Source organism: Euphorbia lathyris, chromosome 1 (assembly GCF_963576675.1).
Source record: "Euphorbia lathyris chromosome 1, ddEupLath1.1, whole genome shotgun sequence".
Taxonomy (NCBI): domain Eukaryota; kingdom Viridiplantae; phylum Streptophyta; class Magnoliopsida; order Malpighiales; family Euphorbiaceae; genus Euphorbia; species Euphorbia lathyris.
The window spans coordinates 97,259,292-97,403,470 of NC_088910.1; the positions used below are offsets into that span (position 1 = coordinate 97,259,292).

The 144,179-nt window shown below is 36.0% G+C and overlaps 7 protein-coding genes and 1 non-coding gene across 12 annotated transcripts; 3 read left to right on the forward strand and 5 right to left on the reverse strand.

The window, feature by feature from the left end:
- Positions 1-15,470: 15,470 nt before the first annotated feature.
- LOC136208175 (uncharacterized) lies at positions 15,471-26,329 on the forward strand. Of its 4 annotated transcripts, none has more exons than XM_065998995.1 (8): positions 15,471-15,784; positions 16,088-16,287; positions 16,389-16,513; positions 17,143-17,524; positions 17,731-17,927; positions 24,437-24,581; positions 25,229-25,382; positions 25,831-26,329. In XM_065998995.1, exons 3-8 carry the CDS (start codon positions 16,509-16,511, stop codon positions 25,854-25,856), a joined length of 909 nt encoding a protein of 302 aa, XP_065855067.1. In that variant the 5' UTR covers positions 15,471-15,784; positions 16,088-16,287; positions 16,389-16,508; the 3' UTR covers positions 25,857-26,329. The 4 variants fall into 4 exon arrangements, with proteins under 4 accessions (XP_065855067.1, XP_065855063.1, XP_065855069.1 ...); XM_065998991.1 differs by having other exon boundaries at positions 16,111-16,287; XM_065998997.1 differs by having other exon boundaries at positions 16,111-16,287; positions 16,389-16,510.
- A 1,908-nt stretch (positions 26,330-28,237) lies between these two features.
- Positions 28,238-30,640, reverse strand: LOC136211922 (uncharacterized). The gene is made up of 7 exons (XM_066002743.1): positions 30,485-30,640; positions 30,269-30,390; positions 30,114-30,166; positions 29,955-30,018; positions 29,833-29,875; positions 29,635-29,682; positions 28,238-28,667 (listed from the first exon to the last, which is right to left on the reverse strand). Exons 1-7 carry the CDS (start codon positions 30,563-30,565, stop codon positions 28,437-28,439), a joined length of 642 nt encoding a protein of 213 aa, XP_065858815.1. The 5' UTR covers positions 30,566-30,640; the 3' UTR covers positions 28,238-28,436.
- Positions 30,641-33,713: 3,073 nt separating this feature from the next.
- LOC136208202 (putative receptor-like protein kinase At5g39000) lies at positions 33,714-36,497 on the reverse strand. Its single transcript, XM_065999004.1, has one exon. The coding sequence runs from the start codon at positions 36,468-36,470 to the stop codon at positions 33,876-33,878; it is 2,595 nt and encodes an 864-aa protein (XP_065855076.1). The 5' UTR covers positions 36,471-36,497; the 3' UTR covers positions 33,714-33,875.
- Positions 36,498-55,796: 19,299 nt separating this feature from the next.
- Positions 55,797-55,903, forward strand: LOC136215934 (small nucleolar RNA R71). Its single transcript, XR_010682936.1, has one exon. It is a non-coding gene; the product is annotated as a small nucleolar RNA R71 (small nucleolar RNA).
- A 12,699-nt stretch (positions 55,904-68,602) lies between these two features.
- Positions 68,603-71,454, reverse strand: LOC136208209 (receptor-like protein kinase FERONIA). The gene has a single exon (XM_065999007.1). It carries the CDS (start codon positions 71,312-71,314, stop codon positions 68,675-68,677), a length of 2,640 nt encoding a protein of 879 aa, XP_065855079.1. The 5' UTR covers positions 71,315-71,454; the 3' UTR covers positions 68,603-68,674.
- Positions 71,455-72,593: 1,139 nt separating this feature from the next.
- LOC136208218 (uncharacterized) lies at positions 72,594-76,768 on the forward strand. Of its 2 annotated transcripts, none has more exons than XM_065999011.1 (6): positions 72,594-72,869; positions 73,313-74,535; positions 74,903-75,904; positions 76,021-76,149; positions 76,219-76,278; positions 76,356-76,768. In XM_065999011.1, the coding sequence occupies exons 2-6, from the start codon at positions 74,518-74,520 to the stop codon at positions 76,566-76,568; spliced, it is 1,422 nt and encodes a 473-aa protein (XP_065855083.1). In that variant the 5' UTR covers positions 72,594-72,869; positions 73,313-74,517; the 3' UTR covers positions 76,569-76,768. The 2 variants fall into 2 exon arrangements, with proteins under 2 accessions (XP_065855083.1, XP_065855085.1); XM_065999013.1 differs by having other exon boundaries at positions 75,247-75,904.
- A 12,269-nt stretch (positions 76,769-89,037) lies between these two features.
- LOC136208240 (putative receptor-like protein kinase At5g39000) lies at positions 89,038-91,703 on the reverse strand. Its single transcript, XM_065999037.1, has 2 exons — positions 90,360-91,703; positions 89,038-89,965 (listed from the first exon to the last, which is right to left on the reverse strand). Exons 1-2 carry the CDS (start codon positions 91,498-91,500, stop codon positions 89,133-89,135), a joined length of 1,974 nt encoding a protein of 657 aa, XP_065855109.1. The 5' UTR covers positions 91,501-91,703; the 3' UTR covers positions 89,038-89,132.
- A 3,392-nt stretch (positions 91,704-95,095) lies between these two features.
- LOC136208231 (receptor-like protein kinase FERONIA) lies at positions 95,096-98,085 on the reverse strand. The gene has a single exon (XM_065999027.1). It carries the CDS (start codon positions 97,909-97,911, stop codon positions 95,338-95,340), a length of 2,574 nt encoding a protein of 857 aa, XP_065855099.1. The 5' UTR covers positions 97,912-98,085; the 3' UTR covers positions 95,096-95,337.
- Between the last annotated feature and the right edge of the window lie 46,094 nt (positions 98,086-144,179).

Consider the following 144,179-nt stretch of genomic DNA (forward strand, 5'->3'; position numbering starts at 1 on the left):
CATAATGCTCTGTTGTGTATTCGCCATGCCTTATTGTTCCTCTTTCTTTTTATTTATTTATTTATTTGCAGGTCCAAGAGATCCCCGCGTTAGCATGGACTTTGATCCCAATGAATTCAGTGTTGGTCTGGAGACCGTTGATGAGGCATTCGGAGGAGCTTCGGGCTCATTGGCCTCATTTTCCTCGCTCGAGGATGCAAACCAAGTGGTGCAGAGTATGGGAGGGGTTCTTGATGCGCGAGAAGATGCTGAGGGAATAGTCGATGTCCCGCAAGGAAAACCCGTAAGTGATCCAGCTGCCAAGGAGCTCGAAGGCGATGCGGAGGTGATCACCATTGAAGAGGAAAAAGGCGGGAGTCCGAATCATGGGGTTCTTGCTCGAAAGCGAAAAAGGGTTACGGGGAAATCTGTTGATAAAACTGGGGCCGGGGAAGAGCTTGCCGGGAAAAATACGACTAGGGCCAGCGAGAGTGCCCGGAAATCCTGTACTGATGGCGGGACCGAGTTGTCTGCCGACGTGCCGGATCGGGTAGGAGATCATCCGAAAATGGTTAAGAGGATGGAAACAAAAATTTCCAAGTTCAGGGACTATGTCATGAATTTATCGGTGCACTCCGATATGATGACCTCCGATCTAGCTCGCGCGATGGCTCGTGTTGCCAGGGTTCCCGGGGAGCATCAACGGATGGATGGGGTTTTAAAAATGAACCTGGACCTGGAAACCCTATCGGCCCTTGGTGTGGTGGGTTTTCTTATCCGCACTTTTTTCCTAGATTTGTCTTTCATGATTTTTGTTTTTAACTTGAGTTATCTTATGCAGTCTATCCAGAATGCCACCAGGGTTTTTGACATGTGCGTTAATGATGATCAAATCTTTCGCGATATGGAAAACGCTCTGCGGAGATCTGTTGGCGATCTCGAGGATGCAAATAAGAAACTGGTAGCTGCGAGGGAGCTTTTGGAACGTCGTGGGGCTGAGATTACCGTTTTGTCCGAGAAACTGAAAGTAGAGACGGCCGGTCGAGTGGAGCTCGCCAAGAGGTTGACATAAGATGTCGAGGAGATTTGTGCTTATAGGGTGTTGCTCAAGATGGCTGTTGGGTGGACTCGCCGAGTGGCGTAGACTTTAAAGGAGAAAATGGGACAGGCGGCAGTGGTGTCCGTGAAGAACGACTCCCTTCGGCAACAATTGGAAGTCACGCGGAAGGAAGCTGCTGATCTTCGCGCTCTCACTGGTCAGTGCGAGGAGAAACTCATAAAGCTGGATCGTATGATGCTGATCACTGCTGCTTACTCCGCAGGTTATAAAATTCCTCCGGAGGTGATCTTTGCTCCGAATGTGTATGACAAAGCTGCTCAGGCGAAGGCTGTCGAATTCTGTGGTTGTTTCAAGAAGTAGTAGTAGGCAGTTGTATTTTGCTCATTTCAAAGATGTAATGATGACCCGTACAATCTGAATCTTTTTTGTGATCTTGTGGTATTTTGATTATTATCCTGCATGTTGATTTGATTGGAGTTCATTGTGATGTCTTTCACGTCTTTTCTTCGTCTTGCTATAAATAGGAGCCAGATTTTCGTTGTGGACTTGCAATTTCTCTTTTGTCTTATCTTTTTCTTCCTTAACTAAACTTTGCGGAGAAATGTCGCTTCGGGATGTTGTCGATCCAGCCCGTGTGTTGGAGGTGCAAAAGGAAATATCAGCGATGCCTCATCCCTATGTCTATTGTCCTCCGTATGAGGAGTATGACCTGGAAAGGAAGGTGAGGTATTCGTCCCCTGTTTGGATGAACCAGGACTGGGCCTCTCGAATGAGGAAAGTGGAGAGTGAGAACTTCATTCCCTATATAGGATCTATCACCGATTCCTATGAGGTATATATTAGCGTGCTCTCTTCGACAGAAAAGAAAATATGGTCTCATGAGGGCATCGGGTATCTCCAGCCCGATGAAACCGTCGCTCCGGTGCTCAATCCGCATCCTTCCTAGATAAAAAGGCTTCTAGCTGATGAAATGGAAAGGGTGATAAACTTGCCCCACGAGACGGAGTATCGGCGAGTAGGGTGTCATGCTTCGCCGATGCGTCCGTATGGGCCGACGTTCGTCGATCCCATCAAACCTCGAAGTGTGGTTTTCTTGGAGTTTGCGAGGCAGGGTAGTCTTGGTCCCATTCCTGATAATCCTAATCACCGTGTGACACATGTGGGCAAAGCTTTTTTATACCATAGGCAGAACAGTCATAATACCGATGAGTGTGTGGACTGGAGAGCGATGCATCAAGACTTGATGGACGAGGAAGCTATCCCGAACCCTGATTGTCCTCGATCTATCTGAATGTTGTTGGGTTTATTTATGCATTCGTTTGCAGCCGTAGGTATGTTTGTAATGGCTTTGTAGCAGGAGTGATCTTCTTGTAGTAGTTTGATATTCAGTTGTCCTTGTTTATGTAGTTAAAAAGTTTATGCCGACGGTATTACCTGGAGAAAATTTAGCTAGTGAGAAAAGAGATAATCGTTATTGATAAAAGGAAAGTCGGATGACGTTGCAAACGTTCGAGGTGCTTAAGAAGCCCTATTATAACCCTTGAATATTATGTGGAGATGCTCAAATGACAACATTCGGAAGCTCGAGGAGTCTTATGATATTATTTGTATGTTAAATGGAGCGAAGAACGTGACCGAGTTCTGCTCGCTCAAAATCGTTAACAATATGATATCGTTTAGACGATGTAGGAGGCGTTCGATATGATCGAAAAGCCTGTTGATAATATTTGAATGTTTTTGTTGGTGGAGAACGCGATAGAGTTCTGCTCGCTCAAAATCGTTAACAATATGATATCGTTTAGACGATGTAGGAGGCGTTCGATATGATCGAAAAGCCTGTTGATAATATTTGAATGTTTTTTTGGCGGAGAACGCGATAGAGTTCTGCTCGCCCAAAATCGCTAACAATATGATATTGTTAGACGATGTAGGAGGCGTTCAACATGATCGAAGAGCCTAATGATAACATTTGGATGTTTGCTGGCGGAGAACGCGATAGAGTTCTGCTCGCTCAAAATCGTTAACAATATGATATTGTTAGACGATGTAGGAGGCGTTCGACATGATCGAAGAGCCTGATGATAACATTTGGATGTTTTGTTGGCGGAGAACGCGATAGAGTTCTGCTCGCCCAAAATCGTTAACAATATGATATTGTTAGATGATGTAGGAGGCGTTCGACATGATCGAAGAGCCTCATGATAACATTTGGATGTTTTGTTGGCAGAGAACGCGATAGAGTTCTGCTCGCCCAAAATCGTTAACAATATGATATTGTTAGACGAAAAGACCAAAATATCTTCATTAATCATGATTCTCACGTACAAGCTATTGATAATATTTCTTTAACATTTGGATATTCCAGCTATTACCGTAGACCATCACGTCTAAAGAGGCGATCTTATACGCCCCGTTATGGAGAACAGTGTCGATCTTGTACGGCCCCTCCCATGATTGGCCGAGCTTCCCTTGAGCTAAAGGGGATTGCGCAGCTACGGCGTCTCGGAGTACAAGGTCTCCGACCTAAAAAGTGCGGGGGCGAACTCTTCTATCGTGATAGCGCGCGATGTTTTGCTTATGGGCCGTGATATGTAATAGAGCATTAAGGCGCTCCTCCTCCAGTCGGTCGCTGGCGTCTCTGAGCTCCGCGCTGTTGTCGATCTCTTCGAAACTTGTTTGTCGGGGGGAGCGAAGGATGACTTCAGATGGTGCCATTGCTTCTGCCCCATAAGCGAGGAAAAAGGGAGTGCGTCATGTTCCTGTATGAGGGGTGGTGCGGTATCACCATAGGATTGTCGTAATATGATCAGGCCACGCCCTGTCTTGGTCGGATAAACGCGCTTTTATTCCTCGAAGGAGCGTTCAGTTGCTTACCTCCGTGAGGCCGTTGCTCTGAGGGTGAGCTACCGACGTGTACCGTCCCTTGATGCCCCAGTCCGCGCAAAAATCGTGAAACTGACTGTAGTCGAATTGCTTCCCATTGTCAGTGATAAAGGAGTGAGGGACCCCAAATCGGTATATGATTGCTCGCTTGAGGAAATTGATAACATTGTCAGCGGTTATCTTGGCAAGGGCTTCGGCTTCGATCCATTTGGTAAAGTGATCGACCGCCACGATAACGAAACGCTTTTGTGCCAAAGCCATCGGGAAAGGGCCGAGCAGGTCGATGCCCCATACCGCGAATGGCCAAGGTGTGATGATACTTTTGAATGGAGCCGCGGGGGCGTGATGAGTATTGGCGTGTAGTTGACATGCCTGACAACTACGGACTAGACGCATTGCGTCGGAATCCATTGTCTGCCAGTAGAGCCTGTGGAGCCTGGCTTTCTTCGCAATTGTTCGGGCGCCCTGATGCGAGCTACAGACTCCCTGGTGAATTTCCTTAAGACAGTGATCCCCTTCTTCCTCAGATACACAGTGCAACCAAGGATGTGTGGTGGATTTTCGATAAAGTAAGCCATCATGCAATGCATAACACCAAGAACGCCAGACCACGAGGGATGCCTCTGTCCGATCTGCGGGGAGTGTTCCATTCTGAAGATATCTGATAATTGGGCTTCTCCATCCTCCTGCCGCGGCGTCTGTTGAGTCGATCTGCAGCGAGCTCTCGATGCGAATGGCCGGGGCGCCTGCGATTTCGATTAAGGTGAGCGGGTCATTGGACCGTTTGCCTGCTGCAAGAGTGGCGATAGCGTCCGCCTCCTTGTTCTCCTCTCGCGGTACTAGTACTAGGTCAAGGGTTACTCCTTTTGTCCTGAGGTCGTTGATCAGGGATGTGGCTAGGGCTAGGTACTGGCATATTGTTGGGCACTTTGCCTTGTAGGTGCCGCTGACATGGCTGACGACAAGCTTTGAGTCCGAGCATATCGTTAGTCGTCCGTTCACTATTGTTTTCGACAGCCGGAGAGCGGCGATCAAGGCCTCATATTCGGCCTGATTATTCGTGGTTGGAAAATTGAGTCGGACGGCATACCGCATGTGGAGATTGTCAGGTCCTTGAATGGCTATGCCAGCGCCTGCCCGTCCTAGAGCGCAGGACCCATCTATGCTCATAGTCTAGATGTCGTTAGTGCGAGCTGTTGTTGTCGTAGGTTTGGTGATAGAACAGCTGGTGAATTCGACGATAAAATCGGACAGTGCCTGAGCCTTGATCATCGTGCGGGGCTCAAAGCGTACGTCAAACTGAGAGAGCTGAACGGACCAGTTGGTGATACGTCCGGAAACCTCTGGTCTCTGGACGGCCTTTTTTAGCGGATAATTGGTTCTGACCACAACCGTATGCGCTTGGAAATATGGTCTCAGACGCTCTGAAGCTTGAGTGATGGCGAACATGGCTTTTTCAACCTCGGAGTATCGGACCTCAGCTCCCTTTAGCACTTTGCTAAGAAAGTAGATTGGAAAAAGTTCTGTCCCCTCTTCTTGAGTTAAAATGATTCCTACTGTTTCATCCGTGATGGTGAAGTATAAGTGAATGTCCTGCTCTGGTTTTGGCACTGAGAGCAGTGAGGGTGTTACGAGGAAGATTTTTATGGCGTTGAACGCAGCCTGGCAATCTGTAGACCACTTAAACGGATGCTCCTTCTTGATTGCTTTATAAAAGGGGAGACAACGCTGCGCCGAGCAGGAGATGAAACGTCCCAAAGCGATGATTCTTCCATTGAGTCTTTGAACCCCTTGCAGGTCGCGCGGTGGTTCCATTGCTAGAATGGCCTCGATTTTGGCGGGGTTAGGCTCGATGCCCTTCTCTGATACCACGCAACCCAGGAATTTACCACTGCGAATTCCGAAGAAACATTTTTCTGGGTTTAGCTTTAGGTTATAGGCTCTGAAGATTTTAAATACTTCTGCTAAATCTTGCGGATGGTCGCCCTCTTTGGTGCTCAGGACCACCATGTCATCGATATACACTTGTACCGTTTTGCCAATGAGGTGGGCGAACATCTTATCTACCAAATGCTGGTACGTGGCTCCCGCATTCTTTAACACGAAAGGCATCACATTGTAACAATATGTGCCTTCGTGCATAATGAAAGAGGTTTTCTCAGCGTCGACTGGGTCCAAAGGGATCTACTGGAAACCAGCGATGGCATCAAACTGAGATAAGATCTTGCGACCAGCAGTTTGATCTAGGAGTTGATCTATATTAGGCAGCGGATAAGAATCCTTCGGGCAAGCTTTATTGACATTCGTAAAATCTACACACATGCGGTACTTTCCGCTGGCTTTCTTTATAAGTACAACATTAGAAAGCTAGTCCGGATAGTTGACTTCGCGGATAAACTTTACAGCTATGAGTTTGTCAATCTCTGCCCTTACCGCTGCCTGCTTGTCCTTCACCTGTACTCGCATCCTCTGCTTCACAGGTTTGAAAGAGGGGTCGATGCTCAGCTTGTGTACTGCTTAATCAGATGAGACCCCCGTGATGTCTTCGGTGCACCAGGCGAACACATCCGAATGCTCTGCTAGGACCGCTTTGATCTCTTCGGCCAATGGGGAAGCGAGTCTCGTCCCCATCTTTACTATCTTGTTGTCCCCGAGGACACAGTCATCGACTGCTCGATGGGCACAAGATTGTAACCCCTCATGTCCATCAGACCATCCTCCAGGTAGAGCACTGTTCGAGGCTGAGTCGCCTCCCACTACAATCTTTTGGCCAGCATACGATCCCCTTGGATGGTGACCTTTCCACACGGAAGGGGCAAAGTCAAGCATAGTCCGGAGATATCCACCGTGGCCCTCAGGGCGGCCAGAAGAGGTCTTCCGATGATGGCATTATAGGCCAGGGGAATATCGACCACCACCCACTCTGCGGTATCCTCGATTTCCTCGACCCCTTCGGTGAAGATAGTTGGTAGTGCGATTATTCCTTTTACCGGCACTTCGATTTCTGAGAGGCCAACCAAAGGGAAAGTTCCGGCTCGGAGGGCAGAGTGAGTATTCTTCATCGCGCGGAGTGCCGCCCAGGTGAGCAAGTTCACCGAGCTCCCTGTGTCCACCAGCACTCGATGCGTCTTAAAACCTGCGATGCTGATGGTGACAACAAGGGCCTCCGAATGGCTGGTGCGGAGCGGCGGTTGCACCGTTAGTGTCTGTCCGATCGCCTTCCTTTTACGGGAGCTCTCGGGTGGGGCGGAAAGCGTTGGTGCTCCTTCCCTTATGACGTGTATTTCCCCATGGTACCTTGACCTCTTTGGCTCCTCTGCTCGTCCTACTTCCCGCTTCTTCGGGATTTGCTCCCTTTGCTGGCTCATCTTTGGCGGCGCGCCCTGCTCCATGATCCGCTCAATCTCCTTTTGTAGTTGATAGAAGTTTTCCATGGAATGTCCGGAAGACCTGTGATACTTGCAGTACTCTTTTTCTGCCCGGGTTTTTCCCTTATCGCTGGCCGGAACTTGCTGTGTGAATCGGCGAGGTTGATTCTGCACAGCGTAATGCACCTCCTTACCCCGGGATCGATCCCCCTTACGCTCCGAGTTGGCGCGGTCGGTTCGGGCCGAAAAAGGCATCAGGGCCTCCTTGCGGACTCGGGCCTCCTCACGCGGCTCCGGGATCGGCCTGCCTCTATCCTGCTTGTGCGTGTCGCCCTTTGCCTTGTCCCTTTCTGTCTCCTCATAGTCGATGGGCCGGTCACAGTCATCATACCTGACAAACGTCTGCGCTATGGTCATCAGCTCTTCGAAAGATCTTGGCATCTTTTGGAAACATTTCTGCTTTAGAGGCTCGCAAGTGGTCCCTTTTGCCAAGGCATCATGGGCCACCTCCAGGTTGAGGCCTTTAACTTGTGAGGCCATGTGATGAAACCTTGAGAGGAAATTGCACAGAGGCTCGGTTGTTCGCTGCTTGAGCCCGTTGAGATCCGAACTGATCTTCCTAACCTTCGCTGCTGCGGCAAACTGGGAGAGGAAAAGATCCTTTAGGAGATCAAAAGAATCAATTGATTCCGAGGCAAGTCCTCGATACCATTCCTGCGCGCTTGATGAGAGGGTGGTGGGGAAGACCTTGCACATGATGTCCTCATCCTTCGAGTATAAATTGATGATGCTCATGAACGATGCCACATGGTCGTTGGGATCCTCGGTCCCTAAATATTGGGTCAGTCGATGATCTTTCCAGTTGCGTGGGAACCTCATCTCGATGATCTTTTGCACCAGTGGTGTTTTGCTAGAGGTGATGCTCCCTCCCATCATGCCCCGATGGCCCTTTTGTTGAGAAAACGTTGAATCTTCAGTTCCAACAAGTCTTCGCCATTCGCGACTGCAGTCCCCTCTCGCCGCGCCTAGCCCTCACTGATCACAACGGCCCCGGCTCCTCTTCCCACGATGACCATCGGCCCTGCGGCCTGCTCTGGTAAAGTTCCCTCTTTCTGTATTTCTACCGCCTCTTTACGGTATTGCCAGATTTTGGCGTTCTCCTCCTGCAAATTTCTTTGCTGGTTTATGATCTTCATCTGAGCCGCCGTGTGTACGGCCTGGGTCGTTTGAAAACCTTGGATCTCGCTGAGGAGTTGAGTGGTGTTGAAGGTCTCCTCTTCTTCAGGGCTTACCTCCTCCATCAATGGCCCAAGGATTTTGGGGGAGATTGGAATGCTTAGGATCACGCCTTCGGCGTGCGTCATGGAGCTGGTCGCTCCTGTTTGGGGTACTGCAGTTAGTGCGGAGTCAGTAGGGGTCTGCATTTTGTTTGAAGCTCTGAAGTCACTTGTAATCCACCTTCACCGCACCAAATAATCTGGGAATGCGAATACAGCAATCCGAGCCCTTGCTGTCGAGGTGTGATTCTTTGGTTGTTCGTCCCTGCGCCGGGAAGGGTCCCTGCGGACACTCCGACGATCAAGACAGTTAGTAGCTCAAGAGAGTCTATTAATCTTATATATGAGAGTTAGAGAGAGTTACCCGTCCCCCTATCTTGTTATGAGCTGTGTATTTATAGAGGGTGCTTGGGCCTTTGGACCCTTTTGGGCCTTGGGGCCCTTCATTCATATCCCGAATCATGTATATAATTTCATTAGACGAAAAAAGTCCTAGTAGAAAATAGTAAGGAATAAAACCCCACACAAGTACAAGTTAAGATCTAATATAAAATCCACAAAAGAAATAAAAAGAATACAAAGAGTAAAACAAGCCATAAAATGTACTGTTAAAAAAAAGACGAGAAATATCATATTTCTCATGAATCCAGATCCGCATGAAAGCAGCTGCAAATCAATCGTCATCGTTTACTTTCTTCTGATCAATCAGATTTGAGTCATTTCTACTGGTGCAGCCTCATAGATCCACGAGATAATATGATTCTGCTCCTGCTAAACCCGAAAGAAAAAATAAATGAAAAATGTATAGATGGAAAATGCAAATCAAATGGAAAAAATCCGAGATATATATAGATTTCAACTAAAATGAGAACAATGATAAAGGAAAGAAACACTAGAAGTGTGAGGATAGAAACATAGATGAGAGGAATAAGAAGGAAGACAAGCTTCATTCTCTTACCTCCAAATAGATCTAATTACTTTTGTCAAATAAAAAAGGATAGGTATGCACCTGACGAAAGAAAAAAAAAAAGAGGAAACAAGTGGTATGGATGCTACAAGTTAGCATTGTTAGGCCTTGTCCTTTATTATTTAATTTAAATATCAATTAGTTCAATTCAGTAGCATTTAGTTCAGTTCAGTAATTAGTTTATTTGAATAACTTATCATTACTTATTAAAATTATAATTATTTTTTATAATTATTTATCATTATTATTATTGGAACCATTATTATTTTTATAAACCTTTTATTTTAATTATTACTATTTTTAAAAGATCATATTATTATTTCAATTTTAGTAGAATTCAATTTATTTCAGTAGCATTCAGTTCAGTTCAATTTTTTTTTTAAGTAAAAAAACATAGCCTTATCATGCTTAATTTAATTGAATGATGCTTTCAGTGGAAAATGAGATAGAGAGAAGCTTTTTGCAAGTAAGAGGTTTGATGTGGTTGCGAAAGAACTCTCTTCTTTATGTTTTGTTTAAATCGTTAAACAAAAAGATTTTGAAAACAATTGTGGGAATAAATTTATAGTTTATGTTATTATTGAATATTTCAGATTGATTATCCTTTTTGTGGTTTGACCCAATCTATTTATTATATATTTTTTGACTCTTTCGTGAGAAATGCAGGCGTGCCAAAGAATTATAGTATTTTTGAACTGTGAAAAACTGAGTGCGTCTACTAACTTCTAAAATCGAACGACTATTGGAAATAAAAGAGACTTTAAAATTTCATGAGGTTCTAATGATCAAAATGATACCAGACTAAGAAATACTTGAAGAACAAAATAAAATAAATTCAAAGAAAATGATGTGCTTTGATTGAAATTAAATTGAATGACTACAAACTGAGAAATAAAATTGAAAATGAAAAACTCAACTGCAAATTCTAAAAATGTTGAATTCTAGGGATAATTTGCTAGAGTTTTGCTTGAGTGTGTTGAATTATCTTTTTTTGTTCAGCGTGATTTCTGCCTTTTGTATATGTTGGAAGTAACTTTCTATTGTTTCTACCAATATACGTTCTCCATCATATTGAGTAACTGTTTCACTTTAACTTCCACGATTGATTAATACGGTCACTTTTTAACTTTCCTGCTTCTGGATCATAAAATACACAAAAAATATTAAATTGCCTTATGATCTCATAGGTTTACCTCAAGTATCCCCTGAAATTCACCTTATGAATTTGGTTTCCCCTGAGATACATTATAGGAAGTTGGTTTCCCTCGAGGTACACTTTAAGAAGTTGGTTTTTCCTGAGGTATACTATAGAAAGTTGGTTTCTCTCGAGGTACACTATAGAAAGTTGGTTTCCCTCGAGGTTCACTTTAAGAATGGGTTTTCCTCAAGGTTCACTTTAGGAAGTTGGTTTCCCCCGAAATACACTTTAGGAAGGTTGTTTCCTCCGAGATATATTCTAGGAAATTCTAAATGAACGATGCACCAGAGAAATATAAAAAATCCCTAAAATGAAAAGTTTCCTAAACAGTTCTAAGTAAAAGTTTCTTAAACAATTTTAAATAAAAGTTTTCTAAAAGAAAAAGTTTCTTTTATATAAAGTGCACAACAAAATATGTATTAGAAAACTTTATTTTTTGATGCAACACATATAAAAAAAATTTATTTAAAATTAAATAATTTACTCTTTTCTGACATTAAAAAGAATCGACATTTTTTTCGTGCCAAAAAAAAAGTATAAAGACTCCAAATAAAAAATTTTATTTTCGAGACTAATACAGTTAAAGTTTTGAATGAGAATTTTCTAGAAGGAAGAATAAGAGAGGCAGCCAAATACAATACAAAGGAGAGGAAATGAGAAAAAAATGTATATTCTAGGATTAGTTAAATATGTAGAATGGAAGATGATCTAAGCTATTGATATAAAGGAGACTAATGGATGTGATTGGTTCCAGATTAAGATTAGTAAAATAATTCGAAGAGCAAGAAAAATGTTATAGTTACAATTTTTTTTTTTTTTTTGGGAAGAAGACCTACCTAGCCGTATTAACTCGTTTCTTCTTCATCTATGTTTTTGGATTTTCTTCTCAGAAGATAAGTCAATTCTTTGTTTTGTTCTATCTCTTTTTTTTAATGAATATATTTTGTAGTGATCTACTACCGATACATTTGGTTGTTTCTTTTTTATTTATAGTTTTTTATTATATTTCTCTTTACGAGTGTTATCATGTTCTCCTTATAGAAAAACAGAAGAGTTTTGTTTATCATCACTAGGGATGGCAACGGGTAGGGTACCCGTGGGTAGTGTCAATCCCAAATCCTTACCCATTTATTTTTTAATTACCCGTACCCTTTCCATTACCCTAACGGGTATATGTTTTGCATCCCATACCCGTCCCATTTAATTCACGGGTACCCACGGGTACCCTTATCCATTAAAAATCAATAAATAAAACAAAAAATTTACAAATTTAACCAATATAAATTTAATAAATCATCCATCTAGAAATTGAACAAATTAAACCTTAATCAATAAAAATAAAATAGCTTAGTGGTATCACTTAATGGTCGAAAAATAAAAAGTTGGTGTTCAAATCTCACATCTAAAACGCAATAATATTTTTTAATATATAAAAAATTATGACGGGTAACGGGTACCGGGTACCATAAGGGGTCTTCCCATACCCGTCCCATTACCCTAATGGGTAATGATTTTGGTCCCGTACCCGTCCCATACCCTTTTATACAGGGTACGGGTAGTCCCATTAGGGTCGGGTAGTGCCGGGTACCCGCAGGTAGGGTACCCGTTGCCATCCCTAATCATCACATAGATTTAACTCACTGAAAAACCATGAAATCATTCCTGGATAATAAGATTATAAAGTCGATTCTGGATAAAGTGTGTTTCTCACCGTTGTGTCAAAAATAGTTTCAAGCACCGTTTATTCTTAATGTATTACGATCTATGATATTGAAGCTGCAGATTTAAACTTCTCTGATGTACTTACTGATTCTAATTTTTTAATTATTTATGTCGAGATACACTATTTTTTCCTATGAATGAAGCATTTATATTTCTTATAAAAAAAAATATATTTTTAACCTTAACCCAAATTAAGAACATTGCATATATACACATATTCATCTTAAGAGCATATTAGACATAAGATTTACCTCCTCACACAGAAAATTGCCTTCATTTTTTTGGTTAAAGAAAACAACTTAAACTTATTGCCTATGAGATAATAGAGAACCAATTTAAGTAATCAATTTTTATCTACATGTAGAAGTACATCATTTATTTAAATAGTTACATATTGTGATGATTTATGATTTGTCTTATAGCCGAATTTTGAATTCTTACATAACTTTTTCTGTTTTTTTAGTTATTATCTTGCTTGAATGGATCCTATATTAGACATAACTTAGGTTTTATTATTATATTTACAATTTTTTTATTTAATAAAATATTAACATCTTCTTAAAAAAGAAAAATGTGAATTGATGATTTGATTGAGAATTCTAAATATGTATATACAATGTTAAAACTATCTTCGCTAATTAACTGTTTGGTGTGATAATGTGGTTAGTTCATGTTTTTTTCTTTTGGAAGATGTGATTGCTTCATGTTATAATTAATTATGTATTTAATCATGTTAATTTCATCATTTATTAACCTACATATTTTGTATTATATTTATTATTTTATAAATAAAGTTAGAGCTATAGTAATGCCTCTCACAGATTTACTTTCAACTAAGGGTATACATTATTAATTTGGGTAAATAATTTATTAGTCTTCACATTTTTATCTAACACATTCTTTAGTCCTCCTATTTTAGGGCCTGTTTGGTTCAGCTGTTAGATAATAGATGTTGCGGTTGCTGTTAGCTATTTGCAGTTGCAGATTGTTACTGTTAGTTGTTTAATTACTAGTGTTTGGTAAAATTATATTGATCTGTTGCTGTTCGGATTTAAAATGTCTAAAATGGACATGTTTTAAATTAATCAACGATGAAATTATAAAAGGAAAAATGTGAAAAAATATCCATAACGTTTGCAACTAGGAATAATTTTACTTTAATGTCTAAAATGGTGCGATTTTACCCATAACGCTGGCAGCTAAGAGCAATTTTACCCATAACATTGACAAGTTGGGTCGATTTTAGATATTATTAGAAAACATAGATATTTTATTTCTTATTATACACCAATTGCACATACCAGTAGTTCTAAAAAAGAGATTTCATTTTTTTTGTGATTTAATAATAAAATTGAAAATTAATATTTATAAATTCGATGGAATATTGGAATTTTTTTTGTCCAACTGGAACAAAAGACAATATATTTTTTTAAAAAAAGTTCACGTCTAATCATATGTTTGTGATCTGTTACTAACGATGATAAAATGGTGCACATGTGAAGTATAGATGACAATATTCATGACTAAGAAGACAGTTTGATAAATTATTTCTCAAGTTGACTCAACTTGTCAATGTTACGGGTAAAATTGCCTTTGGCTGCCAAAATTAGGGATATAATTACACCATTTTAGACGTTAATGGTAAAATTGCTCCTAGCTATAAATGTTAAGAGTATTTTTACACCTTATCCTATTATAAAATAAAAAGTGTGTTATACAAATTAATAAAAATACTCTATATAAAAAATAAAAAAATTATTGAACGTAACAAAACCTTATTCTTCCGGTAATTATGTTGTAGAAATATAAATAATGTTATACAATAAACATATTATTTGGAAATAAGAAGAATAATTTTGTCAATAACAACTAACTACAAATAACTGTTTATGAAAAGCTCCGAATAGAAGCTTCTCGTGAAACGCTCCAAACTGCAGTTTCCAGAGAAAATGCTAAACGCTGCGGTTATATAAACCTAATCAAACGCTATATTTCCTACGGTTTGGAGTGAAACGCTAAACGCTCATCCGAAAAGCTGAAACAAACACCCTCTTAAAAAACACATTATGAGATCCCTACGTTTTTTCAATATTAACACCCTTTGATCATTTATCTTTTTTTTTTAGATTTTTAACCAAACATATCTTAGCTTTCAGGACATCCATAGTAAAATACAGAATGATCATGATATTTTTTTATTTTCTATCTATCTGTTTATACCAAATATAATGGTTAAAAATCTAAAAAAATAGACAAAAGGACCAAAGAGTTAATATTAACAAAATATAGAAATCTTATAATGTGTTTTCCAAAATAGAGACTAAACAGTGTTAGGTAAAAAATGGGGACTAATAAATTATTTACCCTTATTAATTTAATAATTCAATACAAATAAATAATTATATATACTTGTAATAAAATTTTAAATTAAATTTTTGATAACTTATCTTATATTTAACACTAGTTAATATAAATTTTCAAATTGAATGTGAATTTGAGAGATGAAATATTTTTGAAAAATGAGTGACTAAATTTTCATATTTTCAAAAAAAAAAAAAAAAACTTTATATACATATTTTTTAATAAAAGTACCGTGTATAGACGGTAAAGGCTATGCTTACTTTGTTTTTAACAAAGTAAGTCTTACTTTGTGTGTTTTCACCATTGGATTAATTTTATACTCCATCATCTAATGGTGAAAACACATCAAGTAATAATACTTTGTCAAAAACAAAGTAATCATAGAAGGCACCGTATATAGACTATAATCAGTATAAGATTTATAAAGAAAAAAAATAAAATAGAAAGAGCAATAAAAAAACTAAAAAAAAAAAAATATATATATATATATATATATTTTCAATAAAAATAAATATTACTAGTAATTGAAATTATTTAAAAATTATGCTTTGGGCGCAAGGAAAGAGCTTGGTCGACTCTCCACACGCATGTAAAATGTGAAGTCAACTAGAGGATAATTCCTTTCAAACAGGACCTTCTTTAAGCCGACTCGGCTTCAAATAATAAAGAAAAGAAGCAAAAACTAGAAATTCTTATTTCTGGATTTCAAAATTACACAAAAGAATCAGAAATCGAAAACTCTCTTTAGAATTTTAATCCCTTCAACGAAATCGTGCCTAAGAAGACGATTTCAACATCTCTTTCTCTTTCCGATTCTATAATTTTCCTGGAAAATGCATTCTTAGGTTTTCATTTCTATTTCCTATTTTTTCAGATTTAGTTTCCTGACTAAATCTGATTCGCCGGGGCAATGGACGCATCTAATGCCCGAGTTCATTCGTTTGGTCAGACTGAGATTAATTGGGACAAGTATGTATTTAGTATCCTATTCTGTTTTCTTTTTTTTTTTAAATATTTTCTTGTATTTTGTCAAATTCCTTTTTCTTTCCTGTATGATTCTACTGTCTTTTGATAAGTATCAATTTTTCTCAAGTTAGGGGGGTATTTTCCGTTAATTACGATTCTTTCTTGTTTGTTAGGGAGAAATGGGCCAAAATCATATATGAGATTAATTATTTACTTGTTTCTTCAGCTTTTCAAGAGTTTGTGGCGACTTTGTAACCGTTGTTTCTGATCGTTTCTTTTTCTATTTTCCCCCTATAAAATAATCAGTTTTCAATTGGTAAAATGTCAAGGTTTTAAGCGAACTGAATTTGCCGATGGATGTGAAGGAGGATGCTAATTGACGCACATTTGAAGTTGTCATGTGTATAACATTGAATAGAATTTAGAGTTCTGAATTTGAGGGCAGTGTGATATTTCTAGTTGGGTTTCTCCAACTGAAAGGCCACTACTCTTCCTCTGCTATCTTGGTATGAAAATGCTGGTAAAATGTAGTTCAACTCTTGTTGAAACTGCACTTATTTATTTATTCATTCTTGTTAGAAATATAATATACTCATAATTTCAACAGCAAGTAATTGAGTTGACAACTTCAGCAAAGAGCTATTAGCACTTGTGACCATATCATGTAAAATATGATGGAGCAGATTGAAATTTGGGAGGGAAAACAATTTATCGTCAGCAATGTTATATGTGGTTGTTCTTGATACCTTAATCTACTTACCAATTTGTTTTTTTGTTTTTTTGAGAGCTTAAATAGAAAAGCACTACATTCGTGATTCTGTCCTTTATGGCTCCCCTTTTATGTTATACTATTCAAACTGCACAGTAGTTTATTGTACTAAAGCTAATTTGGTTAATTAACCTGTCAACATGTTCTGTAATTTATTGTCAATGTCATTGTCATCTGAATTGGTATGTAATCCTCATATACATGCAGGTTTTGTATGTAATATTGCGAAATCAAACATGAATTGATTATTTGTATCATCTAATTTTAACTTCAGATTGTAGAGAAGATGTTTTTGTCATGTCCGCTGCATATGGTTAATTGCATATAACATTTACTTATGAGTAGAATGATATACAACTCAGTTGGTCTTTGCTTTCTAGCAGATGAATACAGATAACAATGTAATATGTATGGATGAACATTCTTAAATTGTTCCTTCTAGGAATATCGACCCAGTTTTCCTTACTTTTGAGGTCCCTGCTTGTCGTTATGCTGGATGCTTGATATTTATCCTTCTGGCCATTGATTGTTTTACTGGATTTCATAAACCTGCATCGCTCATCTACTTATTAGTTCCATCTTTTTCTTGCAGGCTTGATAAGACTAAGTTTTATGTTGTAGGAGCTGGCCTCTTTACAGGGATTACAGTGGCATTGTATCCAGTATCTGTTGTAAAAACCAGGCTTCAGGTTGCCACAAAAGATACTGCTGAGAGAAGTGCATTTTCTGTTGCTAGAGGAATACTAAAAACTGATGGTGTACCTGGTCTCTACAGAGGATTTGGTACAGTTATCACTGGTGCAATTCCTGCCAGGATTATCTTTCTTACTGCTTTGGAGACAACAAAAATAGCAGCTTTCAAGATAGTTGAACCATTTAAGCTATCTGAACCTTCACAAGCAGCTATAGCAAATGGTTTTGCTGGCATGACAGCATCACTTTGTTCTCAGGGTGTCTTTGTTCCAATTGATGTGGTAAGTGTTTCTTGTGCACATTCAGACATTCATCCTCGAGTAAATAAAAGAAATAAATTCATGTTTGTCTTATTGATTATGCTTGCTTTCCTAGCTTACTATCCTTTAGTTTCCTTTCTTTACTTTCCATAAGAAAAGAAATGTGCAGAAATTGCTGAGTTTCTTTGAGCAATTTTGTTGAGTTCCTTTGTATTGGGTTTCTTCAGGTGAGCCAAAAGTTGATGGTGCAAGGATATTCTGGTCATGCAAAGTATAATGGTGGTCTGGATGTTGCTCGTACAATCCTAAAGTCTGATGGTATTCGAGGATTTTACAGGGGCTTTGGCCTATCTGTACTAACATATTCCCCATCTAGTGCCGTATGGTGGGCGAGTTATGGGTCAAGCCAACGTGTCATTTGGAGGTAGATCCTTGCTTGTTTATCGTTAAACATATTAAATAACTCAAATATTTTAGCAACATACCCTTAGTAGGAACGTTTTATTGCTCTTGATATTTCATGCCCATAATTACTGCCTGTGTGCCTGGATAGTATAAAAGTTGGTGTAATGTTGCCTAAATCATGGGTAGTTTGACCTCAAACAACGGCATGATACTTAAATTAAGGATTCCAATTATAGTGGAAGGGTGTGATTGTGGTTGTGATTCATGTTACCTAAATCTACTGTCCTTCAACTTATCACAACCATTTAGTTGTCCTCCAATTTCAAGTGTACTTAAAATCATTAAACTTCCACTTTGGTATTAGTATAATCCTCTTTATCCCTTCTGTAACCTCAATATAGTACTAAGCAGACCGGTGAAGAATCTCTCTGCATGATAATTATTGTTGATGTACTCAGGCTGTCATGCATCATATCAGCTCTGATTTTTATATCAGAGTAAACAGTGAGATAGTGGTGTTATATCTCACAAAAAGATCAAAGTGCGGAGGAGTGTAGTAAGAACGTAAACTAATCTGTTGGGGGATTGTACCTGAGCAACTTGTGTTGGTCATAATGTAAAAACATGTAAGAGGGCCGACTGTTATTAAAATGAGCTTTTGATGATTTATTTTGTTAAGTGATAAGTTGAGAGACGTGATATTTACTTGACAAATATTTGTTGTTGGGTTATATACATACTGACCAACAGTCTAAGCTGCATGCATGTTTCAAGAGTGTGTTTGTTTGGAGGGATAGGAAGGAGGATGGACGAAAAAGTTTGATGTATCTACACCAGTGAAATGTATCAACCTTTTCATTCATCCTCCCTCCAGTCCCTCCAAACAAAGATACCGTTAGAATGATTACCAAGCTATTGACCTTCTGATAGAGATCGGGCTAACAGGGCTAATGTGCTGGACCTTAATCAAGGGAAGCCCAAAGTGTGGAGAGTATACACAAGGAGGAGCAAGGGTAATACAGGGCATATTGGTAATTAACAGTAGGAGTTAGTTATTTTGGAATTGATGAGCTGTAAAGGGAATAGGGAGTATAAGAGCATGTGTCAGGGATCCTTTAGGGTATTGAGAATATTGTTATCGGTAATGGCTGCTTAGTGCAGAGGCTCTACTTTTGGGTAGAGAGGGGAATTGAGAGTTCTCAATTCATTTATCTTTCCAGCTTTTCTTCTTCTATTTGTTTCCTACCTTTTTATATCAAAGAATATCAGCATCAGTTGCTCTATAAGTGTTTGTGTGAACTGTCATTGAGAAATACTTACTTGTTGTGAGGTTGTGTATCTGTATTTTCTATCAAATTGGTCCGACCTGCCGGATCCGGAGAGATGGGGAAGATTGTCGATGGTGCACTTCAGGCAAGGATAGAAAATCACGATGAGATGTTAGACACCATGGAAACACAGCTGGATGATGTGAAACGCTCTGTTTCCTCCATTCAACAAAACATGGAGGCTGAACACCAGCGTAATTTAGGTCGGGATGAGAAGTTCGACTTACTCCAACAGGATATGCGAGAATTGAGGATTCTATTAACAAGTGTTGTGAAGCAGTTGGGAAAACGACCCATGGGAGAAAAAGAAGAGGACCCAAAAATTTCAGAGCACAGGGAACCGACTGTAACTCAGGTGCAAACTAGTGGTTCTCATGGACGCTTCTCTCATCAGGGCTCTCCTCAGGGACAATCTTACCCTCAAACAGCACCAGAAATGAGGTTTGTCATGAGACCTAATCACTTTCCCGATTCTAATTTCTCTCTTCAGAAGGTTAAGTTGCCAGCGTTCTCTGGCCACGATCCCCGAGGTTGGATTACCAAGGCCGAATTATATTTCAGCGTCAATGAGATTCCACCACATCGTCGTCTACCAAATGCGCAGATGTGTATGGATGGTCCAGCCATTCATTGGTTTTCTATTTTGCAGAGTTCTTTTCCGGCAATTCAATGGGAGCAGTTCAAGGTTGAACTCATGAGTAGATTCAGTTGTGTCACCATGTACAACGCACAGGAAGAACTCGCGGCACTGCAACAGACGGGAACGATATCGGAATACATCGATGCCTTTGAATTAATTGCATCTCAGTTGAACACCCAGCCCCATGAGGATTATCTCGGTTTATTCATCAATGGATTACGAAAAGAAATCAAGGGTTGGGTCAGGATCATGCGGCCGGCCACTAGGGTTGATGCTATGCGGATGGCGAGAGATGTAGAATCCTCCAATTTAGTGCCGCCGATGACAAGTGCGCAGAAGGGAACGATGATTCATTATCAAGGGGGTGACGTTCGACGTGTTGCTTCTGGGCATGTAACCACCAGCACGTGGCATCATAACCCACAAACATATGGGACCCGTGACAAATATGGTGTGGATAAAAAATTTGGGTATGACCCAAAAACCCATGGAGCCTCCACTAATCTCGAATACCCAGAACACAAAATTCTTCCTATTTCATCTAAATCTAACGATCGGCCAACCCATGACCGTCAAATAGGAATGCGCGAGATGGAAGAGCGCCGGCGACGCGGGCTATGTTTCAAGTGTGGTTTAAAATATAGTCCCCAACACCGCTGTACAGAAGGTAGTCTGCGTCTCATTGTCATTGATGAAACGGAGTCAGATGAGGAAGGTCACGAGCAGTTTGTAGATGCGCCGGAACCAGGGGTGGAAGAAGGCGAGTGCTGCCGTCTAGAATTGAACGCCCTCACCGGCCAGTTCGTATTGTCAGGGTCAACAATGAAGTTCCAGGGAGAATTACAGGGGATTCCAGTTGTCGTTATGGTAGATTCTGGGGCCTCACATAATTTTATTTCCTCTCGATTGGTGCAAGCCTTAGGGCTGCCATGTGTTACTGTGGCACCAATTGGAATACAGTTAGGAGATGGGCATCGCCTCGTTATCACTCGACAATGTCAATCACTCTCTTTAACTCTCAATATGATGAGTTGTACTGTGGAAGCTCTGGTGTTAGAGTTGGGAAGTCTGGACATGATATTGGGAATGGCTTGGCTACGTACTTTGGGGGTTGTAGTTCATGATTGGGATTTACAATTGATGAAATTCACACATGAGGGAAAATCTGTGGTTTTGCAGGGCCAAAAGGATCATGAGCAATCTTCTGCTTCTTTACATACCTGGTTGCAGGGCACACAAGGGGGCCTGTTCAAAGCAGAAGTCGTGACTCCGGGGGAATTGACTACACAACAGGAACATGCATTGACATCCGTTCTGACGCAATGGCAATCGGTTTTTCAAGACCCTCAAGGCCTTCCCCCACAGCGACAACATGATCATGCCATTAACCTCAAACCAGGAGCAGGACCGATTAGCTTACGGCCTTATCGGTACCCCCACACACAGAAAGAAGAGATTGAACGACAAGTGGCCGAGATGCTGCAACAGGGGGTAATTCGCTCTAGCTCCAGTGCCTATTCTAGCCCGGTGTTATTAGTTAAAAAGAAAGATCAGTCATGGCGGTTGTGCATTGATTATCGGGAATTGAATAAGGTCGCCATCCCAGATAAATACCCCATTCCAGTGGTAGAGGAATTGTTGGATGAGTTGAGTGGTTCTCAATATTTTACTAAAATCGACTTAAAATCCGAATACCACCAGATCCGTATACGGCTTGGAGACGAAGAGAAAACAACATTCAGGACTCATGACGGCCATTATGAGTTTTTGGTCATGCCTTTCGGGCTCACCAACGCTCCCTCTACTTTTCAAAGTGTGATGAATGAACTGTTTCGGCCATGGTTACGGAAGTTTGTATTGGTGTTTTTTGATGATATCTTGGTTTTCAGCTCGTCTTGGGAGCCCCATATCACTCATGTTTCGCGAGTGCTACAGGTTTTGGACTCACATGGGTTTAAAGCTAATAAGAAGAAGTGTTCATTTGGACAGTCAGAGGTTGAGTATTTGGGGCATGTAGTGTCTGCACAGGGTGTTGCTATGGATCCTCAGAAAATTAGTGCTGTTCAACAGTGGCCTTTCTCTCATAACGTGAAGGGTGTTCGTGGTTTTCTGGGATTAACGGGCTATTATAGAAAGTTTATCCGTGATTATGGGAAGTTGGCACGACCACTTGCAGAATTGACAAAGAAGAACAATTTTCAGTGGAATTCTCACACTCAGCTTGCTTTTACCATTCTCAAGGAGAAGTTGAGTACTGCCCCGGTTTTGGCTCTACCCAATTTTTCTCAACCTTTTTCTATCGAATGTGATGCCTCGGGTACTGGTATCGGAGCTGTTCTGCGACAACAGAAACAACCAGTAGCCTATTTCAGTAAAGCCTTATCAGAGAGAACCCTGGCTAAATCCACATATGAAAAAGAATTACTCGGGCAACGCTTTCGTCACTTGCTTACCCAACGCATTACTGCAGCTGATCAACAGAACTGGCTGGCCAAACTGATGGGGTATCAATTCGACATTTTTTACAAACCAGGATCACATAATGGGGCTGCTGATGCGTTATCTCGACAACAGGAAGGAGGAGAATGTATGACTTTAGTGTCTACTCCAATGTGGCCTGATGGGAAGAAATTATTGGCTGAAAGTCAAAATGATGCTCATCTACAATCAATTGTTTCTGCTCTTACCAGTGATCCTCAAAGCAAGCCAGGCTACCATCTCAAAAATGGTATATTATACCACAAGGGCAGGTTAGTGATACCCGCTACTTCCAAGTGGATTCCAACCCTCACCGAATTTCACAGTACACCAATAGGGGGACACTCCGGCTACTACCGAACTTATAGGAGAATGGCAGCCAACATGTATTGGGTGGGGATGGTAAAGACTATAAAGGAATTTGTCCAAACTTGTGATACCGACTTCTACTTTAGCACCTGGGGGCCTTTTACAACCACTCCCTATCCCGGACGTCGTTTGGGATGAGATTTCAATGGATTTTGTGACAGGGCTGCCTAAATCTCGAGGTTTTGAGGCTGTTATGGTTGTGGTCGACCGCCTATCAAAATATAGCCATTTTGTGGCCCTCCGCCACCCGTATACAGCTCGTTCAATTGCCGAGACGTTTATGAAGGAAGTGGTTCGTTTACATGGTATCCCAAGTTCAATTATTAGTGACCGTGACCCGCTGTTTCTTAGCAAATTTTGGCAAGAAATCTTCAAGTTTCAAGGCACCAGTCTACGTTTCAGTTCAGCTTACCACCCAGAGACGGATGGCCAGACTGAGGTAATTAATCGTTGCCTTGAATCTTACTTTCGTTGCTTTGCTGCTGAACAACCTAAATCTTGGAGTCATTGGTTAGCATGGGCTGAATATTGGTATAACACCACTCACCACTGTTCTACGGGTATGACCCCTTTTGAGGTTGTGTATGGCCGTAAACCTCCCACTATCACGCAGTTTATTCCCGGGGAGATTAAAGTAGAAGCAGTGGCACGTGAATTACATGATCGAGATGAAGCACTTCGTCAATTAAAGCGTCACTTGTGGCACTCTCAACAACAAATGAAGCTCAGTGCTGATAAAAAAAGACGTTCCGTCGAGTTTGCGGTAGGCGATTGGGTCTTTCTTAAACTCCGCCCCCATCGACAGCAATCTGTGGCCCGTCGTATCTGTCCTAAGCTCGCTCCTCGATTTTATGGTCCCTATCCCATTCTGGAACGCGTGGGAGCAGTGGCTTACAAGTTACAACTACCGCCTTCTAGCAAAATCCATCCGGTGTTCCATGTCTCACTGCTCAAGCGAGCTTTGGGCAATCAACAGACTGTGGTCCCTTCTCTTCCCTCGGAATTGGAGTTGGACGATTCTGAGATGTCCCTCCCTGCAGCGATCCTGGCCAAACGGATTGTCCAAAAACATGGGGATACCATTTCCCAATGGCTGATTCAGTGGAAGAATAAACCAATTGACAGTGCTACATGGGAAGATGAGTTTACAATTCAGGCTGAATTTCCAACCATTAGTCTTGAGGAGAAGACTGCTTTTGAGGAAGGCGGTATTGATAGAGATCGGGCTAACAGGGCTAATGTGCTGGACCTTAATCAAGGGAAGCCCAAAGTGTGGAGAGTATACACAAGGAGGAGCAAGGGTAATACAGGGCATATTGGTAATTAACAGTAGGAGTTAGTTATTTTGGAATTGATGAGCTGTAAAGGGAATAGGGAGTATAAGAGCATGTGTCAGGGATCCTTTAGGGTATTGAGAATATAGTTATCGGTAATGGCTGCTTAGTGCAGAGGCTCTACTTTTGGGTAGAGAGGGGAATTGAGAGTTCTCAATTCATTTATCTTTCCTGCTTTTCTTCTTCTATTTGTTTCCTACCTTTTTATATCAAAGAATATCAGCATCAGTTGCTCTATAAGTGTTTGTGTGAACTGTCATTGAGAAATACTTACTTGTTGTGAGGTTGTGTATCTGTATTTTCTATCACCTTCTTACAAACCATGTACATTTTCCGATTTTCGTTTTGTTTCTGATTGTGTGATCCAAATAATGGGTAGATTCTTAGGCAATGGTAGTGACATTGAGGGCGCTCCTCCTAGCTCATCGAAGATAGTTTTAGTTCAGGCGATTGGAGGAATTATTGCCGGAGCATCAGCTTCTTGCATTACGACTCCATTGGATACAATCAAAACACGCTTACAGGTACTGTTAGAATATTTGACATTCAGCTCTTTTGTTCATCCGATTATCTATTATATCTGTAATGTTTCTGTTATCTTTTAGATGTCTTTTCCTCTTTATTTGAAGTCAGTCAAGATATCCATTTGGATGAAAATGAGCCCCGATATTTGCAAGTCTTGTGTAAGCACACTAGTAAACTAGTGTTCACATATAACTATTTTCTGACTACATATTGACCAATGAAATAGTACTTCTGTTTCACTTTTTCCTTACCTGAGGAACTGTGGTTGTCTTTAATCAAATTGTAAGTGAACATGACCAGTATGAACACTTGAATGTGCACATTATGGTTCTGTGTGTTTCAATTCTGTTATGTTCACACACCAAAAAAAGAAAAGAGAAAAAGAGATGCAAGGAATGCTCTTTACTGGTGATATTGGCTGGATGGATTAATAAATAACCAACAGTAGTAGGATTACTTCATTCAAGCCGGAAAGGATAGCTATGAACTGCTAAAACCATCTCCTTTAAAATTCAAATGGAAGGTTGCGCTCTTCTATTCTGTTCTGTCCACTTTAGAGCTTTCAAATTCTCTTGGCTTATGCATGGACTACCTGGTGCTGTTATTATATTTCTGTATCTACTAATTAGTTTTTTGAACTATATAGGTGATGGGACAAGGAAAGAAAAGCACTGCAAGACAAGTTGTTAAAAACTTGATTAAGGATGATGGTTGGACAGGTTTCTACAAGGGGATCGGTCCAAGATTTTTCAGTATGTCTGCATGGGGAACCTCAATGATATTAGCCTACGAGTATTTGAGTAAGGATATTTTCTCTCTTTTAAAGTTAGTCTGATGTACAGACTTTTTACTTGGGTAAGTTCTGCATGTGCACTTAGGTGCACAAGTCTCACACCCGTATCTGCTGGTTATGAAACTGAAGTGTTGGAAGGCTTAAATTCCTAAACTATCAATTTATCATAATGGGGGAAGGCTTGCCCCCAATACACCCTTGTGGTAGGACCCCTCCCCGGACCCACGCTTAGCGGGGACACGTAGTGCACCGGGCCGCCCTTTTTAGGGTAGAGTAAATACATTTTAATGGATATGGGATTCAATGTCTGTCTGCAGATGGGATCCATTAAAATTTAACCTTCTTGAATTTTGTTATATGTTTTTCATATGATTGTTTTTCTGTGTATATGTACATATATATATGTATACATTCTCAGACTGAACCTTTTTCTATTCTTTTTTGCCTGGATGCAGAGCGAACGTGTGCAAAAGATGTCTAGACATGATAACAACGGGTTCTTGCTCCAGTCCCAAAACCATTACTCATTAAATTCTCAAGTCTAAAGATGGCTGTATTAAAATAGTCTCACACACAAGCATTTTCTTAAATAGAAACTCAAAGTTCGACATTATATCAACTGAGGATCCAACATTAGTGATTATAAATCCGGACAGGTCAATATTTTTTGGTGGCCTTTTGGACGTGGTCAACATTCTCAAGTACAGATATTTTTTCCCGGTTCTGTTAAATGGCACTCTCTAGGAGTAAATTTGAATGAATTAGATCCTGTTATTTGATGTAGACATTTTCCATTGGCGTAGCAGTTGTATACCTCATAAAAAAAAAATATTAGCTTGTTGACTATTTCCCATCCTTGGAATTCTACTTGTATCTTTCTAAATGTTACTATTACTGATAACATGCCTGAATAAAAGGTGTTCATATACGTATCAGTTCAACTTTGTTTGGTTAGTGAAAGTTGCAGATAAAATTATGTTCAATCGTGGGTTATAAATATTAGATATGTTTCTGCATCAAAATACTCATTCTGAAGTGCAGCAAATATTGTTTAATAATTGATGCCTTCAATACAATGTTAACTTGCGTCATTGCTAACGCTTTTGCATGGAGAATTGCATATATTTTAGTCAAGTAGATAAATTAACACATTTCTTTACATAAAATGACACCATACCTATAATTAATTTCATCTCCTGATTGGCTTTTCAAGCACAGCAGAGAAGAAGAGCTCATCTTCAAGTTTATCCGTCTTTGGGACCAATCTCCATAGTAGCTTCTTGTAGCCTAGCCTTGCAAACTCATCTAAATACACTTTCATATCTTCTGTCTTACAGAAGAATCTATCCACCCAAAGGATGCCCTTAGGTCGAAGAACTCGATCCCAATCAAACAAAACAAACTGAAGAAATTCTATGCTAATCCACCCATCTAAGAAGAGAGTAGAATGAACAATATCAAGTGTGTTATCAAAGAAAGGCAATCTTGTCCCAATTGATAAGTACAGAGGCAAGAGGCCTCTAAGAGCAATAACCTCATTAAAAGGGGCACCCAAGTTCAAAGTTGCAGAAGCAATGGTAACATTTCTTTCCCTCATAAGTGCAGCAAATGTGCCTGTTGTGGGACTGAAATCAAGTCCCATACGAATCTCACCAGGTTTCAGTCCTATAACTTCATCAATGGTGAACTCAGCTGAAACAGACTCATTCGTCGGAACTTGCCATCCTTTCTTTGAAAGATTGAAACAATCTGCACACTTAAAGAACCCTCTATTGTTTCCTGTTTCAATAGAAGCAAGGCAAGAGTACCCTTTACATTTATAATGGCTCCACAAGATGTTTTCATCACTAGGTTTGGTCCAAAGTGAGCTGTTTATAGGAAGTGGTTTGCTGTATTTTGGAGGTGTTCTTGATAGGCATCTCCTTCTTGGCAATGGATCACACCCATTAGATATAAGCTTTTGAGCTAAATCCCAGTCATCTGGGCACATTCCATACATTTTGTAACCCATGAAACGGTCTATATTAGTCGACATGTGAGCACAAGCTGATCCTATCGAAGGACTAATTGCATTGACTCCAAAAAACATTCTCTTTCCATTTTGCCTATTTGTTTTTGGTGAGGTATAGTTTTGAAGCTCACCTGAATTGAAGACATTCCTTCCCAGTGTGTTGTCTTGATCTTCATCTTGTTCTGGTTCAGTGAAATCTTCGTCGACTTTGCTCATTTCGCTGTCGTTTGCTGGCGCATTGGCGGATATGCTCGACAGACTATGAGCAAGTTTATCCAAACGTAGAGCTATGCGAAGGACTTGATCCGAGAATTGTGCTACTTCTTGTGAATCTGAACTGTTGCTATGTAGCTGCTCTAGCAAAACTCCAACTTGGCTCTGCAAGTCAGAGACTTGGCTCTGAATTGAATATGGGAAATCAACAGTCTTAGTGTTGAAGATGAAGTGATAATAAGAGATGTTGGAACTCAAAAGGTTAACTGTGAGGAGGCTAATGAGTAAGAAAGCACATAGTATTGCAAAAAGACTCTTGCAAAGGAATTTTGAAGATCTTGAAGTGTTGTGCCTCTGCATATTCTGTGACATTTTTCCTTTCTGAAACACTTTTTACCCAGTTTGACTTTGATAACTGATGGATCAGATCTTGCTTGCATTCTTTTATTCATGAATCATGTTTCATCCATATCTCTAGGCTCTAATTTAATATTTTTTTAATTATTTTGCCTAGGAGATGCAAACAGTTTTTTAGGGAGCAAGTTACCTTATCTAGTAATCTTTATAAATTTAAATTAATTTTCTAAGCTTTGGTGTTTACTTTTTTAATGGTTGCATCCTTTCCTGATAACTGTCGCTGAAATAAATAATCCAATATGTTAAGATTATAAAGAAAACGTCTACAAAAGAAACACTCTAAAACTCAACGACATTACACATTATAGAACAAAATCATAAGCACATAATTCATCTCTAGTTCTCTGTGCTCATTGGCAGGTCATCCCAAAAATTAAGAGCAGATGGAAAACTGTAATTTTATCTGAATCACAAAACTATCTACTCATCTTCGTGATCAGGGTTCTGCTCATTTTTAGCTTCATTATTCTCATCATCATCATCATCTTCAACAACATCGCCGTCATCGTGGTCATGATCATTGCGACCATGATTGCCTGATCTGCTTTTTGAAGCATAATCTTCTAGTGATGCAGAGGGAAAAAGATCTCCAACTTTATTTCCTTCGGTGCTAGCAATTTTTGCTGAACTCTTTGCGGTATTTTTGTTCATCTGATGCAATAAACAGGATTGCAAAATGTTACACATTGCAAAGAATAGTGAAGTAGAAAGATTGACAATTGCTGCCAGAAGTATTTTCTTTTAGTTAAAGAGAGCACAAAACATATAGGGGACCTGAAATATCCTGGTCATTACTCTTCTTCCTACATTCAATATTTTATATGATAAAACCCATTCAGACATTGAGATAAATTGATCCCAAGAACCGAAAATATTACAAAAGAAGGAACCTTAACCATGATAGAACAAAAGAAATGACTAAGGACAAATAAGAAAAAAAAAATTCAAGGATGATGCACAGACCGTGCCTAAACTTAGGGAGTTGGTTTACAAAAAAGGTCACAGAATTTCAATTTGTGACCTAACAGTCTCAAAACCTGTAGTGAACATAAGCATTCAATATGGACACCACATCATATGTTTGGAAAATCAATTGCCGGAAAAATGAACATAAGGATTTTACTTTACGCTTAATAAAACTTTTGGAATTTTTATGATACAAATTGTAGTTGTGTGACTTCTGAAATCAACCACTAAGTTTACGAATGATATGTGCACATCATATACATTTTGAATCATAAAAATCTATTGACTTGTGATACATTAACAGTACTATTGTCCACAGAATTATCTGAATTCTCCATAGGCCAAGGTGAAACCTAGGAAAGTGGCTGCAGTTACAAAGAGCTCTAGAAGATAACGAAATTCACTTCAACATGGCTTCAGGAAGGTATAAACTGATAGAAAATTTGACAGTGAACTAATGCTAAACATAAATTCAACCTAGGTAGGAAAAATTACACTAAGATGCTAACAACCTAGAGGTATGGATTGTTTTACACTACCCAAAAACTGACTTCATGAAATACAGAAGAACCAGAAATTATTTTGAACTTTAAAAGCAGAAAGTAAACCATATATATTCAATTGCATTTGAGCATTAATCAAAAGAGCTTACTGTGCGTATAAGAGATCTCCGATCCCGCTCTCTGGCATTCTTTATGGCCTGTAATAAATCCACTATAAACTATTCAAACCAAAATCCAAAAAACAACTGCACATACAAATTGATCCATAACTGCAATCAAAAAATTGTGACACTATATTTATGAATAACTGCTCTATGAAGTCATTATTCACAATGCCAACACTATACCTCCTCAAGCATCTTTTGTTCAGCCTCTACTTCAGCAGAGTCTCTGCAAAGGAAAAGCACAATAATTTAAACTCACAGCTTTAAATCAGCAGAGAAATTCACAACAAGTATTAATAATAAACCTTCCAACTATACTGCGGACGCAGCAACGACACTTTGCACACACATTTTGCTCCTTTGCACAAGCTAAATATAAAACCCAGTAGCCAACATTAATTGCAAAACATAAGCACCTGAAAAAGTTAAAAGTCACTATAACCTATTTAACCAAGGGAACTAACCTGTACATAAATTATGGTATGCCTGACGAACTGCACGTTTGGAGCATCCTTGACTGAAATTATAGAACACCCAAAATCAAATTTTCAATTTCAAAATTTACATACCCAATTTCTAGCAGAAAGAAAGAAATAATGCATCTCTTTCTGATTATTACCACTTGGCTGGCTCGGAGAGAGCTTTGTATTTGCCATATCGTCGTTTCCAATCGATCTGCTCTTTACAGCGATGGCAAACTCCAGTAATCTCGGACAAAGGTCTCCACTTTCCTCCAACTTCCTACTTATGGATGGACACAGTTAGAGTAGGTGTTTTTTAATTCAATTTTATTTCGATTCAGGAAAATAAGGAAATGAAGAGTATTGAATGTTACCGTTTCATTGATTTTGCAGCCTGCGTGGGGCTTCCATGCGAAATGGTTTTGATGCTTCGGCGGACCTTGCTTCTTGCTCATCTTCCAGAGGTTGGCAAATAGGGCATAAATTGGTAATTTGACAGCCAATACATTAATTTTATTATTTATAGGTTTAGGGGTTTATGACTCGCATGCTCGGGACTGATGGGCACTACTACAAATTTAGGGTGCAGGAAAAAAAAAAAAAAAAACCGTAACACCAGAAAAAATACTAAAAAACTAAATCGAAATTGAACCGAAAATAAGGTTAATTAAAATTAATGGACTAATATATGGTTTTTAATTTTAAAATAGTGGTTAATGGTTACGATTATGGTTTTTATATTTTAAAACCCGCGGTTAACCAAAACCGACTAAATATCAAGTAAATATTTTTTTTTTGAAACTAAAATATCAAGTAAATATTAAAACATATAAAAAATACATTTATATATATATATATATATATATAGTTGTATATTATCCCACTTATAATAAATACAGGATCAATAACAAAATTTTTTTTAATAAAAAACACTAATAAGACTCAACTCATATTATCAATTTATCACAAATTAGATGATTAGTGAAAATAATATATCTCAATAGCTAGTTGGTGTGAATAATAATTCTAGTCCAAAAAGTGAACATAGTAATTTGATGCTGTAAAGGAAAATTCAAGGTCTATTTGGTTCTGCTTTTAGAAAAAGCTACTTTTCGAGTATAAATATAGGTTTATTAAATCTAAGCTTCAGGATGCTTTGAATCTCCACCTTAGGATTCTAATAAGTCTAGATCTAACGGTGAATGGGGAAATTCTACATGCTCATTAAGGTGCATGTGATCAAAATTGTAAATTAGGAATTTGCACATGCACCTTAATGAGCAAGTGACTGTAAACGACAAATAGTAGTTCTCTGACCAAACGCCTAAAACTATCATTTTTAATATGATAAGGCAAACATGAGGTGAAAATAGAGTAAACAAAAGAACCCCACCGTGTCCAATCCATAGTCTATAGTCCACGCGGACACAATGGATGCACATCTCCCTCTCTACTGTTAATATTTTCGACTCGTCATTGTCCCACCATTCCACTCATAATAAAAATTAGAATTCTCTAATTATTTTTATTTACTAGTGGTTAGAAACCGAAATAAAAGGTTAACCGATCGAAATATTTGATTAAGCGATTAATGGTTAACCGAATTTAGTGGACTAATGTATGATTAGTATTTTAAAAAACCAATTAAATGGTTAACTGACCGAATTAACCTTAATGGACTGGTTAACCGGTCAAATGTATCTCTATTTACAACTAGTTTTGAGATATGCTACCACGTGTCTATTTAATTGGGATGTTTAGTTCCATCTTTTAGCTAACTTTCTACATTATAAAAAAAGAAAAATAGAAACTCTAAATAACACAGTAGTGTGGTGCCAATGCTACATTCCTCTCCCTTCAATTTTCTTTCATTGGGTGAAGAGAATAGTTTTGGACTAAACCAAAGTCTCGTGTGGCGTCGAAAGTTTCCCAACATTCGACCGATTAATCTATCCTAAGGGATTTACTTCTTATATATGCATCCCGTCAATACATATTTAAATATAGCGTTCCAAAATCTTCCCTTATATATAAAACTCCGGCTGTTACTCATCTAAAAAATGGCTGCAACTTCAACCATCCATGATTTGATTCAGATGTCATCCACTTGGAACATTTCTAAGCTGCCTCGTCAATATTCAAGATTTCCATCCAACTTAATGTCACACACCCGCTTTCTTATATAGCAAAAGAAAATTTCTAAGGTTGAAAATTTTGTACTCACGAAAAATTCTTTTTTATTACGAAGGATCGCCATACGAGTATTTTTCATCTATCGACGGTCTCTTATTTGTTCTTATTATTCTTATATATCATAATCTAGCCTGCACTTTAATATATCTAGCATATTATACCATAGAGGGGTTTATACGGGTCCATTCTCCTCCCCTACTAGGATAGCTATTGTTCCTGACGATTGGGGTTAAAAGGTTTGAGTCGTCAAAGAAGAACTCTGGCTCCGTCTTGCCACTTAACAAACGGTTTCTTCCCATATGATAACTTGCTCATGTCTCTGTTCGCTCATAATGCCCACAAAGGCCATAAGTGTATCAATTTACATACCTTGGTGCTTCAAAACAACAAAGAACTTTGGTCTACGCGGATACCACCTATTGGTTTGGTGGCTATAAATGGTTACAACAATTTTTTATAATCATATGCTTCCGCCTCATCTCACTGCATTAGATCGCTTAAATATTCTTCCATGAAGCGAGTTTGAGATTGAAACCCTGGCAATACAACCTTGTGGTTTGTCCATCAATTAATACACGAATTTACTCTAATCACTTCAAATCATACTATGGCTTCATTGATCTCGAATTGATGTATTATAATAGGATCTCTTTGTTGTCACGATGTTTAGCTTACTGACAAAAAAAAAACACTAGGTGCTAATCCAGCAGATAGGGTATTCAAGAATTAACTGGGAATTAATCAGATTTGTATTTTTGTTTTATTTTTAATAAATATAATTAAAATTTAATTGTACTATGTAAAAATAATAATAATATAAAATATTTAAGCTAAAAAAACATATATATTCATGCTAAAAAATATATATATTTTTTAATATTTGCTACATAAATGTCCAATAGTAACTTGTCCCGTAACACGTAAATCACGTCGAACTCTAGGTTTCAAAAGAGGGACCTTAGCCTCTTTTATGTCTTTCCGGGATTTTCATAGTGAAGCCGGAGCCATACCTTTGGACCTACAATCCTTGTTTAGAGTCATAGATGGTTGCGGTCGCAGGAGTGTAGAATAACAAATGGCTTATATCACACAATATAAATAATCGATGTGACTAATATCTAGTAGAGCCAAACAAGTCAAGGAAATAAAACTCAAACAGATTCAATAACTAAAAATGGAATTAAAAGAAGCTTTCAGTAATTTTAGCTCATTTAGTGTCTCAAACATGAACTAAGGTTGGCAACATCTTGAATAAGGATAATCAATAGCTTAACCCATCTCATAACAATATCATCTTCCACCAAACCATGTCACATTTTTATACAAGGATGGAAGAAAATTACAAACATTTTCAAAATGACTTCTAGGAGAAAAGCATCATTTGAGTTTCTTTTGGATTGAAGATTGTAATGCAATCGGTATCTCTGCAATTTTCAATTTCTGATAAGATTGTACTTAGATATTTCATTTACATAAATATGAAACATGTAGAAGACATTGATTCATTGATATAGTATATATGAACTTGCTATTAAATAACATAATATATCCTCTAAGAATGCTTTCTAACGTTCAACGTCCATCTTGTTGATTCATTATCTCAGAGAACACATTCTCTGGCCTCGCCGGATCCGAATCACTGTTGCTAAAATTAGCCTCACTAGAACCTAGTAACGTTGCAGCACTTGAAGATGTCAATGGATCATGATGATCATCTCCGTAGTTTTTCTGTCTCTCACCACCAATATTATCATCACAAGCATCCACATTTTTCTCCGCTGTTTCCTGAAGCTCCAAAGCAAATTCAAGACCCCATACCACATCACTTATTGTTGGCCTTTCCGTAGCTTTTTCACGAACACAACTCTCCGCAATCTCCATGAACTTGTTTAAAGAAACTGTCGCTATGTCCCCTTTCAACTTGGGGTCAATATTTTGAGCAATGGTTCCTTTTTTAGAGCATTTTCTCGCCCATTCGACTAAGTTCACTTGCTCTTTAGGCTCTGTTGAAACTATAGGTGGCCGACTATATATGACTTCTAGTAGTACCACTCCGAATGAGTACACATCTGATTTCTCAGTGAGGTGTTGCCTGCGGTAGTATTCAGGATCAAGATACCCAAAACTACCTCTAACAACAGTAGTAACATGGGTTTGGGATTCAGTAGTTGGACCAATTTTGGACAACCCGAAATCTGAAACCTTAGCCATCCAATTGCTATCCAAGAGTATGTTAGATGACTTCACATCACGGTGGATGATGGCGTGCTTGGCTCCGGTATGTAGGTAATGCAAGCCTCTTGCAGCTCCTATACATATTTGCAGCCTTTGTTTCCATGAGAAAGCTACTTTGTTTGCTTTGTAGATGTGATCTTGAAGGTTGCCTTGGTCCATGAACTCATATACGAGGATCATCTCATCTTCTTCGGCACAGTATCCAATCAAGCACACAAGATTAGCATGGCGAAGCCTTGACAACATCTCAATCTCGGTGTGGAACTCCTTGATACCTTGTTTCGACGATGAATCTAGTCGTTTAATAGCTACCGGGACAGAACCGTTTTCGACGAAGCCTTTGTACACTGTACCAAAACCTCCAGAACCGATTACATTTTCATCATGGAAATTTCTTGTAGCTGTTCTGATTTCGGGCAGGGTAAATTGACGACAAAGATCAGTTGGTAGTAACACAGCCGGTGTAGCTGCTGAGCTTGATGTGTAGGAGAATGGGAGGCGATTAGACTTATTATGATCCTTCTCTTTTGCCTTGGCCTTGGCCAGATAGACAAAGAAGAATATAAGAAGACATAAAGCGAATACAACCCCTAACACAGAACCAATTATTGGTATGGTTTTGCTCTCGGTTCTCTTCTTTGGGGCTAACCGTTGTTCTGGTGTTGAAGGTAGTACAGGGTTGAGTCCGGAGAGATCACCGTCCGATTTGTTCAACTTGAATATCTCAAGGCCGTTCAAGATTGCATCAGCATAACTGACATCGGACTTGGGGTGGAGCGCTATCAACAATTCCTTCTTTCTTTGGTTTTCTTCCGGCACTTTGACAATGTAATCTTGGTACACCGGAATATCACTACCTCCGGCTTCAAAAAAGACATCGAATCCTTCTGAAGCTGTCATATTATTGATGAAAATAAGAAATACTCGTTGAACCGTAGCATTAACAGAGTTTCCAGTAGTCTCACAAAAATGTAGCCTCACAAGATAATTAAACCCTGAATCAACTGAGAATTGCCAAGTGAGGTTGTACATCAGGTTAACATTCGGATTCGGACCCATTGAACGCGCCGTTTTATATACAACTGGTGGCGCCGTGTAACAAGGCGTCGCCTGTGTGTATTTAATTACGGTTTCCAATGGGATGTGAGGCAAAACACCAAGTCCACCATAGATATAAGGCGTATCATCAGCCCAACTCCGAAACATCTGTGGATCAGTTTCACTACCGCCACCAACATTCAGCCTGGAAATAGTTTCAAGGGCAATGAAGCTATCAAAATAGAAAGGAGTTTGGGAATTTATGTACTTATAGTTAGGGTAATCCTTGTCTTTTATATACAGATTCTCTGGTATAGGAACTATTTCTATACCGTTAATGAAAGCAAGAGAGCTCGGAGATGGGCTAAAGGTTACGTTGAGAGTTTGGTTTTCCTGCAGAGTAACAATGAATTCCTTGATTACATAAGCAACTCTTTCTTGTAGATTGAGAGAGGCACTAAAGTTTTTAAGAAGAGTGTAATTGTTGGCAGTGACAGTGAAGAAGGAATTGGATGTGTTGAAATCTGTGGATGTGTATGTATACAGAGCAGGATAGAAATAGAGGCGGATGAACTTAGGACCTGGGGAGATAGGGAAAGAATAAGTGAAATTGGAGGGTGAAATTCTAGCTGTCATGTAAGGTACCAAGGAATTAAGAGTTGAGTCTTGTGTGGTGGCTTTAGATTCAGATGATGCTTCCAAGTTGGAAGAAGAGAATTTGGAGTTGGAATCGCCATACCAAGTACGGTCATCCGCTGATTTGGCGGCTGAAGATGAACTAGTGCCGCAATTGAGAAGAATTATTTCATTAGGAGGCGGAGACGGGCAGTTGACTGCGGAGGTGCCAAGGAGGAGATTGAGGAGAGAGTAAAGGAAGACAGCAGAGGCGAGCATGTTGCAGTAAATGATAATAATAAATTAATAATTCAATTATGAAGCTTTTTGGTTCTGTAAAGGGTTCAAGTCTTCCATGGAGTCAGCAAGTCAATATGACTGGGACCTCTCCCTACTTTTCAACTAGCTGACTTGGTCAAACATTGTAACGTATCTGTTTTGATTGTAAACACAAACCACAAGCTTAACATTCTTATCTTTTTGAAAGCTTTCTCCTCCACCATGTCCACTAATTATATCATCATCAATGGCCACTGTTATATGTATCCAAATTTAGGGGCTCAATAACTTACCTACAAAGTTAGATTGACTCTGATAACTTGTTACCTATCTTGGTAAGGTATTCAAATTGTGATGTTGATACGAGCCTATAAAACAGTATGCAGATTAGACATGATCACAGTTGATAATAATTATTTCATTAAGACCCCGAGGTGCGAAAGAGGATATTGAGGAGAGAAAGGATGATAGCGGAAGGAAACATGATACAGGTAAGGTAAGTTCGAGGAAATGATGGTAACAGAAGCGTTATGGCCGTGGAAAAGTGTTCAATCTGTCCATATCCCATAACACAACATTGGCAAATGCAGGTTGAAGACTGGAGTGACAAAGTCAATATTCAATATTAGTGGGATCTCTCTTTGGTTGGAAAAGTTCTACGGGTAAATTACACTCATGCCAACTCAAGTTTACTAATTTTCGGTGTACGGCCATTTAACATAAAAAAAAAATCATTATTATACGTTACTATTAAACTTTAATTAACTTTTTAAGATATTAAAATAAAAATATTTAATAGTTAAAGTGGTTTAGAACGGTATTTACTATGAAATTATATTTTTTATTTTCCAAAATTACCATTTTTGAGTATTCTTTCTCTAAAAATCAATTTTTTTCAATTCTAACCAAACAACACTTTAATAATATAAAAAAAAAAAATTCAAGAATTAAAATTATTTAAAATATCATTAATTTTTGAAATTTTTGATTTTGAAACTATCAACAGTCATTTTACCATGTTAAATGGCCACATATATAACAAAAACTTATAAAGTTTAGTAGTTTTTATATTATATTTTGAAATTCAATAATCCTACCATCAAAGGTGGCCATGAACTCAAAGTTCTTACTTTATAAAAAATGTTAGAAATTCACCCATCATTTCATAATGTCCACTCTTAACCTGTTAAAATCAAAAGTTCATTTGATTTTTTTTTTTGTCTTCTTGCTATGTGATAAGCCCAAAATACCTAAAATAACATGCATAATTATGTCAATCTCGTGTGGAAAATATGTTAATTATATTCTTTTGGAAGGATTTTATGTTGGTATTTGTTACTATTGTGCAAGGTATTAAATTATTTGGAAAAATCCAAATAGGAGCTAAAATGGAGCAAAAACGAGTTAAAAATCAAGTTTTCAGTGAAAGAGGCGTACGAAATTCAGAAGCCGCGTCAGAGATTCAGTAAACAAAATAAGGAAGGAAGGACAACTCTCTGTCGCAACCGAGATTCTGTAAATCTCGATCGTGACACTCGTCTGGTAACACCAGAAACACGTGAATCACCCTCTCCTCCTTACTCCTTAGAGCCGCGACAGAGATTAGGGGTGGCAACGGTGCGGGGCGGGGACGGTTATGCAATTACCACTCCGTCCCCAAATGTTTACGGAACGGTTTCGGGGAATCCCCATTAAGTGATTCGGGGATTTTTTTCATCCCCATCCCCTCCCCATACGGTTTCGGTACGGTTTCGGGGAATCCCCATGCCCAATAAATTAATAGTACTATTTGTAATCGACAATTAAAATAAACCTAATTTAAATAAACTAATTATATTCCGTTGAAATTAGCTAGTTCTCAAAACAAAATAAACTCAATTAAAATTAATAATACTTCTAGCAGAATTTAAATCACAAATCTATCTGAACTTGAAGAATTTAAAATATAAAATGGTAAACCTAATAATACTCTGTGTAAAGTCTAATATGAGTTAGAAGAATTTAAATCACAAATCTGAGTTAGAAGAATCTAAACAATCACAAATCATAAACATAAAATTTGATATGAGTTAGAAGAATCCAATGTATGATCAAGTAAAGTTTAATATATATATATATATATATATATATATATATATATATATATATATATATATTATAAAAGTCCGTGTATATATTCTGTCATCCTGTTACTAATTTATATGATACATTGGTATAAAAATAATAGTTAGAAATTAAAATTAATAATTTTATTCGGGGATCCTTACGGGAATTTACACGGTAACGGGGCGGTAATCCCCACGGGGAGGATATAGCAATCCCCATCCCCATCCCCATTTAGATTTCGGGGAAAAAAATTTCCCCATCCCCGTCCCCATCCCCAATTTTTACGGTTTTTCCCCATCCCCGTCGGTTCGAATACCCACGGTTTTCGGATAATCCCCTCCCCATTGCCACCCCTAACAGAGATTTCAGGTACATGAACAGCCACTGCATTCAGCATATTTTACATGTTTCAATTTCCAAGTGATGCATCCTTTCATCCGGATAGAGGCGACTCTTCACCAACGGATACGTCTCTTCAACACACCTCTTGAATATTATAAATAGAGGAAGAAATTCAGAATTCAGGTTGTTGTTTTTAGTTACATAAATTAAACAATTGTGAGTAAAACACAAATAGTTATAGATACAATACGTAGATTTTATTGTTTACATTAGAATTTACTCAAGTCGAGTTTATACTCTGTAGTGGCCGAATAGGTGCTATTTCGAGATTCAGCAAGAGGAACCAGTGTAGGAGGCGCCCCAAGATCTGACGAACCTACGAAGTTGAGTAATGGATTGACAACTCGGAACTCAATTAGTTAAAATGCTATCCAAGCTTCTTCGTCTCTGTTAACCTGTGTTCTTTCAATTCAAACTAATAAAATATCTTTTCAATGCAATTCCATCTTTACTGCTGTTTATTTTAAGTTTGATCTAAGTGATATTCTTAAGTAATTTAATTGTTGTTTTCGTGCAAAAACATTTATTTACAAATCTAGTATTTTCCATGCAAACTTTGTTGAACACTTAAGCAAATTCAGATTTATATTTGGTCATTGCGGTAAGACCGAATAATCGGGTTTAGATTTCGAATTTGATTAAGTTTTTCAATCTTAGGCCGAATAGGAAAAATTGATTACAGTTCAATGCCTATTTAAATTGAATTAATTGATAATTTGTTACATCTTTCTAAACAAATCAAAGTTATAAGTTGTGTTCTTGCTTAGTATAAATAAGCCTTGGAAATTAACTTTAATCTAAACATAATTTCTATAGATTGTAATCTTAACTATAACCAAAATTAGAATTAGAAACCTTTTAAACCATTAACGATTTCCTATAAATCTCGAGAAAACGAATTTAATCAAAACAATAATTTTTAATCAAATTATCAGACGTTCTCTGTGGGGTCGATATCTTTTTATTACTAAAAACGAAATCGTGCACTTGCGGAATTCGTCCAACACTATGTTTAGTGAAAAATAAACTCATTCTTGCTTTGTTTTTTTATCGAATAATTTTTTTTGTTGACCTATTATGATAGGTTTGGTTGTTGATTCTTCTTAATTTTTTAGTTTTTTTTTTTTGTTATTTCTCATTTTATGGATGATTGTAGTTTTTCTCCCTAAATGAGTGATTGTTGTTTGTCCGTCTAAATGAGTGTTATCATGTTTTCTTTCACAGGAAAAGAAATGAGTTTTGTGTACCATCACATAGATTTGGCTTTTTGAGAGACTATGAAGTCGATTCTGGTGGAGTGTGTTTCGCGTCGTTGTGTCGAAAACAGTTTCAAAAAATGTCTACTATTGCTTTATCAAGATTTATGATATTAAAGATGCAAATTCAATCATTTCTGATGTACTTTTGGATTATAAATTTTTAGTTTCTTATATCGAGATGTATTATTTTTCCTATGCATGAAGCAATTATCTTTCTTCTAAAAAAATTGTAATACATTCTCATAGAACTTTTACGAGAACAGAATTGAACATTTTATTGTATGCATTAAAAAACATATTACATATGTATTTGTTTTAGATTTTCGGAGTAGCGTTTAACATTTCACTCAAAATCACATGAAATATAATGTTTGGTTATGTTTATACAACAACAACTTTGATAACTGTGTGAATTTTCTTGACCAGAATATCTTCTTTGTGAGGCGATGTTAGGATTGGCGGGTGACACTCTGATGCCAAAGTCTAGTGTAGAGTTTTTAAATAAGAATAATTACGAATAAATGAGCATACCTAGAATACATTGGTGTTAGGGTATTTATGTAAATTTTTATAACATTTTATCATTAATGATGCTATATTTGAATAATCACGCTATTAATGATTTACATGGCGATTAAATATCATTTAAGTACTTTTATTACTATCTTTAACGATATTAACAGTAATGTCTCTTGGACTTTTCTGAAATTGTTCCGGATAGACACGGTGTTGGATAGAGGGTGAGCCTTGGCGCAACGGTAAAACGTTGTTGTTGTGTGACCAGAAGTCACGGGTTCGAGTCTTAGGAGCGGCCTCTTGCCAATTAAATTGGCAAGGGAAGGCTTGCCCCCAATACACCCTTGTGGTGGGACCCCTCCCCGGACCCTCGCTCAGCGGGGACGCGTAATGCGACCGGGCCGCCCTTTTTTAGACACGGTGTTGGATGTGTGTTGGAGGAGAATGGATGGCGAAATCTACCGGTATAGCACTGGAGAATCCTTTCTTGTTCTTATTTTTACATTTTTGCACCAAGGGTAACATGTGAATGTTATCTGAGGTCCCTTTTAAAGTACCAAAAAGCCTTTCAGGATTATTCATCTTCAAGGCGTGCCATAGGCATTTAATGTCTTGTCGGACACTATTTTCTTCGCCACTTAGGTGTGGACACGTGGCCCAAATAGCTCCATTTTTTCGAAACATTAGGTGCTATTTTCTATGAAAGGGTCATTTTGTGCTCAAGTGGTTTGAGATTCATTATATAGGCGTGTACCTTATCCATTACCATCCTTAATGGCCACTCATAAACATGTCTACTTATTATTTATGAACTTTCTTAGCCTTTCAATGGTAACTCTCATATAATTATCTTTCTCAATATAGATTTAAACGGGTTAAAGATCAACTTAGGATAGAGAAGCAAACCATTTACAAAATCATTCTATATTTCAGACAATTTCTAATTTTAGAGTAGTAAACTCATCCATTCGGTAATCAAAATCCCGAAATGATAGTCGGAGTGTTAAAACTTGGGACAGTTTAAAAAGTTGCAGCCACACACACAGTGTCTGGGTTGAAGCTTTTTCAAGTCATAGTTTTTGCAAGAATCAATTGAATAGTTTCGAGTACAAAAGGCAATGAAAACTGAAGATGAAAATGGGTTTCTTTTTTAACTACCATAAAATCATAAATTGTTCGAAGTAGAGCAAAAAATTGGTGAAGTATGATGTAGATGAGAAGAACAGTTTGGTGTGAATGAGATGAGATAAGATACATTGAGATTGGATGGTTTATTGATATAAGAAAGACACATACAAAAAGAGAAAAAGGATGGAACATACGTTGTTTCTTGAATGACGTAGATTGCCTTGTTTTTACCTGTTTCTACATTTATTGTAGAGCTGACATGTATTTGTCTTGGAATTAAAGAGAGTTATGCAGTTCTGGTATTTAAGCTGGTCACAGATTGGTGGTTTGGCGAAAGCAGCTCGTTGTGCTATGGACTTATACGGGTTAGCAAGGCTTCTGGTGGGCATCAAGAACTCTTCATCTCCAATGGAATCAGCGACCCTTTCATTACTTGTCACTTGTATGACTTTCTCCACAAACCCAGCTTTGCTTCTGCTACTCATCAGAAAAATTAGCAGAACAGCTAAACAGACTCTCATGTATCCTCTCATTTTATTGGCTTATGTGCTCTAGTGGGAGTGGGAGTGGGAGTGGGAGGGGTTCATATAAAAATCTATAGCCTTTATGAGTTTGTTTGGTCATGGAACTTGTGGTGCTGTGCTGTGCTTGATTTACCAAAAAGTAGTCCACACCACATCCACATGGAGGGCTCCTTTATTAGATTTTGTTTTTATCTGCAGATTAAATTATTCAAGGGGAAGGGAGAAATTTCAACTCTAATTGTATTAATTAATATTTAGTGTCTGTTCTGTCCATTCCATATATCAATCAATCAATTAATTTATATTTTTAATGCTAACCATCTAAATGTTGAGAGATCACGTGACATTAGACGACATACAAGTCATTGTTGGAAAGCGATCAATTCAATTCACCCCTCAATTTTACAACTTGCATTCCATTCCATGAAGGAGACACACCTTGTTTGTTAACAGAATAATGTACAAATTTAATCCATAATTTAGAATTTTAAATACAATATTTGCTAAATAGTACTATCATTTTAAGATTCATTAATTCGAGATAAGTTTTTTCTATTTTTTCATTAATAGAATATGCATAGTTTTAAGATTTATTGGGTGGTCAAAATGCTAGAGATTAAATGATTATTAGAATATAAAATTACAAATGATTCATTAATAAGATTTGAAATGCATCGTTGGATAGAGCTTATTTTGGACGTGAAGTTTAAATGATTGCCATAATAACCATATAGCTAAATTTATATCATATCCATTTATTTATTCAAACTAAAAACATTATTCATCATTCTGACTTTCACATTAAATCTCTAATATTTTATTATTGATCATATTAAGCTCCGTATGACTAGAAAAACTAACTTTGAACATAAAACTTGGTTCGCAAAGCCTTATTAATTTCATATATATACAAAATTTACATTTTTAACCTTTTAAATTTTTTTTATATGTGTAATGTTGCGATAATTTTTTTATAAAAGAACTTATTTTGAATTAAAAAATTATAATTTTAGACATAGATGGAGTGAATAACGCTATTTTAACCGAATTAAATGTTTACAATTAACTAATTTAGAAGAGACTTAATATGACTAGAAGTAAATAATCAATAGTTCAAACCGGACGAATTCGTGGTGCCTAGTAGTCTTTTTTCGGAAAGCAGCTAGCCTTCTCGAATCGTTCCCAATTTTCCAAACCCAACCGGTCTCCCGCAAGGAATCCGGTGTTCATTTCTCATTCGTGGGTGGCGACTCTTTCAACTCTGATCTCCGATCCTGCCGAGTAGCTTGATTCCCAAATTGATTGCTTTCGGTTCCAAACACATCGTTGTCGTCAACGATATCATCCTCTCAGGTTTACCAGGCGAGGCTTGATATAGATTAGTGACAGACAAAATCATGAATTGCAAACTTAATCTTGAGTTACCAACCTCAGTAGCGATCGTAGGTTATAACAAAATTGATTAAAAGAACTTCCAATCTAATCAATAATAAAGTTATATATTTCATTGATCTTAGTATATACATAGAACACGATAAATATTATAGATGTGTTCTCCTCTCTTTGCATTTGGGTCGGATCTAGGATCCATTTGTTTTACTTACTGCTTGATCTTGCTATTTCCTGTTATGGTTTGTTGTTGGAAAAAGATGTTTTTCCAAGAAGCATTGATTCTCTGCTTTTGTATAAACCTACTTTTCAGGTGTAAAAAAAGTAAACAGGAGGTCACTAACCAAACACCTAAAACTCTTCCTTTTACAATGAAAATGCAAACAAGAACATAAAAATTTGCAACTAAACACTCCCTTAGATTAATATACATATAGTTTGTTCGATTAAAGTTCTCTATAAGTTAAGGGTCGAACTCAAGATCTAGTTTAAGCGATCCGAGACGCTTACTCAAGTCTATGTATAATTCACACCAAGTTACTATTGAGTGTTCACTATTAATTCAATTATATATGATTTTTGTAATTAGAAATAGCTTCCGTCCTTGTTTTTCATACATAATAAGTAATTAAAATTTTTTTATTAAAGTTTTAGCCCTCATAACTTTATAATGTAATTTAATAAATACAAAGTATTGGTTACTTTATAAAAACAAACTAAACATATCTTATACTTATTAAGAGTGGTTGTGATGTTGTTAGTAATGTTATCAAGCTCGGTCCGGACCAGCCGGTCGGACCAATTGGATCGGGAATCGGTAAGGAATCTGGTCCAAACTTGACTGGTGTTGAGCGATTTCCGCAAGTGCACGGTATACGCTTGTAGTAATAAAAGATATCGAACCCACATGGAACGCTTTTTAACTAAAACTTTATCTAATTCGGTTTAATCACGTGTTTAGGTTTAATAAAAGAAATACGTTTAATTGATAGAATAGGTTTTGGTAAATTAGGATTAGATAGAAGGATTATATCGAGTTTAGAGAACAATTCCGTTTGGAATTTTGATTACAAAACAGATACTTCCGTAATTGGAATAAAATAGATTTTATTTTCATAAAGCAAAGTAAACAACTTTAACTTTGTGAGATTATGGACATGTAACGATATAGTAATTTATCCAATTAAATGGCTTCGAACCATAGAAATCCCTCTAGCGTAGAGACGATTCCTAGCTTAATCAAACTAGTGTTTTACTTCTGATAAGCCGCGATCAGCGATCATGTCATCCATAAAAACTAAATTTGTTAAGTGTTCAACAAAGTTCTTATAAGAATAAGATGGAATAGAACGTTTTAATAAAAACACCAATATATCATTTTGAAAATCATTTTGTCAGAACAATATCAAAATAACAACAGTAAGAATATATTGAATAAATAAGTATATCATTAATTGAAATGTGAATTTTCACAAGTTAACAGAGAAGTAGAAACTTGGATAGCATTGTAACGAAGACTTTGAGATCCGGGTCGTCAATCTTTCTCTCAAACTTCGTAGGCTCGTCAAACCATATGCGCTTCAGCCGTCAATTCTTCTCGCTGGATCTTTGGAATAGAGACTGGTCCCGTCCACTATCAGAATGAAAACTAAACTAATACTGTGTTTATAACTAAGCTAAATACAATTCGTGTACAGCACGATTGCTTACAGAAATGAAATCTAACTTTCTGATTCTTTTCTGAATCAGAAAACTCTACATAACAACTTTCTTCTCTAATTTCTCTAACTTTTCCAACTTTACCAACCTTGATTTCTGAAATGGATCACTTATTTATAGTTGGTAAAGGATTGTAAATGACGGGTCGTGTCTGCTGGTGAAGGATTGCTTTTATCCGAACGAACAGACGCGTTTTTCCGTTTTAAACATGTGTTTTGTGTGCAGGAAGACTTGCTGTCGCGACTGAGATTCTGAAAATCTCAGTCGCGATAGGGGGTATAGGGACGAGCTTGAATACGTTGTTTTCCCCCGGTCTGGCCTCCGTAAGTCGCGACTGAGATTTTGAAAATCTCAGTCGCGACAGAGAGATGTTCTCCCTGGCGTTCGACTGTTTTTCATCCTCCTCGAGCGTTCTTCTGACTGATATGCATTCTTAGTACGTTTTTAAGGTTTTTCGTCCATTTTAGCTCCGTTTTGGCTTCGTTTTTGCTCCTATTTGGATTTTACCAAATATTTAGGTACCTTGCATCAAAGAAGTAAATAAAGACGTAAAAGTATTCCAAATGAATATAATTAGCATGATTTTAATGTAAATTTAACGTATTTATATATGATATTTTAGGTATATTTTGGGCTTAACAAACTCCCACACTTAAGCTTTTGGTAGTCCCGAGCAAAATTTCACTGAATTTATTCTTTAATCAATCTCTTTATAAATAGAATATATACCCATATATTCCTCTTTGAATTAGTTAAACCGAAAGATAAACTTTTCACGGTATATTTATACGCAAAGCATCAAACTAGCTAGTGTAAAAGAGATATATTACTCGTCTTGTATTTCAATTTTTATATTGAAGTATTCGGGACGGTGTAAGCACGCATGTTTTTGAATCTTTCGTCTCAAGGCATTTCTAAGCACAAAATTTCCTTTCCCAAACCTAAACTATTAAAAATATAGATTTAAGGACTTAGGTTTAATATATTTGCTTAGTTACGCCCAAGATAAGGGTGGTCTCGATCGTAACTTTATACGCATTTTATTTGCTTTCGTGTTCGTTTAAGAGGTACCGACCATGCCATGGGTGGACGCAATCGTTACTTAAAACTTTAAACACGTTTAATTTTGCTTTAATTTTTTAACGTTCCTTTCATACCTCGATCGTGATAAGGGTGGTCGCAATCGTGGCCAAAAGTAAACGATACTTAATTTTCTTCCCTTTCATACCTCGATTGTGATAAGGTTGGTCTCAATCGTGGCCAAAAGTTAAGAATACGACTACTTGATTTAATATGAAAATAAAATTGGGAAAGAAAAATAGCACATTCATCCTATATTGACTTGAAATTCAACATGTATTATGGATAAAGTTTCCTTAAAAACTTCAATTGGTTTTTAATGTAAGACGAAAAATAATATCGAGCGAAAAAGCTAAAGTTATTAGTTCGATTTATGCCTATAAACCTAATTGAAAATTGAAAATAGATTTATATTTATCATGAATTCATGATATAAAATAGAGATTTGAAACTAAAGAAATTTTACTTATATACATTTACTCGAGACGTTTTTGATAAAATCGTATCGGAGATTTGTAAAAATAAAAAAATATTTGTAAAAATATAGCCCGTATAGAAATATTATTTCTATCAATAATGATAACCTTAAAATATGCTTAACATTATTTTGAAAGTTAAAGTGTTTGAAAACATATGAAATATATACTTTAACAAAAATTATATGTTTATGAAAAATTGCTATTAATTTTTGAAAAGTGTTGCACTTTATTAAAAAATGTTGCATTTGTTTTTGAAAATGTTGCATTATAGTTGACTTAAAATTGAATAACAACATGCATTTAAAAATAAATAGCATTCATTCTCATTCGTTGCATTCATTTGTACTTAAAAATAAAATGGAAAAATAAAATGGATATGAAATACCTCCTCCCACACTTAATTTGGACCATGTCCTCATTGGTGCAAAAAGCGATAAAACACGAAAAATAGTACGAAAAAAAAACCATACGAATTAGAAATGAAAAATAGAATACCATAACATTCAAACATTAATAATAAAGATAATCGTACCAAACATAAGTAAAAATATTGTACCAAACCGAATAAAACATAATAATAATAACGAAAATGAGTTAAAGAGAGAAACGATAAAACCTATCAAGGTGATGGTGGTGGAGAAGGCGTAGTCTCAACTCCTTGGCGTCGGAAGAAAGAGAGCATCCGGCGACGAGTAGACTTGTGCTCACGACTCAACGTAGTGATCCTTGAACTCATTTCGGCATTGTTGGCAACGACTTCATCTAACCGCAAATTCATGTGACGGTTATGCTCGTTCATTTGTGTCAAAACACGTTGCCATCCAACTTGTTCTTCTTCATTTGGTTTCATATTTGCTTGCTCAGTGGCATTAACATCAACATTCTCTTCTTCTTCTTCATCAGCTTCCTCTTCATCATCCTCATTATCATCTTGGGCACCTAAACCTTGAGAACCCGAGGCTTCACTACTCATGGTAGCAAAAACACGTCTCGTGCGATCCGCATAAGATATAAAAGCGGGTGGTCCCAACTTCTTCAATAAATTGGCCCTTTGAAGTGCCGTGAGATCCAATGATGGTAAACCAACATGAGGCATATTTTGATAATCCGCTAATTCACCTCGAGCGCCCAAAACAATGCCGGTAATCAAATTACCCATAGGCACTTGCTTATTGCGGGACTTGGAAGCTCGAACTAAATTAGTAAATATCATCTCAATACTATCAATTGTCAAACCCTTAAAAATAGCATCAAACACAACCAAATCACGAACTTGCACTTTTGAACTTTCAACCCGACCAAATAAGGAGAATGATAAAAACTTGTGAAAGAAGAATACACAATCATCCTTAATTAGCTTACTAGATGTATTCTTTGGACTAAAAACATCTAAACCGGTTAAAGAATTCCAAACCGTGTGTGAATCAAAAGGCTTTGGCTTTGAATAAAAATTCCGAGTAGGAAAACCAAACCAACGGTTCATGGCCGCATAATTAACATCATAACGAACTCCATCACTCCGGAAAGAGATAACTCCTTTCTTCTTGTCATAGGTTAGAGTAATCAAAAACTCAATAATATGCGTTTTAAGACTAGGAAAACGCATACTAGCAAATCGTTTCCAACCAAGAACGATAAGAAATTCATCAATACGCTCGGTAAAAGAAAGAGTATTTACCGTGTCGGTGTCAAGAAAAGGCATATCCACGAACTCTACGAGGACATTAGAAAATCGGCGATATTTGCATCTTTCGACTTCCGACGTGATATCGAACGGTGCGTCATATTGAACCCGTAATCTATTGATCTCGGTGGCATTGGCTTTGTTTGCAACGGTCTTTTGTCTAGGCATATTGTTTTGGTTTGTGAAATTAGGGTGAAAATAGATGAAATTTGGGTGAAATAAGTGAAAATAATATGAAAGGATGAAAGTTAGAATGAAAGAGAATGGTGGTGAATTGGGGAAGAAGATGAATATGGTAGAAATTTATGGGGAAGATGAGTGAATCTTGTTATTGGGAAGAGAAAAGATGATTGATTGGTGTAAAAATAGGTGATATATATAGGTGTAAGTAATAGGTATTGATTAGGATAGTTGAATAGGTAGTAATTAGAGTAGGAATAGGAAAAGATGGTGAAAATTTCGCCCAATCCCGCACCTACATGTCGCAGGTCGCGACTGAGATTTTCAAAATCTCAGTCGCGACAGCAAGTAGGGAAGGGGCGAATTTTTGTTGAAAAAATTTTCCTCTGCTGTCTCAACTGAGAATTCGTAATCTCAACTGAGATTTTGAAAAATCTGGGTAAAAGTGGGACTGTTTTTGATGATTTTAACACTTCAAAACCAATTCCTCCGTGAAGTAAGTGACATTAATGTAAATATTAATCCTTGAAACTGAGATAAACAAAACTAAAACATTAAATTAAAGGAAACCCAAAGGTTGTTCTTTAAGAAAAAAAAGAAATAAACTAAAGAATTAATGCACTTTTATCTATCATTTGTAAACAATACCATAATATACATCTACATAGAAACATTATAAAAACATAATTTACAATCAAGCACTCATATATATATATTAAAAACAACAAAAAGAAACACATAAAATATATATATCCCTAACTAAATGACAGACGACGTGAATTGGCCCTTTTAATCTTCGTTTGAACGAAGACTTGCCTCTCTGGTGCAGAAAGGAATGTTGGACCAGAACGGAAAACTCGTTTAACAAGTCCCTCGTTCTCCAAGAACTCGTAGTCTAAAATCGGGTATGGTTCTGTATCAGTCCAAGGAACAGAAATGGTTCCCTTGGCTCCTAAAATTATTCCACATATGATGTTGGCGAACCCAATCTTCCGTTTCTTCGAACGGGAAGCAGCAACTAACCCCTCCATCAAAATCTTTGAGGAGTTAACTGAGTTGTCTTGGAAAATGTCGCCCAACACATAAAGATCAGTATTTTTCACAATATTGCTACTGACTCGACCAAAAAGGCTATGACAGAGGAATTTGTGCAGATACAACATGGAATTAGAATTAATGGATTTGTTGAAGGCAATACGTGGATTGAATCGCCTAAATCCTGTTAGCATCCTCCATATATCTCTAAAAGTCATATCCCTTCCAGGATGGTGTTGAGTTGTGTCTCGGGGTGGAAATCCAAACCAATTGTGAAGTTCTGGATAGCCAAAAGTAAATACCTTCCCCTCACAACGAAAACTGAGACGAACACGTCTCTTGTTGACGAACCGAACTGTGGAGAAAAATTCCAGAACCCAATTTCCAATAATAGGAAATTTCATAGAAACAAATTTTGACCAACTCAAATTAGTCAGATAGCGATCAATGTCTTCGCTTATCCCGAGTTCCTCGTTCAGAAACTCGTCCAGATACATCATGCCAAAGAACTGAGCATATCTGAATTGCATAAAACGTTTCCCCTCGTCATGGTTATAAATGGGAAACCATGCTCCATATCTATCGGAGATATCAACTTTCTCTTTTCGAGAAGAATTTTATTTTTGAATGTTCTTCAAAGACTTAGTCATGTTTGTGATAGAAAAGAAAAATGAAGTCTGTAGGATTTGAGAACTTGAGAAAGAAATTTAGAAAGATGAAGTAAAATGGAAGAAGTCTGATCCTACAGGAATATATAAGAACTATAAGTGAAAGGTTATGTCTGTTAGAAAGAAATAGGTGTCAAAGTGATACCTCTTCGATTTAACTGACAGAAATTTTTGAAGAAAGAAGACTGTAATCACTTACAGTTATTTCAAATGTAAAAAGATAGAAAATTTCTCAACTGAGATTTTCGGAATCTCAACTGAGATTTCCAAATCCTGGAACATAAAAAATCTCAACTGAGATTTCTGCATGTATAATTTCTCAATAACACTTAACACTTAATGAAAATTTCATAACATGACTAAATTAAAATTTTAATGTGAACAAAACTCATTTGTACTTAATGATAAATATATAAAAATAAAAATTAAAGTAAATAAATTAAAAAGAAAACAATAAATTAAAAAGAAAAAGAATGAAAATAAGAAAAGCTATAAATTAAAAACATAAAAATCAAAGAAATTAATTTTTATAAAATTTATCCACGGATTCAATTGCTTGAATAGGAGCTCCGTCGAAATAAATTTTGCAACGATTACCATTGACCTTAAATCGGTCGCCATTAGACTTTTCTAGCTCCAATGTTCCGTAATCAAATGTTTGAACAACAAAAAATGGGCCAGCCCATCTAGATTTTAGCTTACCTGGAAATAATTTTAATCTAGAATTAAAAAGTAAGACCTTATCTCCAACATTAAAGTTTTTAATTTTTATTTTGGCATCATGCCACTTTTTAATTTTCTCCTTATAAATGCTCGCATTTTCGTAGGACAAATAGCGTAATTCATCCAACTCGTTTAAGTCAAACAAACGCTTTTTCCCTGCGCTCTGCAAATCATAATTAAGGGTTTTTATAGCCCAATATGCTTTATGTTCTAATTCAACCGGCAAATGACAAGCTTTACCATAGACTAATCTATAAGGTGTCATCCCGATAGGTGTTTTAAATGCAGTACGGTATGCCCATAGTGCATCGTCAAGTTTATGTGCCCAGTCTCTTCTAGAAGACGAAACTGTTTTCTCAAGTATCCATTTGAGTTCTCTATTTGAAATTTCTGCTTGACCATTCGTTTGAGGATGGTACGGTGTAGAGATACGATGGTGTACTCTATATTTTTTCATAAGTGACTCAAAAGCTCTATTTACGAAATGGGTACCACCGTCGCTTACCATAACCCTAGGAACTCCAAATCGACAGAATATTGAATTTAAAAACTTAACAACTACTTTAGAATCATTTGTCGGGGTTGCAATTGCTTCAACCCACTTTGAAACATAATCTACGGCTACTAATATATAATTTTTGCCAAAAGAAAGAGGAAAAGGACCCATGAAATCAATTCCCCATACGTCGAAGATTTCAACTTCCAATATGTTCTTAAGAGGCATCTCATCTCTCCTTCCTATATTCCCCGTTCTTTGACATTTATCACAGCGGAGAATAAATGAACGGACATCTTTAAACAGAGTAGGCCAAAAGAATCCGCATTCAAGTATTCTAGCTGCTGTTTTGCTTACGCTATTATGACCTCCGTAAGCGCTAGCATGACATTCTATCATTATAGATTCATATTCAAACTCACTAACACATCTCCTAAATATTCCATCGCCGCATGTTTTGAACAAGAATGGATCTTCCCAAAAATATTTCTTAACTTCTGAAAAGAATTTCTTCTTTTGCTGGTAAGTCAATCCATCTGGCACAACATGTGCAGCTAAGTAATTGGCTATATCCGCATACCATGGAGTTATGATACTTTGTAATTGCATGAGATGTTCATCGGGGAAATCATCTCGAATACCTGATGTTTCACCTATGGGACCGTTTTCATCCTCAAGTCTTGACAGATGATCGGCGACCAGGTTTTCAACTCCCTTTTTGTCTTTAATCTCAATGTCAAATTCTTGCAATAGTAAAACCCATCTAATAAGACGTGGTTTTGCATCTTTCTTAGCAAATAAATATCGTAAAGCTGCATGATCAGTATAAATAATAACTTTAGATCCTAACAAATAAGATCGGAACTTATCGCATGCAAAAACTACTGCTAACATTTCTTTTTCAGTTGTGGTGTAATTTAGTTGTGCACCGGACAATGTGTGACTCGCATAATATATAACATGAAGTTTCTTATCCTTCCTTTGACCTAATACACATCCTACAGCTAAGTCACTCGCATCACACATAATTTCGAAAGGTAGATTCCAATCGGGTTTTGATATTATTGGTGTACTGACTAAAGCCGTTTTCAAAGTATTGAAAGCTTGTAAACAATCTTTATTAAAATCAAAAGTTGAATCCTTCATAAGCAAATTAGTAAGTGGTTTGGAAATTACAGAAAAGTTCTTTATAAACCGTATGTAAAAACCTACATGACCTAAAAATGATCTTACTCCCTTAACAGTGGTTGGTGGGGGTAATTTTTCTATAACTGAAGTCTTTGCTCTGTCCACTTCTAAACCTTTTTCAGAAATCTTATGACCTAAAACAATTCCTTCGTCTACCATGAAATGACATTTTTCCCAATTTAATACTAAATTCGTTTCCTCACATCTAGACAATACTTTATCTAAGTTCTGTAAACATGCATTGAAAGAATCTCCATAAACTGAAAAATCATCCATGAAAACTTCCATTATGTCTTCAATGAAGTCATTAAATATTGTTGTCATACATCGTTGAAAAGTTGCTGGTGCATTACATAGACCAAAAGGCATTCTCCTATATGCAAATGTTCCGTAAGGACATGTGAAGGTTGTTTTGTCTTGGTCATCCGGGTAAATGTAAATTTGAAAGAATCCGGAATAACCGTCTAAAAAACAGTAAAATGCATGACCGGCTATCCTTTCGATCATTTGATCAATGAAAGGTAGAGGAAAATGATCTTTCCTGGTTGCTTTGTTTAGGTTCCTATAGTCTATACAAACCCTCCAATCGGTGGTGGTTCGTGTAGGTATAAGTTCACCTTCATCATTTCTTACAACAGTTATGCCTCCCTTTTTAGGTACACAATGGATTGGACTAACCCATTCACTATCCGAGATCGGATAAATGATTCCATTGTCTAGTAATCTCATTTTTTACTACTTCCTTCATGTTCGGATTTAAGCGTCTTTGCCTATCCGCTTTAGGTGGCTTATCCTCTTCTAAGTAAATTTTATGCATTACTATACTAGGATTAATTCCTTTTAGGTCTGAAATTTGCCATCCCATACTTCCTATCCGATTTCTAACAACTTCTTTCAATTTTTCTTCTTGATCGTTTGTTAATTTGTTAGAAATAATTATAGGTAGAGAATCGCCTTCGCCTAAGAAAGCATACCTCAAATGACTGGGTAACTCTTTAAGTTCTAATTTAGGGGGTGTTACAATCGAAGGCGAAACTGGTCCATCTTCTCTAATCAAAGGCTCTGGGTCCTTATCATCTAATTCCTCGTCTACTATAGGTTCAATTATTTCTTCACTTTGAATTACACCATTGACACATTCCTCGACTAAATCAAGTTTCATACAAGCGAATTCCTCCATAGGGTATTTCATTGCTTTGTTCATGTTAAACTCGACCTTATCTTCTCCTATCCTTAAAACTACCTTCCCTTCCGACACATCTACTAGAGCGCGTCCCGTGTTCATAAACGGTCTGTCAAAAATTAAAGGGCAATTTACATAATATGCAAAGTCTAAGATAACAAAATCGGTAGGAAAAATAAATTTATCGACTTTGACTAAAACATCTTCAATTATACCATACGGCCTTTTAGTGGTTTGATCCGCTAATTGCAAAACCATATTGGTACGTTTGATATCTTCTTCTAAACCTAACTTGTTAAAAATAGACAATGGCATTAAGTTTATACTTGCTCCTAAATCACAAAGACAACTTGGGAATTCAATATCTCCCAACTTACACGGAATAGTAAAACATCCGGGATCCTTGAGTTTAGTGGGCAAATTACTTGATACTATTGAACTACAGTCTTCAGTTAACGAAATGGATGAAATTCCTTCCCAACTGATTTTCTTTGAAATCAAATCCTTTAAAAACTTACCATAGTTAGGAATTTGTGTTATTGCATCCATAAACGTCAAATTGATATGCAAATTTTTGAGTTTATCCAAAAACGTTAGAAGTTGTTTATCATAATCCTTATTTCGGACTTTGTGTGGAAAAGGTGGTTTGGGTACAAAAGTTTTAGTACCTGTGTCAAATGGTGAAATATTTGTGTTTAAGATATCTTCTTTGGACTTTGGTAAATCAGTTCCCGGTAATGTTACATCTTTGGGCATTTCAGGCCCTTGATAATTTTTTCCTGAACGAAGAGTAATAGCCTTCACCTGCTCTTTCGGATTTTCTTCCGTATGGCCGGGAAGACTTCCCTTTTTTCGGGATGGAATTGATTTAGCAAGTTGACCAATTTGAACCTCCAAATTATGGATGCTAGATGAGTGGTTTTTAATAAGCTGATCGAATTTATTTTCGATCCGTTTAAAACCATCGTCGTGATTACTTATTTTTCCACTGATAGCATCTATAAACTTGTCGATTTTAGAAGATAAAGTGCTAATCGTATCTCTTGACTGATTTTGATAATTAGTGGTACGATTTTGATTAGCACTAATATTATTGTTACTGTTATCTTTCCAATTAAAGTTAGGATGATTCCTCCATCCAGAATTATAAGTATTAGAGTAAGGATTATTAGTTTGGTTTTGCCCTTGGACAAAATTTACCTGTTCAATCTCACTCATATTTTCGTAATCCACATCCGTTTGGATTGGATTACCATTGGTATCGCGTGGTGCCATAAATTTATCAATTTTATGCGATAAAGCAGAAAATTGGGCTTGTAGCATCGCGACTGGATCAAGTTCAACTATACCTTTAACTGATGATGAGGTTGAGGATGATGGTTTTGCCACCGGCATATGTCCACGTTCCGCGGGCCACATACTGCTGTTAATTGCCATTTCCTTCAAAAGTTCTCTCGCTTGGGCTGATGTTTTCTTCATAAATAGCCCTCCCGACATAGCATCTAATGAACCCCTAGTTGTAGGATTTAGTCCATTGTAAAATGTTTGCATTAAAAGTTCAGCGGGTAATTGGTGGTGTGGGCATAAACGTTGAAGTTCTTTAAAACGTTCCCAAGTTTCATAAAGGGTCTCATTATCATTTTGAGAAAAAGATGTTAACTCCTTTATGACTCTTGCGGTTTTTGCTAAAGGAAAATATTTAGATAAAAACGCTTGGGCTAATTGTTCCCAAGTGGCAAAAGTTGCGGCTGGCATAGAAGTTAACCATTCTTTGGCTCTATCCTTCAAAGTGAAAGGAAAGAGGCGAAGTTTGATTGATTCTGCAGTCACATCTGGAATTTTAAATGTGTCACAAATTTCTAGGAAATTTGTTAAATGGGTGTTAGGATTTTCGTTAGGTAACCCGTAAAATGTTACATTATTTTGCAACATATTAAGCAAAGCTGGCTTAATTTCAAATTGATTTGCGGTGATTCTGGGTCTAACGATACTATTGGTTACACCGGCCACACCTGGCCTAGCGTATTCCATAAGTGTTGGTGGGTCTGCCATTTTTTCTGGCTCGGTATGTGTTTTTACTGGGGTCTTATTTTTATTTTTCTTATTTTTCTTGTTCTTCCTAATGGTTTTCTCAATTTCTAGGTCTATAGGGTCTGGTGCAATGCCTGAATTTCGAGAACTGCGCATGAACCTGAAATCTTGCACGAACCGAAACTACCTACAAAACAGAATTTTGAAAAATAAATAAATTAGTATAGGAAAACTTTTAAATTATAAAAGTTAGAATAAATATGTTTAAACCTAGATTCGAAATAAAACACGAAAAATTTAAAATTTTGTCAAAAATTTTGGCGTTCCCCGGCAACGGCGCCAAAAACTTGTTGAGCGATTTCCGCAAGTGCACGGTATACGCTTGTAGTAATAAAAGATATTGAACCCACAGGGAACGCTTTTTAACTAAAACTTTATCTAATTCGGTTTAATCACGTGTTTAGGTTTAACAAAAGAAATACGTTTAATTGATAGAATATGTTTTGGTAAATTAGGATTAGATAGAAGGATTATATCGAGTTTAGAGAACAATTCCGTTTGGAATTTTGATTACAAAACAGATACTTCCGTAATTGGAATAAAATAGATTTTATTTTCATAAAGCAAAGTAAACAACTTTAACTTTGTGAGATTATGGACATGTAACAATATAGTAATTTATTCAATTAAATGGCTTCGAACTATAGAAATCCCTCTAGCGTAGAGACGATTCCTACCTTAATCAAACTAGTGGTTTACTTCTGATAAGCCGCGATCAGCGATCATGTCATCCATAAAAACTAAATTTGTTAAGTGTTCAACAAAGTTCTTATAAGAATAAGATGGAATAGAACGTTTTAATAAAAACACCAATATATCATTTTGAAAATCATTTTGTCAGAACAATATCAAAATAACAACAGTAAGAATATATTGAATAAATAAGTATATCATTAATTGAAATGTGAATTTTCACAAGTTAACAGAGAAGTAGAAACTTGGATAGCATTGTAACGAAGACATTGAGATCCGGGTCGTCAATCTTTCTCTCAAACTTCGTAGGCTCGTCAAACCATATGCGCTTCAGGCGTCAATTCTTCTCGCTGGATCTTTGGAATAGAGACTGGTCCCGTCCACTATCAGAATGAAAACTAAACTAATACTGTGTTTATAACTAATCTAAATACAATTCGTGTACAACACGATTGCTTACAGAAATGAAATCTAACTTTCTGATTCTTTTCTGAATCAGAAAACTCTACATAACAACTTTCTTCTCTAATTTCTCTAACTTTTCCAACTTTACCAACCTTGATTTCTGAAATGGATCACTTATTTATAGTTGGTGAAGGGTTGTAAATGACGGGTCGTGTCTGCTGGTGAAGGATTGCTTTTATCCGAACGAACATACGCGTTTTTCCGTTTTAAACATGTGTTTTGTGTGCAGGAAGACTTGCTGTCGCGACTGAGATTCTGAAAATCTCAGTCGCGACAGGGGGTATAAGGGCGAGCTTGAATACGTTGTTTTCCCCTGGTCTGGCCTCCGTAAGTCGCGACTGAGATTTTGAGAATCTCAGTCGCGACAGAGAGATGTTCTCCCTGGCGTTCGACTGTTTTTCGTCCTCCTCGAGCGTTCTTCTGACTGATATGCATTCTTGGTACGTTTTTAAGGTTTTTCGTCCATTTTAGCTCCGTTTTGGCTTCGTTTTTGCTCCTATTTGGATTTTACCAAATATTTAGGTACCTTGCATCAAAGAAGTAAATAAAGACGTAAAAGTATTCCAAATGAATATAATTAGCATGATTTTAATGTAAATTTAACGTATTTATATATGATATTTTAGGTATATTTTGGGCTTAACAACTGGTTCCATAAACATAGAAAAACTTAATGTGAACTGGAGTTGAACCGGTGATCGAAGGTCGAACTAGAAACCGATGCAACTCCGGTTTAATACCATTGTTTAAGAAATCTATAAACAATAACTATTCATTGCAAGAGGAGAGAGAGAAAGAGAGAGAGGCCATGGAAGAGCATAGAGAGAGAAAGAGAAAGGTGCTGGAAAAACTTGAGGAGCTTTTTTTGAAATAAGATGAAGTGGAAGTATTTATAAAATTAGGTTTACACTTAAGATGATGGACTAGGTTCTCCATTGGCCAAAATAATTTTATTGGCCTAAAAAATTTAAATGGTCCAAGTAACTTGTGCATTAGTAAAATATGTAAATAGAACTAATTACTCATATTCATTAGTTCTCACTCCACTAAATAGAAATGAGTTTAAATTAATTATATATAAATATTATTTATTTATTACGTCATTTGGTTCGATCATTCCGAGTCATCCAATCCGATTAAATGATCCGTGATCCAATATAAATCCAGTTTGATGTTCGATCCGGTTCTAATAATATTGATTATTAGATCCCACCTTATAGTTACGGTGGATCCTTCCTATAGTACTTTCTTTAATTGAACTAAAGAAAAGACCCTTCCACTTCACTTTTTCTGTCCGAAAACTGAATAAGCCAAATCCAATTCTATTTAGGACTCTTAATCTGTGCTTAAACTAATTATTACACCCATACCTACTCTCATCAGTGCTACTAAAAAAAGTCTACATAACCACATCCATCTTCCTCAGTTATGAGGATACAAACATCAAAGTCCTTGGCTAAATTCATTTTAGATATGAATTATCTATATATTCTGAAGTTAATTTTTCCATCAGTTAATTATTTGTTATTATTTTGCCACAATAGTTCAATAATAATCTCCCTACTTAGATTTTCGTTTTTTTATTATGGGTATTTCTTTTTACAACTTCCATCAAATTTTTGTATATATTTTTTTAAATAAGGGAGTTTATATTTTTTCAAATTAAAGATGACAAATGTAATATACATGTTCTAAAAGAATGGACAGTAAAAATAGCTTGAAGTCTGTGCATCCTGCTAAGTAATAAGATGCCTCATATAATAAGATGCGTAATAACAATTCTTCAAAAGGGATACAAGTTTCAATGTCACAGATTTCTTTTATGTTTTTCTTTTTAAATAAAAAAATATAATCATAAATTAGAATCCAAAGAAATAGAGAAGGTTTGGATGGCCTCCTCAGAACCCTTTAGAAGGAGCTGGAGGCTGTGCTCAGGCAGGAGGAGCTTCTTTGGTTTCAAAAGTCTAGGAAGTCCTGGATAAGAGATGGAGATCGTAATACCAGGTATTTCCATCTTTCTACCATTATTAGAAGGCGGAGGAATAGAATTGATGCCATTAAGGACTCTAATGGTGATTGGGTGTATGAAGATGAGGAGATTGGCCCTGGAATTCTATAAGGATCTGTTTAAAGAGGAGCCTGTTTATCTGGAGAGGGCTCACTCTGTTGCTACCTTTCCTATGATTGGAGAGGATAGCATTCAGGATGCCTTTCACCCTATCTCCCTGAAGGAAATAGACCAAGCCATTTTTAGTATTGGGGCTACTAAAGTTCCTGGGATTGATGGTCTGCCTGCTGGTTTTTACCATAAGCACTGGGAGGTTGTGAAGGAAGGTATCTATAATTTTATCATAGGTGTTTTTAATGGTTCTCAGGATATAGAGCTGGTGAATAGAACCCTTCTGGTTCTGATTCCTAAAATTGAGAAGCCTTCTTCCTTTTTGCATATGAGACCTATCAGTCTTTGTAATGTTCTTTATAAGACTGTTACAAAGATTGTGGCTAATAGAATCCGTTGCATTCTTCCTGAGATCATCTGCCAGAATCAGGGAAGTTTTATGCCTGGTAGACAAATGATGGATAATATGGTGATTGCCCAAGAGATGGTCCACACGATGAAGATCAGGAAGGGGAAGAAAGGCATTGTGGCTCTTAAGTTGGATTTGGAGAAAGCCTATGATCGCATCAACTGGAGTTTCCTGATGGAGTGTTTGGAAAGAGCAAGGATCCATGACAGTTGGAGAAGGTTAATTAAGGTTTGTATCTTTTCTCCTGTTTTTCAAGTTATGATTAATGGTGATATGTCGGAGGAATTCTCTCCGGGCCGGGGTATCCGTCAGGGTGACCCAATGAGTCCCTTCCTTTTCGTTATTGCTATGGAGAGGTTGTCTCATCTGATTCAAGATGCTATTGATAATGGGAATTTCCACCCAGTGGCTATCAATAGTTTCTGTCCCCAGGTTACTCACTTATTCTTTGCAGATGATGTCCTAATCTTCCTGGAAGGTAATGAGGAGCAGTTGAGTGTTATTATGGATATTCTTGATTGTTTCTGTTCGGCCTCTGGGCAGAAGCTTAATGTCCAGAAGTCTAGGATGATGTGCTCTAAAAATATGAACCAGAGAGTCTGTAAAAGGTTAAGTGATCTGTCGGGTATTCCTCTGACTGGCTCCCTAGGGAAGTATCTGGGTATTCCCCTCCACAGTGAGAGAGTGTCTAAGGTGTCTTTTAAAGATACTTTGGATAAAGCTAATATGAAGTGTGCCACGTGGAAAGCCAAGACTCTCTCTCTCGCTGGCCGCCTTACATTAATTCAATCTGTTAATTGTGCGACTCCCAATCATATTATGCAGGCTTGTCATCTTCCGGATCCTGTGCTTAAAGATCTTGATAAAATTAACTGTAGGTTCCTGTGGGGGGAAGCTGAGGAGGGGAGAAAGATCCATCTTGTGCCTTGGAGTGAGGTTTGTCAGCCTAAAGATTCAGGAGGTCTGGGCATTAGGAAAGCTAAAGATAATAATAAAGTCTTATTAATGAAACTCCTGTGGCGAATGTGGCAGTGTCCTACAGCTCTTTGGGTCCAGCTCTTATGCGGGAAGTACCAGAAGGATAAGGTGTTCGGGGGGGGGGGGGGGGAGCTAAGGAGAGAGTGGTTAATTGTTCCTTTCTTTGGAAAGGCATTAGTGCTGTGTTTGCTGAATTTTGTTCTGGGATTGGGTGGAATGTGGGTAATGGCAGGTCCATCAGTTTCTAGAAGGATATTTGGGTAGGTAAGAAGCCTTTATTGGAGGTTTGTACTTCCTTGCCTCCGTTGGACGTTCAGGACTGGAGGATTGCTGATGTTGTGGATTCTGAGGGTGAGTGGATTTGGGATAAATTTGATTCTTACCTCAGTCTGGAATCGCTCCTTTCTATTAGAGGGGTTCACATTAGTAATCAAATTGAGGATCAGGATAGTTACTGTTGGGCGCTGACAAACAATGGGGCCTATTCGTGTAAATCTGCTTTTCAGGCATTCTATCAGGGTTTGGATTCTTCTTCCCCAGAGGTGTAGAAGACGATTTGGGGCTTGAAAGTACCATACCACATTAGGAACTTCCTGTGGCTTGGGGCTAGGAATAGGTTGCTTACTAACTCGGATAGAAAAAGGAGGCACCTGGTGGATTCTGGAGCCTGTGGCAGATGCAGAGGGTTTGAGGAGACGTTGTGCCATGCTCTCAGGGATTGTGAGAAAAGTTTAGAGGTTTAGAGAAGAATTCTCCCTAGGGATGTGCTTCCTTCCTTTTTAGCCCATTCTGAAAATAATTGGTTTGTTGATGGTATTAATGGGATTCTTCTGCCTGGGAATCAAGGTGTTCTTCTTTTTGTGGCGGTGTGCCATCAGATTTGGAGGTGGCGGAACGAGGAGATCTTTGGAGGAGGAGTGGTTTCTATGCCAAATGTCCTTGATTTCTTTTCTAAGAAGATTAGTACCTGGGTTGAGAGTTTTGGTGAGGACACCTTAGCTAGGGTGGTTCAGAGGAAGGAGGTCAATCTTTTAGGCTGGTGTAGCCCGAGTGAAGGTGTGGTTAAGCTCAACACTGATGGTTCTTGTTTGAGAGACGGGAGAATTGCTGCAGGAGGGGTCCTTAGAGACGATGGAGGCAGGTGGGTTTCTGGCTTCTCTCAGAATTTGGGTATTGGTACTTCCTTTTCTGCAGAGCTTTGGGGGATTCTCTCTGGCCTGAAGCTGGCTAAGGATCTAGGGGTGAAGAAGCTTCTGGTTGAGTCAGATAACCAAGAAGCGGTTAAAATGATTTCTGAGGGCAAGTCTGTTTGCCGGAATAGCTTGAATATTATTAAAGGCATTAAAAGGATTGGGTCCTCCTTTGAGTCTATTAAGTTTGTTCATATTTATAGGGAGCAGAACCGCATCGCGGACCGTCTTGCAATGGAATGGCACTCTGGTTTGTTGGGTCTTTCTACCTTTTCTTCTCCACCGGGCTTCATTTCTTCTTTGATCTTAGAGGATGTGGTGGGGGTCAGTTTTCCTAGGCTGATCCCGGGTTGAGTTGTTTTGTTTGTTTGTTTTTTTCTTTCCTTTCCTACCAAAAAAAAAAACCTTTCCAATTGCAAACTTGATCTTCCATTTTGTATTGCAATTTCAGTTTCTAAAATTAGTAAGTTTTCAATTTCATTTCTTCAAAGGTTTTATCTTCAATTCCGCATTGTTTTGTTTAATTATGCCATTTTATATTTGTTATAATTTGATCTCAACATCTCCTATTGTTTAGGTGGTTAAGATTTAGTTTTATTTTGTGTATAAATAAAGAGTTAGTTGAGTTGTAAAATATAGAATACTTTTATTGTGTTGTAAAACAAGAAAGAAATAGAATTACAGAGAATTCTTATTGAGAGCAAGAAATAGGAATTGAGATAAATCTAGGGTTTCTCAGGGTTGTATTGATTTGCATATTCGTTGATAGTGAAGATCAGAAGCTGGAGTAGGTTGTTTATAACCGAACCAGGGTAAATGCTTGCGTGTTCTTTTCGTTGATTTGTTATATTGAATTATTGATTACTTCCAACTGCAATTCTAAAAGAGTTTTGGTAAACTCTGTCTCGACAAATTATTCTTGGAATTACAACAATGTTTTTATATGAATGACAAATTGATACAGATTGAAAGCGATAAATGAAGGTTTTAATCGTAAACCAACAAAGAGGTTCTTCTCTAGCTAAACTAGAAGGAGTGAATCCCAATAAACAAGGTATAAACCTTAGGTTCTCAAAGAGAATGATTTTGATTGATAAAAAGTTGTCTAATCCTTACAAAAATGGGGGTTTAAATACTTCCCCTAATGATAACAAAAGACGAGGACTACCCCTACTAGGGTTACACTAAGGTTACCAACAAAAGGGTAAAATAGGTGATACGCCCCGACAATTCAGTACAAAGGTACATGTACGGATTGTCAGGGTTGTTGGTGAATTCCTTCGGGAGAAAGTAAACCTGGAGATCCGCCCAGGAGTAGCCTGAGGATCCTCCCCTAGTCAGTTGTTGATACGCCTCCTTGTGTACTCCTAGATCCGTCCCGCTCGTATGTTCTTGGGATCCGCCCTCCTAGGTACCACCTCCGTGGATGTGATGTTTGAGGATCCGCCATCTAAGGATCCGCCAGGACGCGCGTGATCAGTGATCCCAGTTAGGATGTCCGCATCATTCTCTCCTTCTTTAAAAGATTTCGACACTGATTCGTCCTTGTTGAACTTCAAAGGGCCATCCGGCTTCCACGGGCTAAGGTCACGGATGTTGAACGCTGGTGAGATTTTACCAAGCCAATTCGGCAATGCTATGTGATAGGCATTGGCGTTGACCTTTTTGGTGACCTTATATGGCCCGTATTTCCTAGGCCGAAGCTTGCTGCTTGGGGCGTTGGCGAGTCTCTCTTTGCCCAAGTATACCATAACCTCATCCCTAACTTCAAACTGTAGGTCCCTGCGGTGCTCATCCGCCTTAGCCTTTAATTTCTGATTTCTCCTCATCTTAGGCCAGAAATAACGGGAACTCACTGCTTCATATGTCTTGTATCGCCCAAAATGCCCTCCCAGGGATCCGCCATGTAGATCACGAACAACCTTCTCGCGGATGGAAGTGCAGGGTAAACAAAGTTGGTTGCCCCTCATGAGATACTCATCCATCAGGTGATACGCCCCATCCCCATGCTAGTGCTGACACTTTTCCCAAATACTGCCAAAATCAAGATCCGCCAAGTATTCTCCTCGGATGTGTTCAAAACAATCGGTCTCCAGATTTACTGTCTTTATTAGTGACACCCTTCGACTCAAGGCGTCCGCCACCTTGTTCTGTTTTCCAGCCTTATGGATAAGCTTATAGGGGAACTTATCTATGAAGGCGGACCACCGGGCATGCATGGAGCTTCGAAGTTGCTTCTGACTTCCCAGGTACTTGAGAGCTTGATGGTCAGTGTAGAGGATGAATTCTTTCCCCACCAAGTAATGTTCCCACACTTTCAACGCCCTTACTACAACATAAAATTCTTGATCATACGTGGCCCACTTTTGCCTTGCCTCACAGAGCTTCTCACTGAAATACGCAATGGGCCTCTTTTCTTGCATCAGGACACCACCAATCCCAACTCCACTGGCATCACACTCAACCTCGAACAGTTTATCAAAATTGGGATACGCTAGCACGGGCGCTGTACTCAACTTTTCCTTGATCAGGGCGAAGCTCTCCTCTTGGGCATCCGCCCACTCGAAACCCCTTCCCTTCTTCAAACATTCTGTCAATGGGGCGACTATGGAACTGAAGTTTTTAATGAATCACTGATAAAAGGTTGCTAGCCCATGAAAACTCCTGATGTCCCCCACGTTCCTCGGAGTAGGCCATTCTCGGATAGCTCTTACCTTCTCCCCATCAACTTGGACTCCATCGCCACTGACCACGAACCCAAGGAAAACCAGGCTCTCCATGACAAAATCACACTTCTTAGTGTTGGCGTATAGCTGGTGTTTCCTTAACAGGTCAAATATTGTCCGCAAGTGCTCCACATGTTCTGCCAAGGTCTGTCTATGAATCAAAATATCATCAAAATACACAACTACCAATTTGCCAATTACCGGGCGGAGCACCTGATTCATCAGCCTCATAAATGTACTGGGGGCGTTAGTCATCCCGAATGGCATTACTAACCACTCATACAATCCATCTCGGGTCTTGAAAGCAGTCTTCCACTCATCCCCAGCTCGAACCCGTATTTGATGATAGCCACTCCTGAGGTCAATCTTGGAGAAGACTTTGGATCCGCCAAGCTGATCCAGCATATCCTCCAACCTTGGGATTGGGAACTTGTATTTGATGGTGATCTTGTTAATGGCCCTGCTGTCAACACACATCCACCAAGACCCATCCTTCTTGGGTGTAAGTAAAGCTGGAACGGCGCAAGGACTCATGCTCTCCCTAACGTATCCCATCTCGATGAGTTCTTGCACTTTCTGTCTCATGATGTCATTCTCCTTCGGGCTCATTCGATAATGTGGGAGGCTTGGTAAGCTAGCCCCAGGCACAAGATCGATATGATGTTGGATGTCCCTCAAAGGTGGTAACCCACTTGGCAGCTCTTCAGGGAATAGATCTTGATATTCGCCAAGTAGGCGGGTCACTTCATTCGGCATCTCCCTTTCGCCCCTTTGGGAGGATTCGTGATTCGCCTTCACCATCACAACATACACCATCTGGCTCTCCTCACAATTGCTAACGAATGATTTGTGTGTGGGGCAGACCACCAAGGTAGACTTCTCATCGGCCTTTGGTTCTCTCATCATTGGCGTAAGTACGAACTTCACCCCATCCTTCATAAATCTATAAGTGTTCCTTCTTCCGGCATGGATGGCGTCATTATCATATTGCCATGGTCTGTCCAATAATAGGTGGCAGACATCCATATCGACCACGTCACAGCAGACTTTATCCCTATACTCCCCGATCTCAATAGGGACCTTACACTTCTGGGTCACTCTGGGTTCACCCACATCCTTGATCCATCCAACTCTGTAGGGTTCAGGATGCGCCTCCGCCAACAATCCAAATTTCCGAACGGCGCTGCTGCTCACAATGTTCTCCTGGCTACCACTATCAATTATTACGTTGCATCGCCCACTGTTCACAAGACAGCGGGTCCTGAATAGTTGGTGCCTCTGATCGCCCTCTACCCGGCTGGAGACTAATAATCGCCGTATCACATGAATGGCGTGTCTCTCCTCATCCGCCTCGTCATCGTATTCCCCTAAGGGTTCACAAAACACTTCTTCCCCCTCTTCATAATCATCTTCATATCTTTCCACTATGTTGGCGCTCTTCCGCCTAGGACACTCGTTGGACCTATGGCCTGGCTCATTGCACCTGAAACATTTAAAAGGGGTTGGCCTGGCGTACGGGTTGTTGCTCTTAGGTGGTATGGGTACCTCCTTGTAAGGCCTAGTATCTCCCCCAGATCCTCTTCCAACGTTGCTAAACTTTGCCCCACTAGCACTCGCCACCTGTTTGCCTTTGTCAGAGGGCTTCACATTGCCTCCTCCTCTAGGCGTATACTCAACAGTGGCGGATCTCCTGGATCTCCCGGTTAGTTGGGATTCAGCCTTGAGGGCTAAATTCCTGGCATCTTGCACCCGAACCACCATCTGTGTGCCAATACGATCCTAGATGTTGTATCTCAACCATTCGAGATACCTAGAGGTCTTTTGGCTTTCAGTTTCTGACAAGTTGGCCCTTGCCGAAAGCCTCAAGAACTCTGAAGTATATTCATGGACACTTCGGGTCCCCTGAGAGCATCCCCTGTAGGAGCTAAAAATATACTGTTCATAATCCGGCGGTAAGAACCGCTCCCTCAACATCGTCTTCATCCGTAGCCAAGATCTAATCGGATCTCTGCCCCCTCTTCTTCTTTCTTCCCTCATCTGATCCCACCAAACTGATGCGCCACCCTTCAAGCGATACGCCACCAGCCTTACTTTCCTCTCATCAGGAATCCCAGCATACTCAAAGAAACGTTCCACTTCCGATAACCAGTCTAAGAATCCCTCTATATCCAGTTCGCCTCCGAAAGACGGTAAGTCTATTTTTAGCTTAAAGGCATCATCTCTATCAAAGTTTCCTAGATCTTGGTTTGTCCTAGCAACGCCCACACGTCTGTTGTCAACCGGACCAACATCCCTCATAGTCCGAAAGGCACCATCATCCCCAATATCTTCAAAGTCATCACTATCACTATCAGCATTATGAACAAGAACAAAGTCGGGTCTTCTTACCTCAGGATCCCTAGGACCCATTCGTGGAAGTTGGACATTTGCCAATGGAAATCTGGGTGGTGTGGGTTGCCTTTGGGGTCGTTGTTCAAGGACTCCTTCCTTCCTCTGGCCTGACTCTCCGGCGGCTGGTCTGACCAAGGCACGGACCTCCAGTCTGAGGTTTTCCAGGGAAGTGGTTAACTCCTGGAACCGTTGGTCGGTTTGCTTCTGCCGCTCGATGCTGGCCTGGATTTGTTCCGCGAGGTGCTCTCTCAGCTCCTCATATCTCCGGTCGCTGGCTTCCATAGAATCTTGCGGTTGTCGGGGTTGAACCATTGCCAAAAGAAGTTTCGGGTCAGGAAACGATCGGCTCTGATACCAACTGATACAGATTGAAAGCGATAAATGAAAGTTTTAATCGTAAACCAACAAAAAGGTTCTTCTCTAGCTAAACTAGAAGGAGTGAATCCCAATAAACAAGGTATAAACCTTAGGTTCTCAAAGAGAATGATTTTGATTGATAAAAAGTTGTCTAATCCTTACAAAAATGGGGGTTTAAATACTTCCCCTAATGATAACAAAAGACGAGGACTACCCCTACTAGGGTTACACTAAGGTTACCAACAAAAGGGTAAAATAGGTGATACGCCCCGACAATTCAGTACAAAGGTACAAGTACGGATTGTCAGGGTTGTTGGTGAATTCCTTCGGGAGAAAGTAAACCTGGAGATCCGCCCAGGAGTAGCCTGAGGATCCTCCCCTGGTCAGTTGTTGATACGCCTCCTTGTGTACTCTTAGATCCGCCCCGCTCGTATGTTCTTGGGATCCGCCCTCCTAGGTACCACCTCCGTGGATGTGATGTCTGAGGATCCGTCCGCCATCTAAGGATCCGCCAGGACGCGCGTGATCAGTGATCCCAGTTAGGATGTCCGCATCACAGATTTAGCTTTAGAGAATGGAACTCGACTTTTTATTCACTTAGGAAAAAACTGTTGAACATGTAAATTCTGTCGAATCTGTTCAAGTTTGAGCTCCATAAACTCCGCCTCTGTTTTCTTTGTCAATAGAGCAGCCAACAAATAATATATTAAATGCAATTAGTCAGCACCATTTCACTTTGCTAGCAATCTGCAGATAAAAATCAATCAATAACTACAGTAAGTACACATAAATTTGACAACATAATGCTAAGATATACACATATACATAGAAATGCAACACATAAGCATTTCTTATTCTTCTTTTTTTTATCATTCAACACAAGTATTTCATAGATTATTGTTTCTGGTTGCTCAATAGTATATCTTAAATAATAATTTTCCAAACACTTGATGATGATGTAAGAAACTCCTATGTACAGCAGAAAAACAAAAAAAAACATTATCAACTCTAGTTTGTAACATTTCTTCATCTTCCTTTGTGATTCCCAAGTTCAGAGAACACAGTGTGAGACCTGAACCTCTCAGCATCAGATTGTGCAAGACTCCTTCCCCCGCTACTAAACGTGCTTCCTAAATCCCCCTTTTCTCCGCATGAACCACTAAACAAATCTTCGTCGTGGTCATCATCATCATCATTATCAGGAGCGGCTTCTCTTGGCATCAAAAATGGACTTTCACTTTCCTGCTCCACCTCTACCACCTCGCTGCCTCTAATCCTGTTACTTTGCGCAGTTTCTTGCAAATGCAATGCCATTTCAAGCTCCATTACTACATCACCCATTGTTGGCCTTTCTGTTCCTTGATCACGCACGCAACTATCACAAATCTCACCAAACTTCACCAGGCACACAGGGTCAATATCTCCCACCAAATTGGGGTCCATTATCTGACCAAGAACACCTCTTCTGTAGCACATTCTACCCCAATCACACAGATTCACTTGCTCTCTCGGCAGCCCTGGGATCACTGGAGGCCTGCCACACAACACTTCAAACAAAACCACTCCAAAAGAGTACACATCAGATTTTTCAGTGAGGTGCTGCCTACGGTAATACTCTGGATCAACATACCCAAAGCTACCCCTCACTACTGTGCTGACATGGGTTTGCGACTCACTCGTCGGTCCCATCCGAGATAGACCGAAGTCTGAAACCTTGGCCACCCAATTCTCGTCGACTAATATGTTCATTGACTTGACATCCCGGTGAATGATTGGGTGCTTCGCGCCTGTATGGAGGTAATGCAGTCCTCGTGCAGCTCCGATGCACATTTCAAGCCTCTTCTTCCATGGAAGAGGAGGGTTCTTGGTCTTGTATAGATGATCACGGAGTGCTCCACGCTGCATATATTCGTAGACGAGTATCATCTCACCCGGATCATCACAATATCCTATAAGAGATACCAGATGTTGGTGGCGAAGTTGTGGGAGCAGCTGAATCTCTGTTCGGAACTCTTTAGCTCCTTGTTTTGATGATGAATGTAAGCGCTTTATAGCTACCAGAGTGACACCATCGTCAATTAAGCCTTTATAAACATTTCCAAACCCCCCGGAGCCAATCACAAATTCATCATCAAATGTGGCTGTTGCAACTTCGATCTCAAATATGGAGAATTGACGAAAATGGTTACAAGCAGCAGAGGTTCGGAGCTGAAAGGACTTTGCCTTAATGCTCTTAGCAGCAGAGGCATTTAGTCTCCTCTGCTTACATATAAAGAACAAAGTAACAACAGAAACAGATAGTACTAATATACCACAAAACAGAAATCCAACAACTTTAATTACTTTCACAGGACCTAATTTGCTTTTCATTTTGCTGTTTTCTTCAGAACTTGGTGAAACTGAAGGAACTGCAATTCGTGGAGGATTTTGATTGGATCCTGCTAAACTTCCGACTGAATTATTCAACTTAATTATCTCTAAACCGTTCAAGAATGCATCATTCGTACTCGGTTTTGGGATAATATCGGTGAATGGATGTAGTGCAATCCATAAACTTCCTTTTGGTACCCAAACCACATAATCTTTGTACATCGGAATATACGTACCGCCAGTCAAGTAAATCACATTTGTTTGCTCCTCTGCTGTTTGGTTGTTGATGAATATGGAAAATACCACGGTATTAGAAACATTGACCTCTAATCGAGTCTCACAAAAGTGAAGGCGAACAAGATAATTAAACCCAGAATCAACAGAAAATACCCAGGTGAGATTGTAATTCAGATTAAGCATCGGATTCCTACCCATTGATCGAATGGTACTATATACCAATTCCGGAGCAACGAAAGCAGGTGTACTACTTGTATACTTTATCGAAACATTATCAGAACTTTTAGACACCAATCCAAGTCCTGCACCATAGATATAATCCGAATCTTGAACCCATGTCCTGTACATTCCTGTATCATATATGCTATCAATATATGCTCCACCAACGTTCATCCGGTAAACAGTTTCAAAAGCGTAACTGCTATCCAAATAGAAAAGGTAATTGCTCCCAACAAATTTCAATGGAATGTTACTGCGTGTATAAAGATCGTCAGGGATAGAAACAATTTCTATACCGTTTATGAAGGCAGAAGAATTTAGAGATGGATTAAATGTCAAATTAAGACTTTGATTTTCTCCTACTGTGATTATAAACTCTCTCATACCATGTTCAAACGGAGGCTGAGTTGCTGATCGGAGCGTGTAATTGTTGGCCTTAACGGAGAAAAGGGATTCAGATGTGTTGAAATTGGAGTAAGAAGCAGCAGGATTGAAGTAGAGTCGTAGGAATTTTGGGCCAGGGGAGACAGGAAAGGTGTAGGTGAATGTTGAATTGAAAAAACGAGCAGTCGTATATGGAACTTGGGAGATGGATGGATGTTGTTTAGTGAGTTGAAGGGAAATTGATGTGGTCTCGGAGTTAGAAGGAAGAAATTTGGAAGTGGCATCGGCATCCCAGTATCGTCCGTCAAGTGAAGTGGACCTAGAAGATGCGCCACAGTTGAGGAGTATAAGATCGGTGGCTGTGTATGCCAGAGAATTTGTAACGGTGGTGATAAGGGGGAGGAGGTGAAGAAGAAGAAGAAGCAGGCAGATACATAGATGATTGCTGGGATACATCACCGTAAGAACAACTTTGAAAGCAGGCCACAGAAAAGTCGCATTTAGTTTGGATATCACATTGTCAATCTATCGGTAGAAGGAAAGATACTTACAAAAATCACACTATCAACTGACTTTTTGGTTTTCTAAACCATTACTCACGGTAAGATTTAAAAGTCATCAAATATGAGTTTAAAACTATACTTAGGTCCTCAAACTATTAAAGTCACGGATCAAACTCTTCATATATATATATATATATAAATTTTTTTTTTTTTTTTTTGGGAACAGAGCGAGTTTAGAAGCCGACATCCCAATCAGGTTGGCACCCTGTATCCTAAACCCGCACCAACAGCCCAAAGATCTTATTGAAAATCAGTCTAGAAAACACAAACGTGAGCTAAACTATAACGATCATATAAAATAAAAGAATGACAGAAATATGGTGACAATGGGACTATAACCGAACGTTCCTTTAACAAGCCGATGACATATGTGGAGTCCGATTCGATCCAAAGACGGTGTCAACCCTTCATAGTAATATCCATTGCGAGAATTACTGCTTTTAATTCTGTCACGTGAGCGGAAGCCGAGTTGATTCCGAATGCGAAACAACCCCGAGCAAAACCCCTCGAGGTTCTAAAAATCCCGACAGCCCCTCGAGGTTCTTAATTCATTTAGAAATCAACAATTGACTCACTATGATTTAGACCTTATTTGTCAAATAACTATTAATTGTTAGCTGGTAGCTCATTACATTAGTTATTAGCTTATTATCTTTTTAGTTAGCCGATTTGACTAAATTGTGTAAACTTGTTTAGTAAAACTTAACTGATTATTAATTACTGTTTGTGTAAAATGACGAATAAGAACATGATAAATTCTTTATTTGGGGCTAAAAGGTAATAATTAGGGGTAAAAATGTCTTTCAGAAGAGACGGAGCAATAAGGCTGCTTTAGGAATTCAAAGTTCAAAAGGGTTAAATGCACCATTGGTTAGTCAACTTACATGGTTGTCTCAAAATGGTCACTGAACTTCAATTTGTCTCAATAAAATCACTGAACTTTGACCTTTGTCTCAATTAGGTCACTCCGGTCATTTTTCTGGTCTGAGGTCGCCGGAATGATGACGTGTCCAACATGTCATCTTACTAATGACATGTGGCTGCCACGTCACTGCCAACTGGCTGCCACATGTCTTTTTTATGAATTTTTTTTTTAACTTTTAACTCTTCCAAAATTATCTAAATATAATTAGAGTTAAAATCACATTAACACTAATTCGATAACTTATGATTCTAATTCTAGATTCTCAAAAAAAGAAAGAAAAACCCTTAGACTTCTTCATTCTCAAAATCCAGAACATTCTCCTCTTCTCACCCTAACCATTACGATTCCAACACCAACACTGGAATGCTTTTAAGTATTCCGCCCCTCAAGTTTGTTCATATTCTTCCATTCCCAAACGCCAGTCAGTTCTGATAGCCAACGTCAGACTGCTTTCAAGATTTCCGTTGGTGAAGTTCGGTTTCTAAGTTTTTGGAGGAAGCGATGGAAAAAAACCAAACAACTGGTATGTGATTGTTCGAATATAATTTGTGAATAAATAATTAATTAGAAGGAACTGAACCACCATTAAACCGTGATTTTTCAGCTTTTGGGTTTGATTTCATATATAATGGTGGGTTTAATTTTGTGAATCAAGTTATGTTCAAAAGTTTAAGGAACTGAACCACCATTATATATCATTTTTATACACATTTCATAATTTAGTATCATATATTCTCCCAGTTGTTTACTTTGAAACCTATTATGTGGCTTATGCGTTTTTTTTTCAATTTGATGTTTTCATACCTGTTTTGGATTGTCTCATGTGTTTGTTTTACTTTAATTGTTTTTCTTTGATGCAAGGGAAAATCTTCAATCATTTATGTTGTTTGGTGTTTCTAATTTGTATAATTAGCTGTTTGTAACGTCTTATAGCTTATCAATTTTTTGTTTTCGATCTAATTGAAGTTGAAGTTCCAATCCAAGTGCCTGGAGACATGTGCGAAGAGGGGACTGAAATGGGGAACGAAGGAAGACATGAAAGTGAAGGTGGTACTCTTGGTGCCGAAGAAGATAACGATGAATTTGTGGATGATGACTATGACATCCCATACGGGGATGACGACTACAACGAAGTGGTACAAGAAATAGCGAAGAAGAAGAATGATAGAGATGGGGTAGGAATTACAACCACATCAATTGGAAGGCCATACAAAGTAGATAAAAGTAAAGGGAAGAGGCCTATAATTTTTGATGATGTTTCTGATGGAGATACAGATTATGCACAATCTGATGAGTTGCACACTGGATCAGATTCAGATGAAGAACAGAGGCCTAAGTTCAGCGAGTTCAACATACAACGAGATTGTTATGATCCGGCATTTGAATTGGGTATGCTGTTTGGGAACTTTAAGGAATTCAAGACTGCTGTTAGGAATTGGTCAATAAAAAATAGATTTCAACTTCTGTTTAAAACCAATGATAGTGAAAGATGCATACCCACTTGTCGCAATGACACTAATGAACAAACATGCAAGTTCAGAATCTATGCTTCTAAGGTGAATAGAAAAGATCCTAATGATCATACGGTGCAAATTAGAGCATTAAACTTGAAGCACACATGCAGTAAAGTGTTCAAAAATAGGTTTGCAAATGCAGAATGGTTGGCAAATAAATATTATGACCAATTCAAAAATGACATCGATTGGTCACTCAATGGAATTATCGTTGCTGTTCAAAGAGATACAACGTACACGATCACTAGACAAATTGCTTACCGGGTAAAGGAATTTGCGAAGAAGTGGATTCGAGGTGAAGAGAAGGAACAATACTCGAAGCTTCTTAACTATCAATGAGATATTGAACAGACTAATCCAGGATCAACCGTTCAGGTTCGAAGAGATATGGGGGTTGTTAGTCGATTTTATATGTGTTTGAATCCATTAAAGGAAGGGTTCAAAAAATCTGGAAGACCACTGGTATGTATTGATGGGTGTTTCCTTAAAGGAACTTATGGAGGTCAACTATTGTCTGTTGTGACCATTGATCCTAATGACTGCATCTACCCAATTGCTTAGGCTGTGGTAACGACTGAGAGTACTGACACTTGGACTTGGTTCCTAGATTTGCTTGAACAAGACTTGAATTTGTTCAATGACTCTAGAATAACATTCATGAGTGATGGCCAGAAGGTAATAGTTATATTATGTCATATGTTCAATTTCTATTACGTTTCTTGCCATAAGTGTTATTTCCATATGTGTTACTCCATCTGTTTCATATTACATGTCGTTTTAGAGAGTTGCATAGAAATTAAGGATATTAGAGGAAAAACATTATTGCCTTCTATTTATTGATTCCACTATTTATTTATCCTATAATAAGTACATTATGCTAATTAATTTTTTATAAACTCACGTTTTATAGCAGGAAAAAAGATGACTGAACGCGTACTGATCATATAAAATGACATGTAATATGAAACAAAAAATAGTCTCTAAAAAGACATGTAATATGAAACGGAGGTAGTATAATATAATGATGTCATTGGTATTGTAGGGGTTAATACGGGCTGTTCATGATTTATTTCCCGAAGCCGAGCATCGTCACTGTGTACGCCACATATACACTAACTTTAGGGAGCGTTTCAGAGGGAAGATACTTAAAGACTTATTATGGAACTGCGCAAGGGCAAGTTATGTTCAAAAGTTTAATAGAGCCCTTGAAGCTCTGAAAGCTAAAAACATAGAGGCATATGAGTGGTTGTTGCATCCTGATAGACCAACTTACAGTTGGACTAGAGCCTATTTTAGGACACACACACACTGTGATATGTTGTTAAATAATCTATGTGAGTGTTTCAATAAGTATATTTTGGATGCTCGTGGACTGCCTATAATCAGTTTGAATGAAGCGGTGAAAGTAAAGATCATGCGAAGGGTGAAGAGGAAAAAGGATCAGATGGAGAAATACAAAGGCAAAATATGTCCGAAGGTGCAAGTGAAACTTAACAAGTTAATTGACATTGCTGCATACCATCAGCCAGAATTTTCAAGTGGACCGCAAGTTTCGGTCACTGCTCCTGGTGGACCTTATATTGTTAACCTCGAAGAAAAGACATGCACGTGTAGAAGGTGGCAATTGACTGGTTTGCCTTGTAGTCATGCAATATGTAGTATAAGACACAACAATCAAAGAGTGGAAGATTTTGTGTCTGAGTGCTACCATGTGTCTACATTTATGGAGATGTACAGTAACTACATTAACCTGACAAACAGTGAAGAATTGGGGCCTGAAGTTGAAAATCCAGGGTGGTTGTTTCCACCACCGGAGATAAAGAGGAAAAGAGGGAGAAAGAAGACAGCACGCAGGAAAGATCCAGAAGAAATTGAGAAAGCTAAAGAATCAAGAAGGAATGCAAACAACCAAGCAAGAGAGGATGACATTGTTGATGTTGGTATTTCAAATAAGTTGAGTAAGAGAGGTTTGATCAAGATGAGATGCAGTATGTGTGGAAAGGAAGGTCACAATAAAAGACATCATGCAGCTGGTGGTAAAAAGGTGCGAGTACGATGTAAAATGGCATCATAGGTATAAATTTCAAAATTTTGGACAAAATATTGACTTAGATTCATATAATTCTATTAAATTGACTTATGTTTTTGCTTATTGGATAGACTATTGGTCAAAACAGTGAGACAACATATAGTTCGAATGTTGGTCGAAACACCGAGACTAATGTTGGTCGAAACACCGAGACAACACAAAGGACGAATGCTCCAAATATATCTGAAAATAGAACGCAGGTAATGTAAATTAATTATGTTCATAAGATATTTTTATAATGTTCACACATAATTTTTTACCACTAGCAGCCATCTATTGATCATGGATGCAGTACACAAGGAATTGATGTGTCCAAAATTCATTCACAGGTAAATTATGTCTATTTATATTGTTTAGTAAGTCTTAATACAACTTGGTAGGTTCCTAACCCCTGATTTCTCTGTAGGTTGATACTGGAATTGCTTTTGAATCTACCCAAGAATCTCATAATTTTATTTTATGTGATCCTACATTAAAAAAGTATGTGAGATCCCCACAGCCCCATCCAATACAGATCATTCGCGCCAGTCCGATACATGGCCTACACTCCCGTCCAAAGAAATTGTTTAAAGGCACAAAGGAGATTGCATCAAGATATATGGAGCAGAAAAGAAATTAGCTCAATAATATACTGTTTTTTTTACCACCATAAACATTTTTTTGTGCATAGGATTGATTGGTGTGTTATTTTGTATGGTAGAATTTTGAGCAGATAGATGAATTTTTTTAGGTTATTTTGCTGATATTTTGTGTAAAAAACTCTTCCTGACTTAATAAGCCAGAAGGTTATTCAATGGGGTTATTTTTTAGCAAATTCTTTGTTTTGGTAGATATGTGTGAGATTTTTGTTATTGTTTATATAAATATTATTTGATTAGTCTTGATGAGTTTAAAGACAATTATTGATAGATAAAATATATAATTTAGTGTTTTTATTCACCTATTTAGAGTTTCACATAGGTAAAAAATAAAATGGAGTTATTTTTGAGCAAAAAATTAATGTGATTTCCGATTATTTTTTAATAAAAATTATTTTTAAAGATAAAAAATTATTATTTTTTCATATAAAGTAAAAAAAAAAAATTATAAAAAATATATTTTTTTATTAAAAAATGACATGTGGCAGTTAAGTGGCGCTGATGTGGATGACATGTGTCATTTTGGTCAAAGTTTTGACTTCCGGTAAGATGACATATCAAACACGTCATCATTCCGGCGACCCCAGACCAGAAAAATGACCGGAGTGACCTAATTGAGACAAAGGTCAAAGTTCAGTGATTTTATTGAGACAAATTGAAGTTCAGTGACCATTTTGAGACAACCATATAAGTTGAGTGACCAATGGTGTATTTAACCCAAGTTCAAAATACAAACCTTATAGACTAATCAACTTCTCCCTCCCCACGATCTCTCTGTCTACTCTCTCATCCACAATAGTAGTACTAACAACTAGTGTCCATACACAATCACATTGACAACAAGGCCCTCCATGATATATGAGTTTGTCTTCTCTGACCAGAAGTAGCCACTGCTATTCTTGAAGCTCGCTCATAACAAATGATTGTTTTTTTTTTATCTTTTAAATTATGGAGTGTGTTGAATATATTTTTTTTGTCTTATTATATGCGATTTATTATACTCTTTTATCATGAATCCGGTTAAATCTCGCCAAAGCTCGAGTCGGTCAAATCTTGGTCAAGCTCGGCTCGAAACATTAACAAATCAATACCGAATCTACATAGGTTATGTATCAATTCGGTTCATTAAGACCGATATGCTTAAGTGATCTACCCCAATCTATCGAGAACTAGAAAAAGGGCATTGGCCTTGAAAAGAGAGAAGCATATGCTTCCATAGGGAGATGCTATAGACACTATAATTGGGGGCTATACTACATGTTCCTACAAAGATCAATCTTTGATATGCATACGGTTTTTGCGCGATATTGAAGATACAAGCATAAAGGAAGAACCTTGATGATAGTTACAGAGGAAGAAGAAGAAGTTCAAACGAACAAGAAGAAAGGGAGAAAGCCTTTTGGCTTTCCTTCTCGAAAATAGAAGAAATAAAGTTCAATAAATCACTCAAGTACAAATCACAAGACTTCAAAGATCATATACACGTAAACAAGTTGTCCAATGGCGTTTTTGTCATTCTACTTCAACTAGGGCAGATTCATCTTTTTCATTATGTTGGTATATTTTAGAAGAAGTCCACCAGCTTATAGTAGCATCAACCACACTCAATTACTTCACAGGAACATCTCCACCATCCATCACAATGGTTGTGATCAAATGGTAGATATTAAAACACTTGTCCTTTTTTTCTCGTTGCACATTAAGTTTACTTGATTGGCAAACCTAGCATTTAGATATAAATGCAATAGTTAGTTATGTTAATTCCTTAATGAGAAATTAAAGATTTTGAACTTTACCTCATTCAATCTTCATACGCGATGCTATTTGAAAGTGACTTATGAATGTTAGATTTAAGTTCAATAATACTCTTGAAAATATAAATTGATGGAAGGCATATAGCGACGCTATCAGTTGGTCGCCAAAGACTTGAGGAAATCTCGACACCACACGAGAGAAGTTTGACTTAACACAAGTTTATCCCGTGAAACTAGACAAATGGTAAAACTTCTGAAAAGGGAATTGTTGCATTCGTAGTCATGGAACTCATTTTTCTAGCTCCATTAGCGGTAATACTAATAAGGAATAAAAATAAAATTTAATAAGAAGAAGAAGAAAAAAAAAACAGTCATCGCCAGTGATGCTATTAACTTTTGAGACAAATAATAGAATTACTCATGAAATGAATACAAAATAGGGCATTCTTATAGAAGCAGATACGTAGTTATGAGTATTGAAAGCTGAAGTAAATTAGGAAATTCTGCATCTGGTGTAAACGCTACAAGGTCGATATGTTGGACGGATAGTTCTTATACAATTCTGATAAACAGCTTGATTGCAAATTGACTGCCTCCCAAGAGCTCCATAAGAAATGTACATTTTGCTACCCCCTAAAGAAGAGGGATCACAGGGATCTGATTCCTCACAGGATGTTTCTTCAGTATTATTCAGCAGTAGCAGAATCAAGAACAAGAGTAATTGCATCTTCTTCATCGTTTAATTGTTTTGGTTCAACCTCATAGGACTGACTAAATCATGTTATTTATTATGTGGATAGTAGAGGATAATATGTGAAAGACTCTGATTTTTCGGTTGACTTGGTCATTTCGTCTTCAATAATACAGCTTGGTCCCATTTGACAATGATATCTCCACTTGCGGATTGTGCTCTCTCGGAGTACAAGATACGCCATTTACACTGTTGTTACTCTTCCCTTATAAACAAACAAAAGACATTAAAGCTGAAGTGGGAATTCAACAGTAAATTGAAATCAATTTCAATTTTGGTGTTTTATCAATTTGTCCCTCTAATTCAATGTTTTTGTTCTTAGCTTCACTTCTTTCAAACGGTGTCGCTCAAACACAAATTTAAAGGGTAAATTACATCCATGGCCATTAAACTTTACTCATTTAATATTGTAGCCACTGAACTTTAATTATTAACAGTATGACCATTGAACTTTACACTTTTTAACACCCGTGGCCACTCAACGTCTTAAAACGACCGTTGACGGTAAAATAAAACAATCGAAGAGTTAATGATATTCTAAGGAACTTTAATTCTTGAAAATTTTCGTTTTGAGATAGTGAATTTTTAGAAAGAAAAAGCTCCAAAAAATATGATTTTGGAAAATAAAAAATATGATTTCATTGTAAATGTCATTCTCAACAACTTTAATTCTTGAATATTCTCATTGGAGATCGTTAACAGTTATTTTGAGGACTTGGTTAAAGTTGAGTGACCACCGGGGTTAAAAAAGTGTAAAGTTTAGTGGTCATACCGTTAAGAATTGAAGTTCAGTGACCACAATGTTAAAATGGATAAAGTTCAATAGTCATGGGTGTAATTTACCCTAAATTGAAATCAATTTCAATTTTAGTATTTTACCAATTTGTCTCTCTAATTTCCATTCAACGCTTTTGTCTACGGTTTTGTATGTTTTGATTTACTGTTTTGTTTTTATGGTTAGTTACAGATTGGGTTGGATATTCATTGATATTACCAATCTTTCTGTCATTGATATATTGCATATTTAAAGAAATTTATCTAATCTCATACTTATACAGACAGATTAGATAGACTTTACATTTTCGTCAAATATATGCCAATCTTTCCAGTTATTATACCTTGAGCCCTCCTAATAATTGATATTGTTCTTCTTCATTTCATGATATGGAAGCCTTCGGTTGGAATACAATATCAATCAATCTCTTCTTTCACTATTTATGTTATGCATATTTTTATATTTTCCCCTTCCATATAATACTGAAAAATTCCTGAAGCAACGCTAGGATTACGTCCTAGTTATCTTGTTAAACTCAATACTTTTTATGATAACAATCAAAATAGCACCAAATACCCTATGGATTAAAAGCTAAGTTTACCATACTAGCTTATACTAAAGTACAGACAATATGTAAAATAGCCCTAACGAGTACATCGATGTTCACTCCACCAAGCACTTTATCAAATGTTCTTATATTTAAAAAGTCAAAAATAATTTTAACGAGAACTTTGACAAATTTGGTCAATTTTAGCAATTATTAAAAAAATACGGATATTAAGTTGTTGTATTCTTCTTCAATAATGTGGGAATGTGAAGGTGTGTTTGGCAAATGGTTTAGTGCTCAATAATGTCATATGTGTGCCTTATTTCAAGCACAACCTCTTATCTGTTCAAAATTGATCAAAGATAATGGATGTGAAGTCTCATTTCACTCACCTCAATGTGAACTCGTGACAAATTAACTAAGAAGCTTGTTAGACTTGGAAAATTTACACAAGACTTGTTACTTGGTTGACAGTTTAGCAGATCATTTCTCATCTAAAGGAAATTCAAAGTCCATCAATTATTCTTGCTTATCTGCCCAATCTCAAGACTCAGGTTTTAATTCTGCTTCTTGATAATCACACACTATACACTTCTTAACAATCATCCACATATCTATGATCATCTCCGTTTTTCTTATGTTTAGCTTTTGTAAAGAGCAAAATATACCAGGAATCCAATATAGAGAAATATCATAGAAAGATGAGAATGAAGGAAAATAAGGAAAATATTATTCCATCATCTGAAAGGTTTTGCCAGCACCCTTACAGACTAAAAAGGTAAAGCAACAAAAGAGACAAACTCACTAGCAGACAAATGACACGTCTCATGCCAGGAGAAGGTTTCTAACAGTACAAATTAGATAAAAGCAAATAAATACAATAAAATAGGTAAAATAGCTAAGAGGTCCCTTAATACTCCCCCTCAGCCTGAGGAGGAAGATGAAGAAGTTGCTCTCAGCTTGGACAGATCATAATTGTGTTGCTTGACTGAAAGAACCTTAATTAGTAAGTAAGTCAGCTACTTGATCGGCAGATGAGACATACATCGGAGTGACAGTGCCACCCTTAAATTGATCACGCACATAGTGACAATCGATCTCAATATGCTTCGTGCGTTCATGAAGGACTGGGTTTGTTGCAATGGCTAGGGCGGCCTGGTTGTCACACTTAAGAACTGTGGGAGGCAAATTCTTAATGCCCAGATCTTTCAAAAGAGATATGAGCCAAGTAATCTCACAAATAGTGAGGGCCATAGCCCTGTATTCAGCTTCAGCAGAGGACCTGGACACAACAGATTGCTTTTTGGCCTTCCATGAAATGGGAGAATCACCAAAAAAGATGCAAAAACCTGTAGTTGATCTTCTAGTGTTGGGACAGCTAGCCCAGTCATTGTCACAGTAGGCTGTGAGGACAGTAGTAGAAGAAGCTAAGAGAATGCCCTGAGATAGAGTTCCTGCAAGATATCGAAGAATGCATTTTGCAGCCTGCATATGAATTGAAGAGGGTTGATGAAGAAACTGAGTAAGGAGTTGCACAAGGAAGGAAATGTCTGGACTGGTGATTGTCAGATATATAAGTTTGCCTAAGAGGCGTTGATAAGAAGAAGGGTCTGGAGAGGAGTGCCTTTATCTGGGGTAAGATGTAAATTGCCTTCCATGGGAATTTTCAAAGGCTTGCAGTGTGTCATATCAAACTCAGAGAGGACATCTTGAGCATATTTACGCTGAGAAATGAAGAAACCAGCATCTGTTCTATCAACTTCAAGACGGAAAAATACCTCAGTGACCCCAAATCCTTCATATGAAATGTCTATGATAACATAAGCTTAAGATGATCAATGGAGGAGATATCATTACCTGTGTGAGTCACAGTTGCAGTGTGTCCATTTGGGAGATTTATAGATGCATTGATGTGTGAAGCCATATGATTGACAACATTGTGCAAATAGGGTGTCATGTGATCAGATGCCCCTGAATCAATGATCCATTCATCAGGGTGAGCAGTTGCATAGTGGCATGTGATCATTCTAGAGAAGTGATGGTCAATCTTTTCATCAGTCTCTGACCCCTTTCCCTGCTGCATCTGAAGTTTGGGCATAATTTGCATCAATTGCTCAAGTTGTTGAGGAGTGAAGAGGAGTCATGTAGCATCACTTTTATGACTACTTTGAGCTGTGGCAGCCATCTTACCAGTGTCTTGGCCACTTTTAGAGGTCCATTTTGGATTTGTAGAGGTAGATGTGTTCTGATATCCGCCCTTAGGCTTGCTTTTATGCCTAGAATGTCATTTAGGATACCCAGCTATAGTCCAACATCTGTCTAAGCAGTACAAATCTGCACTTTGTAATACATAGCAGAAATTTCAGAGTCAAACTTTGAGCAACTAAGAACTTCTCTTTGAGCCTCCTCATGTTGCAGAGTTGCAGAGGCAGTTTCAATTGAAGGTAGAGGACTTTGCAGCAAAAGTTGGCTCCTTTGAGCATTATAGGAGTCATTTAGGCCATTTAAGAACTGAAATAGTTTCGCTTCCTCTCTCTGAAGATCAATGGAATTAAGCAGAGTTAAGAGAGTCTAATTCCTCCCATACAGCTTTCATGGCAGTATAATAATCATTAACACTCATTTGTTGTTGTCTTTCTTCAAACTCCTAAACTTACTTAATAAGCATATTTTCATAAGGTATGTTTAATTTCATGAAGTTATTTTCCCTTTCAACTCTAATTCTCACACATCATTTATGTTACATCTCTACACAAAACACTAATTCCTCTGCATTTGATGATTACCTAGTAGAACTCAGAATCAGCCTCACTACTTAAGCATTATAATATTGTCAATTCCTACTTAAGTATTTCCTTTCTTTCTTATCTACCCTAACTAAAACAACTGATCATATATATTTTAAAGAGGGTGTCCAACACTCTCATAGGATTCAAAATATGCACATTAAAATTAAGGCGCTTGAATTGAATGATACTTGGATTGTTACCTCTTTCCTTGCTTGTAAAACAACTATTTATTAGATATGGTTCCATAAATCCATTGCAACACGATGGCATCAACACGAGACCATAAACCTGGATTGTTTGCTTTCATAACCGAAGAAGAGGTTTCCGATTTATCGTCGGTTTCAGGAAGGATATGATCAAGAACTTGAAAAGCACGGGCATGTGTTTTAAAAAGTTCAGCCCAAGTGGTATAGAGGCCTTTGCCGGATTCGAGAGGATCACGAATAAAGGAGGTAATGTTGATAATGGAGAGGGCCGGATGAGTTGGTGCGGCGGCGGCACCATTGTTTTGTTCATTGTTTGGCATGGTGGCAGTAGAGTTTTTAGGGATGAAGAACGGCAGAATGAGGAAGAGAGAAAGAAGAGATTTGGGTGGGATTAGGGAGAGAAATTTTAGGAGAGAGTTTTTAGGAAAGAAATTAGGCTCATGATACCATGATAATGTAGAATCCTTGCCTTTCCATTCATTGATAATGTGATATATATACACAAGATATATGTGTGAACATGATAATTACAAATCAATTATATTCCTAAATTACAGCAGAAATATCCATATCTAATACTATTGGATACAAATGGCTCCATAAGACTAAGTGTTGGGCTAGGCCCTTATATGAATTTTCTTTTTGAGAACAAAAATATTCTCTAAGTCACTCAAAAGTTTTGAAAAGTGTCAAAAGATCCGCACAATTGATATGGTTTATGGACAGTTAATTTATGGACACTTACATATCTAACACAAGTGATGAGTTACACACGATGGTAACCTAACCTATAGACCGGAGATCCCAAGAAATAGGTTCAATGGGTAATAACTAATTGTGATATAATATGTGTTAGATCATGCATTTTGAAGTATGAATATCCTAAAGCGATGTTAGGTTGAGATAATAGAAACTCGTAATGAAGTCTATACTCCATTTGGAGTGAAGTAAATTAATTATTTAATTCAATATTGATTTGGTCTTAATTGTTATCTCCCTTTACTTCTCCATTTCCAAATGTGAGAATCGAACTCTAGACCTTTGTTAAGTGGAGGAATGACCTTTACCACTCCACCACAACCTAGTGGTTTATAAGGTAAAGTTAATTATAGTGTACTATTTAAAACAAACAAAAAAAAAAAAGACCAAGCTGCTGCTCATGATTATAAACTAGGTGTGACAAGGTATGCAACCCAATACAAAACCTTAGCAACGGCCAGTTTTCGGATTTCTGTATAAAAGCGTTTCAAAGTTCATTAGAGTCATAGATATTTGATGGGAAAATTATAAAGAAATTCATCTTTTAAAAACAATTTACAACTATATCAAGTCATAATTTTAGATTATATTAAATTAGTAAAATCAGTACTTTTAATATATTTTATAGATTAGAATTTATAAATTAGAAGTCTAGAATATATTTTCTAAGATTTGTGATTTATGAATTGAAATCTAGAATTTTTAAATTATAGTGTAAAATCATAATATATAAAAATAATGACATATTAAGAATTAAGTTTGGTGATATAACTTAAATTACAATTAGTTATGATATTTATGTATTTGACCCATATTTGATTCCACAGGCCTTAATTTTATTTCTTGGGCTTTAAGTAATATAGGACTTCACATATTCAATTCTTCATTGCCTTTGTCTTCTTGTTTGTTTGTTTTTTTTTTTTTTTTTCATTTATGTTTCTTTTGCTTTGGTTTTTGTTGGGCTTTCGTTCTCCTATAAATTGATTATAGTTATTTTTAGGAAAATTATATAGAAATTTATTTTAAAAACTATTTACAATTATGTTAAATTTAAAAACTATTTACAATTATATCAAATCATAAGGATTGAAATCTATAAATTAGAAGTTTAGAATATATTTTCTAGGGTTTATGATTTATGAATTGGAGTGTAGAATTTTTAAATTATGATATAAAATCATAACATATAGAAAATAATGACATATTAAGAATTAAATTTGGTGATATGATTTAGTTGTAATTTTATACTTAAATATGATATTCATGTATTTGATCCTTCTTTTTAACAACAACAACAACAACAAAGCCTTAGTACCGAAATGATTCGGGGTTGGCTAACATGAACCATCATATAAAACCGTGAAATCAAGTCATGTCAGCGACACAAATTCTCTCCCTCAACTCTTTCCTATCAACTACCATATTTTCCTCAATCCCCAATAAACTCATATCAGTCTCGATCACATTCCTCCAAGTTTGCTTAGGTCTTCCCCTACCCCTCACCACTACATCCCTTTGCCACTCTTCAGTCCTCCTAACCGGCGCATCAAGCACTCTTCGTCTTACATGGCCAAATCACCTTAATCGAATTTCCCTCATTTTATTCTCAATAGATGTAACTTTTACTTTTGTTCTAATTATTTCATTACTCACCTGATCCTTCTTTTTAACAAAATAAATAAATAAAGAATAACCGTTTTTTTAAAGTTATTAGGTTACACTAATGGTATAAAAACAAACAAATTTTGTTACTATAATAGGAAATTTTAGATCAATTATACCATTCCGATAAAAAAAAAAAAAACATAGTTTAAATTTACATTTTCTAACTAAATAATAACGAAAATTAGTGAATTTAGTTCTCAAAATAGAAGAAATGAATTTAATACACAGTCATATGATCATATTAGTAAAAAATAGGATTTGTTTAATAAAAGGTTGAGTGATAGGGATACAACCTGTGATCTAGTTACTTCGGCTGATAACAACAATAATTTTCAGCAGCAAATTGGTGAAGAGGAGTCGTATACATAAGAGGAAAGATGAGAAAAGACATTAGATACAGATACAAAAGAAAACGAGTAAAAATTGCAGAAAATAAAATAAATAAAAGCTGGAGGGAACCGATGGTCGGATTGTCAACCGGTGCAACCCCGGTTTAATATTGAAAAAAGAAAGAATTTGCCATTTTTTACGGAATTAAGAAAAAACGTTTGGGAAAAGCTAATTTTGATTGGAAAAAACTAGTAATTTGCAATATTTATTAACAAAATTGAAAACTTACAAGGAAGCTGGCTCAAGCTCCTATTTCAATGTAGCATCCCCCAGACGAGGGATGGTTTAAGGTCAACTGTGATGGGGCCTGTAAAGGCAACCCGGACTTTGCTATCGCAGGTGGCAACATTCGTGATGCTAGGGGTGTTTGGAGAGGCGGTTTTGTTATGAATCTAGGAATCTGCTCACCAGTTCTAGCAGAATTATGGGGTCTTTATTTTAGCCTAAATCTGGTCTGGGAGAAAGGTCATAGGCGAGTTGTGATTGAATTGGATTCGCAAACTGTGGCTAATTTCATGACCGATCCGATCCACGCACATCATCCTTTCGCATGGATTATTACACATTGCCATCGCTTCAAAACCATGAATTGGGAATTAAGGGTAACACATGTTTACAGGGGAGAGAATAGGGCAGCTGACTGGATGGCGAATTTCGCAGGTTATTATAGTTTGGGCTTTCAAGAGTGTGTTGCGCCTCCTACAGGCCTCCAGCTGGTTCTTTCTGACGATTAGAGGGGTGTCACGTTACCTAGGATGGTGACGAGTTGGATTGTTGTTCCTTTTTCCCCTCTTTTTCTTTATGTTTTTTTTTTCCGGACGTTTAGCCTTCCCCTATTTACCAAAAAAAAATGTACTCCCAACTCAATGATGCTTTTTTTTTTTATAACACAACCCAACGATGGTTTAGTTACACATTTTTATAGAATTTTTCTCCTAATAATTAGTTAAAAGATCGTAAAAACTCTTTACTTATTGACTACTTGTTGACTAGTGGAAACATTTCTTTCCTAAATGGGATGTAGAAGATTAATTTAGAAGATTATTTTTTTTTTCTTAAAAATTACTTCAAGTGGTTAATTTTTACCATCAATTTCACATTCATTATTTGTCTTTTTTAAACTTGGAGGGTGTTTGCTTCAGTTTTTCGGATGAGCGTTTAAAGTTTCATTCCAAAGCGCATGAAATATGGTGTTTGGTTAGGTTTATATAACCACAACGTTTAACACTTTCTCTGAAAACTGCAGCGTTCTGGAGCGTTTCACGAAAAGCCTCTATTTGGAGCTTTTCATAAACAGCTGTTTGTAGTTATATATATATATATATATATTATTGACAAAAGTATCCTTCTTATTTCCATAAAATATGTTTATTATTTATATTCTTACAACATAATTATCGGAATAACAAGGTTTTGTTGCGTTCAATAAAATTTTTATTTTTTTATATAGATTATTTTTTTATTAATTTGTGTAACACATATTTTATTTTATAATAGGATAAAGTGTAAAAATACCCCTAATATTTTTCAGATTTTCCTTTTATAATTTAATCTTTGATTAATTTAAAACATGTACATTTTAAACATTTTAAATCCGAACAGCAACAATTCAATATAATTTACCAAACACTAGTGATTAAACAGTCAATAACAAACGGCTAACAGCTTACTGCAAGTTAACAGCAACCGCAACAACTATTAGTTAATAGCTGAACCAAACAGCCCCTTATAATAGACCGTTAAAAAGATCTAATGTCATATAATATATTGACATATTTCAAATTCTTTTAAACTCTATTTATCTGTTATATATCTAAACGTCAAATTGATAAAAAAAAAATAACAAACTAAAATTTGTTTATAATTTTATTTATATATATTTTATAAAATGATTTAAAACTAAATATATATATTATTTATTTATGATGTTATATGATCCGACTAAATACTCGTCTTATGTTGTTGCAATGTTCCGTTCTCGCTCGAGGAGGGTTCCTTGGATGCTCCGCGGTGACTAGTTAGAATGTTTAGACCTGTTGTTCGGGTTCAGTATTGTGATTTCTCACATCTTCCAAATAGCGGATAAATTAGCAAACTATGGTCGTTTGCAGCCCCAGATCGTTCATTGGAACATTGTCCCGGACTTCTGTTTTGGTCTGATCAGAGATAATATGTGGAAGCGACCTTCGTTTGGTTTCACTTAGTTTTATTACTTGTCTTTCGTCTTTTGTATGAATTTTTTTTTTTATCATTAATAATATCTGGGTCGGAGTTTTAAGAGAGACGCCAACCTAGTTGGGATCTCTATGCTCCCTCTCCATCTTCAATAATAAAACAAAAAAATGATCCGACTAAGTAATCTATCTTTATAAATTCGATTTGATATTTTATCTTGATAATATTGAAATTTCTTACAGTTGATGTTGATATATTTTCTCTATTATCTCTGTTTAGAGATATAATATAATAAATTGATAAAAAGACAGGTAAAAATTTAATAAAGTTGCACTTAAGTTGCAAAGAATTGGTTTAAGAAAAAGCTACCAGATAGACCCAAATTCATTCTCCACATTTGCTTTACTCTCTTTCTTTGAAGTTGAAATTAACACCACACCAGACAAAGCTACATTATAAATAACTAAAAAAAAAAAAAAACTCAATTTGATAATCCATGAGATGGACCAAGTTTTTCTACTAATGCATGCTATAATTATTCTTATTCATTCAATTTATCGACAGATATTTCATTAAAAAAAGAAAAGGAATGGAATCTCTAAAAGGTTGCAATTAAACTATGAATCATTGGTTATAAGTAAAGTAAAGCAAAGCAGCAAGAATCAAATTTAAAGTTGAAGTTCTCTCATTTTCTTTTAACCTTTACACGTTGCATTAGCTTTTCTATATTCATTTCAATGATGAGTCATGATCTCCATCATCATCTCATCTGATGCATAATCCACCTCAGACGAATTCGAAGACTCCCCTGTGTCACGTGCCAAAGATTTATATCCAAACACTGCATAAAATACACCCCTCAGCCCACGTAATGACTGTCTCTTTCTACCCATTTTATTACCATTATTTACTCTTCCTCCCTCGCTTAAAAACTGGCAATTATTTGAACTTTTATGCCAAAATGTGGGACAAGAATGCGCAAAACATCCACTTTTATTTCCATTATATGAAATAACCTCTTTTCCTGACCCACTTCCTAACATGATCCCCTCCTCCGCAGCAGCGTCAGCACCTTCCTGCAGCTTCAATGCCGCCTCAAGTTTCGTCAACACATTTGACATTGTAGGTCTATCATTTCTATTATTGCGCAAGCATTTCACTGCAATTTTCGCATAAATCTTCAAACTCTCTGGTGCGATTTCACCCGTTAGATTTGGATCGATGATTTGATCAAGCGTGCCTTCTCGAAAATGCTGCTTGGCCCACAAAGCTAGGCTGTGCTGCTCCTCGTCTAGCTTCATATCTACGGCTGGTCTTGCACATAGAACTTCAAATAACAATACTCCAAAGCTGAACACATCAGATTTTACTGTAAGATGGTTTGTAAAATAGTACTCAGGATCTAAATACCCAAATGTACCCTTCACTTCTGTCGTGACGTGGCTACGTGATATGCTTGCGGGTCCTAGCCTTGACAGTCCAAAATCAGAAACTTTAGGGACCCAATTTTCATCTAGTAGAATGTTGGAGCTCTTGATATCGCGATGAATGATACAATGCTCCGCACCTGTACGATGAAACACTATCAATTTTTAACACGACGATATGAATATAAAGACAAGTCGTTTAATACGATTATTATTTTTATTGCATTTATATTATATAATTCAAGAGAAGACTCTGGTTCGTGATCCTGAACAAAACTTATATTTACTGATGGATAATTCTGTCGCTATATATAAATATTTTGGTCAGTTATTTCCAGTAATTTGACAAATTTGAGGCACAAATGGAATTGGCGACAGATATTTCAATCGTAGTTATTAAACCGCGGAAATATCTGGTTTCTTATTATTTTTTTTATTCTGTTACACTAGTGTATATATCATATAACACGATTACAACAATTTATTCTGACATTTTTATAGCATGAGTACGACAGTCCATTTTGACATTCTTACCTGTGTGAAGGAATTTTACTCCGCATGCAGCACCGATGCAGATTTGCAGCCTTTGTTTCCATGACAATGGAGGATTCTGTGTCTGATACAGATGATCCAGGAGGGTTCCATGTGCCATGTAATCGTACACCAGAATCATCATATGTTCTTCGTTGCAGTAGCCGACGAGAGATACTAGATGCCGGTGGCGAAGCTTGGAAAGCATTTCAATCTCAGCCCAGAATTCCTGAGAACCTTGGGTTGAAGTTGGTTTGAGTGCTTTAATGGCTACTGGTTTGTTTTCATTGTCAATGTGACCTTTGAAGACTCTGCCAAAGCCACCGTTTCCGATCACAAGAGCTCTATCAAAATCGTTGGTTGCATTTCTGATTTCCTCAGCTGTAAAACGGCGGCAAACCCCTTTCTGAAGTGATTTCGTGCTGTCGTCGGTGAATAATCTTGGCCTTTTGCAATAACAGAAAATTAGGAGTCCTGCAAGAATTAGTATCATGACTCCAAGAACTGTAGCGACACTAATGGCAGCGATTTTTGTGATGCTTATCTTGGATTTGTTTGCTTGATTGACTGTTAATTTGCGCTTAGTCCGAGCTTCAGAATTGTCAATTGAAACCATCTCTATTCCATTGATAAATCCATATGAATCATCAGATGGAGTAAACGTTATATTCAATAACTGATTCTCTTGTACATTGAGGAAGAATTCTTTGGCAAAGGAATCAGCAGGAGTAAAGCTGCTAAGGAGAACTAAAGAACTTATTTTAACACTAAAAAGGATCTTAGAACTGTTGAAATGATCCATGGCTGGAGTCTCCCTGAAGTAGAAGCGTATAATTTTCTGGCCTGAAGTAACATGAAAGGTGTATGTCAATTGGGAGTGAAAAATTCGAACTGAATTATAGGGGATAAGATGATGATCGGAGATGGAATCAATTGTACTATTTGACTCTGTTAAGGAAACAAATTTTGAGTGAATATCTATATCTCCAATCCACTCTCGACCATCTGCGCCGGTTGAGTTGCCGGAATCTCCACAATTGACAAGGATGTTATGAGTGGGGTGGAAGATCTCTGAGAAGTCGCCATGAACTGTGATAATTAGGAATTTGAGAAAGATGAAACATAATTTGCAAGAAATCAACATTGAAAACTAGGACAACAAAATGCTAATGGTAAATTATGAGATGAAGATGTTGAGAAACATGAAATAAAAGATGGTAATACAGAAGGGAAGATGCTGCTGCATGGTTGGAATCTTCCGGCCATACATTATCCAAATTTTTTTATTATATTCAATAATTCTTTTTTTTATTATTATTTCCTTCTTCCTTTTACTGGTCTCAAATTCGATTCCAATTAAATAAATCTATAAGGTAAGATGAGAATCCTTAATGTAATTAAGTTCCAATCAATCAAGATTATCTCAATAAATATATACCTAGTATAGATAAAAAAAAAAATATCATTTTCTTTAAAATAGTTTTTTTCAATCCTTTTTAGGAATGTTAGGTATGAATTATAATCTTTTATCCTTAATTTCTTAGATTATTTGTTTAACGGATAAGCTAACCTGTGCCTCATGGCACAGGTTTATCTTTGATATTAATTACTTTTTACCATAATAATTACTTCTTTTGGCTGTAAATGTAAGGTAAATTACACCCATGGCCACAGAACTTTATTCATTTCATATTATGACCACTCAACTTTATTTTTTTTCGGTATGGCCACTGAACTTTACACTTTTTAACATCGGTGACCACTTAACTTCATTTCTTCCCGATATGGCCACTGAACTTTACACTTTTTAATACCGGTGGCAACTAAATTTTAACTAACTTCTCAAAATTACTGTTAACGATCTCAAAATGAAAATATTCAAGAATTAAAGTTGTTCAGAACGACATTTACCATGAAACCACATTTTTTATTTTTGAAACTCACATTTTTTGAAAATCACATTTTTTATTTTTAGCCTTCAGTGGTCGTTTTGAGGCTAAAAAATCCAAAGCCTTAATGATATTCTAAGGAACTTTAATTCTTGAAAATTTTCGTTTTGAGGTTATGTATGTGTTGTTTGGTTAGGAGAGAGAAAGTGAATTTTTAGAGAGAGAAAGCTCCGAAAAATGTGATTTTCAAAAATAAAAAATGTGGTTTCATGGTAAATGTCGTTCTGAACAACTTTAATTCTTGAATATTTTCATTTTGAGATCGTTAACGGTCATTTTGAGAAGTTAGTTAAAATTTAGTTGCCACTGATATTAAAAAGTGTAAAGTTCAGTGGCCGTACCGGGAAGAAATGAAGTTAAGTGGTCACTGATGTTAAATAGTGTAAAGTTCAGTGGCCATACCGGAAAGAAATAAAGTTGAGTGGTCATAATATGAAATGAATAAAGTTCTGTGGCCATGGGTGTAATTTACCCTACATTTACAGCAAAAAGAAATAATTATTACGTCAAAAAGTAATTAATATCAAAGATAAACATGTGCCTCATGGCACAGGTTAGATTATCCGTTTGTTTAATCTTCTTTTCCCAATTCCAATCCAATCCATCTCTTAGAGCAACATTAATGGGTGTTACAAGCTTGTTACATAAACAAGCTTGTAACACCCAACCACTAAACCTGTTGTAGCTTTGGTGTTACAAGACAAGGTGAGTTACATAAAGAAGGAACAACCAAATTGAAAAAGTCATACTTGAAATAAAAAGCAGTAAAATGGGTTTTGTACATCACGCAAGCTTAACAATTGGAGAGTGGATTACATACACTCTATATGGAGAGTTACCTTTTTTCATAAAATATTAAGTGGCAGACGATGAAAGGGCTCACTCTTAATTGCTGCAGGTTTCATATTTTAAAAGGTAACTTTTTATTATTTATAAAATCATTTTGGTTTTTAATTTTTTATAATAACATCTTGTAACAAAAAGATTTAGTGGGTGTTTTTTACTAATGTTTTTTTATACTGATGTGGTACTATTTTGCAATTTTGTGAGTTGCAACCAGTAAACTTGCTCTTAGCCTTTTGTTAATCTTTCTAGAAGTCCTAAACATGATGGGATAGCTTGGAATCTTGAGTTCAATAATTTGGTCCAACTTTTAGTAATGCGGGAGACAGTAGGAAATTATTTATGCAATTCCGGGAAGTTTGACATATGACCCTTCAATAGCTTTTCTCATTTTCCCAAACAAAGTGAGTGGCATGCTGCTTTGTGCATATCCAACTTATTTAATCATCTTTTTCTAAAGTAATGCTTCCATACACTATTGATAATCATGTTCATATTAAATTACACTTTTTCTTTGGATGAATTATATAAGTCTATTCATTAGAAAAAAAAAATGATTACTTGTCAACAAATACAAAAAGGAAAGCTAATTACTTTTGAATAATAAAAGTTCACATTTAACTATGTTATTTTAAATTCATAAATTCATTACCTCTTTATGTTGAATGAATAATGAAAGAGTCCAAATTTATTAAAAAAAAAAAAAAAAAAAAAAGCAAATGTGGATGATATTTTGATTATAGATGTTAAGGATAACACATCCATATATTAAGTATCCAATATTTGGTCCTCTTTATTTTATGAAATATAAAAATTGTTTTAATCTTTACGTAATATTAGAGTTTACTTTCTTAAAAAAATATATATATAATACTCTTGGAATATGACGTTCATTATAAATATATGGGTAAAAAATTCGATGTTAGAGTTATCTAGAGTATAACAAAAAAAAAAAAATTCAAGTATAATAACTAAGGGAGTATGTAGTCCGAGTATTGTAAAATTTCTCCTCACTGGTAGAAAAAACGTCATTACTAACGCCCTAATTGTAACTGGCTATTTTTCAATCTGTTACAATTACAGATTTGTAACAATCTGCACGATATGTCGTCACAAATAGTTTGGTCAAATCTAGTTGATTGGATTATTAGTAATGGCCAGAAGTAGGCCACTACAAATAGCTTTGCTTGTCTCGATGTTTCTTAGCTTCTCTAGCTTCCTTCAATTTTTCCCTAACAACTGCCACTTATGTTGCGTATTCGATTAGAGAATGTTCATGGACTCTTGGACATGACCATGATGAAACGAGTTGTTGCTTAGTGATTTCATCCATAAACTTTCTTTGTTTTTTATTCAAAGAGCCCAGGCAGGCATCCGTTTGTCGGTCGAACTTCGAATTAGCCTAGCATGTTGCCATTTGTGTCCATGGGATCTCGGTATCTTAGTACTTGAGTTGGCGTTGAAGGAATGTTGGATGATGTAAAGGATCATAGAGCTATTTAACGAAGTCATGGTGTTAATCTTTTAGATCAACATTTACTGCACCAATTAGATATCGTATTAATGACTTCTTATCTCTTATTTTGCCTAGGGCCCATAAGATGTCAGGACCGGCCTTATCTCTCACCCAATATATTTCGGCAAACAAACTGGATCCAGTTATCAATCAATTAATAGCAAACAACAACAACATCAAATACCTAACGACAACAGCAATCCGTTAACAACTATGTGCCAAACAAACGGTAAATTATTGGTCTGACATACAAATAACGTGTTGCGTTGGTATACAGTAAAATCTCCTAAAAGAGTTAATATTATATGTTTTTAAAGTATAATAAGAAAAATATGATTTCTTTTTTAATACCCAAGTAAGAATAGGAAGTATAAGAATGAAGACACGAAAGTCAAAGATGAAGTCACACGAGTAAGGATCCATTGTGAGAATTAAGGAAAATCTATATTATCGATGAAAAGTTCCATCGATATTTCTATTATATTCAAAATTTGACACGCATTTAACATCACTCGTAAAAGAAATATTGAAGATGTTTAACTCGAACCGAATATTGGTTCTAGTTCCACCACTAACAAACACCATAGCAAAAACAAACATCACCATTTAACAATTATGTACAAGAGATTCTACGGCAACACACAACATTATACAATTTTCAAAATATGATGAGCTACGCAGGTGCAGACTTGGTGGCATCCGAGGAGAATGCAGAACGAGTACCCGATTCAAAGCAATAACTATCGGTGACTCCAGAAAAACTCGTACTACTTGCTTCAACTCTACTGAAATCATATCTGGGAGCACAAAATGATACCTCCGGATACACTGGATCATCAATCCCCTTCTTCTCGGCATCTGCAGCTTTTTGTAGCTCCAATGTAAACTCTAGCTTCTCCTTTACATCATGCATAGATGGTCGTTCAATCCCATTATCTCGAATGCAACTCTCTGCAATCTCTACAAACTTATTAAAACAATCTGCTGATATTTTCCCCATCAAATACGGATCAATTATGTCATAAATCGTCTCATTTTCGATGCATTTTCTCGCCCAATTCGCCAGGTTCCGTTGTGCCTCATCCAACTTATTGTTCAGTGGTTTCCGAGCACATAATACTTCAAACAACACTACCCCAAATGAGTAAACATCAGACTTTTCTGTTAATTGATTGCGTCGAGCATATTCTGGATCCAAATACCCCCATGTTCCCTTCACCATTGTACTAACTGCTGTGTTGCTTAAACATATTCTTGACAATCCGAAGTCTGAGACTTTCGCAATCAAATGTTCGTCTAACAAGATATTGTTCGTCTTGATATCTCGGTGAATTATGGTATGCGCTGCGCCTGTGTGAAGGTAGTCTAATCCGCGTGCAGCGCCAATGCAAATCTCTAGCCTCTTCTTCCATGGAAGTGGATCCTTGATGTTATCGTACAGATGCTCTCGAAGCGTTCCATTGATCATATAATCATATACGAGGATCATTTCGGATTCGTCTGTGCAGTAACCGATTAGAGGTACAAGATGTACATGTCGGAGCTGGGAAAGCATCTCGATCTCCGTTTTGAATTCATGAACCCCTTGTTTGGAATCCTGATTCAAGCGCTTGATTGCAACCAGGGTTGTTGCATCATCGATTTCGCCTTTGTAAACATTCCCAAAACCACCCTCGCCGATTATGAGACTCTTGTCGAAGTTGTTCGTTGCAGCTTTGATTTCGTATAGAGAAAAGCTGCGGCATAGTTCTTGTGGAAGCGAGGAAGCTTTTGATCTCGTAGACTGCCCCTTTTGAGAGCTCAGGCGTCTGCAGCAGGAGAATAATCGAGCATACGAATGCTTCTTCCCCGTCCTGAACTTCTTCACGACGAGGCAAGACACCAAGAGAATAATCAAAACACCAATCACTAACCCTCCAATTGCAGCAATTAGCAACGTTTTGTTAGTGTTGGACTTGTTGGATGCTGGCAATGGTTGAGCTGGGGCTATAGCTGGTTCCGGAGAGAAACTTGGTTCCGGATTTGGTCCGGAAAGGTTACCATCGGAGTCATTTAATCTGAGAACTTCCATACCATTCAAGAAAGCTTCAGGAAACAAACTTTTCGGATTTGGTCGTATAGTAATGATAATCTTGTAATCCTGAGTCTCTCCTTTATTTCCAGCAGTCACCAAGTAATCCTTATAAATAGGAATAAGGCTACCACCGGTTAATTCAACAATATCAACACCGATCTCAGCAGTTTTATTGTCTACAAAGATATCGAATCGCCTTTCGTTCACTTTCACGGTCTTGTAGAATTCACAGAAATGGAGTCTAACCAGATAGGTATATCCTGGATGAACAAGTACACCCCATGTCAAATTCTCCATAGTCTCCGATCCCAGAAATCGGTTTGAGAGATACACATCATCAGGTGCTACAAATTGTTGAATCTTCGAATAACTTAGATTAGCAACTGGATTACTTGTAACGTTGCTGATGGAATCAAGATAACTAAGATCATCTTTCCATTCTCTGTAAATTCCAGTGTCATCTTCGGGTTTAATGAAGCTTCCACCAACGTTTAATCTACAAACAGTTTCAAGCGCAGTGTGGTTTTGGACTCTTAAACTCCTCTTTTCCCCGACGAATTTAACCCCTTGATCATCATCTGGCAGGGTGTGATAAAGATTCGACGGCATTGACAAGATCTCTATCCCATTAATAAAAGCGTAGGAGTCATTCAGAAAAGGGGTAAAAGTGATGTTCAAACTCTGTTCTTCCGCAACATTTACACAGTATTCTTTGATGAAAGTTTCTTCCGTCCAGTTACCAGCGAAAAGAGAAGCACTGAAGTTGCGGAGAAAAGTGTAGGCTCCGACTCTAACATCGAACCGATCTTTGTTCCTTTCGAATCCTCCTGAATAATCAGAAGGATAAAAGTAAAGTCGGACGAACTTTTGGCCGGAGGTGACAGGAAAGTTGTATGTGAACCCGGACCGGGAGGTTCGGGCAGTCATATAAGGTATAGAAGGTGTAGAGGTGCCTTGGTTAAGGGCCTCAGCAGCTATTGGTTTGTTATTAGAGTCACCAAAAGGACCAAACTTTGAGCGGAAATCAGCAGCCCAAGTCCGGCCATCAGGAGCAACAGTGCTCTGTGCGGAGCCGCAGTTGAAAAGAATGGAATCAGTGGCATTGTAATAAGAGAAGACGAGGGGAATATGATGGAGAAAAAGGAGAAGGATAAACATGGAGAGATGATTCATTGGTGGAGGATGATTATAATACCTGATTTCAGATATTTATTGCAGAATTACAAATGAGAAAGTGATTAAATTTCAATTTTTGAGTCGTTCTTGATAGACTATAGTGGGAGACTTGGAGATTGATAATGTCCTTTGCAAGCTTTCTCACGGATAGAGGGCCCTTCGTTACTGGGCATGTTTTTCTTGGTACTTGTCATCATGGTTTATTGATCCTATTTTCACCTTTTTTTTTTGTTATTGTTTATTAAAGGATTATTACATTAAACGGAGTTGAACAAAAACACTCCCTGTTTGGGAATTAGCTGTTAGCGGATTACATTAGGTGTTAGCTGATTACATTAGCTGATTTTACTAGCTGTTTGTGTAGACCTGTTTGGTAAAAATTAGCTGATTGATAATAGCGGTTTGTGCAAAAAGACGAATAAAGGCATTTCTTTTTTTAATACATAAAAATATACATAAAATAATTAGGGCTAAAAAAGTCCATTAATTTTAATATTGCAAAACGCTAATTGAAAAAGCTCCTAAAAGGAGCTTTTTCTAAATTAACGTTTTCATCCCAAACACTCCAATCAGCAGTTTCAGTGGTCAAACCGCTAAAGTTGATCAAAACCGCTCTTTTTATCCCAAAACACTCTTTACCAAACAGGGATAGGAAAATATGTGTATGTGTTCAAGACTAAACTTCAAATCCGTTTGTTTTATATGTTGTTTGGTGTGCTGTTTGTTGTTTGAAAAAACTGTTTTTCAATAAAGTAGAGATTCTATTCTTTTATGAAAGTCTACTTTACATAGAGTTATAAAGACTTTGAATGAAGATATACTAGTCGAAAATCCGTGCATCGCACCAGATATAAAGTTTTTATATAATTTAGATAAATAAATAAAATGATATATTTTATTTTGAGTAATTTTATATTATAATATAAAAATAATTTATATTATATATATTTCAAATTAATATATACATATATTTTTTATTGAAATTCAAATCATATTAAATTAATATTGAAAATAAAAAATTGATTAATTTTTATATGGAATTTTACTTAAAGGTGAACGATTTATTTATTTTTATAAAATTTAATGAATGATTTTCAAAAAATTTAAATGGATTTCTATAAAACAATGATAATAATAATAATAAAATAGGAGATTAATTAAGAAATATATTAAGATACAATGAAAATTAAAAAATTGAATTAAACTACAATTAAAATTAAATAATATATATAAGATACAAAAGAATTAATATATATTGAAATGGAAGTAACGTTAGTATATTATGCTATAAATTATTAATGGTGCACATGAAAAGACTTTATCAATTCAAGATGTTACATATATCCATTTAGCATTTGCTTTAAACAAATTCAATTACATCTAAAAAAATTCATAAAAATTAGTCACAAATTCATCTTAATAATAATCATTTTTCTTGATGAAATTTCATGATTACCAAGTATTCGAATTCAATTATTCATTAGACAATTGAAATTAGCTTAAGGTGATGATTTCTCCTATTTTCATCTCGTAATATCTAATTTAGACATTCAATATCAATTTGTTCTTCATTCTTTCACTTATAAAATAACAGTCACGCTCGCAAATATCACTTCTTTCGCTTCATTAATATTTTCTAATAATTATAGATTTTTTAATTTTGTAAACAAGAATATGAAACAAACAAAGGAACATAAAACAAAAATGAAGAGATGAAAAAGACAATTAGGAGAGAATTATCTTTCTCTCTCTTTTTTTCCGAAAGTAAGAAAGAATGTCAAGATATAGGCATATAAAGAGGGGAAATATTTTTTGCCCATTAATTAAATTTTTTATTTTTTCTTAATGAAATATTAAGTCCATAAATTAAGTTTAGTTAAATATAATTAAATCGCAATTGTAACCACTCAGTACCAAAAAAACGTTTTATAATTAATATATAAAATTAATTCTATTAGTTTGAATCCTTATGATCAGTATTTGAGAAATTGAAGAATTCAAATAATAATATTTTTAATTAATATTTTCCAACAACTTGTCTGATGATCATGTTTTATTTTCATATGTTAAAAACTATTCAAATACGAACAATTTTTTACAAACCACGATATAATGGTTAAAAACTATATAGGCCAATGTTGCAAAAATAATTATCTCAATCTTAAGTGTATTGGACACTTACAATCTCTCTGTCTAAATGATTGGGGGAAAAATAACTTCTTGATGATATAATAATAATAATAATGATATAACATAATTTATAATTGAAATAAACATCATTGTAAGTATAATATTTCAATACATCTTTAATTATTTTCTTTAATATATGTCTCCAATTTCAGTGAACAACTATTGTATGAAACTTTATATCTATTCGTACCAAAATATATAAAATAAAAAATACAATATATCAGTTAGATAAATTCAAATTAAAAAAAAATACTGGACTTCACCAGGTTCTGAATTTGAATTAAACCTAATAATTAAGTTCATATAAAGCCGAAAATCTAAATTTTAGTTAGAGTTAATAATCGAAAGGATTCCATCTAGCAACATATACTAAAAAAGAATGCAAATGTACAAAATCTTTATTTTAGTCATTTTGAAAAAAAAATAGAAAAGAAAACATAGATAAGGTAGCGAGAGTTATGGAACCTAGGTAACGGCAGAAATGGAATTTCATCTCTGAAATTTGAAACTATAACAACTATTGTTTTATAGAAATAAAGCAACAACGCAAATGAAAACAAAATAACTACAATATATAAAAAAAATCGAATAATTGCCTTCAGAAACATGAAGATTTGCATAAGATAGTGAGAGGTATCGAATCTGGGTAACAGCAAAAATGGAATTTCATCTCTGAAAGATGAAACTATAACAACTATTGTTTTATAAAAATAAAACAACAACACAAATGAGAACAAAATAGCTAGAACATATAAAAAAATCGAATAATTACCTTCCGAAACATAAAGTTTTCTTGTAATTTTTGACAACTTTTGCATTCCCTGATTTTAATTTTTCATGTATCTTCTATTTCTGTCGAATTTTTTCAATTGGAGATATCATTTTGAAAAAAAAGATAAATAAAAAAAATATGGATAAGATAACGAAAAGTATGGAACCTAGGTAATGACAGAAATTGACTTTATCTTTGAAAGATGAAACTATAACAACTATTGTTTTATAAAAATAAAGCAACAACGCAACTGAGAATAAAATAACTACAACATATAAAAACAAAATTGAATAATTACCTTCAGAAACGTAAGGATTTCTTGTAATTTTTACACCTTTGCGTTTTCCGATTTTGGTTGTCCATGCATCTTCTATTTCTACCAGATTTCTTCAATTGGAGATATCAAAGTCTAAATTCTCAAAATTCTTGAAGAAAATGCTATTAAATATAGTTTATCAATAGAAATCGCCCCTAAATAGATCTGAGTTCTCAATGAAATAAAAACAAAGTTATAAGACTATATTATTTAAAGCAAGAACAAAATTATAAAACTATATTATAAGAGTATAAAAACCAAAACTAATACATCACCAAAATTAAAGGTCGGGGAAGACCTTGATTTTCGATTATCAATGAATATACTGGTGGAATACTCTCTATCATTACCAATGAATATAGTGGTGGAATACTATATATCATGCTTTATATATAAGTTTATTTGTGACTTTTGGATTTTCTTTGCTTTGTGTTTTTTCATCTTCTTGTAACTTTTACTTTCTTTTATTACTTTAATTAATGGGCTAATAATTAATTAATATATTATAAGTATAAATATGTTATTATTAATTAATTAAATCTTTTTTATTTTGATTTTTTCCTACATTGACAATCATAAAAAAAAATGCATCTAAAATATTTTTCCTCATTTCTCTCTGCTTCCGCTATTATATATAGTATAGATAAGAGAATTCATTGCTCGCATCATAACAATTCATTATGAACAAAATGCATATTTATGGAAATAAGATTGGAGATGTCACCTCTGGATGTCCATTTTTATTGAGAAGAATTTTCCATTTTCTTATTATTTTTATCTACATGTCTTTGTGTAAAGTAAAATTCATTCTAAACATTATATTTTAGGGGTTAAATCGGTTACATTATAAGATATTTTGACTAAATTTATCTACGTACATAGTCAATATGCTAATCTATTGGAACACGGAACATATAAAGTTTAATTATTAGGGATAAGGTATCAAAATAGACCTATGGTTTTTGGCGAAGTATCAATTTAGGCTCCGCGTACAAAATAGTACCAATATAGGCTTAACGTTTAAAAAAGAGTATCAATTTAGGCATCGAGAGCGGATTGGACACGTCATTCATATTGCTCCGTTAAGTTATGATTTCTCCTTCCATGTACAATTAACAGAACTTAACGGAGTAACATCAATGACGTGTCTCGCTTCGTTATCGATTCCTAAATTGGTACTTTTTTAACGTTAAGCCTATATTAGTGTTATTTTGTACATGGAGCCTAAATTGATACTTTCCCAAAAACCATAGTCCTATTTTGATACATTATTCAGAATTATTATACTAATTATTTTTATATCATTGTTTATATATATTATAATTGCTAATTATTATTAAACATTTATAATGGAGTGCCCTGACCTAGGGCTCAGGCTGTAAGGGGGCCCAAAATATTTATCACTAGTGGATGTGTATATTTTTTTTGAAAGCAGACTTCCAAGCAGCGGATACATGGCATCCCAATGAGGTTGGCACCCCCTGAAAGCCCACGAGCTCAGAGCCGAATATATTAAAGAGAACGGAAAAGAATTACAGATAAAAAAGAAACGTGTCTTAAGTCTAGGCGAATCGGTACGCAGACCATCCACTCGAGTCTACAAAAAAAAAGCTGAACAAAAATTAGGGACAGAATCCCACCAGTAGGTGCTAGACGCAGTTCTACCGTAGTTGGCTAAGGCATCAGCCGCCTGATTGCCTTCCCTGTAAACATGGGAGACCACGAATGTCATGTTTTCTAAGTGTGCCAAGCATTGAAGCCAACCTTGTCGGACCTGCTAAGGGACAGCGAGAGATCTTGAGCGAAATAAGCTAGGGTTACTTTCTTTATGAAAGATTATTGCCGTTATATATAGTTACATTTTAATGCTATATATCTAATTAAACAAATGATCAAATAAACAATTTATTCATTAATATTAATATCCCAAAACAATTGTCTTTAGGACACTAAACTCCAATATTCTCCCACTTGGACTAAAGCCAATTGTTCCTGAAACTAATACCAGAAGAACTAAGATGTCTATCGTGAGCTCTTTGTGGTAATGGCTTGGTCAACGGATCTGCAACGTTGTCCTCAGTGGGCACCTTTTCTATTCTCACATCTCCTCTGGCTATGATCTCCCTAATGAGATGATATCGCTTGAGATAATGTTTGGATGCATTATGAGACCGTGGTTCCTTTGCTTGTGCAATGGCTCCATTGTTATCACAGTACAAAGTAATGGGATTCACAATGTCAGGCACCACTCCTAATTCTGTTATGAACTTCCTAATCCAAACAGCCTCCTTTGCCGCTTCTGCAGCTGCGATGTACTCTGATTCAGTTGACGAGGAAGCAACGCTTCCTTGCTTGGAACTCTTCCAACTAACTGAACCTCCATTCAGGATGAACTGGTATCCTGATTGGGATCTATAATCATTTTCATCAGTCAGATGACTAGCATCTGAATATCCTTCAATTTTCAATTCTCCTTGTCCATATATGAGGAACATGTCTTTAGTTCTTTTAAGATACTTAAGAATGTTCTTGACTGCAATCCAGTGATCGAATCCTGGATTCCCTTGATATCGGCTCGTCATACTCAATGCGAATGCCACATCAGGTCTAGTGCAAAGCATAACATACATGATCGAACCAACCGCGCTGGAGTAAGGAATTACAGCCATGCGATTCTTGTCACTGTCCGTTTTAGGACATTGAACATTAGATAACTTGACACCATGGACCATTGGTAAGTTACCTCTTTTCGATTCATGCATGTCGAAACGCTTTAGGACTTTGTCAATATATGTAGACTGGGATAGTCCAAGCAGTCTCTTTGATCTATCCCGATAGATCTTAATCCCTAAGATGTAGGCTGCTTCTCCCAAGTCTTCATGGAGAAATTACTCGATAACCAAACTTTTACTGTTTGCAATATCGCAACATCGTTTCCCATAAGTAGTATATCATCAACATATAGTACTAAGAAAACGACTAAGCTCCCACTTGTCTTCTTGTAAACACAAGCCTCTTCTGAGTTTTGTTCGAAACAAAATTGTTTTATGGTTTCATCAAAACGTTTGTTCCATCTTCTAGATGCTTGCTTGAGTCCATAAATGGACCTTTGAAGTTTGCAAACCTTGGTTGCATTCTTCGATGTGAAACCTTCAGGTTGCATCATGGATACATCCTCAAGTAGGTTTCCATTTAGGAAAGCTGTTTTCACATCCATTTGCCAAATCTCATAATCAAAATGAGCGGCAATTGCAAGAAATATTCTGATGGATTTGAACATGGCTACTGGAGAGAAAGTCTCGTCATAGTCAACACCTTGCCTTTGACGATATCCTTTCGCTACTAACCTAGCTTTGTAGGTATTAACCTTTCCATCCATGTCTGTCTTCTTCTTGAAGATCCATCTGCACCCAATGGGTTTTATCCCTTCGGGTGGATCAACCAAGGTCCACACTTGGTTAGTATACATGGAGTCCATTTCAGAATTCATGGCTTCAAGCCATGCTTTAGATTCTGGACTAGTAAGAGCTTCTTCTTAGGTTTCGGGTTCATCGTCTAACACGGGAACCAGTTCGTCATCTCCCACTAGAAAACCATATCTAACTGGGAGTTCACGAATTCTTTGAGACCTACGAGTGGGATATGACACTTGTGTTTCATCTAGTGAAACGGGTTCGGGTTTAACTTCTTCCGCGTTTTCAACATGTGATTCCTCTTGAACTTCCTCAAGTTCAATCACGCTTCCATTCTGTGTTTCTTCCAGAAACTCTTTCTATAGAAACACTGCGTGTTTGTATACTATTACCTTTTGGTCATCTGGATGATAAAAGTAATATCCCATAGTTTCCTTTGGGTATCCAATGAAGAAACACTTGTCAGATTTGGGATCTAATTTATCTGACACAATACGTTTGACGTATGCTGAACATCCCCATATTCTCATGAAAGAGAAGATGGGTTTTCTACCAACGAACAGTTCGAATGGTGTGGAACTTGCGGATTTGGTTGGAACTCGGTTTAAGGTAAATAGGGTAGTTTCTAAGGCATAGCCCCAGAATGATTTTGGAAGAGAAGTGGTGCTCATCATGGATCGTACCATATCTAGTAAGGTGCGATAACTCATAAATTCTTCAGAAAGATATTCTCCACCTCAATCAGATCGAAGTATTTTGATAGTCTTTCCTGTTTGATTCTCAACTTCATTCTTGAAGCATTTGAATTTCTCAAAAGCTTCTGACTTGTGCCTCATCAAATAGATGTAACCATATCTGGTATGATCATCGATGAAGCTAATGAAGTATCTGAATCCTCCTCTTGCTTGGACTGACATAGGACCATATACATCTGAATGTATTAATCCTAGAGTGTCTGATACACGCTGACCTTTATTGCTAAAGGGTGTCTTTGTCATTTTTCCTTTTAAACATGACTCACACGTTCCCATCGATTCACAATCAATTGAGTCTATAAGCCCATCTTGATGTAGCTTAAGCATACGTCTCTGGTTTATATGGCCTAAACGACAATGCCACAAGTAAGTTGAGTTATCTAATCTAAGTCTTTTGGTATTAATTGTGAAAGCAGAAACTTTATCATTCAAAACATAAATCCCATTCAATGATATTCCTGAAAAATAGAAAACTTTGTTTCTATAAAATTCGCAATTATTGTTCTTAATTGAAACATGAAAGCCATCTTCTACTAGACAGCTAATAGAAAGAATGTTACGAGACATATCCGGAATATACAAACAGTTCCTTAACACTACTACAAGTCCTGATGGTAGATGTAGATCATAGTTTCCAATTGCGAGTGCGGCAACCCTTGCACCATTTCCAACTCGCAAGTTTATGTCTCCTTTCTTCAATTCTCTAGTCTGTTTTAGTTCCTGCATATTCATACAAATATGAGATCCACATCCGGTATCTAATACCCAAGATTCAGACTGCAAAATTGAGTTAATTTCAATATAGAACATACCAGAAGTTGCAGCACCGTTCATTCCCTTCTTGAGAGAAGCTAGGTACTCCTTGAAATTTCTCCTCCAATGTCCATCTTCACCACAGAAGTAGCATTCCCCTTTGGGCTTCTTGACTTGCATCCCCTTTGTTTCGGTGGGCATGGCCCCCTCGCCATTATTGGGATAGTTAGGATTGGGAGGATTCCCTTTCCTCTTTTTTGATCCCTCGGTAGCAAGGGCCAGTATTTCCTTGTTTTCTTTTATATTGGGCTCGACCGTCTCGAGCATATTTGCAAGCTCTTCAAGAGAGGTTTGCAAGCCACTCACTTGGTAGTTCATGATGAACTGTGAATAACTCTCGGGGAGGGATTGAAGAAGTAAGTCTACACTTAGTTCATGATCCATCGCATCTCCAATACTAGAAAACTTGGTAATAAGGCCAATCATCCTGACACAATGTGTCATAACAGACTTGCCCTCTTGCATCTTGCATCTATATAGTTGCTTCGTTATTTTGTAGCGCTCGCACCGAATTTGATTCCCAAACAATTCTTTTAGGTGTGCGACCATGGAATAGGCATCCATCTCCTTATGTTGCCTTTTCAATTCCAGTGGCATAGATGCAAGTACAATGCTTCTTGCGTGATTATCATCAGCCCTATGCTTCAAGTAAGCTTTGATCCTTTTGATGGGTGCATTAAAAGTCGGGATAGAGGGTATCGGTGTATCAAGTACATACCCTACCTTATCGAAGTTCAAAACGATTTTGAGGTTGCGATACCAGTCGGTGAAGTTTGAACCATTCAACTTGTTATCGGTAAGGATATTTCTTAGATCGGTTTTCGACATGATTGTTTTTAGAGTAAAATTAACCTGAGAGTGAGAAAAGTGATGGATGTTATTCATTTGTTTAATTCATTTACAATTTAAATACGCTGGACTTTTATGTTTTAAATTGATCCCACTATTTTACCAAATTAATAACCCTCTATATTAATTCGAAGGATATTCACAATTCCTTTAGTGAGCTAGAATCCTAACTCCTGAAATTTCACCTTGAGTTTACTCAACAAGCTAGTTTCATTCATTAGGTAGATTCATGTAATCAATCACATCAAACATGTGATTTCTAGGTTGTTGGGTTACTAACTACATTAGTAACTGATATGTGTCGTCTATCAATCCCAACCATATTGCCCATTAGGTTAGAACAACATGAGTTTACCCATCCAATTATTCTATCCTAATTCAAGCATTACCCCATATTCGTGAAAAGCGATTTTTCAATAATTCAGGTGTTACCATAAGACCCCGAGCTTGAGTTTACTCAACAACCCAAAGGCCCCCAGTACTGCCGACTGAATTATAATATTAGGGAGGGGCAACCGATTTTAATAACTTACTTATTTACTTAACTTTTGATTAGTGAGGGATTTTATTTAAGTCTCATAATCTAACTTAGTCTTGATTTGCTTTAGCACATATCAAACATTCATACATTCAACATTGACAATTATGGACATATCTCTAAGTTTATTCCGTTGAGCCAGAAATGGAATAAAGGGTCACCCTAGGGAAATACTAACTATTACATATTTCTCTTTGGGTCCTCCGTCTTCTCTTTGGCGCCTTGAATTACAACAATATTCAATTTCAAAGAAACTTCAATTTACTTGAAGGGATTTGGATGAGAAGAGAAATACAATAGAGAGTAAGAGAAGGCAGGACACGCAGGTCCTATTTAAATACCAAAAGACTAAATAACTATTAAAGAGGGTCTAATATGTCCATAATGCCAAACATGCATAGACTCAATTAAATTTAATTGGTTGATTACACAAACTATTTATGTAATATTTAAGTTAATCAAATTAACAACTTAAATTAATTTTCATCCAATTTCAATTATGCATATCCTAATTAATTCGAATAATTCATTTTTTTTTGTAAGAAGGGAAGAAAAAACAAACAAACAAAAACCTAACCCGGGATCAGTCTAGGAAGACTGGCCCCAATCCTATCCTCAAGAAGAGAAGGTAACAGAAAGGGTAGAAACACCTAACATCCCCCCATGCCCAGCAGCTGCCAAGCGATCCGCCACGCGGTTTTGCTCCCTATAAATATGGGAGAAGGTAAGAGAATCGAAGGCAGGACGAAGCCTCAAGATGGCTTTAATGAGATTCTGACTCTTAAGACAAACAACCTGTCTATCCGAATAATTCATTTAATTCATTTAATACTTTGAATTACTTATATCAAATATTTAGGTAAAACAAACTTTTAAATAAATTGATTTTGATAATCAAAACAAATTATTATATTCTGAAACATATACATATATATATATTTAAAACTCGAGCCTGCTTTTAAAAACAATTTTTAAAACGGTACCCTTCGGGTCGGGCCGATTTAATCGGCCCGCCCTCCGTAACAGTTGCTGCCTCGCGGCAGCAGCAAGTCGCAGGGGAACCGCTGCTGTTACAGCAACGGGGCCCCCACTGTTGGTTGCTGCGCAAGGCAGCAACCAACCCCGACAGCCGCTCGGGGTTGCTTCCTCGCGGCAGCGACTCCGAACGGCTGTTCGTATTTATTTATTTATTTTATTTTAAATATAAATATATATATAATTGTTCTAAAACAGTTTCAAAACAATTTTCAGAATATTAAAACATTTTTATCTTTTAGATTTAATAAAACAAAACGTTTTAATTATCTAACTATAAAACTTTTAGGTTTTGCTTAAAACAATTATCAACCGAAATAATCAGGAACTATGCATAATCAATTTTAATTAACAAGTAATCAAAATTTATTTATCGTTAGGTTAATTGAACTAATCGATTAATTAATTTAACCTAATAATAAATCTATTCAATCTGATTGAAAAACTCTTTTATTTACATATATGAAATAACAGATTAACATAGGCTCTGATACCAATGTAGGAAAATAGACAAGCCTAGGCATAGCGGAATAATAAAATTTTATTTATTTTATCTATTTCCCTTTTCCAAGATCTGTTAATTGTTATTTCATATAAAGAGGGATAGAAAGTAATACCTTTACTGATGAACTGTCTACCGTTGCAAACGAATTGCCCACAACTTGTTATTATCAACTCGTGAACCACGAACGTTTGATTCAACACAAAACAAAAGATAATCAGTAATCAACCTTCAATGAATAGCAATCGCAATGATTGCCTCTAACAGAAATCGATATGAGATCAAAGAGAGAGTAAGAAATTAAAGTAATTAGCCGAGACGGCGACGGAACGATTCCTTACTCTCCTGAATAGGGTTGGCCGAAATCTGGGGTTAGGGGGTCTATTTATAGACTCCTCAAAACCTTAATCCCAGTTGTGTTAGGAATTTAATTAATTGGAATCTTATTCTAAATAGGATTCCTAATTAGATAATTAAATAAACACTTTAATATTATCAAAACAATAACTAATTATATTTAGATAATTATTATTAATCAAATTAATAATCAATTAATGTTAGGGACAATTAATTAGAGTTCCAATCACATAAAAACTTCAAATTTAATATTATCAGATAATCTTTTAATTTAATCCATAATTATAATCAAATTATAATTATTAATCAAATTAATTTATCCCCTAATATCTATATAAATTTCGGCCCATATAGTGTGTCTTTACTAATTACATTTTCGTCCTCCGATTCCAAGTCCCATATGCGACCCATTAGGTTCTTTATTGCCACTAGCCGTATATATCCTTTGAAATTATTCATCACCATTAATTCCAACATGTATATAACGGAATACCGTCGCGAGCTGTTACTAGCAGAACATATGATATTCCCCCAGAGCAATTAAGAAGTCAGGTTGATAACTGACGTTAACCTTTCTGTATTAGGTACAGTATAATATGATCCTTCATCAACTATATCTTGTCGGTCAATTCCTTATAACCATGGAATGTGTCAAGGTTACATATACCGAAGAGTCCGGTTTTACTTGTACAGGTTGAATTTACTCTGAAAAGATAAGTTAAGTGAAATGTTCATTTCTACTCTAACGTTAACCATTCTGCAATCACTTTGTGTGATACCCAACCCTGCTCTCACACACCCTAGGCTCTCACCTATTGGATCGTTCTCGCACAGAATCAAAGTACCAGACTCCATAATCCAGAATTACTGATTAACGAATGTTTGAGTCTGAGGATTAGTTATACCTACTAACACCAATGAGATGAAAAATTGACACATTAGATAAATCAATCCATTCTGTTATCTCAAGTCGGGTCCCAATCCTAATGAACTCCTTCACCGGATCCATGTAACTGTCAGATATCCGAATATCTAAAGCTTGTGAGATCAGCTTTCTGTCTCGACAGAAAACACTGTTACATGCAAGTCTCAACAGTAATATGCCAACCCTTATAACATATTACTTGATTTGGGTTTACTTTAAGTTTATTGGTCTATTATAAAGTACAGTCTCACTTCATGCTTGTATGAACACTTTATAACTACTTAAATAAACTTAGGGTTACTTTCTTTATGAAAGATTATTGCCGTTATATATAGTTACATTTTAATGTTATATATCTGATTAAACAAATGATCAAATAAACAATTTATTCATTAATATTAATATCCCAAAACAATTGTCTTTAGGACACTAAACTCCAATATTCTCCCACTTGGACTAAAGCCAATTGTTCCTGAAACTAATACCAGAAGAACTAAGATGTCTATCGTGAGCTCTTTGTGGTAATGGCTTGGTCAACCGATCTGCAACGTTGTCCTCAGTGGGCACCTTTTCTATTCTCACATCTCCTCTGGCTATGATCTCCCTAATGAGATGATATCGCTTGAGATAATGTTTGGATGCATTATAAGACCGTGGTTCCTTTGCTTGTGCAATGGCTCCATTGTTATCACAATACAGAGTAATGGGATTCACAATGTGAGCATCACGCCTCACCATGTGGTGGGACGTATGAGCATCACGCCTCACCATGTGGTGGGGCGTTTGAACATTACGCCCCACCTCATGGTGGGGCGTATGCACATCACGCCTCACCTCATGGTGGGGCGTGTGAGCATCACGTCTCACCATGTGGTGGGGCGTAATGTTCAAACGCCCCACCACATGGTGAGGCGTGATGCTCACACGCCCGAGCCCCGAACCAGAATTTTTTTTTTAAAAAAAATTACAGAATTAAATGGAAGTTTAATCGGAAAAATACCTCGACTTCAGGGACAGCGTCACTCTCGTCTCTTCCCGGTGATAACGGATTACTCTCCATCAAACGTGTTGTCTTTAATTTCGGATCAAAATGTATTTGGGAGAGTTTGAGAGAGTTTGGGAGGGTTTGGAATTTTTAATTTTTGGTTAAAGGGCTGTTACGTCTTTTTTCGGGGCTGGAAGTGTGAAATTGGGGCTGGGTATATTAATCCACTGATTTAATTGTAATTTTGCAACCAATTGTGATATTTATACAAAAAGTTTAGAGGGTACAAATAATTAATATTTTAAACTCAAAAGAGGTCCAGTTGATTTTTTGAATATAAATTGATGGTTAAATTAAAAATTACACTCATATTTGGTTTTTGTGGTATTCAAGATTTTTTGAATATAGATTGAGGGTTGATTTAAGAATTATCAAGGTTGTAAAAGACACTAGGCGCTAGTCGGGCGTAGAGGGCCCTTACTGATTAATCGGTGATTAATCGGCGATTAATCGGGATTAATCGGATTCGTATTTTTTATATTTATTTATTTTTTATTAAATAAAATATTATATAAATACCATTAATATATGAATTATACTATGTAAAAATAATAATATAAAATATTTAGGATAAAAAACATACATATTTTAATATTATTTATATTAATGTCCTTAAAAAAATAACAAATAGATCAGTAAAATAATATCTATAACAAAATGTGTCAAAATAAAATAAAATTAATATTCTTAAAAATAAATTTAATAGTTTAATGTTTTTTTAAATTTTTTTGTTATTTAATATTTTTTTTTAAAAATTAAAAAAGTTGACATAAAATTTAAGGACCAATTTTTTCAAAAAGGTCGTCTGGGAGCCGCCTAGAACCGCCTGGAAGCCGCATGGGACCGCCTAGGACCGCTTGAAACCGCCAAAAATCGGTCAACCGATTTATACCGCCCGATTAGTGAAAATCGGAACGGTGTTCTAAAAATCCCCGCCTAGGTGGCCGCCTTGGCCGATTTTTAGAAGATTGAGAATTATACTCATATTTGACTTTTGTGGTATCCAAAATTTTGCCATATCATTTTGGTAACATTTTTTTGTTGAAGTACTTTATAAGTGACATTAAACCAATTTTGGATGGAAAATTAATTGATTTGTTAAATTTTTTTTTTGCCACATGACACAATTTTTGACATGCGGTATGTACACGCAGTAATTGATTTAATTTTTTACCATATAGATTCAATATGTAGATAAATAAGGAATTAATGTTTAGGAAAAGTACAAAAATAAACCTTGTGGTTATACCTGTTTTTGATCGACACCCTTGTGTGGTCCCGTGTAACGTGACAATATTAGTTCCAAGGGGGGTTAGGAACTATTTAAAAAAAATTTCCGTTAAGGCTGGCTTCTTTTCTTAAAAGACTTTAACTTAGTCTTTAAGCACAGTGGTGCTAAGTAGTTTTAGACACAAGCTTAGTCAATTAGTGACTAAGTCTGTTTCTATCCTTGAGTTAGGAAATAACACTTAACTCTATTCCTGAACTCAGGTTCTCAGTTCACTCAACTCAGCGTGTGTTCGTTTTAGTGTTTTACTAGGCAGTATTTAAGCAAGCAAGATATAAAGGAGTTAAGGGTTAGAAAGATATTACTCAGCAGACGTATCCTGGTTCGGCCGCTCCGCCTACGTCCAGTCCCCGGAATTCCTTCCGAGCTTTTCAGAATCCTCTACTGAGCTCTTTAAAGGTAGAGTACAAACCTTTTACAATAGCAACTGAGTATACAAGAGTACCTTCCTCTATTCCTCTACTCAATCCTATTTCAACCGCTGAGTACTATGACCGAGTACTCAACTTCTCCTTTCTATACTTCTAGAAATGATAAGTGTTTGTTTGTCCTAAACAACAATTGCTAAGACACTTTAGATGAATAAGATCACTCTAGACTTTTACACAGAATTGTAATTGGTGTAAGATTTGCTTTGCTTTTCTCACAGAACTTCGAATATCAATTTGGTCATCATTTCGACTTGATTGAAGATCTGCATCAAATGAAGCGTTTCAGTGGCCTATTTATAGTGACACTTGATGCACCGGTGATTTCGAATTTCAAAATAACTGTTGGAGGGAAACGGCTTCCTGTCGCTTTCACTCAATACGTGCTCAGCGTCCTTGGCCAATCAAATTCTTGTATCTTCTGTCTTCGATAGTGCTCAACAGCTTTTCGTCAGGCTGGATAGAATGTTTCCACATTAATGGAAAAGTCTTCCAGACAGCTTCCTGTGTCTTCTGAACTTTACCCAAAGTAGAAATACTTTGTCTTTAAGTTTGTTCAGGTCAGCCGCTGACCTGACTTTCTTATTGCACAACTCAACAGCTTCTTCTTGAAGCTTTTGGTCGAAGGCTTCTCGATCCTTCTCGTTGCTGGGCTTGCGTTTCATTCAGCTTGAGCTGCGTTTTGATCTGCTTGGGTCGTGTGGCTTTCATCCGTTGACTTGGGCTTGACTTTCTCATGTGGGCCTTTGGGCCTTTTAACTTAATGTCTTTTAAATTGAATAACTCAACATTGAACAAACACATTAGTATAAATAAATCAAAGCATTTAAATTTAATGTGTTACAATATTTTTATCATGGAGATTTAATTCTTGTTAAATAATTTTGTCAAATCAAAATCATGTGGAAAGGTGTTTCAACACCTTGTGGTTTAAAAGTTTATAAAATGGTACATGGAGGTTCATTCCGTTAGCAAAAACATACCAAATTGACTAACGGTGTTAAAAGTCAAAGAGAAAAAAGTTAATTTAGTCCTTATATTTATTTATTTTATAAATTAACCTCTTCTATTATCTAATTATCACAAACGTACCCTAAAATAAAAAATAAAAATCAATTATACTATCTTCTCTATTTTTTAAATTTTTTATTATTATTGTTTCTCTCTTCTCTCTCATCTTTCTTAATTTTTCTCTCTCTAAAATCAATTTGGAGTAAATTACACCAATAGTACCTGAACTTTACCCTAATTCACACTTTGGTACCTAGATTACATTTTGTCTCGAAAATATACCTGAACTAACGATGACCGGACAATTTAGTATATTTTACCGGTCAATAATCGGTCAATGCGGGTTTGATAAGTAAATTACACTAATGGTACCTAAACTTTACCATAATTCACACTTTGGTACCTAAATTTCATTTTGTCCAAAAAATACACTTCAAGTAAAGATGAATCAATAATTTAGTATATTTGATCAGTCAACGTGAGTTTAACCATTTTAAATTAGAAATTTAGACCCATCATACACTCAATTAACATATACAATACTACTCTTTAGCTCTACATATATACTAAAGGGTAGTATTATAATTTTATGTTAATTGAGTGTATTGTATGTCCTAATTTTTAATTCAAAATGGTCAAACTCTCGTTGATTGGTCACTAACCGATCAGATGTACTAAATTATTCAGTCACCTTCACTTGAGTTATATTTTTAGGACAAAAAAATCCAGGTACCAATGTGTGAATTAGGAAAAGTTCAGGTACCATTGATGTAATTTACTCAAACAAACTTGCATTGACCGGTCATTTACCGATAAAATTTACTAAATTGTCCAGTCATCGTTACTTCGGGTATATTTTTGGGACAATGTAATCTAGGTACCAAAGTGCAAAAATAGGTAAAGTTCAGGTACTATTAGTGTAATTTACCCAATCAATTTGGGGTATAATTAAAGAGGAAAAACATCAACGAAATTAAGTAAGCTCAAATTATAGAAACTATGAACACATCTGATAAAAAAACAAAGTCAAGAGCCAAATACCCAATATTAAATAGGCCAATACTCTAAAATCACCGAAATCGCAGTATAAAAATTTGATATAATCAAAGAACCCACCAGATGAACATGATGGGTTTGCTTTCAAGTACTCGCATGAGTTAGCATAACCCTTATGATCAATCAAATTACCACAAATTGCAGGATTTTGCACTCTCACATCGTTTTGATCAGTAGTCGCATTGGCTGAAGATGATGAATTAGCAACGAATTCCATTATTTACCTATGAATTGCAGCAACACGGCTTGTCCCGTTATCAAAAGCAGCTCCAGGGTTGAATTTTCAGCAGTATAAGGGTCTCTAAAGATATCTATCCGGTTATAGAATAAAAACAATAGGATATAGAGACGATATCTGTCTTAAGGAAACTGCTAATACAGGCCTCAGATTTGTCTAAACTCTTTCCTTTTAATTTTTTGTTTACTGTTCATGTTTTCTTTTTATGGGATGATAAGAAGTTTGAGAGAATTTATGTGCATAATGGGATTGGTGTTAAGCCTTTGGTAGTTGAGATGATAGATGAAAATGAGAAACAATATAATAATAATCCATGCAGCTTATCTGATTCAGGTTTACCAATTCTAAGGATAATAGCAGTGATTATATTGGTATTGAAGTCAATTTGATTATATTGGTATTGAAGTCAATTTGATTACTGCTTCCACTAAAAACTTATGTTACATTAAGCTTTCAAATTCTTCCAGAAGAACATGACTATGCATAGCATAGTGATGGATATCAAGTGTCATTAATCTGTCCGTTTTACAATTCGTTGGTGCTGGTTTTTCAAAATTCAGTTTTCATTACCTAATTTCAGTTTTAATAATAATGTTATATTATTATTGTTGTTGTTTCTGTTTCGTTTGTCTTTTTGAACTAAGATCCAGTTTGTTTGGGGAAAAATATTATGTTCTGGAAAATTTTATGTAGGGAAAATATTGTGTAGGAAAATAAAATATTGTGTAGCATATCTAAGGATTCTTTTTACAACTATGTAACGAGATTCTTTAGGGTTAGATTGATATCTAGCACAGTAGCATACAGAGAACTGAATGTCTAGCCTGCTGGTTGTTAGATAAAGTAGAGAGCCAATCATACCTCGATATAATTTGCTATCCACTGACTTACCATTTTCGTTAGCACAAAGGACAGTGTCTGTGCCCATTGGAGTTGATATTGACTTACAATTGTCCATTTCATATTTCTTCAATATCTCCTTTGCATACTTAGTCTGACTGATGAAGATGTCATTTTTACCTTGTTTGATTTGAAGTCCAAGGAAGAAGTTGAGTTCCCCCATCATTGACATTTCAAACTCAGTCTGCATCTGCTTACTAAATTCCTTGCACATAGACTCATTAGTAGCACCAAAAATAATGTTATCAACATATATTTGTGCCAGCAGGGTATCCTTACCCTTTCTCTTAATGAATAAGGTTGTATCAGCTTTTCCTCTGACATAATTTCTTGTCAGCAGGAAACTAGTCAGCCTCTCATACCAAGCATGTGGTGCTTGCTTGAGACCATATAGAGCCTTTTTGAGTTTATAAACATGGTTTGGGAACTTAGGGTCCTCAAACCCTGGAGGCTGATTAACATAGACTTCCTCGTTTATAACTCCATTAAGAAATGCACTCTTGACATCCATTTGAAACAATTTAAAATTCATAAAACTGGCATATGCACATAATATTCTAATTGCTTCAAGCCTTGCCACTAGGGCGAAGGTCTTACCGTAGTCAATACCTTCCTGCTGACTGTAGCCCTGAGCTACAAGTCTTGCTTTGTTTCTGACTACATTCCCTTGTTCATCCAACTTGTTGCGGAAGACCCATCTTGTTCCTATGGTCTTCTGGCTTCTTGGATTTGGCACTAAGTCCCATACTTCATTCCTCTTGAACTGATCAAGCTCCTCTTGCATTGCACCCATCCAGAATTCGTCGTTCTCAGCTTCTAAAAAGTTCTTTGGTTCTAGAACTGAGACGAATGCTACATTGTTGAGGTATCTCCTGAGTTGATTTCTTGTCATCAGGGTATTCTCAGCAGCATCGAGAATGGTGCTTTCAGAGTGTCCTCTTGGGATTCTGATTTCTTTCGGTAGTGTAATGTCTTGAGCTGGTTGTGTTTCAACAATCTCTGTAGGTATAGATTGGTCAGTGAAAACAATTTGAGTTTCGCTTTTACCTTTAGTCAGCCCTTGAAGTGATAACTCAGTGGCTGCATTTTGATCAGCGGATGCTAAGTACGGATCATCCTCAGTCGGTTGATTGACCTTCCATGCAAGGTTAGTTTCATCGAACTCAATATGTACTGACCCTTCTGAGACCTGAGTTCGTTTATTGAAAACTCTATATGCTTTGTTGTTTGTTGAGTAGCCTAAAAAGATAGCTTCATCAGCTTTTGAATCAAACTTAGCAAGGTTGTCTTTTGTATTTAGAATAAAACATTTGCAACTGAAGGCACGAAAGTATCCAATGTTGGGTTTTCGTCCTTTCCAAAGTTCATAGGGGGTTTTCTTCAATATGGGTCTGACTAGAGCCCTATTGAGTATATAGCAAGCTGTGTTGACAGCTTCTCCCCAAAAGTACTTTGGAAGCCTATTCTCACTCAGCATTGTCCTGGCTATTTCAACCAAGGTTCGGTTCTTCCTCTCAACTATCCTATTCTGTTGAGGAGTTCTAGGAGCAGAGAAGTTATGGTCAATGTTGCTGGCTTCACAGAACTCAACAAACTGTTGGTTTTTGAATTTTCCACCATTATCACTTCGGACGTGAGCTAATTTTAGGTCTTTATCATTTTCAAGTTTTCTAACCAATGTTGAAAACATCTCAAAAGTTTCATCCTTACTACTCAGCAGGATGACCCAAGTGTACCTTGAAAAGTCATCCACAATGACCAAGGAAAATCTCCTACCACCCAAGCTCAGCGGCTGGACTGGTCCGAAGAGATCCATATTTTTACTTTGAAAAGATTTCTTGGTTTGTTTTCCTTGCTGACAAGCAATGCATATAATTGATCCTTTTCGAACTTAAGTTCGGGCAATCCCTCAACTAATTGCTTTCTTGCTAATTTGGCCAGGAGGTCCATGCTTACATGACCAAGTCTCCTGTGCCATAGGCAGGAACTTTCTTCCTTTGACACTAAGCATATATTTTTTGAAAACTTCTTTTCCAAATTCAGCATAAAGACATTGTCAACACGAGGGGCACTTAAAATCAATTCATTCGTTTTACCCTCGAGTATTTTACATCTAGTGGCATTGAATATAACCTTTCTATCGCTGTCACACAGCTGAGCTACGCTCAGTAAGTTATATTCAAGTCCTCTGACTAGGGAGACTGACTCAATAGTAGGATTACCACCAACGGTTCCTGACCCTACTATCTTACCCTTTTTGTTGTCTCCAAAACTTACGCTTCCTCCTCGTTTAAGCTCAAGTGTGATGAACTGAGTTTCATCACCAGTCATATGCCTCGAGCATACGCTGTCAATGTACCACAACTTTGACTTCTCAGCACACCTCAGGCCTACCTCAGTTGATTGTTCCTCATTGTCAGATGCACATGAGGGGTCAACTTGCTCAGACGGGTAGGGGTCAGCGAACTCATCGGCCATGAAGCAGATGTTTGCTGACTCAGTGGCTTCAGCTCATGATGAAGATGATTCATCGCTATCGCTCTAGGTGGCCACCATTGCCTTTCTACTGCCATTCTTGTCCTTCTTTAGGGTAGGACAGCTTGACTTGATATGGCCAGTTTGATGACATTCAAAGCATGTGATGGGCTTTGAGCTTTCCTTCTTATATTTACTATCGCTTGACTCAGCTTTGTATTTGTCATTTCTCTTGAATGGCTTCCTGCTGTATTTGTCATTCTTGCGAAATAGCTTCTTCATCTTTCTGGTGAACATGGCCATTTCTTTATCGTCTGATGAGTCACCATCAGTTGAGTCAGCTTTCATGACAAGAGACTTTTGCTTCTTTTCCTCATCCTTTTCCTTCACCTCAAAGTTCTTCATTGAGATCTCATGGGTCAGCAGAGATCCAATAAGCTCATCGTACTTGTAGGTGGTCAGGTCTTGGGCTTCCTCAATGGCTGTCTTCTTTGCTTGCCAGCTTTGGGGAAGACTCCTCAGTATTTTCTTCCCTTGCTATTCCTCAGTGAAGTTCTTTCCGAGCCTCTTGAGTTCATTGATAATGTTGGTGAACCTTGAGTTCATTTCAGAGATTCCTTCACCATCATTCATCTCGAACGGCTCATACAGCCTCATGTGCTCGTTCACCTTGGATTCCTTGACCTTGCTGGTTCCTTCATAGGTGACCTCTAGCTTCTTCCAAATCTTCTGTGCTGACTCGCAACCTGAGATTTTATTGTACTCTGCAGTATCTAACGCACAGTGAAGCATGTTTATAGCCGAGGCATGATTTTGTAGCTTCTTGAGGTCATCCTCTGATCATTTAGCCTCAGCTTTGCCAAGCGTTTGGCCGTCAAAGGCCATGCACTCATATTTGTTGCCTGAATGAAGTTTTTCATTATGTTCTTCCAAAAGGTGTAGTTGGACCCGAAGAACAAAGGAGGCCTAGTAATGGACAGTCCCTCAGGAAGAATCTGAGTTGTCTGATTTCCTGGGAGGAAACGAGTGTTGTTCTCAGCCATTGTGGGGATCAGCTCAAGATAGTTATATCTTGTTCAGTGAGCTGTTAAGCTCTGATACCACTTGTTGGTCCCGTGTAACGTGACAATATTAGTTCCAGGGGGGTTAGGAACTATTTAAAAAAATTATCCGTTAAGGCTGGCTTCTTTTCTTAAAAGACTTTAACTTAGTCTTTAAGCACATTGGTGCTAAGTAGTTTTAGGCACAAGCTTAGTCAACTAGTGACAAAGTCTGTTTCTATCCTTGAGTCAGGAAATAACACTTAAGTCTATTCCTGAACTCAGCTTCTCAGTTCACTCAACTCAGCGTGTGTTCGTTTTAGTGTTTTACTAGGCAGTATTTAAGCAAGCAAGATATAAAGGAGTTAAGGGTTAGAAATATATTACTCAGCAGACGTATCCTGGTTCGGCCGCTCCGCCTACATCCAGTCCCCGAAATTCCTTCCGAGCTTTTCAGAATCCTCTACTGAGCTCTTTAAAGGTAGAGCACAAACCTTTTACAATAGCAACTGAGTATACAAGAGTACCTTCCTCTATTCCTCTACTCAATCCTATTTCTACCGCTGAGTACTATGACCGAGTACTCAGCTTCTCCTTTCTATACTTCTAGAAATGATAAGTGTTTGTTTGTCCTAAACAACAATTGCTAAGACATTTTAGATGAATAAGATCACTCTAGACTTTTACACAGAATTGTAATTGGTGTAAGATTTGCTTTGCTTTTCTCACAGAACTTCGAATATCAATTTGGTCAGCATTTCGACTTGATTGAAGATCTGCATCGAATGAAGCGTTTGAGTGGCCTATTTATAGTGACATTTGATGCACCGGTGATTTCGAATTTCGAAATAACTGTTGGAGGGAAACGGCTTCCTGTTGTTTTCACTCAGTACGTGCTCAGCGTCCTTGGCCAATCAAATTCTTGTATCTTCTGTCTTCGGCAGTACTCAGCAGCTTTTCATCAGGCTGGACAGAATGTTTCCACATTAATGGCAAAGTCTTCCAGACAGCTTCATGTGTCTTCTGAACTTTACCCAAAGTAGAAATACTTTGTCTTCAAGTTTGTTCAGGTCAGTCACTGACCTGACTTTCTTGTCGCACAACTCAGCAGCTTCGTCTTGAAGCTTTTGGTCGAAGGCTTCTCGATCCTTCTCGTTGCCGGGCTTGCATTTCATTCAGCTTGAGCTGCGTTTTGATCTGCTTGGGCCGTGTGGCTTTCATCCGTTGACTTGGGCTTGACTTTCTCATGTGGGCCTTTGGGCCTTTTAACTTAATGTCTTTTAAATTGAATAACTCAACATTGAACAAACACATTAGTATAAATAAATCAAAGCATTTAAATTTAATGTGTTACAATATTTTTATCATGGAGATTTAATTCTTGTTAAATAATTTTATCAAATCAAAATCATGTGGAAAGGTGTTTTAACACCTTGTGGTTTAAAAGTTTACAAAATGGTACATTGAGGTTCATTCCGTTAGCAAAAACATACCAAATTGACTAACGGTGTTAAAAGTCAAAGAGGAAAAAGTTAATTTAGTCCTTATATTTATTTATTTTATAAATTAACCTCCTTTATTATCTAATTATCACAAACGCACCCTAAAATAAAAAATAAAAATCAATTATACCATCTTCTCTATTTTTTAAATTTTTTATTATTATTGTTTCTCTCTTCACTCTCATCTTTCTTAATTTTTCTCTCTCTAAAATCAATTTGGGGTATAATTAAAGAGGAAAAACATCAACGAAATCAAGTAAGCTCAAATTATAGAAACTATGAACACATCTGATAAAAAACAAAGTCAAGAGCCAAATACCCAATATTAAATAGGCCAATACTCTAAAATCACTGAAATCGCAGTATAAAAATTTGATATAATCAAAGAACCCACCAGATGAACTTGATGGGTTTGCTTTCAAGTACACGCATGAGTTAGCATAACCCTTATGATCAATCAAATTACCACAAATTGCAGGATTTTGCACTCTCACATCGTTTTGATCAGTAGTCGCATTGGCTGAAGATGATGAATTAGCAACGAATTCCATTATTTACCTATGAATTGCAGCAACACGGCTTGTCCCGTTATCAAAAGCAGCTCCAGGGTTGAATTTTCAGCAGTATAAGGGTCTCTAAAGATATCTATCCGGTTATAGAATAAAAACAATAGGATATAGAGACGATATCTGTCTTAAGGAAACTGCTAATACAGGCCTCAGATTTATCTAAACTCTTTCCTTTTAATTTTTTGTTTACTGTTCATGTTTTCTTTTTATGGGATGATAAGAAGTTTGAGAGAATTTATGTGCATAATGGGATTGGTGTTAAGCCTTTGGTAGTTGAGATGATAGATGAAAATGAGAAACAATATAATAATAATAATCCATGCAGCTTATCTGATTCAGGTTTACCAATTCTAAGGATAATAGCAGTGATTATATTGGTATTGAAGTCAATTTGATTATATTGGTATTGAAGTCAATTTGATTACTGCTTCCACTAAAAACTTATGTTACATTAAGCTTTCAAATTCTTCCAGAAGAACATGACTATGCATAGCATAGTGATGGATATCAAGTGTCATTAATCTGTCCGTTTTACAATTCGTTGGTGCTGGTTTTTCAAAATTCAGTTTTCATTACCTAATTTCAGTTTTAATAATAATGTTATATTATTATGGTTGTTGTTTCTGTTTCGTTTGTCTTTTTGAACTAAGATCCCGTTTGTTTGGGGAAAAATATTATGTTCTGGAAAATTTTATGTAGAGAAAATATTGTGTAGGAAAATAAAATATTTTTCTGTGTTTGGCAACAACACTGGAAAATATTTTCCGGTGTTTGGCTACAACACTGGAAATATTTTCCAACCACTAAAAACATGAAAAAACACAAAAAATAAACATGAAAATTGTTAAAAATGCGAAAATCACTAAAAGTAAAAAAATATTAAAAACATGGAAACATGGAAGAAAAAAAAGTGGAAAAACACGAAAATATTTTCCCTTTTTAACGTTTTTTTATTTTTCGCGTTTTGTTACTTTTTTATGTTATTCACGTTTTTTCATGTTTTTCGTATTTTTCACGTTTTTGTGTTTTGTTTGCATTTTTTTGTGTTTTCATGTTTATCGCGTTTTTCACTTATTGTCACGTTTTTTTGTTTTAGCATTTTTCGCGTTTTCATGTTTTTCGTATCTTTTCACATTTTCGTGTTTTTTGTATTTTTCACGTTTTTGTATAATTCGTGTTTTCTCACTTTTTCGCGTTGTTCATGTTTTGTACTTTTTCAAGTGTTTACTTTTTTCGTTTTTGTGTTTTTCACGTTTATTCACTTTTTCATGTTTTTTGTGGGATTTTTTCAGATTCTCGTGTTTTGTAACGTTTTCACATTATTCATGTTTTTTTTGTTTCATATTTTTGTATTTTTACATTTTTTAACGTTTTCCCATTTTTCTCTAAACGCGTATGTTTTGGAGAAAATTTTTACCCTTTTGAAAAGGATAAAACATTTTCTCTTATTTCTTCCTTCCTTTTCCATTGACTTATCACTTATTTTCTTTTAACTTATTTTTCTACCCAGACAAACACTGAAAAATTGGAAAAATATTTTCCTGCAGAATATTTTCCCTCAAACAAACAGGTCCTAACAGAGTGTAATTTTTCCAAAGAGATGTACAAAAAAAATTTGATTGATTATCTTGACAAACAGAGTATAATTGAAATATTATATTGGGACAGATTGGATGACAACTTTATATATATAGTTTATAGAGTAAACTACAGCAATGATACCTGAATTGTACCATAGTTCACACTTTGGTACCTGAATTACATTTTGTTACAAAAATATACCTCAAATAACAGTAATCGGATAATTAAGTATGTTTAGCCGATCATTGTCCGGTCAACGCGAATTTTGACCATTTTTAATTAAAAATTTGACTAATTTTTCTCTCTCTTCTATAATTTCTATTTCTCTCTCCTATTTTCCTGGCTTCTTCCTCACCCCATTTACGCCATTGAGAAGACCTCATCTACATCTTAAAAATCACAGTCGATGTCTTAATACGAATAAAAATATGCTGAAACAAAATGGAAGAGAAATGGAGAAAAACAGTTTCAGAGAGAGAGAGAGAGGTAGAGAGAGAGGTAGAACCAGAGGGACACGAAGAGAGAGATGAGACTTCTCAAATTTTTAATCAAACAAATAGTATAATTTTTAAAATTGTTGAAATAAATAGTCAAAATAAATAATTAAATACGAATTTACTGGTTATTACCTGTTTAAATTATTAAATTGTCCAGTCACCTATAGTTAGGGTATATTTTTGGGATAAAATGTAATTTAGGTATCAAAGTATGAACTGAGATATAATTCAGGTACTATTGGTGTAATTTACCCATAGTTTATATTTTTGTTGTTAATTATTTGTTATGTACCTATTTGTTTAAATAGATTATGATTTTCTGATTCTAACATGGTTTATTTGGATTTCAAGAAAAAAAGTTGTTAGTTATTATCTTGTCTCTGGTTGTCCCTTTTGTGGTGAAGCTCTTAGTCTAGTGGTTGAGAGATTATCTATGCCTTGGGAGGTCATGGGTTCGAATCACATCCGGGTCTGGTAGGGATTTTTCTTTCTTCTTAATGTAAGTGCATTGTGCGCAAAAATTAAAAAAAAAAGATTAATTGTCTTTTGGCATATGTTGTTACATGTGTTAATTGAAGATGGATCCGGTTTTAAGAATACGGTCACTTCAGAGGCTTTAAGCCTACTTATACCAGTGGCAACGTGTAAGCCACACTAAAAGTCTACGAAAATTCATTGGTATGAATTTTAAAGACTTGGTGATAAAAGAAAATATATTTTCTTCAGAGATGATAATGATATGCGAAAATTCCATATTTGATATTCTCGTCCGTAAGGGTTGATTTACATTAGAAATATGAAATATCATAAATTGACAAATCTGAGCAGTGATGTTATCTAATCTAGTTAGATGCTGGTAGATAAACATTAGTTGGCTAGATTTAATTTGTGAAAGTCACTAAAAATGTAAAAATCAAATCACCTTAAAATAAGTACGTTACAATGATGGAATCGAAAAAAAAAATATCATATCAATTGGTGAATATGCGGTATAAAAAACTTTCGAATGATGAACTCGGGCAGAAAAGCTTCCGTGTGATAACACCATTAGTCAATTGAGCTTAACGAGTGTGATCCTAGTTGATTTTGTAGAATCAAAGGATAACACGGCAAATCCGCTAACCTAGAGGTTAAACCGAGATCAAATTGAAACATCATCGAAAGGAATTGGACTAAAGCCCATTAGAGAAGAGGCATTGTTTGAAGGAAACCCCTACCTAGTTGACTGGAGATCCCAAGATCTAGGTTCAAAGCGACAACCTAATTGCATAAACCTTGTATGTTCACTGTGGGGGTTAAACCCTAGTCCATTCCTAGATATAAACAGTGACACAAACGGGAAAAAGGCTAAGCTATATGCTTTTAGTGATACATTGTGCGTCAGTATTCTGAGCAAATAAATCACCTATGTTAGAGTAAAGTGGGATCGCTTTGATGGAGACTCATGGGGCCTAGTTCTCTTAAACTCTCCCAGAACCAGGCGATGTTCATGACCATAACCATGAGAACCATACCATGTTATATTGGTATCTGTGTGGCGTATATCATCGTTTACACAAACAACAGAATAGTTCAAAGACATCGCGTCTACTAGTCAGCCAGTAAAGTAAATATACTTTCACAAGAGAATGTTCAAGGCATATTAGCTACCTATCCTATACAGATATCTTCTGTAGAAAGTTATCACCACATCGTAATCTTCTCATTTCTAATTTTATTCATGTGGGGGATTGTTGGAAAAATTGAATACAATTATATAATTAATTTATATACCAACAAACACCTCCTGTCGTGAACAGTCGTGAAAAGTCATGTTCATATGTGAACAGTCGTGTCTGTCCGTGTACAGTCGTGTTCGTTAGTGAAAAGACATATCCTTTCGAGTTCTATTTATATAGAATGGATTGTCAAATTCAGATACAGTTAATAAAAAATATTCTGTGAATATTTATAATCTTTGTCTGTTCATAATGTTCTTGTTTTTCTACTATGGTGATAACGAGCCTACACACGGATTGAGTTCACTTGCGTAATATGTTGTATCCTGGGAGACGATCATCAATAGCGACGATATCTATCTTAAGGAAACTGCTAATACAGGCCTTAGATATGTCTAAACTCTCTCCTTTTAATATCTTGTTTACTGTTCATGTTTTCTTTCTGTGTTTGTTTGTTTTTTAGTTAATCACATCTAACATTGGTTCAAATGACAATCACTTATATTGTATTTACAACGTTTTATTGGATCAAAGTCCATTATCAGTTGAGTCCAATACATTTCTATTCGGGTCTATCAAATCCATTTAAGTTCTGGTAAATTCAGTCTATTTCAGTTTAGGTCCATTTGAAAATCCAAGTCCAAAATGATTGGGTCCGAAAATCTAGTTTGAAAACAGGTCGTGTCAATTTCCGCGTCCGATCTAGTCAAACTATTAGTGTTGTGTCCTAAAGACAATAGTTGTAGATACTTTTGCTTAAATAAATGAATCGGTTATTTGTGTTATTTGATTCATTCGATATAGTAGTTGATTATATAAAGACATTTTTATCTGTTATTACATAATTAATGACATAGAAGAAATTCATAGTTTATACTCATAATATAAAGTATTCATATAAGATGAAGTGGGTCTATACTTTATGGCTCTAATAAAATGATAATAAACTTAAACACCCCAAGCCAAACATTATATTAGAAGATTAATATAATATTGTTACATGTAATAATGTGTCCTCTTTTTGAAACCTGAAGTTGATCTCACAAGGTTTAGTGTCCGTTTGTATCCATTTTTCGGAACTGTTTTTTGCCTTTTAAGTCTAAACAGGAGACAAAAAAGCGTTTGGTAAAAAATCGAAATAGCTGCTTTTTAGATAAAAAATTAACTAATATATATTGCCTATAACAGTAAACAGCTAACAACAACAACAAACAACAAACATGAGCAACTGAAACAAACGGGCGCTTAGTTATGAAGATATATATAGATAGTTACATGGATGTGTATTAATGGTTCATATGCATTGGAGATCTAGCATGAGATAACAAGATGGTTAAATCTGTCTGATGTGATATACCTTATCTCATTTGTGGTAGTATGTATAACTAATCCTCGGACTCAAAGAATCATCAAGAGTATTTTAAATTATGTCGTGTGATGCTTTAATTCTGTTATTATGTGCGATCTATTCTAGTGTTCATTGGGCAGTGTCTGGATATCACATAGTAGTTGTATGAAAGAAGTCGCATGACTAGGTCCAACTCGGTCATCTTCATCCTAGATGTCACTGCATTACTTTCAGGATTCTCAATAGCTTTATGTAGACCGACCTATAGAGAAACACAAAGGGTCATGGTATAAATCTATATATTATAAACAAATAAGAAAGAATAGCCAGTTTAGCGACGGAATAATTGGTCAGAAATATCATCAATTTTGTCCCTAAAGTAAGGTTTGGAACTATATCCGAAGCAAGGTTAGTGACCGCATTTTCTTGGTTTGCGACTGAATATTTAGTCAGTAACTTAGTGACTTACCTTTATGACCATGTGATGTTAGTTGTAAAGTTAGCGACCATATCAAATAAATCGTCAGTAACACGTTACCAACCAGGTTGTTACTGACCAAATATATTCCGTCGGTAACTCATGAAATTCAGTCGTTAAACGTTTTTAGGGACTGAATTGCGACTGAATTTTCAGTCCTAACTGTTGATTTTCTTGTAGTGTTTACTTTGTTTTTAGCGTGTATTGTGTAATAAAATATATTTGTTAGTAGGTTGTGACAACATGCTCATTTTTTAATATCTTTTTAAGTTATGGTTTAGTATTAAGATGACTTGGTAAGTGGATTGTGACAAGATGATTATTTTTAGGGTAAATTTCAAATAAAACCATTGTGGTTTCACTAATTTTTAGATAAAAGACTGTGGTTTACTTTTTGTCAAAATGATGATAGAGGTTTTCATGTTTGGTGAAGAGAGAAAGTAAATAATTAGAGAGAGAAAGTTCCAAAAAAAGATGATTTTCGAAAATCGAAAATATAGTGCCATAAAAAATATGATATTGAATAACTTTAATTCTTGAAAATTTTTATTTTCAAGACGTTAAAGATGGTTTTAATAGCATTAATCCAAGTGTGAAACCTCAATCCACGTTTTGATAAAAAGTAAACCACAATCATTTATCTGAAAATTAGTGAAACCACAGGGGTTTTATTTGAAATTTATCCTTATTTTTATTTGTTTATAGGGGTAACTTTCTTATATAGAGACAGTAGTGGAGTCAGGACCGAAAATTCAGAGAAATTTAATAGAAAAAACATTAGGCAGCACAATAATATTTTTTTTATCATTCTACGGGATAAAACAATATTTTTGACTTGAATAATAATATTAACCTAGTCTAGAATACAATAATATTAATTTATAGCATAATAAAATATTTCTGTAAATTAATTCAATTTTAGAACGTCAACATTAGAAATAAAATTGAACCATTTTAAACGTTAAATGTATTTTTGCATTTTATCTCATTTTTAAATAAAAATTATATTTAATGAATTAAATTATGGGAAAAGTATAAAAATAAACCTTGTGGTTACACCTGTTTTCGAACAACACCCATGTGATTTAAAAATTTACAAAATGGTACCTTAAGATTTATTCCGTTAGCAAACACATACCAAATTGACTAACAGTATTAAAAGTCAAAGGGAAAAGAGTTAATTTGATCCTTATATTTATTTATTTTATAATTTAAACCCCTTTATTATCTAATTATCACAAAAAACCTCAAAAATAAAAAATAAAAATCAATTATACCATTTTTTCTATCTCTCTTTACTTTTTTATTTTTTTCTTCTTTCTCTCTCATCTTTATTAATTTCTCTCTCTAAAATCAATTCGATTAACAAAAGAAACCCGAAGAGTTGTCATTATTTCACTTTCTCCAAAGGATAATCCTTCTTTAGAAAAAACAATTACTGGTTTCACTCAATCCGATGATCACTATTTTGAAGCAAAAACATTGTTAGTGTTTCAAAATCTCGCCGCGTATGACTAAATGGGGAAGCCTGGACATTCTTTTCATCAGGGTTATGGAATTGAGGGAAAGGGGGAGCCGGAAGCCTGCACGTCGTTGAAGCAGGAGCGGCGGATTGAACCATGTATAAAATGTCAAAGTTGTTTTGTGACCGAGTCCAAATTCAAATGTTTAATCTGAACTCCAACTTTCATGTTTAATTTGTCATATACATGGTGAGATAATATGCTTTTAATCCAAAAAATTATCTTCTACCTGTAATTTCTCTTTTAATGGAATATTATCTTTTACAAAAAAAAAAAAATTCAGACCATTGAAGACTCTCGTGAAGCACAACCAGATGTTGACCAGACCTTCCTGGATGGTTTTTCAGACACAGATAGTGATGAAAATAAGGTAGCTGCTTTTTAGAAATATCAGTTTTAGTGTAGAAAACGCATCTGAATTTCATATCTGTTGTCCATTGTTCGCCTTGGTACAAGTTGCCTAGTTTGGTTACTTAAAACATATACTTGCCCGTGCTTTTGTGATTTATTTTCCCAATTTATTCTCAGGTTGTTGTTCAATAGGAGAGAGATGAGGGATAAATTAACAAAGAGGGGAGAGATGAAAGAGAAAGAAGAAAAAAAAATAAAAAAAATAAGGAGAGACGGAGAAAATGGTATAATCGATTTTTATTTTTTATTTTTGGGTTTTTTTTTGTGACAATTAGATAATAAGGAGGTTTAATTTATAAAATAAATAATATAATGACCAAATTAACTATTTTTCCTTTGACTTTTAACGCCGTTAGTCAATTTGATATGTGTTTGCTAACGGAATGAACCTCAATGTACCATTTTACAAATTTTTAAACCACATAGGTATTGTTCGAAAACAGGTGTAACCACAAAGTTTATTTTTATACTTTTCCCTTAAATTATTTAATAACTGAAAATACATAAATGGCATTACATCCATTTGGATCTCCAAACTAAATCTTTAAAATCAATTAGGATTCTAAACTATTAAAATCATCAATTAGGTCTCTGAACTAAATAAAAATCATCAATTGAATCTTCATTCTATTCTAAATTAGAAACTGTGACTTTTTGATATAAACTATAATAATTTATATGTTGGTTCAAAATAAATTTGAAAAAAAAGAACTGAAACTGTTCAACCAAATGATTTTTTATGAAATTGTAATTGATGATTTTTGTTTAGAATTGAGACTCAATTGAGTTTTTGTCAATTTTGAAAACATTAAAACGGTAAAGCAAACCTATTTAGAAAAAATATTATTCTAACAGTTACTTTCTTCTTCCTAGAACTTATTTTCTTTAAGAATTCTTTAAGAAACAACCATGGGACTCCAGCCATAGCAGATCCTGCGTGGAGCAGGAAGAAATGGGGGTTTTCGACAGGGCTGGAGGGTAGGCCGACTCTTCCCGTCCCCTTTAGCTCCGCTCCTGTATAGAGAAACCTTATTTCTTTTCGTAATTAAATTAAGTTTCCATTGCAAAATATCTCTTTGTGAAATAAAAAATATGACTTTCTAAATCTCTCGCTAATCTCAAATTATTTCCTTAGTTTAATTTTATCATATCAAAGTCTTTTGAATAATAGCTCTAATTTCACGTCTTCATACAATTAAAAAGAAACTATGTCGTGGCCATTGAGATTAAGAGACCTTTGTTTTAGTGTGAATTGCAATAGGTTCCAATTTCTAATATTAGTTAATTCCAGATAAAACCGTAGTAGTTCAGATGGATCCTTGTGATTTATTTATTTATTTTTATAAAAGAAAGATGATGTATTACACGGTCATAGAATCTTGAAATTTTGCTTCACATAATAAGTGTTGATAACTTGATAAAATATAATTTATACTGGCCGACGTGTTTTGCTTTTGCGATTTGGTGGATATGGAAATGGAGGAATCAACGTATTTGTAGAGATGATAGGATAAGAGACAGCAAGGTCGAGCTTATTCTATCTTTTTTTTTTTATAAATAAAAGTTTAGGTAAAGGTAGGTCTACCTACTCCCAAAGTCAGCGCAAACCACACACCTCGATGAGGGTTTACAGTGAAATTTACAGTCACTTACTAATGAGGGCTAAATTTTGACGGAGTGGGGAATCGAACCTCAAACTTGTCAAGCAGAGGTTCAACGCTTTACTAATGCAGCGAAATAAACAGACTTTTGTCTTAAACGAATGTTCGCGCAAGAACAATGTTTAAAACCTTCAACGATCGTTGAATCGCGCACGAATAACGAAAATTGGAAAGAGAGAACTAACTCTGAAATTTTATTAATCAAAAACTGACTACATAAGGGGGGGTCGAGCCTTTATATAGGCTGACAAATAAAACCTAATTCGAAACCTAGAAGGAAAAGAAACAAAACAGGAAATTAATCGAAAGTGCTATAAAACACAAAACTGCTGTTTTGAGGCCCTAAACGACCTCGGATGGCTAAAAAACACGTCGGCCATTGGATCAATCAAATTAGGGTCTGAAATCACTAAATTCGAACAACCCCGTTTTAACTTCAAAATATCAACTTTGCCACTGCAGCTTTTTCCAAATAGTTCAAGGTTGGTTCCACTTCATCACTTACCACTCTAAAACCATGGAATTTGAAACTTCTTTGAATGAATCAGCTCGGCACAACAAGCTGTTCGTAGGATACAATGGTAGCCCCCTGATGATCCTTGGGTTAAATTGAATTCAGACGGGGCTTGTAAGGGAAATCTGGGAGTTGTTACAGGTGGGGGCTTATTAAGGGACCATCTAGGCCAATGGCTTTGTGGTTTTGTCACTAATTTGGGAATCGGCACTCCTCTACTAGCAGAATTATGAGGAGTTTTTCATGGTTTGGCTATGGCTTGGGAAAAAGGATACCGCAGGACTATGGTTGAGATTGACTCCCAGGACGCATTAAAAGCTTTGGAGGGGGACGTAGATTGCCACCGCCCACAAGCTTGGCTACTATGGAAATGTCGTGAAGATTAAAAATATGTATTGCTCTTTTCTCTTGATGAAATATTCATTCTCCATTTATGCAACATTGCAGAAAATCAGAAATCAAAATCCATCCATTGCATAGTAATAGGACTAGATTTCTATACTTGTACTGAAACGTTTTAAAATCCTTACTTTTGAGATCCTCTATTAATTAATAAAAACAAATAGCACTAATATGACATGGTCTTGTACTTGGTTGCTAATCATCTTCTAAGTATATTAGTCTACTTCCCTTTATCAAAGAAGCACATAAACTGTGCCTTGAGCATTAATTATTTATTAAATAAGCTAATTTTTATGAAAAAATATAAGGTTTCACTCAGATAGAATTGAACAGAAATCATAAAGCATATGAATGTTACAAAAGAAATTAATAAAACAGAAACACACATCCTACTTTATTATTCTGCTAGCCTTCTTCAAAAACCAAAACTCACAGAAAAAACACACAGAAAAGTTAAAAAAAAAAAAAAAAAAAAATACAAGGCTAATGGCATTTAGGTCTGTAAGCAGGGCAACAATCAGCGCTCTGACCTGGTTTACAGTCATAAGTCGTTTGTTTAGGGTCGTTGGCTCTGTTCCCTTTGGAACCTGAACTGTCAGCCAGCATTCGCACAAACGGAGAATCTATGAGAAGTTGGAGTTCGAGATCCCAATCATCAGATATGAACTCTAACTCCATTGTAGTTGAATTTGAGTGCAGTAGCATAGCTGCTCTGCAATTATAATTCATTTTCAAACATATCAACACAAGAAACAAGAATGCCAGGATATTAATATTATTTCTGCTCATTCTCTTTCTTCTTTGCAATTCCTCAATCACCAGACCACCTCTACTTTTATATATGGGATGATGGGATTCAAGTAGTAAGTGTCGGTGATCACCAAAAAGACCAAAGGGTTTTCTTTTTTTATTATTAACCACTATGCCTGAGCTAGTGGATTATTTTTCGGGCTTAATATATACATGTACTGAAATTTAATATAAGTGTGGCACTAGTGTAACATCAACAAATAACTATATATATGTATATATAGTTATTTAATTTATATATTTATTGCTTTAAAAAAAATTAAAAGTGATATTTTCCTTAAAAAAAGTGATTTTTGGGTAATTTCAGTTTTAAAAATTAATTATAGTAATATGATCACCCAAGATAGCAATCTGGCCAACACTTAGCTAGAGAAATTCTACTATGATCCCAGTCTATTAGACCTTACCAATAGAAACATGGGTCTATTGGACTTTACCAATAGAAATATAATAATTGTGCACTTTCTTTTTTTACACCAGTCATCTCCAAATGAGATAGCATGATTCTCTTTTTTCAATCGCAGAAGTTTTCCACTTAGGTATCTTAATATCGTATTCTCAATGTAACGTCCGTAAAATTATTTAAACGGGTATTCATTATATATATCCATAAATTTTTAAATATGGAAGTCTAAAATAATTAATTAAGAATGTAAAACAAATTGTTAAAAGTAGTAAAGGTTGAGATAAAAATAAATTGTAAATATTAAATTTTATATTGTTTTATCTAAATTTTAATTAGGGGACTAAAAGAAATAAGTGATATATTATTTTATAAAAATTGTATTCGGAGTAGTATATAGGTGATTTTAAATCCAATAGTAAAAAGAAGTCTAAAATTGAAACAATTTATTAATATTAGTAATTAATATTTTTAAATACAATAATTGATAAAAAAAAATATGGATCTATATAGTTACCAGTTTTTGTAATTTCAATTATTTGTCATTTTTTTTATGGACCCATTAATTACTTTATTTAATTTATATGGTTTCTTTTATTTTTAATTAAAACTGTTTTCGTTGTTTTTATTTTAATATTTTGAAATAATTTTTCTATGGCCTATTATCTAAGGAGTCTTTCAAATATATTAGGAAATATAATCCTACTTAAATTGTGTTGGCATATTAATGCCACGTTTTAATGTTTTAATAAAATAATAATAATGACCTCAATTTTATTTAACCCTAGATGCATTATATAAGAAAAAAAAGGTTAATATTCCAAGATTATTACAGATACAGCCGCCACCCATATTGAGGGGAAAAAAATTCGAAGTGTTTGTCATACAAAGTAAGAGACCTGAAGGTAGTGGTCATGGCTTGATAATTATTTTCGATTATGTAAATATCAAGTAAGTGGTTAATTATATGCATAGTTATGTTTGTTTATATGTTCATTGTATCTGATTGCTAAATTTATAATTGTCATATTGGGTTGTTGATTGATGTGTTAAGTTTGTGAATATAAAACGGTTGATGACGTCTATGCCTTTTTGTTGTTGATGATAATATTGATGATGGTTGAAACTACGTGACAGCTGTGATTTGCTTAATTAGTGTGGCTAGAGGCATACAATAATAGTGCGATATTAAATGTTATGAAATAATTATTATTGAGAAAAACGAATGTAAGATGTGATCGGTAAAGAAAGAAAAAGAGGATAATTATAGCTTGTCATGACGAAGATATATTCAATGGTTAATTGAGGGTATATATGGTTGAGTGGATATATGATTTGCTACGCACTTGTCCTTGACGCTAGTGCCAGAGTATCTCGGGATGCAGGAGATATTCTGTGCTGTTTTTGCTACGCACCGGAGTGGTACGGGGATACCTGACGGGAAATGGTATTCTGTGTTGTTGATATATAATATGATGAGATTGTGATAGTTTGAATTGACCGGTAAACCATTGGGTATATCTCTTTTTGATAAGCGGGGCCCTTAAAACAGATACTAATAAAATTAGTAATAAAGGCCGTATTTTAATGTTTGGTCACCTATTAGTTATTAATTGTATGTAAACTGAATTGTATGCGCGTGTGGTTGAGTTATGTATATAATTAGCTATTTTACTGAACCCTCCAAGCTCACCCCACTTTCCTCAGTGTGTTAAACTACGATGCAGTCTATAGTTAAAGATATAGACTTAATGTAAGTTTTAAGGTATAAAGCTTTGATCAATTAATAAATCTGTGTGTTCTAAATAGCTGCTTGTTTTAATGATGTTTAACTGTTTATTATAGCTAAATGTTAATTAAATAAAACGGTTTTTGACACGGATGTTACACTTAATCCTCACAAGTTCTTCAATTGAAGACAAATGAATTGTACACAAGAAATATATAAATTGAGGATCAATTAGGGGTTTAGAAAAAGCATGTTTATGTCCACTGTTGAAATTTTGGATCATGTTTGAATTCTAGTTCTAATTATTGACAATATTAGTGCCAAGATGAGTGCATAATTGTTATTGTACTTAAATAAATTGGTGAATAACAATAAATTGTATTTTTATTCGTTTAGTAAAATATAAATGGTAGAAGAACATTCATAAAAAAAAATAGCGACAAAAAGCGTTTATCAGATTAATAGACCTGAACAATTACCGTCGAATTTTGACATTTCAGTCGGTAATGCTTTTCCTGTAAGTGCGAAAATCAGTATCATCGGCGGTTTAAACCGCATTTAGGAAAACGTCGCTGTAAAAAAACCTTACCCCGATGGTTGAAAAAACCGTGGTAATATAGCAACAGTTGCAATTATAACACTCCTGCGACGGTTAGTAAAACCGTTGGTAAATTATATAGCGGCAGTTAAAACCGTCCGTACAGTGACCAAAATCCGGCAGTAAATATCTTTTTTTTTGTAGTGGTGTGTTTTCACATTAATAAGCATTTTTACTTTGATGACCTTGATGAGGACGAACAAGAACTCGACCAACTTAATTAACTAGTTACATGAGAAGTAAACGCGATATATATATATATATATATATATATATATATATATATATATATATATATATATATATATATATATATATATATATATATGTGGGGTTGATTTCAATGGTGAGCACTAAATTATCTCCATATATGGTGAGTGTTTAATAGTCATTGGATCAAGATCTAGTAGTCCATGATTTAAGTTGTGATTTAATATTAAAATTGGTTTTACCTGATGACATGTCAGTTGTAATTTGGAATATTGTGCTTTAAAAAACGTTTTCTCTTTCCTCAAGATATAACCAACTTCTAAGAAATAATTTTTTTTCTCGGATGTTTTTTTCTAGTGATAGGGGATGAGGTTGTGAATGTCATTAGTGCATATGCGCCACAAATAGGATTAGATGTGTCTATAAGACAAGCTTTTTGGGATGACTTAGAGGAAGTGGTGCAACAGGTTCCTAGGGATGAAAAAATGGTACTAGGGGGTGATCTCAATGGACACGTGGGTTCTAGGCGAGATGGGTTTGAGAGTGTTCATGGAGGGTATGGTTTTGGAGATAAGAATGAAGCAGGAAATGATATTTTGGAATTCGCATCAGCCTATGACTTGAGTATCATGAATACATGGTTTATGAAGAGAACATCCCACTTAGTGACTTATCGGAGTGGCGGTAATGCGAGCCAAATTGACTTCTTCTTAGTAAGGAGTGCTTGGAGAAAGAGTTATATTGATTGTAAGGTGATCCCTGGTGAGAGTACGACAACCCAACATAGAGTAGTGGTGCTAGATTTTCGAAGTAGGAAATGTATAAGAAAACAAACACCTCAAGTAGAGACTAAGATTAAGTGGTGGAAATTGCAATGGGAGAATCAACAAAAATTTGTGGATGAGATGACCAAAAAAGATATTTGGACTTGCAATATGGATTCAGATATAGATTCGATATGGAATAAGATGGAGCATAGTATAAGGGAAGTAGCGAAGGAAGTTCTAGGGGAATCTAAAGGTAGCATGCCACCGGGTAAGGACACATCTTGGTGGACAGAAGAAGTACGACAAGCAGTAAAGAGTAAGAGAGAATCCTATAAACTATTGGGGAAATGTAGGAGTGACGAGAACTACGAAAAATACAAAGAGGCTAAAAGGGAAGTAAAGAAGGTCATACGAGATGCTAGAGCAAAGGTGAATCGGGATCTGTATACAAGATTGGATACGAAAGAAGGGGAAAGAGACATATATAGAATTGCTCGGATGAGAGATAGGAAGATGCGAGATCTCGGAAAAGTTAAATGTGTGAAGGATGTGGACCAGAAAGTCCTAGTTGGAGACAAGGATATCAAGGAACGATGGAGGTCCTATTTTGATGACTTATTTAATGGAGATCGCCAACAAGATGTTGGAGATATAAGTATCCATCACGATATGATAAATCATGAATGCCTGCGGAGAATTCAAAAGGGTGAAGTCAAAATGGCATTAAGTAAGATGAAGTTGAAGAAAGCAGTAGGACCTGATGGCATCCCTATTGAGATTTGGAGATGTTTGGGAGAAAGAGGAATCGAATGGTTGACGACGTTCTTCAACAAAATTTGGAGAAACAATAAGATGCCATCAGAATGGAGGAAAAGTACCTTAATCCCTTTGTATAAGAACAAAGGCGATGTCCAAGATTGTGCCAACTATCGGGGAATCAAATTAATGAGTCACACTATGAAACTTTGGGAGCGAGTGATTGAACAAAGGCTAAGGAGGACGGTGAAGATCTCGAAAAACCAGTTTGGCTTTATGCCGGGAAGATCAACTATGGAAGCCATCCATCTAATGAGACAATTAATGGAGCACTATCGAAATAAGAAGAAAGACTTGCATATGGTTTTCATTGACTTGGAGAAAGCATATGATAAGGTACCAAGGGAAGTACTTTGGTGGGCCTTGATAAGGAAAGGCATTTCACGAAAATATATTGACATCATAAAGGACATGTATGAGGGAGTATGCACGAGTGTACGTACTAGTGTTGGGAAGACTGAAGAGTTTCCTATTACGATTGGAGTGCATCAAGGTTCCGCACTAAGCCCATTTCTTTTTGCCATCGTTATGGATGAACTAACAAGTTCACTTCAAGATGGTATACCATGGTGCATGCTGTTTGCAGATGATATTGTGTTGGTTGATGAGACGAAAGAAGAAGTGGAGATGAAGTTGGAACTATGGAGGCAAACTCTAGAATCTAGAGGCTTTAAGTTGAGTCGAAGTAAGATAGAATATTTGGAGTGTAAGTTTAGCGGCCGTAGGAGTAGGGAGGCAGGGACAATCACCCTAGATGGGAGAGTTGTTCAGGCCTCGGATTGCTTCCGGTATTTAGGATCTATTATCCAAACGGATGGAGAAGTAGATGGAGATGTTGCCCATTGGATTAAAGCTGGTTGGTCGAAGTGGAAGAGTGCTACGGGTTTCCTTTGTGATCCCGGCATGCCTAATAGATTGAAGGGAAAATTCTACCGGACGGCAATTAGACCAGCATTGTTATATGGTACGGAGTGTTGGGCAGTGAAACACTGCCACATCCATAAGATGTCAGTGGCGGAGATGCGTATGTTGAGATGGATGTGTGGTCACACGAGAAAGGACCGGGTGCGTAATGAAATAATTAGGACAAAAGTAGGGGTCACATCTATTGAGAATAAAATGAGAGAAAACCGACTAAGGTGGTTTGGCCATGTGAGACGTAGAGCGCTTGATGCGCCGGTTAGGAGAACCGAAGAGTGGCAAAGGGATGTAGTGGTGAGGGGTAGGGGAAGACCTAAGCAAACTTGGAGGAGGGTGATCGAGAGTGATATGAGTTTATTGGGAATTGAGGAAAATATGGTAGTGGATAGGACGGAGTGGAGGGAGCGAATCTGTGTCGCTGACACGACTTGATTTTCACGGTTTTATATGATGGTTCATGTTAGCCGACCCCGAATCATTTCGGGACTAAGGCTTTGTTGTTGTTGTTGTTGTTGTTGTTTTTATTTTACATAAGAAGACGTCTTCTTTTAAGTAATTTTGTATCTGTCTAATCAATGTTATATGCATTAAATCTTAATAAATGATTATTCATTGGGAACACAAAAAGCTTGACATTGAGAATGTACAACATTATTTATGATAACCAAATACAACATTAATGATGTTCTAATTAATGGTGTTGTCCCCCTATTTATTACCTTAGAATTGTAAGCTCAATTTATAAATTTATAGGATTGTAAACTCAATTTGTAAATCCTTAGGATTCCAAGATCAATTTGTAAATCCTTAAATTTTTTTATTTTTTTAAGCATTCATTTATTTATAAACAATCATTAAACTTACAATCTCTATAATTCATATATTCTAATCAGGGACGGGTCTACAGTGGGGCAATGGGGGCACTTGCTCCCACTGAGGTCTAGAAATTTATAGAACCCTATCTGCAGCTCTGTTATAAGGTTGAAGAAAGATAATTTTGGAATTTTCTTTTTTTGATTTCTGAACGACACCGTTCCATGTTCCACTTAAATGGAACGTCCTCGTTTTTGTGTAGCAGGAATCAAACCCAAAGTTCCATGAGTACAATGAGTGGAACCCAATTAAACGTTTCAATTTTATTATCTCACCAGCCTATAAGATAGTGACAACTAATGACTTATCGGTTTCTTTTGCAAACCTTATAATTAATACATTTTAATAAAAAAAAGATAAAGTATCGAAATAGATGTATAGTTTTTAGAGAAGTGTCAATTTAGCCTCTGCGTATAAAATAACATTAATATAGACTTAATGTTTAAAAAAAAAGTATCAATTTAGGCCTCGAGAACGGATTTGACACGTCATTTCTATTACTTCGTTAAGTTTTGATTTCTCCCTACAATTAACAAAACTTAACAAAGTAATATCAACGTCGTGTCTCGTTCCGTTATCGAAGCCTGAATTGGTATATTTTTTTAAACGTTAAATCTATATTGGTACTATTTTATATATAGAATCAAAATTAATACTTTCCTAAAAACTATAGACCTATTTTAATAACTTATCCAAAAAAAGAAATAATGGATGTATAAATTTTTACACAAATCGAACGTAGACATTAAAGAGTATATATGTTCATAAAAAAAATATATATATATATATATATGATAATTTTGTCTCTAAAGTTGGATACTGGTTATTTTTCGATTAAATTGAATAATTTTTTTTAAATTTTGTCAAATTTCATTCATGTACTTAGTGTCTTTGTGTATCACTATTTTCCCAAATGTTTTGTAAAATCATATTTAGGTTGTTATTGATTTTTTTTTATTAGGATATTTAATGTGTACAATTTTATCCATAACATTAACAAACTCAGATTAATTTCAAACGTTATTATAAAACATAAATATTTTGTTTCTTATTCTATACTGATTACCAAAAAAATATATTTCATATTTTTTATAATTTTATAATAGAATTAGATATTAATATTTTTAAATTCGATAAAATATTTGATTTTTTTATCAAATTTGTACAAAATACAATATACTTTTTATTTTTTTCTAAAAAATTCATGTCTATAATTTTTTTATTTTTTTCTAAAAAAATCATGTCAATTATGGTTGTAATCTGTTATTAGTGGGTGATAAAATGATGCACATGTGAAATGTAAATCACACGTTCAATATTGAGAAAACATTTTGATGAATTATTTCTTAAATTGACTCAATTTGTTAACGTTAGGATTAAATTTGCTCTTTGTTGCCAACGTTATGAGTAAAATTGCACCAATTTAGACGTTAGAGGTAAAATTGCTCATGACGATCAACGTTGCGATTACATTTGCACTTTATCCTATTTCTTTTTTACATTGCCCCCACTACCCGTAAATCCTGGATTCGTCCCTGATTGTCACACTAATGATAATAATAAATGTCTAATGTCATCCATTTAGATTTCGTATTAAATACTACTCCTTTCATGCAATTTATTTATATCCTCACACAAACGTAATGTAACGTAACGTAAATATCACTGAACAGAAAACTTTATGGAACTCAAACATCACTGAATAGAAACATTACTGAACTGAAACATTACTGAACTAAAATATTACTGAACTAAAATATTACTGAACTGAAATATTTTGAATTGAAACATCACTGAACTGAAACATCACTAAACTGAAACATTACTGAACTGAAACATTACTGAACTAAAACATCAGTGAGCTGAAATATTACTGAACTAAAACATCACTAAACTGAAATATTACTGAACTCAAATATTACTGAACTAAAAACATCACGAAACTGAAATATCACTGAGCTGAAACATTACCGAACTCAAACATTACTGAACTGAAACGTTACTAAACTGAAACATTACTGAACTGAAACATCACTCAACTGAAATATCACTCAATTGAAACATTACTGAAGTGAAATATTATTAAACTGAAACATTACTCAACTAAAACATCACTTAACTGAAATATTACTGAACTGAAACATTACTGAACTGAAACACCACTGAACTGAAATATTACTAAACTGAAATATTACTGAACTGAAATGTCACTAAAATGAAATATTACTAAATTGAATATCACTGAACCGAAACATCACTCAACTGAAACATTACTGAACTGAAATATTACTGAACTGAAACATTACTGAACTGAAACATCACTGAACTGAAATACTACTAAACTGAAACATTACTCAACTGAAACATTACTGAACTGAAATCTCACTAAACTAAAAATTATCGAATTGAAACATTACTAAACTGAAACATTACTGAACTGAAACATTACTGAACTGAAATATTACTGAACTGAAACATCATTGAACTGAAATACTACTGAACTGAAACATCACTGAACTAAAACATCACTGAACTAAAATATTAATAAATTAAAACATTACTGAACTGAAACACCACTGAACTGAAATATTACTAAACTGAATATCACTAAACCAAAACATCACTCAACTAAAACATCACTAAACTTAAACATCACTTAACTGAAATATTACTAAACTGAAACCTTACTCAACTGAAATATTACTGAACTGAAACATTATTGAACTGAAATATTACCGAATTGAAACATTACTAAACTGAAACATTACTGAACTGCAATATTACTGAACTAAAATATTACTTAACTAAAACATCATTGAACTGAAATATTACTGAATTGAAACATCACTAAACTAAAACATCACTGAAGTGAAACATCACTGAACTGAAACATCACTGAACTGAAATATTACTGAACTGAAACATCACTAAATTGAAACATTACTGAAATAAAAGATTACTAAACTGAAACATTATTGAACTGAAACATCACCGAACTGAAACATTACTGAACTGAAATATTACTGAACTAAAACATCACTGAACTGAAATATTACTGAACTGAAACATCACTGAACTAAAATATCACTGAACTAAAATATTACTGAACTGAAATATCACTGAACTGAAACATTACTGAACTCAAAGATTACTAAATTGAAATATTACTGAACTGAAACATTACTAAACTCAAATATTACTAAACTGAAATATTACTGACTTCAAACATAACTGAACTCAAACATCACTCAACTGAAACATTACTGAACTGAAACATTACTAACCTAAAACATTACTGAACTGAAACATCAATAAACTGAAACATTACTGAACTGAAATATTACTGAACTAAAACATCACTGAACTGAAATATTACTGAACTAAAACATTACTGAACTGAAACATCACTGAACTGAAATACTAGTAAACTGAAACATTACTCAACTGAAACATTACTGAACTCAAATCTCACTAAACTAAAAATTATCGAATTGAAACATTACTAAACTGAAACATTACTGAACTGAAACATTACTGAATTTAAATATTACTGAACTGAAACATCATTGAACTGAAATACTACTGAACTGAAACATCACTGAACTGAAATATTAATAAACTGAAATATTACTGAACTGAAACACCACTGAACTGAAATATTACTAAACTGAATATCAATGAACCAAAACATCACTCAATTAAAACATCACTAAACTTAAACATTACTTAATTGAAACCTTACTCAAGTGAAACATTACTAAACTGAAACATTATTGAACTGAAATATTACCGAATTGAAATATTACTAAACTGAAACATTACTGAACTGAAATATTACTGAACTAAAATATTACTGAACTAAAACATCACTGAACTGAAATATTACTGAATTGAAACATCACTAAACTAAAACATCACTGAACTGAAATATTACTGAACTGAAACATCACTAAATTGAAACATTACTGAATTAAAATATTACTAAACTGAAACATTACTGAACTGAAACATCACCGAACTGAAACATTACTGAACTGAAATATTACTGAACTAAAACATCACTGAACTGAAATATTACTGAACTGAAACATCACTGAACTGAAAGATTACTGAACTGAAACATCACTGAACTGAAATATTACTGAACTGAAAGATTACTAAATTGAAATATTACTGAACTGAAATATTACTAAACTCAAATATTACTGAACTGAAATATTACTGACTTCAAACATAAGTGAACTCAAACACCACTCAACTGAAACATTACTAAACCAAAACATTACTGAACTGAAACATTACTGAACTGAAATATTACTGAACTAAAACATCACTGAACTGAAATATACTAAACTGAAACATTAATGAACTAAAACATTACTGAACTGAAATATCACTGAACTGAAACATTACTGAACTGAAACATTACTGAACTAAAAGTTTACTAAACTGAAACATTACTAAACTCAAATATTATTAAACTGAAATATTACTGAACTCAAATATAACTGAACTCAAAAATCACTCAACTGAAACATCACTGAACTGAAACATCACTGAACTTAAATATTACTAAACTGAAACATTACTGAACTCAAATATCACTGAACTCAAATATTACTAAACTAAATATCATTGAACCAAAACATCACTGAACCGAAACATCACTGAACTGAAACATCACTTAACTGAAATATCGCTGAACTGAAATATTACTAAACTGAAACCTTACTCAACTGAAACATTATTGAACTGAAACATCACTGAACTAGAACATTATCGAATTGAAATATTACTAAACTGAAACATTACTGAACTGAAACATTGCTGAACTAAAATATTAGTGAACTAAAATATCACTAAACTGGAATATTACTAAATTGAAACATCACTAAACTGAAACATCACTGAATCGAAACATCACTGAACTGAAATATCACTGAATCAAAACATCACTGAACTGAAACATCACTTAACTGAAACATTTC

Coding starts and splice junctions, on each gene's coding strand:
- LOC136208209 (XM_065999007.1), bottom strand. CDS start 71,314: ATGTATCCCAGCAATCATCTATGTATCTGCCTGCTTCTTCTTCTTCTT.
- LOC136208175 (XM_065998988.1), top strand. CDS start 15,726: ATGGACGCATCTAATGCCCGAGTTCATTCGTTTGGTCAGACTGAGATT. Junction 17,928..24,436: donor AGCCAACGTGTCATTTGGAG/GTAGATCCTTGC, acceptor AATAATGGGTAG/ATTCTTAGGCAATGGTAGTG. Junction 25,383..25,830: donor ATTAGCCTACGAGTATTTGA/GTAAGGATATTT, acceptor GCCTGGATGCAG/AGCGAACGTGTGCAAAAGAT.
- LOC136211922 (XM_066002743.1), bottom strand. CDS start 30,565: ATGAGCAAGAAGCAAGGTCCGCCGAAGCATCAAAACCATTTCGCATGG. Junction 30,391..30,484: donor GCTGCAAAATCAATGAAACG/GTAACATTCAAT, acceptor ATCCATAAGTAG/GAAGTTGGAGGAAAGTGGAG. Junction 29,683..29,832: donor AACAAAAGATGCTTGAGGAG/GTATAGTGTTGG, acceptor GATTTATTACAG/GCCATAAAGAATGCCAGAGA.
- LOC136208218 (XM_065999011.1), top strand. Junction 75,905..76,020: donor ATGCAGCTGGTGGTAAAAAG/GTGCGAGTACGA, acceptor CTTATTGGATAG/ACTATTGGTCAAAACAGTGA. Junction 76,279..76,355: donor TGTCCAAAATTCATTCACAG/GTAAATTATGTC, acceptor ATTTCTCTGTAG/GTTGATACTGGAATTGCTTT.
- LOC136208240 (XM_065999037.1), bottom strand. CDS start 91,500: ATGTTGATTTCTTGCAAATTATGTTTCATCTTTCTCAAATTCCTAATT. Junction 89,966..90,359: donor AGTAAAATTCCTTCACACAG/GTAAGAATGTCA, acceptor TTCATCGTACAG/GTGCGGAGCATTGTATCATT.
- LOC136208202 (XM_065999004.1), bottom strand. CDS start 36,470: ATGCTCGCCTCTGCTGTCTTCCTTTACTCTCTCCTCAATCTCCTCCTT.
- LOC136208231 (XM_065999027.1), bottom strand. CDS start 97,911: ATGAATCATCTCTCCATGTTTATCCTTCTCCTTTTTCTCCATCATATT.